At 44.8% G+C, this 120,073-nt stretch overlaps 3 protein-coding genes and 2 long non-coding RNA genes across 14 annotated transcripts in view; 2 read left to right on the top strand and 3 right to left on the bottom strand.

The window, feature by feature from the left end:
* mvp (major vault protein) overlaps window positions 1-8,727 on the bottom strand; it is an 18,274-nt gene extending 9,547 nt beyond the window's left edge. For both annotated transcript variants that reach the window (XM_005469139.4, XM_003442448.5), the window contains exons 1-5: window positions 8,569-8,727; window positions 1,663-1,841; window positions 1,356-1,551; window positions 911-1,034; window positions 656-787 (exon numbers count right to left, since the gene is read on the bottom strand). In XM_005469139.4, the coding sequence (XP_005469196.1) occupies window positions 656-787; window positions 911-1,034; window positions 1,356-1,551; window positions 1,663-1,826 (616 nt within the window). In that variant the 5' untranslated portion in view covers window positions 1,827-1,841; window positions 8,569-8,727. The remainder of the gene's footprint in view (window positions 1-655; window positions 788-910; window positions 1,035-1,355; window positions 1,552-1,662; window positions 1,842-8,568) is intronic.
* Window positions 8,728-42,194: 33,467 nt separating this feature from the next.
* On the bottom strand, window positions 42,195-94,036 carry LOC100691444 (CASK interacting protein 2). Of its 5 annotated transcripts, XM_025906488.1 has the most exons (22): window positions 93,649-94,036; window positions 90,637-91,041; window positions 84,176-84,433; window positions 70,602-70,653; window positions 65,434-65,531; window positions 65,191-65,336; window positions 64,221-64,316; window positions 61,643-61,773; window positions 60,737-60,845; window positions 60,413-60,521; window positions 58,817-58,911; window positions 57,901-58,018; window positions 56,222-56,296; window positions 54,809-54,939; window positions 54,091-54,157; window positions 52,224-52,321; window positions 51,816-51,926; window positions 49,874-49,975; window positions 49,639-49,777; window positions 47,885-49,558; window positions 45,300-45,582; window positions 42,195-45,068 (listed from the first exon to the last, which is right to left on the bottom strand). In XM_025906488.1, exons 6-22 carry the CDS (start codon window positions 65,332-65,334, stop codon window positions 44,972-44,974), a joined length of 3,579 nt encoding a protein of 1,192 aa, XP_025762273.1. In that variant the 5' UTR covers window positions 65,335-65,336; window positions 65,434-65,531; window positions 70,602-70,653; window positions 84,176-84,433; window positions 90,637-91,041; window positions 93,649-94,036; the 3' UTR covers window positions 42,195-44,971. The 5 variants fall into 5 exon arrangements, with proteins under 5 accessions (XP_025762273.1, XP_019213094.1, XP_019213096.1 ...); XM_019357549.2 differs by lacking the exon at window positions 84,176-84,433; XM_019357551.2 differs by lacking the exons at window positions 90,637-91,041; window positions 93,649-94,036 and adding an exon at window positions 84,606-85,294.
* Window positions 94,037-96,490: 2,454 nt separating this feature from the next.
* Window positions 96,491-104,442, bottom strand: st6galnac2 (ST6 (alpha-N-acetyl-neuraminyl-2,3-beta-galactosyl-1,3)-N-acetylgalactosaminide alpha-2,6-sialyltransferase 2). Of its 4 annotated transcripts, none has more exons than XM_019357546.2 (9): window positions 104,302-104,442; window positions 103,576-103,636; window positions 101,642-101,813; window positions 101,379-101,532; window positions 101,038-101,176; window positions 100,833-100,936; window positions 98,307-98,387; window positions 98,114-98,216; window positions 96,491-97,887 (listed from the first exon to the last, which is right to left on the bottom strand). In XM_019357546.2, the coding sequence occupies exons 1-9, from the start codon at window positions 104,376-104,378 to the stop codon at window positions 97,708-97,710; spliced, it is 1,071 nt and encodes a 356-aa protein (XP_019213091.1). In that variant the 5' UTR covers window positions 104,379-104,442; the 3' UTR covers window positions 96,491-97,707. The 4 variants fall into 4 exon arrangements, with proteins under 4 accessions (XP_019213091.1, XP_019213090.1, XP_019213092.1 ...); XM_019357545.2 differs by having other exon boundaries at window positions 104,266-104,442; XM_019357547.2 differs by having other exon boundaries at window positions 104,359-104,435.
* On the top strand, window positions 98,979-101,486 carry LOC109201862 (uncharacterized). Of its 2 annotated transcripts, none has more exons than XR_002061780.2 (3): window positions 98,979-99,040; window positions 100,793-101,221; window positions 101,348-101,486. It is a non-coding gene; the product is annotated as an uncharacterized LOC109201862 (long non-coding RNA). The 2 variants fall into 2 exon arrangements; XR_002061781.2 differs by lacking the exon at window positions 98,979-99,040 and adding an exon at window positions 99,817-100,340.
* A 2,618-nt stretch (window positions 104,443-107,060) lies between the features above and the next one.
* LOC112846640 (uncharacterized) lies at window positions 107,061-112,274 on the top strand. The gene is made up of 4 exons (XR_003219744.1): window positions 107,061-107,784; window positions 107,873-107,933; window positions 111,146-111,361; window positions 112,218-112,274. It is a non-coding gene; the product is annotated as an uncharacterized LOC112846640 (long non-coding RNA).
* The last annotated feature ends 7,799 nt before the right edge of the window (window positions 112,275-120,073 follow it).

The raw sequence follows: 120,073 nt of genomic DNA on the forward strand, positions 1-120,073 counted from the left end.
TCAGAAGAAAGTTGGTTTAAAGGAGGAGGAGCTTAAACAGCTTACTTCACACACAGGATGAATTAAGTATCATTTTGAACTACAATCATGCAAAGCCACCCTGTTTTCCCTTATATCCTTATGTACATAAGAGAGATTCCTTTCATACCTTTATGTATTGTACAGTCTGATGGCGAGTAAATGCCCTAACGTTTCCTTCTGAATAATAATAAAAGGGCTATTCTATTCTATTCTATTCTATTCTAATGAGCGGAGCAATCCTCCTTTCTTGTATTCATTTCATTTTTACTGTTTAATCATAATCAACTTTTATTGAACGGTTTATGTGACACCAAACTGAAGTGGATTCATTACAAAATGCGGGAAAATCTCAGCATCCAAAACCACCAAGAGAAGAAAAAAGGGAAACAAATAAGTTCCACATATGCAGGATTTCAATGATGCAGAACAAATACTCAAAATAAAAGAGTGAAACAGAAAAATGGAGTAAAAATAGTTAAATGGGGAATTATATACGATATATTGTTATATGGTGAACATTTGTCCCAGTTTAGTTGTTTAGTTTGATGTTTCTCTCTGTGAACTGAGTTCTTGGGTACATTTGGGGGCGGAGCTTCAAACAGTTCAGGGGTCCTCACAGGTGAATGAGTGTTACCTGTCACTCTGTTGACTCCGGTTCTGTCCTTGCCCTCCTTGCGAGCTCTCAGCCTGATGGCCTGGTTCTCCCTGATCACCGTGGCCTTGATGGTCTCCAGCACGGCCACCTCCTTCCTGGGGATGTAGGTCCCTGAAACCAAACGAGAGATTTATCTCGTAATTGCAGCTCATGCCGTGCTTTCAGACGCAGATTAAAAGGAAAATGCAAATCAATGAAGTATTTGTTCTGACAACCAGTCAAACCAGTACACACCCGGTCCTTCAAACAGCCACTCGTCTCCAGCTACTCTCTTCTCTCCTCCCTCCACCTCAAAGTCCAGCAGAGCCTGCAGACGCAGAGCTGTGTCGGGGTACACGATCTGCAGCGGCGTCACGTCCTGGAAGCCAAAAGCCGCACGTCACGCATTCAGATCAGCGAGAACAAAGAAACTCGTCAATGATTCTTCCTTCCATGACAGAACATAAAGTTAAAGAGTTTCTTCTTCTTTAAACGTTAAAGTGAACTTTGTCTCCTGAACATGATTATTTTTATAAGCAGCTGTGCATGATTCAGTTCAAAATCAGCCTAATTGATCCTCCGCACCGCCCACTTCCTTCTGATTAGTCAGTTTCTGGAAGCCTGCAGCCTGAGTTTATGTTTTCATCTTTATTATGTCTCCCTGATAAAGTTTGAATTCCAGTGAAATAAATAAACAAACCTGCTGGACCTCCTCCCCGGGGTACAGGGGGAACGGGTCCTGGGTCAGGCGGATCTCCAGGTCGGCGTGACGCAGCTTGGCCTGTCCGGATTGGTCAAAGAGGACCTGGTTGTCGTCATCGCGGGCCACGGGGTTGGCGATCACACAGTAGTGACGAGGAGGCACCATGACCATGCGCATCGGAGTGAAAAGCACTCTGGGAAAAAAAGAGGAGAAGACTTTGATGTTATGAAGTTTTGAGCTCTTCCCGTGGAAGCCTGAATGTCAGAGGTCGTCCTGCTGAAGCCCGAGGGCAGCGTCCTCTGACCTCTCGTTGTCCTGGCGGATGTAGGTGAGCGGTCCGATCTCCACTCGGGCGATGTTGGTGTTCTGGTCCAGGACGTGGATGTAGTGATGCGGAGGGATCCGGATGATCGACGCCTCCAACAGCCCCTCCACCTCTGGCCCGCGGTTTCCGGCCTTCTTAGACATGATGTCAGCGAATTACTGCAGACAATGGGACAGAGAAGGCGGGGCTTATTAGAGTAAAGAAGGAAGTTAATCATGTGTTATTCCAGTTAATCCGTTTCTGTTAGCAACAAAGAAAAGCTGAGAATAACCTTCAAAAACTATTTTTATTACGTTTGATTTCAAATGAAGAAAAAAAAGAAAAGACTGAGGGAAGAGTTCTTCACGCTGGTTCAGCTTTTTACTGACATCTGTCAGCATCTCCTGTTTATACAGCTAATCAATACAAGCTGTCTGATGACAGTTATTGATTATTGAACACAGACCCTAACATGTCGAGCCCCAGACCAAAGTCTCTGAAAATGACTGTGACACCTCCACAGCTGTGCACGAGTCTCTGGGTGGTGCAAAGGTTTCACCAATAAAAGGCCTGCCAGGGTTTAGGTTCACCTGTTGGGTTAGTCTGGGGCCTTTTAATCAGTAATTTTAACTTTGATTATCTCCATATTTCCATAAATTCCAGGTCTGTAAAGACTCTGGTGACATTCTCCAGTTTATGAGCTACATCCATAAACATGAAACCTCTGTCCTCTGCTGAAACCACCACAACTCTGAAGAACAAACACGACACACAGTGAGTGAGTCTGTGGATGGAGCACACCGGCGTCAAACATTCAAACACTGCTGAGGAGCCGAACGTGAGACAAGAGCTGAAACTGAGTCTGAGATGAACTTGTGACTGAATGAGACACGCAGCAGGCTCCCACAAATCACGCAGGAGCCGCCGGCCGCTCGATCGTCCGCCCAATAACATTTGCATGCACTTTGCTTAAAGTCAGAGTGTCATATGACCTGAAAAACAAGCTCGACCTGAAACAGCCGATCCTCAATAATCACAAAGAAAACAATAAAGTCAATGTGCAAACACTCTGATGACCCACAGAGGAGGCGTGGATCTGAAGCCGCCGAGCACACGAGCTGCGGTTTCATCACGTTTGGTGGGTTTTTTTAACCGAGTGATGAAGCCGGTGAGGAAGTACAGGATTACATACACACAAGAAGAAGAAGACAGGTGTTCAGTGACGCAGATATGTTAGGCTTGCTGCTCGTCGTCGTTTGTCTGCAGATGTCCAGCCTGTTTTAGGAAACTCCTTCACGTTTCCACAAAACTGCAAGAACGATGAAGAAGGAAAATTGCTCCGGGCTGAGCCCCATGGGGAGGTGGCTGTTCACAAGCGCGGTGTGTGGACACCCGCCCGGGGCTACCGACACCGGATCCTTCAAAACTCTTCCATTTTGTTCAGGCGCATATTTTACAATGACAGTGGGGTTTATGTGCTAAGATGCGGCAGCCAGGAGATGCGCATCCAGCTTACAGTTCTGGTTCCCTTCAATGTCACTGTGAAAGAGGGACAAAAAGCGTCACTGCCGTGTTACTTTCCAACTACCAGCAACAAGTGTGTCTGTGCACGATGGGAGATTGTCAAGGGATTTTAGGTTTTGGGATTTTTATTATGTTATGCTTAAAAGTACATTTCATTTCATTATCTAGATGTGTTTGCTCTTTAGTATTCAGCTTAAATGGGGAAGTTACGCTCTGTGCAGACTCAACAGGAAGCCTGCACGCAGCACAGTTCTATTTTATCTCTTCCTGTACGTCTCTGAGAATGCTATGAATAAAGGCTTACAACTGTTCCAGGGTGCGAGTCTCCATGAGTCTCACCCGTGTACACGTTAACCTGTCTGTCTGAGCGTCTTTATTCTGACCTGAGTTGCAATACAGGAAAACTCCTGACATTTCTTGGTCCTTCGAGCCGGATGGGATACAACACTTTTGTGTGACCCCACAGGAAAACCTCATCGAGTCCTGACGTCGTGAGAAGCCCGCGCTGAAGTCTGTCGACAGCTCCTCTCTAGGTAGAGGATAAAAGTCCAGAGACGTGACATTCGGGTTCTGGCCAGCGTTTTTAAAAGTGGTCCACGGCGGTGGGGGTCGATGAGGCAGACCTGAGAGACCGGCAGTGAATCAGCAACCAGGTGAATATTAACACTCTGAGACACCTCACGTAAAACGTATAGGCTCGCCCAGAGGGGCTGGTAGCCTTTCAAAATAAAGATAGAGCTCGTCTGGGACTGGTAGCTCCCCCGTAGTGGGTAAAGGTAGCGCGCGTATAAAGGTATTGTTTTGTTTTTGTGCTGTTTTATTTTTGTTGGTGGAATAAGTTGATTTTACAGCACAATAAGGAGGCTGAACTATTCCACTAATTTGTTTACTGTTGGCCACCCAAGTACTGGTGAAAAGAGAAAAATGTCGTGTTTCATCACGTAAAGCTGACACCGCTTTCAAGAATAGCTTGAAAGTAGAAGGCCGTGTCAACTACCTCTCTCGATTCTCGTGCCAGAGAAGGTGCCGCAGTTGTGTAGTTGTAAAGGATTAAAATGGGTAACGAAGCTTCAAAACTCGCTGCTGACGAGCAGTGGTTAGAGAAAAATGTCCAGGCGCCGGACAAATTAGTGCATGTAGATGGAGAAATCCAAAAAAACCTAAATGTCCCACATGGGAGGGAAAATGTAGCCCCTCCGCATTGACTAAATTAAAAGAAACCCTCCAAGCAGAAATAAATACTGAAAAGGATCCTAAAAAGAAAACAAAGAGTACACAAGAGGAATGTAGTGGAATAAACAAAAGGTTAAATTAAATTAGAGCTTATCTAATGTATTCAAACTACTAATAGGAAGGATAACAACCTGTAAATTGGTATTAACAATACAACAAAATTGGGAAGACAACCAAGCTGAATGAATAGAATGCATGAAACCAGATAATTCACACAAAATATATCAAATAAAAAAGAGAGATGCATAAGGTCTATTACGGCTGTGTTTAATGACACAGCCGTAATAGACCAAGGAAAGTGTGTCTCCAGCTTGGGAAGGTGTGAAGCTGCAGATTCACACAGACCCGTGATGGATACATAATAAAATATAAAATAATAAACTATTGTATATTAGTAGTAAAGTAGTGTATTGTAATATACTATTGCTGTTATAAAAAAGGAAAAACGATACAATGATAACATTAATAATGACATACTATTAATAGGAAGAGGCACCTCAGTCAGTTATGATGTGAGGTGGATGATTGTTAAAAGTAGTCTTAAGGTTTGCTCCAACTCAGTACAATGAACTACACTAATCAGGTGCATAGAGACACTTGACCTGCTTGTAAACCTGTCATCTTAGATGAGACTTTGTTAAGATGAAGAGCAAACCTATACTAACAACTAATGAGCCAAACCCTGTATACAACAGCTAAAGCTACAAGATTGAGAAGCTGAATTAAATATGTGGACACTACCAAGCTAATGAGGAGCGGTGACGCGCATGGAGATTGTTGCTTTCGGTTTAGAGTGTTGTTGAGCTTTATAACTATTGTTTGCAAATGTTGCTAAATGCCTGTGACTGAGATGCTGGTTTTGCTCACTACAATTGTATAAATAGAGTTTGAATTCATTACTGTGGATGTACAGTAAGTGACCACTATATATCTTTCAGTAGTAACCTCTCTTGAGGTTACTACTGATGCCGGTGTGTTTTAGTTTTCTCTCCAGTTTATGTGTGTGCTGTGAGAATGATTAGAGGTTTCAGTTGTTCTTCTTTGACTTTCTGATTATGAAAAGCATGTCTAAAATACTCGTATGAAAGCATATTTTGAGTGATTTTAACTGTGTGAATGCTGTGAGTAGTAGGTTTTGAGTGATTGGGTGTGATCTGTACAAAAATAATAAATAATAAGTCATAATAACACTACAAAGGTTCATAGTAGAGTGAGTGAACAAGTGGAAGTTTGAGAGGAAAGGCAGTGTGTGTGATGATTCCTGATGTCTGAAAGGGCTCTATTTAGAAGTGTGAGCGTGACATAAAGGTGTTGGTTTTAGATCAAGATTTAGTAGAATTAAAGAGGGTTTATAGACTATGAATACAAAGAAAAACAAAAGAGTTCGAGTAGTCTGCAGAAACAGGAAATATGTGTGCCTGTGGTGTGTCAAGACAGCTCACAGAGAGAAACAGACGAGTTAAACTCTAAGAAGATGAAGCGAATGAATGTTTTAAGAAAAGTAATGTAAATGACAACTTCTCACACTCAAAGTAATGAAAATGATATTAATTGTATGCTTTAGTGTGTCAATACAGGTGGATTTCTCTCAACCTGGAACCTTGAGTACAGCGTCAAAAGCATAGATTAATTGGGAAAGTGCGAGTGCGAGAATACAGGGTATAATTGGGTTGAAATTGAAGGCTGAACTCATGATTGTTTAGAGATGTCCGCCATGTCATAAACAAAAGAAGGTAAAAATAATGACAGAAATGATAGTAATGAATGACAGCACACCCAGGAAAGACTGCTATGTTTGCTCCTATATGCCCCCAACGACACAGTACGCCACCTTGTACGCGAAGGCAATGGACATAATTCAGGCAAAGTGTGCCGCAAGCTACGCCAGCCTTGGGTATCAATTCCAGGGAATCGTGGTCAACCATGAGGAACCTCTCCAGATAGGACTACGAAATGGCACATGTGACGAATGGTTCTGGGCTGACCTGAAAGTGAAGCACAGAAGTAAGGCTAAATCATTCCCAGTCTTTCTTGAAAACAATGGGAATTTGAGCCACAGCCTATGCTACCGCCAAGAGAACGGATCCACGCCAATGGGAAACACCACCAACTGCAAAGCAGTACAGACGCACGCTCCTGGAGGGCCCGTGAAGAGCAGCAACATCTCAAATGGCACCTTCTGGGTGCAAGGGATGGCCTGGCTCTGTGGCCAACGGGCCTATTTTATCCTTCCTGGGAATTGGACAGGTCAGTGCACTCCCATTTTCATATCTGACCACACTTTCAAGATAACCATGGACGCCACGTCAACTTCGATGTCAACAACAAGGAAAAGACGAAGCACCTCGGACCTCAAGCAGCATGATTCTGTGTGGGGTTCCGATGTCCCAGAGGAATTTAAACTTTGGACTGAAAGACAGAAAATTACTCACGCACTCTTCCCATGGGTGGGGGTAGGAAAACACGCTTTAAGGATAGAGACTCTAAACTACCGTTTTGGACTTTTTCTGAATGCTTCATGTAAAATCGACGACGAACAGGATCAAGAAATTGACGCTCTGCGTGTTGCAGTAATGCAACACAGGGTAGCATTGGACATGATTCTCGCCGAGAAAGGAGGACTATGTGTCCTCTTTAACAACACATGTTGCACATACATTCCAGATAATGTGCACTCACCAAACATGACTGATGCTCTGAAAACACTCGGACAACTTCGGGATGCACAACAACGAGACTATGCCACAAACACGGAAGACTGGCTTACATGGCTCTTAATCCCTGCTGATTAAAGGCCTTGTTTTTGTTGGTGTTATAATACTGTTATTGTGTCTTTTCACTTCATGTGTCATACCTTGTTTGAAGAACATGGTATCAAAAATGGTAACTGCTTCAATTCATGCTTACATCACCCTATCACAGAATGAAGAAGATGATAATGAGATAGACACTTGGATACAACATACTCACAAAACCCACTATTTTATGATGTCTTGGCTAAAAATGTTTACAAGTGGCCGTAGACTGATACAATGTTAGTGGTTGCTATGTACATATATAGGAGGAAAGATCAAACAACAGGTGGGAATGTTAAGGGATTTTAGGTTTTGGGATTTTTATTATGTTATGCTTAAAAGTACATTTCATTATCTAGATGTGTTTGCTCTTTAGTATTCAGCTTAAATGGGGAAGTTACGCTCTGTGCAGACTCAACAGGAAGCCTGTATGCAGCACAGTTCTATTTTATCTCTTCCTGTACGTCTCTGAGAATGCTATGAATAAAGGCTTACAACTGTTCCAGGGTGCGAGTCTCCGTGAGTCTCACCCGTGTACACGTTAACCTGTCTGTCTGAGTGTCTTTATTCTGACCTGAGTTGCAATACAGGAAAACTCCTGACAGAGATGAAGCAGCAAGTTGTGTTTGAGTGGAATTCCTGCACAGACAAAGGTAACGGGACTGCTGATGGAAGACTCTCTGGAGACTTTTCCTTAAATCTGCCACAGGCGAGGAAGGAAGATCAGGGGTATTATTTCTGCTATAAACAAAATGAAGACGGAGAGAAAGAGGGGGATCCATCTGTGGTGAGGCTGAAAGTCAAGAAGAGAGGCCCTGATAAAACCCTTTCATGGAAAATGTGAGGGTGGCTCCCTTTCCTTCTCTGTAACATGATCAGCTATGATAGAGTCGACGACTCTGCAGGCCTCCCACTGGATCACAATCAGGAACAGCTGCTCATGTACGCTTAACAAACGTAATGGTTTATAAACCTGGCAACCCACAAAACTCCGTCAAAACACTCTGATTTAAAGCCCCTGTGTTCGTTAGAGACCGCACTCACATAGTTTGATGTTCACTGAGGTTTTTTAGTGACTTAAAGGAGAATAAGCAGAGACATGAACATGATTGGATCACAAGAGGACAGAAGACTGAAAATGAAACACCAACACGTTTTAAAGTTCAGATTCTAATAAATTAAAAGTTATTTTTCGGGTGTACTATAAGCCGATATAAAAGTGAGGTAATATTTGTTTACACTCCACCTTCAGTCGTCTTATATCGAGCAGAAATCTGCTCCGACACATCCGGAAGTTTAAAGTTTGAGGTTTCAGAGTAAAGTTCTGCACGATCAGACAGCCTCAGGGTCTTACCTCGTCCCGAAGCAGACAGCAGGCAGCAGGTCCAGACTCACACACGGAGGGGAAAACCGACCGGGACTGAAGCGCAGTCACTGCGGGAAAGACGGGAGACAACTGCAAACCCGGAAATGCTCAGCAGCAGCTGGTCCGGGAAACAAAGGGCGTTTATCAATATGCGTACTTGTGCGTACTTGCGTTCTCGTGTACGCGTGATACGTCATCAGTCGGAGACCAAGTACTGTTCCAATTCGAAGTACGCATCAAGCCGAGAACGCGAAAAAGTCCCGGATGTGTTCTCGCTCCGCCCGTTTTATCGAGCGTGCATCGGTGTGGACTTGGGACAGCTAAATATCCCAGAATGCATTTCGTCCAAAACTCAACAGCGGACTCCTGGCACATCGTTTTCACCCCCCCCCCCTCCGCTCGCAGACTTCTCACTACTCAGGTTAAAGAAACCCCAGCAGCTGTCTATAGTATTGAGTGTCCACTAGAATAGAAATAAAAGCGTTCTAACATCTCACCTGCTTGTTTTTATTAAGGTATGTACACGTATGTACATGTACACTATTTTTATTAATAGAGGTTTCACTACTGAGGTTACAAATGATATATAAGTCACTTAGATCACTTCTAAATGTTAATGTTTGGTTTATTTCAGTGTTTTATTTGTTCCTAAGTAAACCGGTTTGGCTGTGATTACAGTTAAGCTTCATAACATGTTACTCACAGTTAAATTAGGAGGGGACGGCAGTAAAAACTCCGGACCTGTGACATCATCACGTACGCAGGTGTTCCAATTGTACATATCGCGAGTCCGTGCTCGCGTTCTCGGCGGGTACGTACTCCCGTGCGTTCTCGGCGGGTACGTACTCACCGAGAACGCGAGTACGTACTCGCGTACTTGGGCATTGATAAACGGCCCATATTTGGAGGCGATGACGTCACAGCGACGCGACGAAGGCTTTTTTGGGGGGGCGGTGACAATTTGCCCTGTAACACAATTATGATCTGTTCCTCCACAACATATATTTCTATGCTTTAATAGCAGACAGCAGATTTCCAGACCATTTTCTTGGTTGAAACTTTCTTTATTCACACTACACCTCCAAAACCTTACCTCTATAAGTATATTCTAAATTTTTATTCAGTTTAACCTCATATAACAATCGGAGAATACGGTGAGGCCTCCGGGCTTGGCTCCTGAAAATTACAACAGGAAATCCAGATCTTTCTGCCCACCCTCCCTCAGACATTGAAGTCTCAACGGATTCATTTAGACCATATATTATATATACTTCATATTAACAACATCATCGGAATACAAGAAATTATTGAGATCCAAACCCACAAAAAAAATAATATATTCACAGATAAAGAACCAGAGAAACGTATTTCTCACAACCGTTTCTCAGGCAGGCACATTCAGACCCGTTGGCATATAAGTTTTCAATCTGTCTATCCAGATCCTCTCCATCCTCCTCCGCTGACCGACTGACCAACCCGGATTGGCCTGCAGGCCCATGATGCTCAGGGCCTCCTCTGTGTGTTCCCTAAAGTGGATGGCCACTGTGGAACGCGGCTCCCCTGCCTGTACGGCATACAGGTGTTGCTGCAAGCGCGCTCTCAGGCAGGCCCCAGTTTCCCCCACATAAATTAACCCACAACACCTACACTGTATTGCATAAACCACATTTTTTACCTCCAAGGAAAATCTTCCAGAGACCGCCCAAGAGGCCCCACTGTGTGGATTATTAATCATGTGTCTATATGTCATACAGTGCTTGAGTGCATCAGGTGGTTCTCTTTCCCTCCCCCCCAGTTTGGCCCTAACCAAAAGGTCACCCAAGCTAGGATTTTTCCTAAAGGCCTTAATCAAACGTACCTCAAATACACGACCCCGAGTTTTCATGTCACCAAGGTTCTGTTGGACACCGGCAAGAGAAGGTTTGTAATTCTCATGGAACGTACTGACAAAAGGTAAAAGACTATCCCCTTCAACTTCATCCTCGATGGTGCTTGGATCGAGAGGAGTGCCCTTATCATCCTCCTCACGCGCGTTCGGAGTGCAGAGGTTCGAGAGTGGCAACAAATGCGTCCTACTTTGCCCTGAATTCCTAAATAAAGCAGAAGGAGCTTTTGTGCGTTCACGCGCCAAGTGGATTGAGGAGGGGGAAAGAAATTCCTCATATTTTTTTAATTTAGAAAAGAGCAGACAGAAAAGAAATTTTATATCTTCCCTGTTAATTGATGGCATTGAATGTGACGACCCTAAAATTTTGGAGAATGAAACTTATACATTCTATTCCAATTTATACTCCTCACAGTTCTCCCAAGCAGATTGTGATGCCTTTTTTGATCAAATAGATAATCTGATCCCTAAAATTGATGAATCATTTAAGGAATTTTGTGAATCTGACTTTAGAATCGAAGAGTTAGATGCATCTGTTAAGAAAATGGCGCTTAATAAATCCCCTGGTCCAGATGGGCTTACAGTTAATTTCTTCCAATTTTTTGGGGAAGACTTAAGGGAAATTTTATTCAAAGCTATACTGGCCAGTATTGAAAAGGGAGAATTGATGTCTAGCATGAAACAAGGATTAATTACATTAATTCCTAAACCAACCAAAGATAAACAACAATTGGATAACTTAAGGCCCATAACTTTATTAAATACAGATTATAAAATTTTCTCTAGCTCAATTGCAACAAGGCTTAAACAAGGGGTTTCAAGTATAATTAGTGAGACACAATCAGGGTTTTTGAAGGACAGGAACATTCATAATAATATCAGATTGGTTTTAGACTTACTGGACTACAATGATCTAATTAGTGATGACAGTTTTATTCTTTTCTTGGACTTTTATAAAGCTTTCGATTCAGTAGAACATCCTTTTATTTTAGAAACACTAACTCGATTTGGATTTGGGGATAAATTTAGGAAGATAATAGACATACTGTATAATGATATAAACAGCTCTGTGTCGTTAGGCTATGGCACTGGTAAAAGATTTAGCATTAAAAGAGGAATTAGGCAAGGGTGTGGAAGCTCTCCGCTGTTATTCATAATGGTTGTGGAGATGCTCGCAATTCTAATTAAAAACAGCAGCGTTGCCGGAATTGAGATTATGGATAATCTTTTAATAATTAGTCAACTTGCAGATGACACTACTCTTTTCTTAAAAAATGAACATCAGATTCCCCTGGTAAAACAAATAATCAATACATTCTCAAAAGCTTCAGGCTTAAAATTAAATTTAAACAAATGTGAACTATTGGCGTTAAAGGAGTGTCATTCACAATTACTGTACGATATAAAGGTGAAGAAGGAGGTAAAATATTTGGGCATCACAATTTCAAAAGATCACAAAGTCTTAGAAAAAGTAAATATTTCAGATAATGTTGACAAATGTAAGACAATCTTAAATAAGTGGTTACAAAGAGACATCACAATTTTTGGAAGAATATTGTTAACCAAAATGGATAGTTTATCTAGATTTATATATCCAGCTTACTCTTTATCAATATAAAATAAAGTTATTAAAACAATTAATAGCTTGAATTTTAATTTTATTTGGAGGAATAAGTGCCATTATATATCTAAAGATGATTTGGTTAAACCATACATTGAAGGTGGTGGAAACGCAATTGACTTTGATATAATGAATGGTGTCTTGAAACTTAAATGGTTAAAATCCTTCCTAAATAATCCACACTCCATCTGGTTTTTTATACCAAGTAAGGTCTTTAACACATTGGGGGGTATCGATTTTCTCCTAAAGTGTGACTTTGAAATTACTAAGTGTTGGGATTTAGAGATTCTTTTATTGCTGCCATATAATCTGCCTTATGATAAATGCATTAATAACATGTTCTACAGTATTATTTTAACAGTAATATTGTTTACAGGGTTCATATTGCATTGAATATGTTTGTCATCACATTCATTTTATTCACAGGTTGAGTTCATTCTATACACAATGCATAACTGTGCTTGTTTAGAGTTGATGTTCCATCCAAGAGGGTTTTAAGCTTCACTGGTGAGAGTGTCCAGGTGATACATGTTGAGGGAAGATGAGAACATAGCAGGTTAATTGCATGCATGCTTACAATACACATAAATCTAGTAGCAGGCCTGAGCGAAGGCCCAAGTGTCTTCTGCTTCTTATTTGAGACCTGCGCCAATTCAGTCTACTTAGTGATTGAGGACGAGGGTCCATTATTAGCCCTTAGAGGCCCTGAAGCTTGAAGTTATTACCTTAAAAGGAAGGTGTTATCAAAAAGAGAAGTTATATGTCTGTTCATAGTTATTAGAGATGTACAAGATGTACCCTTGTCTGTAAACAATGACTGGACATAATGTATTTTTGACCTGTATTGACGTGTATGTGGGGGTGTGATCCTCTATGCTATAAAACCAGAACTCAGTGTATTTTTGTCAGAGCAAATAAGCCATATGCTGACGGTTGTTCTCCGTTGTCAATAAACTCATCGTTTGATTGCACTTTTCTGGGCCTCCGTCGTTTGTTGTCTGGTCTACAGTTGATCGATCTCGCTTCATAAGCTACCTGTTAAACTCTCTGAATTCCATAAACAGGTCCTTCTTTACTGGAAAATGTTATTTAAACATAATTTCACTCCACATAATAGCCCAATTTGGAACAATAGATATATACTAATGAACAGAAAAGCTATTTTTATTCAAGATTGGTTATCAAAAGGTGTTTGGGCAATTGCTCATTTTGTAGATAAGGAAGGACATGTTCTAGAACATCAAGATTTTTGCCAAAAGTTTAATATCCAATGTTCTAAAAGTAAATTTAATTGGGTTATAAAATCCATTCCACTGTCACTTAAAAACATAGTTGTAAATGATATAATATATTCTGACATCTCCCCCAAGTTAAGGCAATTATATATAGATGATATTCGATTTTGTGATGTTAAATGCAATAATAAGTTTCTAAGATCTTCATTAAGGAGTCTTTATTCTCCAAATTTACTTAGACGTAATTACATATTAAAAGATTTCCAAAGGGAAGAAATTGAAAAAATAAGAATTGATTATATCACCTTCCCTATCCCTCCTAAAGTGAAAGAAGTCCAATTTAAAATTTTGAATAAAATTTACCCGACACATAGACTCCTTGGTGATAGATTCAAAATAGAAACTGGTAATTGTGTATTTTGTGAAACAGAAGAGGAGGATTTGGACCATCTATTCTTTTTGTGCAATTTTATACAAATATTTTGGTTGGATTTTCATACCTGGCTTTATTCCAGTGGGATTCAAATTACCCCATTTACCTTAAATATGATAATGTTTGGAGTGTTTTTGAAAGAAAAGAAAGCTAATTATGGTGTTAATGTGTTATTAATTTTGTGCAAGCAATTTATACATAAATGTCGTTTTTTTAAGACCAAACCAACACTAGCTAACTGGAAAAACGACTTAAAACTGTTGGTTAAATCTTTGACTTTAGTTAAAAAAAAAAGGCTGCTTTTTTTGTTTCCTTTGTAGAAGATTTTGATTTAGTGAGTTAATAATCTGTTAAATTATGTGACCCCATCTTTATATTTTCTTTTTCCTATGTATGAAAGTTAATATGTAAGGAAAGCTTATTCTCTGAATGTGTAATGTATGGTGCATTTTGTTTGTATGTTATCTTTACTAATAAAGTTTAAAAAAAACAAAAACAAAACTTTGCCCTGAATTCTAAGGATGGTCCGATGTATCCTTCATGTCCTACTATATCCCAGGATTCATTGCGGGTCATACAGGAGATTTGTTTCTGATAACGATGGTGGTCGAAGCAGGAGAGGAAAACACTTTCATATGTAAGTATATGAAAATCTGGTTGTACAAAAGTTAAATTGTCATAGCGGTCGTGTTGTTAAGCTTTGGGCATCTGCATAGACATGTTTCTTTTCTTTAAAATAACCGTAAACCAGCTTGTATCGGGGGTCCCGTGGTTTTTCATGTATTGCCACTTACATACAGCTAATTTTGATTTTTTCGAATTGGTGATATGTTGTGGGGAACAAAGACCAAACGGCTTAATTTATTAAAACGAGGAGAAAACGATCGCCTCTTCACTGGGGTGAAGAATTGGGCCGCTACGGCGTGGATGTTGTTAAGGGTTCAGATATTGAGGAGGAATCCAAAATAATGACCACTGATCTGGCTGGTGCAATTAGACGAAGATTTTAATGCATACACATGTGGAGTCCAACACTTGTGCAGATTCAGTGTTGAACTGTCTTACAATAGTCAGAACAAAGACTTTATAGGGTTGGGGGTGATACTGCTCCCCCCCCTTCTGTTGCCAGGCAGACTCAATACAGCATACGTCAATCCAAAACCACAACTGTTCTGTTGACAACTTTTAACATAGTTTAAAAAAGAACATTGTCTTCGGCTCGAACCCAGGTGCTTCCCCCAGCTCGTCTTCGCTGTCGCTTATCTCTGGGACATCTGGTGTACTTCCTGGAACAGACTAACACGTACGCACCCCAACTTTGCAGTTATAGCAAAACATGATTAAACTCTTACCTATATAAATGAGTCTACCTAATATGTGTGTGTATGTGTGTGTCAGCTTCTGCTGCCCTCTGTTTCACCCTTCACTTCATCAGCTAAACCTTGTAACCTTTCCACCAGACAGAAGGCCAGCACGTCCACAACTGAAACTGTGTGTGTGTATGTGTGTAATAATCTTGACTGATATATAAAATGTATAAAACAAATGTTTCAATCTAATACAACTACTTAAAGCTTAATCAAAAATATAAATGCATAATAAAATGACAAACCAACTCAGACTGCTTTCAGTTTCACTTCAGCAAGCCTTGCAGAAGTGTTTCCTGTCTCATTTTGGCACAGAGTATATTTCCTGTCCCTGCAGCTCAGTTTCTCACCCACTGAAGACTTCAGTGTAAGAATATAAAAACATTCAAAAGCCTTTAAAATTATAGATTCAACTCAACAGTTTAAAGTGGTTCTCGCTGGACTTGTAATAAAAGCTTACTTGGGTGCCAATATGTTTAAACATCTAAATGCAATATCAATATTCATAATTAATGGAATAGTAATAATGATCATAAAAATATCCACAAAAATATCTTTCTCCTCCCAATACTCCCTCTCTTGTGGTGGCCCTCGAAGAGGGTCACCACACTTTACTTATATCATTGCTCTGACCCTCCCTAGAAATGTCAGCTCCCCCCTAAGAACACTCCATGGGTAAAGTTAGGTTCTTCCTCGGTCCCTCTCTCGTGGAAATCAGGCCTCCTGCAAAGGAAACAAAACACCTTTTCCTCCTACGGCTTGCTAACTTACTCTGTTCCTCAATTGTTCTCTTTATTCAAACCTGATTCTACCTAATATTACTCAAAACATGAACCTCTATATATTATTCAACATTACTCATCATTTTGTAAAACTCTTAAAGCGCTGCTGCACGGAGCTCTCACCTAAAGTCGCCTTTCACAAGAAAAATCATCAAGAAAATCATTATAACTGAAAAAACAACCATTTTAATTAGCTAAATTCAAGCATACAATCAATTACTCCTAAATAAATTTCATGAATAAATCAATGTACACATATTCATATGAGTGCGGTCCTATTAACCCTCATGCTGTACAGCAGCGGTCCCCAACCTTTTTGCGCCACAGACCGGTTTATGTCAGACACGGAGCCTTTAAGGTATCGCGGATAAATACAACCACATAAAATGATCCGACCAAGACAAAAACTGTGGTATTTTGTAAATATAATAATAAACGTGAATGTACTGTGTAATTGTGTAACTTTATTAGCAGTGTCCTCCTGAAAATGCGCCAATATTGACAGTAACATCCTCCTCTCTGCCGCTTAATGCTCTCTGGTCGCTATGGTAACGTGTAAATATTTCTTTCAAAATAAGACACACCACTACAACAAAGAAAAAGACCCAGGGAAACCGAGTTAACGATAAAACCCCTGAAAACCATAAATTTCACACCGGAGCCTTAACTCTGTGGCCCGGTACCAAACGACTCACGGACCGCTGCTGTACAGAACCTGTGATGTCCAGACGGTGTTCCTCTGGTGTTCTGCTGTGAAAACCTTTGGACTTAGGGATTAACATAGTTGCCATGGTTTCCTTTCTTCTCTTATTTGTTGTGTGTGATCAGGACAATTCTGGAGAAGATGGGCCTGCAGGGGAAAGTCACCCCCTTGCAGGCCAGAAGACATGAGATAACTTTAAAGAATACAAAGTACGTATGTGTGTTATCAAGAAGATAATTCTCAAGAACACAAGTTAATAAATGTGCAATTACTAAGAGTTGTTGTGGTGTTTTTATTTGCCTGCTGTCATTTTTGATTTCCTCTGCCTTTAGGATTGCAAGTATCCAGGCTCAGGAGAGGGGGTCAGTGGGAAGCCCACTGCTGCTACTTGGCCCTGGTTTGCCCTCATGGATGAGGTGATAGCACAGATGCCTTCCATTAAGCCTCCTGTCCTAATTTCCTCTCTCCCTGAGGACACTCCAGGGCCAAGGACAGCAGTGGGTGACCAAAACGACAGCGATGACGAAGCGGCTCAGCCACCTACGACAAGGAGAAAGAGGAAAAGAGATCAGGGCTCGCAAAATCGCTAGCCAACGTCCCGGGGCTAGCGATTTTTCCAGTCGGGCTACCAAAATCTATCTCAGCCCTGCCCGTCGGGCTATCATAGGAAGGAAAATATATGTCCATGCTTTTGCATTCTTTCGAAAATGTAGCTGAGTAATTATGTCATTGGCATCGATGAGCCACTGTCAATATGTGACATATTGAAATCGCGTTTGAATTTGTGCTTGTTTTTTGCTTTCACTTTATGATCGCGTGAACGGTGTGTAGAGAGCGGCAGCACTGATTGGTGAGTGACGATTAATTGCGCACCAATTCCTCTGACATCGTCTTATCACTCATTAGCTTACTATTCAAACGTGACAAGTGAAATCTCCCACAGCAAGTTTAAACATGTGAGAGGTTGATTGTGCAGAGAATCACTGACCGTTATGTGAGTGCGTGTGTAAAAGCAGCAGGATTTACGCCGGTATTTTAGTTCTGCTGAGCCACATAAGACCGGTCAGGGTGAAGAAGGCACAGCCAAATAAAAGCCTACCACAAAACGGAAAAGTTATGACAAATCAGACTATGAGGCAAAAAGAAAGCTCAGCTTTTTTGGTTTCATGGACAAAAGAATTTATGTGGCTGGAATATGACGAGCTAAATAACATCATGTTCTGCCGGGTGTGTTGTGAGTTTCATTTCATTTGAGTCGACAAGCGCCTTTGTAACTGGGACCAGTAATTTTAAGAAAGACCCCATCAGAACCCATGACAAATGCAAGAAATGCATTATTGCCCAGTCTGCAATATCTTTCCCAGAACAAACAGCAATTGCAAAAAACATACTAAAAATAAACCAAGCACAAGAAGAAGTCCTGAAAAATTTTTCAAAAGTATGTTGCAAAGAGTGAACCACCATTGTCAAAATGTAGCAGTCTTTGCAAACTTCAAAAAGCAAATGGCCTCGATCTTGGTTCCCCTCACCTCTTACCCGTGACTTCAGTGGAAATTTCAGATTCAGGATCTGACACAGACTGATTCACACAGTTCTTACAAGTTCATAGAAATTTCTGTTCAATTAGAACCAAGTATTTGAGTTGATGACTGTGATTTTTATACAGTTGTTGTGATTTGTATTTTAACAACTTTCTGATTAATTTTTGTTTCCGTTACAATATTATACTTTAATGTATAATATTGTAAAGGAAACAAAACATTAAAAAATTGCTCTCTTTTTTATTCGGGCTACTTAAATTTATTTTGGGCTACCAAAAACTGAAGAGTGCCTGCCCGAAGGGCTACCAGAGATTTTGAAATTTTGTGAGCCCTGGAGATGATGAGCTGCTAGACCTCATCAGAGAGGACATGAAGCAGCAAAGAGAGGCTGAGGAGAGGAGAGCAGGGAGAGGACGGACAGACTGTTTTCACTTCTAGAAAGATTAGTTCCCAAATGAGTTATGTATTGAGAAATTTATTTATTTGAATATATTTGTTACATTGTTATATGTGTTGCATTAGTTTAAAGGTTTTATGTTATGTTAGGGTTCAATGTTGAGAGAAGAATCCATAAATAACCACAGATCCAGGCGTGTGCAATTTAGACGGCATTTTAATGAACACGTGTGAGTTCAACAACCCAATCAGTGTTGAACTGTCTTTTTCATATTCAGACAACTGTTTTATGGGGTTAAGATAGTACAGCCCCCTTTTCTGTTACTAGGCAGAAATACGTCACTCCAAAACCACAATGACTTTTAACATAGAACATCATCTTCGTGTCGACAGCTGATGCTTCCTGTCAGCCCGCCTTCGCTGTCGCTTTATCTGTTGCACTTCCTCTAAGTACGTCGGCACAATTCTGCCTTTGCAGCAAAAACACATCTTCACTTCTGCCCTACCAAAATAGATCTACCATGGTGTGTATGTGTGTGTGCGTACACGTGCGAGGGCGCGTGCATGCTGTGTACTGCGTACATGTCATGACCTCTCACTATTTGTCTGTCTGTACGTGCAGAGTTTGCATCTGCTTTCTGAACCTTAGTTGACCTCAACTTAAGCAACCAACCAGGCTAAGGCCATCCTGTGTGTAATGATCTTGACTTATATGTAAAATATATAACAACTGTTTCAGTCTACCACAACTACTTAAGGCTTAATCCGCAATAAATGCATAATAAACACCCTGCTCTTAACTTGCACTCACTCTGCTTTCGGTTTCACTTCTGCAAAACCTGCAACTTCAAAAGACATATAACTTCCTGTCTTCTTTTAGCACAGAGTTACTCTTTCACCCTGCAGTCTGCATAAACATTAAAATTGTACATTCCAAAGCACTTCGGGTTATAGATTCAACTCAACAGTTTAAAGTGGTTCTTACTGGACCTGTAATAAAGACTAATATGATACCAATATGTTTGAACATCTGAATATATCTAGGAAAGCAACATCACTATTAACACTGAAACGGTAATGATGATTATCAAAATAGCAGCAAATAATAGCAGGAAAATATTTCGATTCTCCACAGTTATTAATAAATTGATTCAAACAAACAGTAATTGTCACTGAACTCAATTTGATTTACAGGCATTTGTAACACGTATGAACATGACGCTAACTTTGAACAATGTTACTTGGATATTTATTTGATAGCAATAAAGTAAATAACAATAACAATTAAACAAGAATATTTCAAATACACAATATGTAAAGATGGAAAAACAACATTTACAGTTGTTCACACAGGATTAACCTGAGTGACCTGTTCCTGGACCGTTTCTTTAACAACTGTAATAGATTACAGGAAGTCTCTGGCAGTGTTGCTGAATCTGCCCGAGCAAGATCAGACGTGGATGAGCTGCTGCAACTGAGACCTGCGGTTTGTCTTTTCTGGTCAGCAAGTGGAGAATCACACAGGGTGGTCTGCAAAGAGAGCTTTAGGATGCTTCCTCCCACTGTCCACTGCATCGTCCATCCACAGGGTTTGCAGGGCTCACTCATGGCTGCCACACCACTAAGATGTTTACAGAGATATGCAAGCAGGAGATGGTGGATGCTATATTATTAGTATAATACTTGTAACTCTGTAGCAGACAACAGTTTGATAAAATGCTATGTATAAAAACAAACAAACAAAAGATTAGATTCTACACGTTTCAAAGATATTTAGTTTATATATTTTATATGATACAGTACATGTGTGAGAATGACCGATGTTGTGGCAAAAAATGATCGTCTGCCAAAAACTGATTTCCGGTTTTTGCCCTAAACTGATTGCTCGTATTTAACCTGCTATGAATAACTTGTTGGTCTATAATACGTGAAACATGTCAAATGTGTCCCTCATTAGTGATATCACGTCACTCTGAGCCACCAGCAACATTCCTGTAACAAGGTAGAAGCTGCAATCAGTTTTTGGCAGTGACTTTTATATATCCTTTATTTATCCAGTTAAAAAAAAATCTTATTGACATTAGAAATTTATTTTTTAAGAGTAATCTGGCCAAGAGGACAGCAGACAGCGCAACAAATATATCAATTGTACCTACATTATAACCAGAGTTATAAAGATACTTGAACAACAGGTAATTATTGTATATATAAAACCCCTTAGTAAACCATGTTCACTGAAGTCTATTTATCAATATCAAGCCCTATTAGGGCTTTGGAGTTGACGTCACGCCGCAATGCATTGTGGGAGCACAGCACCATTTTCGGGGTCTATGAATCAAAACAAACACACTATGTTGGAACGACGATTACAAGATGCTTAAAAGCAGCTCAAAAGAGAACGGACTGTATAGAAACCGATTGCGTTCAGAGGCGAAGCGACGGTACTTGCAGAAAATAGCGTGCATTGGAAATGTGGACCCGTATGAAACACGGCCGTGGAGTAGAAACCCTGAAGACCAACCGCTACTGACATAGCCTGATATATTTTCATGCCTTATCTGTGGAGTCAGCGCGTACAAGTCGTCATTCAAACAAAGGTAAGTCAGCTCGGGTACTGCGAGTGAAATGCGTTTGATTTCCCTGCAAACATTCAGATTAGTGCAGCAGAAATTCATTCATGAGGGGAAATTACAGTGAGAACATGTGGAGGCTGTTAGAGGGATAACATAGTGAGTTCAGTGCATTGATGTGACATTGTCCTGAAGGATTTAGTTATTCTCTATGGTCAAAGAAATTGCACTGATTTATTCATATTTATTATAAATAATTCTAATTATAGATCTTGCTTCAATATTTGTATCTTGTGTCACTAAAAATACATTTTATTTTAATTTTATACATTGATTAATGACCTGCAGAATCTCCTTATCATATTAAGTGATTCATAATTGTCACTTTATGCTTTCTCCATCTCTAAAGTGATTACATCCTTGCATTACATGCTTTAGGTTCATTTTCTGCAGGCAGGTTTCTGAGAGAGAACAGGCAGATTTACCCTATAAAATGCAGCGTTCTATAGATGGACACATAAAGAAATGAAAAATTACATGTATGTGCTAACTTTCTAAACACTTTGTTACATTTATGATAAAGTAGATAAAACACATTTATGTCAGCCTTGGCTCATAGTTCTTGTCTTTAAATTAACTTTCTGTGTGTGTTTCAGGTACTGCACTCTCAAAGACTGAATGAACAGCATTGCAGCCACGGGTCACTGTGAGCATCACAGGGAAGGTTGAAGCCGCCCACTGCACCTGTATGGCTGGAGTCATGGAGACCTGCAGCCATGTCGCTGCTCTTCTGTTTAATGTAGAAGCAACAGTGCGGATCTGTGGCACGAGGACTGTTACAGATGAACCTGCATACTGGTTTTTGCCTGGTAATATGACCAAGATACAGCCAGAGGTTGGCCATAAGATAGACTTCTCCTCTTCAGCTGCCCAAAAAAAGGCTCTTGATCAAAACATAAACAGACCATCCATATTGAAAGGTAAAAGGAGCCGTCCTCAAAAAAGAAAAATCCCACCTGCTACTGTGGAGGAGTTGTCACTGCTATAATGCCATAATGTTTTATCTAGGGGTCTAGATTTATGCCTGAAGTGCACTGCCATGTAAATAATTTGCATTTACTGAATATGTACTGACTGAGTACCACTGTTCAAAAATTGAATAAAGAAACAAACTAATTTTTGCCTCTTTTTTTATTATTAAAACCACTTTATAGAACATCACATCAGTTAGAGTGTAGAATCCATGTCATTTATAGTAAAATCATGACAGTGTTTACATGATATCACCCACTACTAACATTATTTACTGTATCTTTTGAAAAATAAATACCACTATTTATACAGCAAAAGACTTAAGAATATTTAACAGGAGCAAGTTTCATTTTCCCTGGTTTTACTACCACACTGTTCACCAAACGCAGCAAACCTTCACCATCTTATCCAGAAGGGTCACCTCTTCACCCTCACATGGAAGAAGTAATCTGATTGGCATGGTGGTATGTTTGAAGCAGGTCCCTTGTGTAGCGCTGGAACCCAGTCACGATGTGTTTCATCCATTTCATAGGCTGGTTTGCTGCAATAATGCCAAATAATTAGAAACTCTATAAAGAGAAGGTAGTTCTGCAGAATCACTCAGTAGGATGTTTGTTCTACTTTGCTATGACCTCAGAGCTCATCGAAAATAAAACTAATAGGCTATAAAGAGTGATATGAACAGATTTAGAACTTACCGGAATGAAACTGTCTGGAGCACCAACAGATATTTGGAGATGGAAGAGAGCTGGATATCAGCTCGTCTCACAGCTGCTATCCAGGCTAGACGCCTTCGTTTGGTAACATCGATACACGAGCTGCCTCATGTTGCTTCCAGGTTGGGAAAGAATGAAAAGATAAACCATTTTCAAGCTTATTCTCTTGCCGGTCGTGCGATCACACATTGCAGCCGACCGCACAGCAAATACGAACCATGGCTGTTGTGTGTGCCTTCGCTCCCTTTTCACTTGCGCTAGACCCCCAAAATGGCGGATCGGGCCAAAATCCTTTCCACGCCCACCCCCGTGACATCACGCTCCAAAGCCAAGATGCCCCAGAGACAATCCAGCGCATAACAGCAGGGTGCTCCCAGGCCTCTGGTAGAGGACCCGAGCTTGAAGGATTGACCGCCCGCAGGGGCGAGTGGGGAATTTTTTTTTTTTTTTTTATACATAGGAGGTATCTATACATAAAATACAGGATGACAGAAGTGAATTCAAGACACACCATAATCCCAAAGGACCTCCTACAGAATATTCAAAGGGACACAAAACACATGTAGACTTTTTGGGCAAACTCCCTCGGACCCTAAAATAGCCAGGAGAGGATATAGAGCTGGTCTAGTGTTCCACAACCAGTGCCAAAACCACATTGTTTGTCCTGTATCTGAGGTTCCACTAACAGATAAATTCTCCTTTCCAGTACCCTTGCATAGATCTTCCCAAGGAGTCTGAGGAATGTGTAGGGCTAATTTCATCCATCTCAGAGGCCTGGGCATCAAAGAGCTTGTCTTTATAGAAAAACATATTGATTCTTCTTCACCCTCCTCTTGCTTATCTTAAGGGGAAACCTTGGGTTAACGTAGAGAGCTGATAGCTAGTTTGATGTGATGTTTATCCTGATTGCTGATGTTAGAGCAGGTGAATGTTAGGCTCTCCTCATAGTGCAGGCATCTGGACTGATTCAGAGGAAACGGAGAGTTTGATCTCAAAACAGGTTATTAATGTTTCATCAGGACATTTTCACCTTTATGATGCCTAGAAACTGAACTCTTTTAGCCCACACTGTATACTGTGAGGATAAAGTGCTAATCCCATGTTCTGATCTGTCAAGTAGTAGCAACAGCTTCACCCATATCACTCTCAACCACAGACTCCCTTCCAGAATTATTCCAACCACTAGGGGGAGCTAGATGATTAACAAAGAAACAAATCAAATCGCCTTAGCCAAAAGTCAGAGAATTTGTTCACTGTCAGTAATTAAACACTGTAATTACTGCAATTACACAGTGCAATTAAACACAATTACACTTTTATGTCTGATCAGTTGGAGTTCAATGTCACAGTTGCCCAGAACAGGAGAGCAGGAGATATTTTCAGGCGAGAATGTAGCTGTGTAATGCTCAAATATCTATGTCTGTGAAGGTTCTCAGTCATCCAGGTCATCGTAGTCAAAGGAGTTTGCAAAGAAAAGCGTCTGGACTTCTTTAAGTTGCTTGAAGACGTTTCACCTCTCATCCGAGAAGCTTCTTCAGTTCTAAGGTCAAATGGCCGAGAGTCCCAGATTTAAACTTCTCAGATGAGAGGTGAAACGTCTTCAAGCAACTTAAAGAAGTCCAGACGCTTTTCTTTGCAAACTCCTTTGGCTCAAATATCTACTTAATTTATCAAAATATTACATATTTGCAGAAGTGCTTCCACGTTTTCGGAGAGCTCTGTTATCCACCAGCACAATGGAGGTCAAGGCTTGATAGAGTCCGCGAGCACAGCCAACTCCTGGCATATTGTTTTCAACCCCCCTGCGGTCTTTTACTACTCAGGTTAAACATGATATATATATTTAGTTAGATAGTTAGTTAGTTATGGCTATGGATTGAAAATTACGGTGGCCCCTAGAGACAAAGCACGTACAAACTCCAAAGCACATGCAAAATCCAAAACACATGCAAATTCCAAAACACAACGGAAGTGCTCCAGGACGCTAGGGGCAGTGTTGAGCTTTTGTTACCTAGTAACTACACAAGCCAGGAAGTACCAATGACCGGATTTGGGCTCTATCCCAGTTCAGGGTCTGCAGCCTTAAAGGCCGCATTTTAAGGCCAAAGGCTGTCCCAATTCAAAGGCTGCTCGAAATGCGGCCCTCAAATGCGTCCTTAATTTCCCTGAATTTTAAGGATGGGTCGGTGTTGCCTTCATGGCCCAACATATCCCAGATTTCATAGCGCGGCGGTGGTGTGGATAATTTTGCCGAAAAAAAAACGGAGGAAGCGGAGCCGCCAAAGAGTAAACTTTCAGAAGTAAGTACTGAATATTATGTCACTTATTTATGCGCAAATGTTTTTATAATGAAGAACATTAAAACATTACTGTTGGCCACATGTCAGCAAAGTTAAGTGACATTAGCGATGTTTGTACTAACTTGGGTTTAAAGCCTTTACTTTAAAATATACGCCGTTCAATAGTTGACTTTAATCTTACAGAGAATGTGATGATTTTATGGATAATTAAAGTCAGTCATATATCCACAAACACAACAAGCTGAAAGTCAGTGATGCTGCTCGGTTTGCAGTCCTGAATATGACGGCACAAGCAGGATTCACTGCACTGTTAATGTTCGCTATGTTATATTGCTGCCTCTGTTCGGTGGTGTCGAGCCAAACGGACTTTAACGTGTGTTTGAACGAGCTGACGGTTCACTCGTTAAGCTGAAAGAAAGATGCTTTAATCACAGGAGTCACACATGTGTCCACTGGACCATCTGGAACTCATCTTGTTTAGCACTCGTAATAACACAAACACTAAATCCTCCTTCTCTGTGCTGTTTTGTAGCAGTGTGTACACCTGAGACTGTCACCTGTCTGTCTGTCCTGCACTCTCTCTCTGTTTCTTTCTCTCTGATTGTGGAATAAAAGTATGAACATGTATTTATAAGTTACACTTGTGTTTGAATCCTGCAGCTTATCACACATTTGATTTCCATGTGTGACGACTGCAAGTGTCCAGAGTGAGGACAGACTGAGGGACCCACTGCTGCACATCATCTGTGAGGCTTTGCACCCCTGATGATCCACCAGGACAAACTCAGCAGTGTGTGAGGAAGAGGAGGAGGAAGAGCCAGCAGCAGCTGACAGATGGAGAGAATAGACAGACTGTTCCCTGTTTGTGAAGGACTGCTAGGAAAGTTTAACATAACTAATTGTCTGTCCTGAATCAGTCTTATTAGGTAATGTTCAAATAATGTTATCATCCCAGTGTTTTCAGTGTGGGAGAAAGTACTCAGGGCCTTCAAGTTACACACTATGAAAGGCAGCAACAAGTTTAATATTCAGAAACCTAAAGTATGTATCAGCAGCAGGATGGAGCTAAAAATAAATGTTTGTTTCAGTTCTATGAAGCTTTGAGTATTTTGGATTAGTAGCACTGCTGTGTTTGTTGCATCATATTGCTGTAATTGTTTATATGCTTTATATATTCTGAGGTAAGTTGATCTATAGTGTTACATCATATTCTATAAGGATGTTATGTGTTTGTAGACTTTCTGCCCAGTTTGACCCATTTAGCAGAAGTCAGCCTGTTTAAGGCTCTGATATCTATTCTGTATGACTTAAAGCAGTTATGACATGCTCTGATTTTCTCACCCAATAAAGGAATATTTCATATATCAGTCTGATCTTCATTCTATCAGAAACAGTTATCACAGTTTGTACATTTTCTTTTTATAAATATATGTAAGCAATGAGCTAAATTTAGCAATGCCAACATACTGAAGGAACAACATTTGTCTCTTATATATGATACACCTATATATGCACTGTCAAAGATACTTCTCTTTGAGTGAAGATTTAAGGTGATAAGACATATAGATAACTGCAACTAGAATCTGTACTGAGGCTCAGTATTTGACACAGAGTTCATGTTCACTGCTGTAATAACTTATGATGATTAATATAATAACTATAATATTGGCCATATTATATTTACATTACCACAGTGAGATGACTTTAGTCTCATGAACAACATTAGCTAATTGTTATTTACTAACTAATCTTAAATGACTGTTCAGTACAGAAATGAAGCCCAAAAATCATGTTTTACTGTCCTGTGGTCTCAGCCTCAGATACTTATCAAATCACACAAAGCTCTTGTAGAAACAAACAAACAAATGAACAAAATATGTTCTCCTTCATTTCTGTCAAACAAAGTTGTATGACACGTTTCCAGCGGTTAGTATCATGGTTGCTAGGCAACCTGGGAAGCGCGACGGAGACTAGACCGTCCCATACAGACAAACTTGCCGTTTATTTCGCAAATCGAGCTCAACACTGCCCCTAGCGTCCTGGAGCACTTCCGTTGTGTTTTGGAGTTTGCAAGTGTTTTGGAGTTTGCAAGTGTTTTGGAGTTTGCAAGTGTTTTGGAGTTTGCAAGTGTTTTGGAGTTTGTACGTGCTTTGTCTCTAGGGGCCACCGTAGAAAATACCCCCCACACCCCACCCCTAATGGCTGCACCTCCCGAAGAATTTTGTCTGGGCTCTTATCTCACTTTTTTGTTTCAAACAATCAACAGAAAATTTCACAGACATATTTTTATATTAGGTTTTTAAGGCTGTGGTGTTAATTTTTAAGTAACATGAGCCCAGCGGCAGCAGCAACGCTAGGCTAACGCTAACTAGCTAGCAAGATTATAAACCTGGTGCTAAACTAAGAGAAGCCACAAAATCAGTTTGAATAAGAGTAAACATTTACTCACCAAGTCAGTGTATCAGGTAAAGATCCACAGCAATGACAACATTAATATCTTGAGCTGAAGCTTCTCCAGGTTTGCTCAACATATTCCATAACAAATGCACCGTGAACATACGGACTGATCCGAGAGGGAGGAGGACGGTAGTCACGTGGCATTTTCAAACCACATCTTTCATCCTTCCGCACTGAGAAGCAAAACTTCCAGCTTACTTAGGCTACGTCCACACGTACCCGGGTATTTTTGAAAACGCAGATTTTTCTATGCGTTTGCACCTTTCGTCCACACGTAAACGCCGTTTTCGGTCACTGAAAACGGAGATTTCTAAAAACTCCGGCCAGGGTGGATATTTTCTAAAACTCCGTTTTTGCATTTACGTGTGGACGAGAAAAACGGAGAAAACGCAGCGTCAAAGGTGTGCGCCTTTTTTGATGTCACAGTGTGCGCCACGTTGTTGTTTCGGTGAAATGAATTTCTACAATACTGTTACTGTTAATTGTCCTCTCTGCAGTGTTTAAATGCTTACATATACACACACAGTTACTGTCCCTCCACACATACGACTCGGTTCTGTTTCTATGCCCCAGCTTTGTTTACTATTTCCCACCGAGGCTTCTAGACTTCTGATTGGCCAACATTTCTACACGGTTAGGAATATATCGCCACCTGCTGCTTTGGCATGTTCCTAGCAGCGTTTTCCTTCATTTCTGCCTTTGCGTGTGGACGGGATTATTTTTTAAAACGAAAACGGAAAATCTCCGTTTTCAAAAATACCCGTGTACGTGTGGACGTAGCCTTAGTTTTTCTAAGTTAAGACAACTCAAATAAATGGAGTTTATCAGCGTTTTTGCATAAAAAGTACTGGTAACGTATTTAAATCGAGTTCTGATAACAAATTGATAAAAATTGAGTTCAGCCTACTTAATATTTTTAATTAAACACAATATTACATTTTACAGTGTGGAGCAAAATATGGGTGTGTGTGTTTGGAGGATGCGTTTGTGGGGGGTTAGGTGGTTAGGTGGTTGTGAAAAAGGGGGGCCTGGCAAAAAAAGTTTGGGAACCACTGCTTTAATCACAGGAGTCACACATGTGTCCACTGGACCATCTGGGAACTCTTCTTGTTTAGCACTCGTAATAACACAAACACTAAATCCTCCTTCTCTTGTGCTGTTTTGTAGCAGTGTGTACACCTGAGACTGTCACCTGTCTGTCTGTCCTGCACTCTCTCTCTGTTTCTTTCTCTCTGATTGTGGAATAAAAGTATGAACATGTATTTATAAGTTACACTTGTGTTTGAATCCTGCAGCTTATCACACATTTGATTTCCATGTGTGACGACTGCAAGTGTCCAGAGTGAGGACAGACTGAGGGACCCACTGCTGCACATCATCTGTGAGGCTTTGCACCCCTGATGATCCACCAGGACAAACTCAGCAGTGTGTGAGGAAGAGGAGGAGGAAGAGCCAGCAGCAGCTGACAGATGGAGAGAATAGACAGACTGTTCCCTGTTTGTGAAGGACTGCTAGGAAAGTTTAACATAACTAATTGTCTGTCCTGAATCAGTCTTATTAGGTAATGTTCAAATAATGTGATCATCCCAGTGTTTTCAGTGTGGGAGAAAGTACTCAGGGCCTTCAAGTTACACACTATGAAAGGCAGCAACAAGTTTAATATTCAGAAACCTAAAGTATGTATCAGCAGCAGAATGGAGCTAAAAATAAATGTTTGTTTCAGTTCTATGAAGCTTTGAGTATTTTGGATTAGTAGCACTGCTGTGTTTGTTGCATCATATTGCTGTAATTGTTTATATGCTTTATATATTCTGAGCTAAGCTGATCTATAGTGTTACATCATATTCTATAAGGATGTTATGTGTTTGTAGACTTTCTGCCCAGTTTGACCCATTTAGCAGAAGTCAGCCTGTTTAAGGCTCTGATATCTATTCTGTATGACTTAAAGCAGTTATGACATGCTCTGATTTTCTCACCCAATAAAGGAATATTTCATATATCAGTCTGATCTTCATTCTATCAGAAACAGTTATCACAGCTCATACATTTTCTTTTTACACATATATGTAAGCATTGAGCCAAATTTAGTAATGCCAACATATTGAAAGAACAATGTTTGTCTCTTATATATAATACATCTGTATATACACTGTCAGAGATACTTGTCTTTGAGTGAAGATTTAAGGTGATAGGAAATATAAACTTGAATCTTTACTGAAGCTCAGTATTTGACACAGAGTTCAAGCTCACTGCTGTAATATATCATAATAATCTGACAATAAATATAATATTGGCCATATTTTATTTACATTACCACAGTGAGATGATTTTAGTCTCATGAACAACATTAGCTAATTGTTATTTACTAGCTAATCTTAAATGACTGTTCAGTACAGAAATGAAACCCAACAATCATGTTTCACTGTGGTCTCAGCCTCAGATACTCAACTAATCAAAATGATGTCATAAAAAAATAAACAAACAAAAAAACATTTTTTCTCCTTCATTTCTGTCAAACAATGCTGTATCAAATGTTTCCAGCAGCTAGTATCATGGTTGCTAGGCAGACCGTCCCATTTCACAAGCCTCGCTGTTCAGGTGTTCTGACAAACCATCCTACTTTGGCAAAACGTCCTACCGTAAGTAGTTTATGCACATTTCTGATGTCACAGAGTAATTCCAGCACCAATTTAAGTAGGTATGATGGTTTGCCACTTAACTTTGCCCATCAGAGTATACTTGTAGCTCATATGCATACAGTCAGGATGGTTTGCCACTTCATTTTACCCGTCAGAGTATGTGTGTAGCTGTTATTAACAAAGGTAGGATGGTTTGCCACTAAATTTTAGCAGATTAAGTATGCTTGTAGGTGACATTCACAAAGGTAGGATGGTTTGCCACTGAATTTTAGCAGATTAAGTATGCTTGTAGGTGACATTCACAAAGGTAGGATGGTTTGCCACTAAATTTTAGCAGATTAAGTATGCTTGTAGGTGACATTCACAAAGGTAGGATGGTTTGGCAGTTAATTTTACCGGTCAGAGTATTTTTCTAGCTAATATTCACAAAGGTAGGACGGTTTGCCACTGAATTTCGAGTTGTGCGCATGCGCAGAAACAACGGGTGGGATGGTTTGCCAGGTAGGATGGATTCCCAGAACACCGGCCTTGTAGGTCTTCAAAGGACCCGGCCCACGTAGACCGTGAAGGCTGGGTCTTCCGAAGGATGCAGCCCCTGAATTGGGAAACAGCCAGTGTGTTATAATGAGGAGTAATGAAGAATGAATGAAATGAGTGGTGTAACAAATTACTTTCCTCAGTAATGTACTGCAGTACTTTCAAGAAAAGTAACAAGTAATGTGTAAGACATTTCTTTTTTTAGTAATAACCCCATCACTGCCCACCTCTGTCTGAAGCACTGCTTCCCCAATACTGAAACAGATTTGTGAAACAGGTGCAACATCAGGTACAATATTCTAAATGTCAAAATGTGCAATACCCAGAATGCTATTTGGTTTCTTGCCAGCGAGTACTTGTATTACCACCCTCTCTGTATAGTATTTTTATTTAGTAAATACTATTAGTAGATTGCTCCATTGTCTGCTTTATTTGTATTTATGATTTGCTTTATTTCTGCCTCTCAAAAATGTAACTTGACCTGGACAGCTTTGCACACGAATTCCAATGTGCATGGACAGTTGGTCCTATGTGCAAATGGCAAATAAAAATCTTGAACCAATCTCAGTTATCGCTGATTCTGAAAGAATCACTTTGGTAGTGGAATGCTGAACCAGCTCTCGATCCTCTCTAGGATTTTTGAGTCTACACGTTTGTTGCTTTTTGACTGCGTCCTGTAGACTTTCCTGTGGGGGCTGCTTGAGGAGGACTGGATATCCGGCTTTTGTTGTGAGCTTTTTGGGTCCTGTAGCCAAAAAGTTACTGGTGGAAGATGGACTCTACCAAGGTGCCCCTTGCCACCAATTCTTCTCTACCTCCTGAGCAGAGTATGAACTGTTTGGTTGGTGGTTGGCTTCATCATGACCTTCTCCTTGAACTGGGGAAGCAGAAGGAAGGAGAACCACAGTTCACAGCTTGAGAAGTGTAGAGTCCACCCTTCAGTCAGAATTGCTGACAGACTGGTACCAGTGATGCAGACCACTGAGCCGTTGTGGTAAAGACAGAGCAGAGCATGAGAACAAAGTTAAAGCTTTACTGGCCAGGCTACATTCCAACCCTCATCTGTGGTCACAGGCTGTGACAAGCAGTGTTGGTCAAGTTACTTGAAAACGTAATCAGTAACTAATTACTGATTACTTCCCCCAAAAAGTAATCCCGTTACTTTACTGATTACTTATTTTCAAAAGTAATTAATTACTTAGTTACTTAGTTACTTTTTAAAAACACGATTTACAACCTGAATAGGTGATAAAGCGATAGATCGTTCAGCCCAATTCTACTTTTTCTGCATAATCCATCATACAAAATGTAATCAAATGGAAAAGTCTCTTTTTAAAACTTGTTTTATTAGTTTTAATCTTTTAACTTTATGCATCAAGCAAAAATTAAATTATATGCAACATTCTCTGACTGGAAGAAATTTGTTTAACATTTAAACCTATTTTCTGCACATTCCAGCACATAAAATAAAATATGTTTTTGTGTTTACACTCACTCTTTCAAATAAATGCAAGTAAAACACAGCAGAAAATAAATAAAATCAAAGATTAGCGGTCCTGTTGCTCTATTTTCACCTGTAAAGCAGGACTGGGGTAGGCGGAGGTTTACCCTGGTGCAGGTGTGCCGCAGCGGTCAGTGGAAGACTCCGCGAGTTTCTCTGTGAATTTCACATTACAGTCGTAGCGCACTCGGTGCTTGCTTGGAAGTTTAGGGGTTTAAAAAGACGTTTTCTTCCCACGCAGTGAACAGTGGACACTAATGTTTTTGTCACTTTTTATGGAATCAAACTCAAAATAAGGTCAGTACTTCCACGCTTTAAACGCTGCACGCTCATACTCTCTCCCGCACTCGATATATTATCCATTGTTGATCTGCAGACAGCTGTTGTCACGAACGTCGCACTCGCTTACGTCACTGTCATGAGACACTCTCGCAAAAAACTCACGGTTTTAGTAACGCAGTAACGCAGCGTTCCTACGGGAAAGTAACGGTAATCTAATTATCTCCAAAAGTTGAATCTGTTCATCTGGACGTAGCGTTTTGTGGGAGAAACGTTTCTCCCACAAAACGCTACGTCCAGATGAACAGATTCAACTTTTGGAGATTTACTTTCCTGGATGATTGAGAATGCATCAAGACGGTAATCTAATTACCGTTTTTGCAATAGTAATCCCTTACATTACTCGTTACTTGAAAAAAGTAATCAGATTACAGTAACGCATTACAAGTAATGCGTTTACCCTGGTGCAGGTGTGCCGCAGTAACGCGTTACTGCCCATCTCTGGTGACAAGTGGGTGGAAGAATGAGATGTGGTGGCTGACGGAGTTCTGTGTGACTTGGCATAGACTGCTGCCCCCTGCTGGATAGATGGCCTAATACATAATGCTTCACATCACATCAATAATATACAGTCTTTAACTCAGAATTAGCCACAGTTAGACTTTTAAACCAGTTGGATGAAATAAAAATTTTAAACTTCTTTCTTCTTTGATTTTTACAAATAAAGAAACTGTAGATTTAATCAGAGGACTCACATTCCAAACTGATGCTAATCATTTTCAGTTGCTGGGAAAACCTGCCCGTCTTCTAACGGCCTGTCTTGTCACACACACCTTCATCGGTAACACCTGCACTGGGACGTAATCCCCACTTGAAATGTCCGGAAACATCCTCTCAGTGAAGGTGTGTGTGAAGGTGTGTATGTGTGTGTCAGTATCAAGATCAGAGAACGACAGCTTCCCTCCGTCCCAGTCCAGAGTCACTCTGATCCTCCGGAGCTTCCTCCTTACTGGGAGAAAAGACACCGGAGCTGGTGGCGCCCATTCCAAGTACTCACCATTTTCATACCCTATTTCCAAAACTCCAGACTCAGGGCTTCTCTTCCTCTGAGCAGACTCTGCCGACACACCTATTATCCAGTCTGTACTGTCTCCAACATCAACGTCCCAACTATGAGTTCCAGATTTAAAGCCTTTGGTGCCCAGGACAGAGTAGCTGTGCTTATTAAACCTCTCGGGATTATCAGGAAGCTGCTGACTCCCTCCAAACCTCACACTGCTCAGATCTTCAGACAGGATGAGTTCAGGGTGAGCGGTGTTAGGGTCCAGGATCACAGGCGTGTAGGAGACCAAGTTCTTCATCTTGTTCCAGATGTTGAAGGTCAGGTTGCCCAGGTGTTTGGCCTGGTCTATCAGTGCTCCTGAGGGCACCTGTGGATCATCCAGCAGGGGGCAGCGCTGGACTCTTGCTACTGCAGCCTTGTAGCTGTGCAGGAATGCGACGTCTTCAGCTCTCAGCTCCTCCTCTGTGGCTCTGACTGTGTCCGAAAGAGCTGCTATCTCTCTGCTCAGAGCCTCCATCCTCTCCTTCATCCTCCCACTCCTCTGCTCCTCTTCCTCCCTCAGTGCAGCCAGTCTGGCCTCCTCTTCTCCTGCTAGAAACTGGTGAAGCTTCTTAAACTGCTCCTTAATCTGCCTCTCTGTGCGTCGGGCCTGGGCCTTAATGTGTTCTGCTGCTTGGTCAAATTTCACTTTGACTTCTTCACAGACCTTTAACTTCTTCTTTACGAGCTCCAGAGTTTCCTGGAGTTTGTCCTTGTGTTGTCGTGCAGCTTCATCGATGGGTCTGAATCTGTGCTTGTTGTGTTTTTCAGAGTCTCTGCAGACGACACACACTGGCTGCTGATGGTCCAAACAGAAGAGTCTGAGTTTCTCAGAGTGCAGACTGCAGAGATCCTCTGAAGCTCGCTGATCTCTCTGCTGTAAGAAGGACTCACACAGGTTCTTTAAAGCCAGGTTACGAGGTGGATCGTCCCTTGAAGATCTTCTCCTGCAAACTGGACACTTGTGTGTTGGGTCTGCTCTCCACCAGCTCTTCAAACAGTCTGTACAGAAGCTGTGGCCGCATGACAGAACAACAGGGTCTGAGAAGATGTTCTCACACACCGAGCAGTTAAGATCCTCGTCTGATCTGGAAGCCATCGAGTTTGTGAATGAAGCTATAAACATGATCTACAGCAAGTCCTGGTTCTCTTTCTCCTCTTCACTGAAACTTCCCCTGAGTCGTATTTTTGGACAAACTTACTTTCAGTGTGTGCAGGCTGTTGTTGTCTTCCACTTTTCTCTTGTGTAGCTGGACTCGCTCAGAGGAAGCTGGTACTTTGGTCTGATGATCTATATGTGTCTCTTTAGTGAGGAAGAAAAACAAGGTGTTTCCTAATTTCTTTCAGGTGAGTCAGCTGAGGGGCGAGGCTTTGTCAGAAGTCCTCAGGTAAGATGTTTTTCCCAGAGTACAAAAGCCGACCTGTCAGCCGTTGGAAACTGTAAAACAGGTTTGTCCAAATTTCATCAGGACAGTCTCGCCTTTGGAAGTTCATTCAATGAGGATAACAAAGTTCTGACTGGAGACACAGTGATACTGTCAAGATTTGAAGTTTAGTCCTGTAACATGTGTAAGTTGTTTTTGCATTCAAGAAAACAAACTTTTTATCTCAAAACTTCAGAGGGGTTGATTATATTATTTGAGGTGTGCAGAACTTCAGAAGGATATTTAATTTAATTTACTTAGTACAGTATGTACTACATAAATTACACGGGGTGGCTGTGGCTCAGGTGGTAGAGCAGATGAGCTACTGATTGAAAAGTCGGAGGTTCGATCCTTGGCTTCCCCAGTCTGCATGCCAAATAACCTTGGGCAAGATACTAACCCCAAGTTGCTCTCCGATGCGTCCATTGGGTAGTGTTTGTTAACGGGAGGAAGGTTTTAGTGAGCCTGGGGGTGTGGGACCTGATGCGCCCAACCAGAGGGCAGCGGGTCAAACAGGTGGTGGGTGGGGTGCAAGGGCTCACCTGTGATGTCCCTGGTTTACCTGAGACAGGAGGATGTGATGATGGCCTCCAGGGCTGGCAGAGGGCAGTCAGTGATGTTTTGGGGCAGTGTTCATGACTCTCTGTGCAGCCTTCCTGTTCTCAGTCGTGGTCCCTGAATACCAAACACGCTCTTCACTGAGGAGCTGTAGCAGGCCAGCAGCAGCTTCAGGTCCAGGTTATTCTTCCTCATGACATGGAGGAAGTGCAGCCACTGCTGGGCCTCCTTTACCAGGGTGATGGTGCTGTGGGTCCAGGTGAGATCACCAGACATGTGGGTCCTCAGAAACCTGAAGGTGGAGACAGATTCCACCTGTTCTCCATGTATAATGACAGGGAGTGGACCTGTCTGTGCCTCCTGAAGTCCATCATGAGGTCTGAGGTTGTGGTTCTTTAGTGGAAAACAGTAGAAACACTCCCTCTGGGGTGGAGGAGACAGGCTGGAAGGTAGGGGAGTTCAAGTGTCTTGGAGGGATGGGAAGGTGAAGCGGGAATTGGATTGGCAGACTGGTGTGACTCCCACAGTAATGCAAACGTTGTACTGGACTGTCATGGTGAAGAGACCTGAGCCAAAAGTCCATCTACGCCCTAACCCTGGATGGAAAATGTGGCTCGGGAGAAGGACATCCGAAATACTCTGCTTAGCATGATGCCGACATGACTCGACTCCGACAGAGGCCAGTTTTAGTGGGTGGGGGTGGCTGCTGCCTTGTGGTCTGGAGGTGTGAGGCCTGGGGTGGTTGCAGTGATGCATGCTGGCCCTGGAGGAGATCTCGTTTTAAAAGATCTGATTTTTTTGTTCTAACCTGTCCTGTCCAGTACTTTTATCAAGCAGAATCATGGTCTGAATGCACAGTTTTAATGTCTGGTTTTAGTTAATGGAAGGTTGGTGGTTTGATACCTGGCAACATCAGTCTGCATGCCAAAGTATCCTTGGGCAAGGTACTGAACCCAGACTTGCTACTGATGCGTGCATATCAGTGTGAATGTTAGCAAGAAAGTATTCAGATGCATGGAAAAATAATGTTGGCACGGTGGCACGGTGGGGGCGACACGGTGGCACGGTGGTTAGCACTGTTGCCCTGAGTTCAATTCCCCCATCAGGCCGGGGTCTTTCTGTGTGGAGTTTGCATGTTCTTCCCGTGTTTGCGTGGGTTCTCCCCGGGTACTCCGGTTTCCTCCCACAGTCCAAAGTCATGCAGTTAGTGGGGATAGGTTAATCGATTAATCTGAATTGCCCATAGGTGTGAATCTGTGAGTGAATGTGAGCGCGAATGGTTGTCTGTGTCTCTATGTGTTAGCCCTGCGACAGACTGGCGACCTGTCCAGGGTGTACCCCGCCTATCACCCTATGACAGATGGGATAGGTTCCAGCGCCCCCCGCGACCCTGGAAAGGATAAGCAGAAGCGAATGGATGGATGGGAAAAAAATGGTGCTGGAAACACTTTTTAGGAATGCTGAAGAGCTGCGATGGCTTATTCCCAGATGAACTTCAGAGACAAATCACCAAGTTTCTCTCGGAGGACTTGATCCGCTCTTTCACTCTGTGCAACAGTCAGTGCGTTCTTCCAGTCTCCGATCTGAGCTGTAACAAAGACAAAAACTCTGAGCTGGATATCTGTTCACGTGTTTCTTCACAGCAGGTGCAGGCCTGTTACGTTACGCAGAAAGTTCCCACCGAAAAACGTCTTTGAAACCTGCTCGTAGTTCGCCCTGCTGTCCTTCTTCATGTTGTAGCAGTCACAATTGTGTGGTGTCTCTTTAAGACAGTCTAAGTCAAGGGTTTATGATGTCATTAGTATGTGCCACTGCCCTCTCTTTGGAGTATGTGAACAACATGCTTGCACGCGAGTGCATGGAGAGAGACAGACTTTACGTGTTTCGCCTCTAGTAGCTTTTGCAAAGTTACGTGTTGTATGAACACTGTGTGTCATGTTTGATAAGCAGCAGCTGTTCAACCGGGCCTTGTATGGTTGACGAAGACAAGGTGCATTAAAGGATAACGCTGTGGAATTCCCAATACCAGTGTGATCGTGTATTCTTCCAACTATCCTGCTAAGTGTAGGATAGTTGGAATAGATGCCACCACTGAACACAACCCAACATCACAATGTTGTCAAACTTTGATTTTTCTACGACTTGGTCGATGGCGACCTCAGTCAGGTTTTTCCCCAGGAAACTGCAGAGCTTCCAGGACGCTGACCCTACTGTGATGTGGGATAATGGAGCCAGTCATCCAGCATTTTCATGTGACCGAGTTCACATACAAACACAAACACTGTGTGCTCACACAGCAGCAGATTTATGGGCTCAAATCATGCTCATAAATATTTTGTACTTGGAAATCAGACTGAGTAGTTGTGAACTGAGTTTTGAAAAGTACTAATGTTGAAAGTACTAACATCACTAATGTCACACTGTAAACCAAAATATCTGAAAATTTTAGGTTTGTGCATCCAACGGTGAGAATTTTTTTATATGTAAAACAAATATTACACAAGTTACAATTATTATTATTTTTTATTAAGGTCTGCTTACAGATACAAAGCAAAAAAAAATACGTGTAAAACTCTGCACTCAAGTTCCCTGGCTGTGTGTTTCAACTTACGAGTACCAAGTTTAACCCAGTTTTTCTTCCTTTTAGCTGATTGGTCACAGCCCGTGTGTGCGGAGGGATGTCTGAGAAAAAAAACAAACAACACCCACTGGTGGGAGAACACACACTTACACACATGGGCCTGTTTATGCTGCTGCCCCCCCCCTTGTTAAATTTGTGATTGACATGACATTGACCAATCAGCTGAAAGGAAGAACAATCGGGTCAAACTTCATACTTAGAAATTGAAACTCACACACAGCCAAGGAAGTCGAGCACAGAGTTTTACACTTAGTTTTTTGTTTTGTATCTGTAAGCAGACCTTACCATAAATAAATGAATAAAAATGATTGTAACTTGTGTAAATATTTTTTACACATAAACAAATTCTCACCTTTGGATGCACAAACCTAAAATTTTCAGATATTTTGGTTCACGAGGTTACAAAACTCAGTTCACAACTATTCTGATTTACAAGTCCAAAATATTTATGAGCACGACTTGAGCCCGCACCCTGAACAGTTTCCGCTGAGTTACATATTATTCAGATTTCTATAAACCTTAAAGTCTTCTGTTTATACCGTGAGGTGCAGGCGGGATGCGGGGAGCGTGGAAACGAGCCAGCACGTGGTTTCCTGAACATTAAAGCTCTGTGCTCACCAAGCTGTGTCTCTGCTGTGCATGGAAACCTCGCCCATTATAAACTGACCAGGACACCACCTCAGCCACCCCCCTCCCACCACCACCTTATTGTATCACTGGGGCAATCTACGTGGCTCAGACTGGCCCACAGCCTGTTTAACATGTGACTGCAGAACCGCTGGAGTGTCTCTGCCTCACAACATGAAGCGGCTTTAGTGCATTGAAGCCAGTGTTGGCTGAAAGAAGACCACTAACCAGACCTTTACGTCCATCCTGATGTAGAGAAAATCAAAGTTACATTACAGGGAGTGCAGAATTATTAGGCAAATGAGTATTTTGTCCACATCATCCTCTTCATGCATGTTGTCTTACTCCAAGCTGTATAGGCTCGAAAGCCTACTACCAATTAAGCATATTAGGTGATGTGCATCTCTGTAATGAGAAGGGGTGTGGTCTAATGACATCAACACCCTATATCAGGTGTGCATAATTATTAGGCAACTTCCTTTCCTTTGGCAAAATGGGTCAAAAGAAGGACTTGACAGGCTCAGAAAAGTCAAAAATAGTGAGATATCTTGCAGAGGGATGCAGCAGTCTTAAAATTGCAAAGCTTCTGAAGCGTGATCATCGAACAATCAAGCGTTTCATTCAAAATAGTCAACAGGGTCGCAAGAAGCGTGTGGAAAAACCAAGGGGCAAAATAACTGCCCATGAACTGAGAAAAGTCAAGCGTGCAGCTGCCAAGATGCCACTTGCCACCAGTTTGGCCATATTTCAGAGCTGCAACATCACTGGAGTGCCCAAAAGCACAAGGTGTGCAATACTCAGAGACATGGCCAAGGTAAGAAAGGCTGAAAGACGACCACCACTGAACAAGACACACAAGCTGAAACGTCAAGACTGGGCCAAGAAATATCTCAAGACTGATTTTTCTAAGGTTTTATGGACTGATGAAATGAGAGTGAGTCTTGATGGGCCAGATGGATGGGCCCGTGGCTGGATTGGTAAAGGGCAGAGAGCTCCAGTCCCACTCAGACGCCAGCAAGGTGGAGGTGGAGTACTGGTTTGGGCTGGTATCATCAAAGATGAGCTTGTGGGGCCTTTTCGGGTTGAGGATGGAGTCAAGCTCAACTCCCAGTCCTACTGCCAGTTTCTGGAAGACACCTTCTTCAAGCAGTGGTACAGGAAGAAGTCTGCATCCTTCAAGAAAAACATGATTTTCATGCAGGACAATGCTCCATCACACGCGTCCAAGTACTCCACAGCGTGGCTGGCAAGAAAGGGTATAAAAGAAGAAAAACTAATGACATGGCCTCCTTGTTCACCTGATCTGAACCCCATTGAGAACCTGTGGTCCATCATCAAATGTGAGATTTACAAGGAGGGAAAACAGTACACCTCTCTGAACAGTGTCTGGGAGGCTGTGGTTGCTGCTGCACGCAATGTTGATGGTGAACAGATCAAAACACTGACAGAATCCATGGATGGCAGGCTTTTGAGTGTCCTTGCAAAGAAAGGTGGCTATATTGGTCGCTGATTTGTTTTTGTTTTGTTTTTGAATGTCAGAAATGTATATTTGTGAATGTGGAGATGTTATATTGGTTTCACTGGTAAAAATAAATCATTGAAATGGGTATATATTTGTTTTTTGTTAAGTTGCCTAATAATTATGCACAGTAATAGTCACCTGCACACACAGATATCCCCCTAAAATAGCTAAAACTAAAAACTACTTCCAAAAACATTCAGCTTTGATATTAATGAGTTTTTTGGGTTCATTGAGAACATGGTTGTTGTTCAATAATAAAATTATTTCTCAAAAATACAACTTGCCTAATAATTCTGCACTCCCTGTAATCAGTCTTATTTATTATAGTCATGAATGAAAACTCCCCCCCCTCCCCCCAAAAAAGAAATATAATTATATAATCCTATAATTATATAAGTGTAAGAGGCCTACTTACTAAACTCTATACATCCAGGTATCTCATATTTTCATATTTTCATGTCCTGATAGAATTATCAGGTTCGTGTCGCCCTCTGCTGGACACAGCCACAAAATACAAGATCAGGTTTCTGAAAGCTTAAGAAAAAGTGGCTCCAGTATGTTTTTCTTTATTTGTCAATATACAGTGATGTGATTCAGATACTAACATTTAATCAGGCCAGGCTTCAATTCTGGGATAAATGTGTGTAAAAACAAACACCTCATCATTCACCACACTCCAATCTGGCCAACAGGACAGGTCTGGTAAAAGTAGCTCATACATTCAAGACTTTTAACTACATTTTTCCTAAGTTTCAGTGAAGCCCTCCCCCATGGTCATTCATACCACATCACAGTAGCTAAACAGCTAAGCTGTATGTGACCCATGGTGGCACTCCTGATATACAGTTATGAATGATGTCACTATTTTAAACTCATTCAGATAATTCAAATAAAACCTCAGTTATCAGAATCAAAGTGTTAGTGAAGCACAATCAACCCAAACCTTTTAAACTGGGGTAAAGTCCTCACCAGTCCACCTCATCCAGTCAGTGAAGCTCAGTGTTGGTCAAGTTAGTAACTAATTACTATTTTCAACTAATTCTCCAACAAAGTAATCCCGTTACTTTACTGATTACCTATTTTCAAAAGAAATTAGTTACTTTATTACTTAGTCACTTTTTAAAAACATGACACACATTTCATCAAGCATAAATTTCATTATATGCAACAGTCTTTGACTTAAACCTATTTCCTGCATATTCCAGCATATAAAAATAAAATAATGGTTTGTATTTACACTCTTTCACATGTGGAGGTTTGCCCACAGCGGTCATGTCAGTGGGGTTTCTCTGTGAATGTCACATTCGTGCTCGGTGCTCGCTCAGAGTTGAAGTTTAATTTTTCTCTGGAGAAAGAAGTTTTCTTCCCACGCAGAGCGGACGCTGATGTTTTTGTCACTTTTTATGCAATCAAACTCAAAGTAATGTGATTACTTCCCTGTTTTAAACGCTGCATGGTCGTACTCGCTCCAACACTCCATATTATCCATTGTTGATCTGCACACGTCTGTTGCTGCTCCAGACGTTGCACGCTCGTACGTCATTGTCATGAGACACTCTCACAAACAAAATCACGGTTTAGTAACGCAGCGTGCGTACAGGAAAGTAACAGTAATCTAATTACTTTTTTTGCAATAGTAATCCCTTAATGTACTTGTTACTTGAAAAAAGTAATTGGCCCATATGTGCTGAAGCTGTGTATGTGTGTCAGTGTCCATATCACAAGTATGAGTAAAGAAACCCCAAATCAGGACAGTATGTATATTTAATGGTTAAACAAACAGCTCAGAAGACAAAAGAACATCCAAAAAAAGCAGCAGCGCACACACAGATATCATCCAGGTCAACAACACACTACACTTTGACCCATTACATATTTACTGTTTCTGGAGATTATTTTTGAAGATATTACTTTTACATCATGTTTCAGTGATTCTGTTTTTCCAACACAGCTCTGTAAGGTAAAGGAATAAAGTAACACGTTTAAGCTCTGATATAAAATGTTGACGGACAACAGCAGGTTGTGTGAAAGGCTTAAAATTATTGCTAAAATGTTAAAAAGGTGACATGTCATAACGAATGCACTGGCCTATCGTTATTGTGGGGAACTCCTCAGGGAATCCTCCTGGGTCCTCTTTATTTGCCCCGTACAGTCAAATATCTGAAAATACAGCTGCATGACCCTCTGTGCTGATGATATCCAGCTCTATATGTGTGTGTAACACCTGTTAAGGATGTTAGTGCTTGGGTGCTTCATAAATAGCTATGTTAAACTTCAAACACCACCTTAAAACCTTTTTTTTGTTACTGGCCCTGAATGGAGTATTTACCAGTAATCCAGCCACAGTGGGAACGTTACTTTGATTTCAAACACGTTTCAGCAAAAGTTTTATATCACAGAGCTGCTAACCTTTTAAGATTTACCAATAAGCAAAACAACAGTGGTACTGCTGCCATCTGTTTGGCCAGCTGAGATGGAAATCTTAGTCTGGCATTTTAAATCTGTCATATTGGGAACAGGAGTCATGGAGCAGCCATGCATTCAGGGATTTTCCTGAGAATCACAAATCCAAAGCCGAGCATCTCATTCACAAAGATACCACAAAACAACGGGACAACAACAGTCAGCGCAGGGTCAACACAAATGAAACATTCAGAGCAAGCATGGCATGCTAAATATGGACACTGTATCCATACACTGCAGGCTAGACACAAAAATAACATTTCATAAGCATCTTACAATAACGAGATGGGTAACAGCTCCAAATTTCACTCATTTTCTTTTAAAGGAAATGTTTATGAAAATCTGTACAGACCTTTGGTTGGATACGTACTCCTGTATATATCTCTACTAGTGTACAATATACATATTTAGATAACGCTAATTTAAATACTAATTTGGCTAAAATGAATATAAAAAATAACATGTATATATAAGTGTCCCATGCTGCTGTCAGCTGTCCACACGTGAAATGAGCTTAATATGCTTTTCTTCCCTTTGAACAAACAACACAGTTGAGCACTTTTACAGGTGTTCATAAACACACATATGCGTAGAAAAAGGGTCTTTTTAACCATCGCAGACACACTGAGCGGGAACTTATTACACCGGGTTAATATCTGTATAAAATAGATTTCTTTAAATATTACAAAGGTAAAATTTGAAATGGTTCAACACACTAAAACCAGTCAAAGACCATCCAGGTTTTGTTTCAGCAGCAAGAAAACAAAGTACGATAACGACAGAAATTCAGGTTACAACAGTTCCCGATTTCAGGAACACGAATGAGAGGTTTTGAGCACAGTCAAAGGAAATGAGCAGAAAATTCAGTCTGCTTGCATATAAAGTTATATTTAAATGGTCACTTGAAAATAAATTTCATTTTAAAAGTTTACACTTACTGATTGGGAACCTCACAGGTGGCACATATTGACTATACGTGTTGTCCCCATTCTCTTTTAGCTCCATTTTTGGTCTCCACCGCCTGAGGGAAATGATGTTGAGCAAGTACGAGTTTTCTGTACGGCTACTGGAAACTCAAACACGAAATGTTCCAGAAACCAAAACTAGGAGCTAAAAGAGGCCAAAAAGTTCCACAGATGGTGCCAGTGCTCTATGACAGTAGCTACCACTGCTGAAAAAAAAATTCAGGGGACGTGTTTTATAATGCAGTGACACTGATGCCAATAGATGCTGGTTAAAAAAAGGAAAAGGCATCAGCTTCCCTGCAGAAATACACAGTCAATAGTCTCATTTCCCACTTACAGTCGGTGTGGTTTGCCGTTGCTTAGTTTGGGACCTCTGATGATTCATTTGCTTGATTTGGAAATGACTGCTCTGGTAGTACGATCCTCGGGTTAACGGAAGGCCACTGAATGAAAGAGTCAGTTTCTGAGCTTACCTCGTCTCTGCCCGCCGGAGTCTTTATTACGTAAGAACTAACTGGTTCTGGTTCCACTCAGCTGCTTCAGTTGGGGTAGCACGATGAGTTTCCAACATTTATTCAGTATTACTAGCAGGAAGGTCCCAGCTCCAGACAGCAAAGATGGTACCAACCATGAACTCGACTCTTATTTCATACATGCAGGCATAATTCATCATCAGCCTACAAATATTAATCATTCTGACTGGTAACCAGTATTATGGTCTGCAGCAGGTCTTGCATCAGGAAGCTGCTGGAGCAGGCGCTGTTCAGCAGGTGATGGCGAGACTTGGGTGCCCTTTGACGTCCGAAGCATAAAAATTCACGTTACAGTATTCGTGTTTAACAGTGATACTCAGCTCAGGGTTTCTCTGTGCACTGTGCTCCTTCTACGTTAGCTTAGTTTATCTTTGAAAAGACACCAAAGATCCGCGCCGACCTGGAACCAGAAACCAGACACAGCTGTGGGTTAGAAATGTAGACGACTTTGTTTGACTAAGTGCTGGTGTTCAGGCTGAGACAGTAGCTCCTCCCACTGGGCAGGCCCTTTTCGTAATCCATATGTCACTTCCTGAGGTTTACATTGGACTTTCTGTTTATTTCAGTCCAACATGGCGTCCAGCTGGTCGGCGAGGTCATCGAACATGTTGCCGATGTCATCCAAAATGGTTCCTGCAGACCTCACTTGGTTCGCTCCACTGGTGTTAAAAAAATGAGACACGACAAATATACATTATGATGCAAAAAATGAAGAGAAAAACTGGCAGCTTTACAATTCTTTTGTATATAGTCTGAAAGCTGGTGTGGCACGAGATAATTACCGAATTGAGGTCAAAACAAAATGCTTCAGTTGCTATGGGAAGGGCAACCATGCTGGGGAAAATGACGTGACTATGATTTTGACCTGACCCTCAGGTGGGTGATCTTACCTGTCAGGGCTGTTCTCCACGGTCAGTTTTCTCTCAACGTCTTTTAGAGCTGCTGCCAGAGATGTGCTGGTCTGATCCAGTCTCTGCTGAGCCACCTCCACCCCCACAGACGGCTGAGGGGGAAGACCTGGACCCAATGCATATATGTGAGACCTCCCAGCTGCCAGAGACGGGCTCTGGGGGGCCTGAGTGGATGGAGCTGGAGGCCCGTGGGCGGGTGAGGATGGAGAGGTGAAGGCCAGACTTTGAACCACACTGACGGTCACAGTAGGAGACAAGAGTCCTGCAGAAGAAGATATCCATGAAGTAAAACAGCAACAAGTGCCAAGGTTGAGACATGAACATGTGTCAACCTACATCCAAGTCAAGTTACATCCATTCATCCATCCGTCCATCCATTCATGATGCATTGAGCATTTCTTCTTCTGTCTCCTTTCTCACTCACTATGTGTTAACAGACCTCTCTGCATCGAATCATATCTGTTATTAATCTCTGTCCCTCTTCCACAGCATGTCTTTATCCTGTCTTCCTTCTCTCACCAACCAATCACAGCAGATGGCCCCGCCCCTCCCTGAGCCTGGTTCTGCCGGAGGTTTCTTCCTGTTAAAAGGGAGTTTTTCCTTCCCACTGTCGCCAAAGTGCTTGCTCATAGGGGGTCATATGATTGTTGGGTTTTTCTCTGTTGTATTACTGTAGGGTCTACATTACAATATAAAGCATCTTGAGGCGACTGTTGTTGTGATTTGGCGCTGTATAAATAAAATCCAATTGAATCATATCAACCATCCATTCTAATCTTCCTTTCCATCTCAAGTTCCACCATACCATCACTTACAAACACGACTGAGACACTTCTATCTAGCAAATCAAAATAATTTGAAATTGTATCAAGTTAGAGAGGCAAGGCTTAGCTGATCTGCACATGTGCAGAGGCGAGAGAGTGGATATTTGGCGAAAAGATGATGAAGATGGAGCTGCCAGGTAGGAGAAAAAGAGGAAGACGTGCAGAGGTTTAGTATGACAGAAGAGGATGCTGGGATAGAGTGAGGTGGAGGCAGATGATCCACTGTTGAGACCACTAAAGGAAGCACCCAAAAGAAAAAGAACCAAGACCCAGGAAAGCTCCCAAGTCCAAATCAAAAAGTCCAAATCCCAGTCTCAAGCGCTGTCTAGAAATAAAAGACCAGCATGTCTCAAATTAAGTACAACATGCCCGTACTCCAAGTCCAGAACCAAAGTTCCAGTTTCTCTTCATCCAAATGAAACCAGAGGGCATAGTAACAGATCACAAGTACAAGAAAGTAGGACTCGCATGTCACATCAATAGTCAAATCAGAATTCAATCAGTTATTGAGCCCACGTTTCCTCAACCCTCTGGGGTCCCGGGTATAATTGGCCGTTTTGACTACTTTTGATTTTACTTCTATATTTCACCTTTAAAATATGTTTTTCTTGCCTTGTTTGGTATCATTATTTTCAGCACAACCTCAAATATCTGAAATTTGAGTTATTTTTTCATTTTGGTATACTATATTAGCACAGTTGATCTAAATTCAGACAAAAAAATTCAAAATCTGAGTAGTAAAAAGTTATATTTTTTACTGTAAAACCCACAAACATGTTTAACGAATCATTTTCATAACTTGAAATGCAAATAGAAATTGTACATTTCTAAAAATTATGCACAAGTTTTGCAAACAACAAAGTTATATGGTACTATTTACCTAAAAATGCAGCCAAGGCCTCAGGCGTTTTTTATATAACCATTTAAATCTATTTACAGAACAATCAGGTGTGCTGCATCAAATAAGAAGGCACACAAATTATTTGTGCCAGTCCAAAAAATGTAGTTTGTGTTCAGTATAAGACAGAGGAGAACAGCACAGGCCTAAACCCTGCAGGTCTGACAACTGGAGGTGCAACAGTCCAGTTTTCTATGTGGAGACAGCGTTTACACTGGAATCTGCCTTTGACAGCTTTTTTAGATCAAATATGAAATTCAGCAGTCTAACCGACACACAATACAACACAATAACTACACAACAAACTAACTATAGACTCCAAACACGCTAAACGTCACTAATGTCTCACATATGAAAACTCGCTCTCTCTCCTTCTTTCGCTTGCCCGCTTTCAGTCGCGGGTGTCACTCCTAAAAACTTCCCCTTCTCCCTAAACAACCAAATGTCACATGTTGCCTTATCATTTTTTTGATTGGCTGACATGGTAAACTCTAACACCAATAGGGAAGGGGTGTTTTTTCTTTTTCTTTTTTCACTCACAGGCGGAGAGTGTTTGCTAGGCTGTCTGTAGAAAACGCCATTTTTACCGTTCTTCCCGCTGTAAACACTGTTTTATTCAGAAAAAAACATCGACACAATTCAAAAACTGGTATATAGTTTGAGGTCCGCACTTTCGACCCAAGTTAAAATGGTGACTCTGAGTCGCTGCATCTTGTAGCTGTGTCGTCTTAAATTGGTCATGTGATTTTGACGCGCCGGCGCGTCCGGCGACCCCAGAGGGTTAAGAAGCAGAATCTGCGGGTTTTATGTTACAGCGTATTAGTGAGGTGTGGGTATCTTACCCTGTGAAGCCAGCAGACTGTGCCGGACAGGTTTTGGGGCGACAGCAGGTTTTGGGGAGAGAGGAGGTTTAATGGGGGAACCGGTTGCTGGACTGGCTGGCCTCTCCACGCTGGTCTCACTGATTCTTAGACTGACCTCCGGGTTCTGGGATGGAGGCCTGCTGCTGCCAGACTCAGGCTCGGTGTCCCCTGTTCCCTCTCTGCTGGGGGACCCTCCTCCCTGCTCCTTGTCTTTGGGTTTGTGCCGGCGCTTCACCGTGTCCGACTCCTTCAGATTAAACTCCGGCACCTCCAGATTCTTGGCCGCTGGCTTATCAGGAGGCTCCAGCACGGTCTCGGCCCTGGGTGGACCTGGAGCTTTGGGCCTCTGTTTGATGGTCAGGTTGCCCTCTTCGGCAAAGGGGATGCACTCGCTGGAGCTGTTTTGAGGTGAAGAGGAGCGTTCCAGTCCATGACCTTTTGACTCTTCTTCCTCGGAGTCTGATTTGACCCCTCGGTCCTGTTTAGTGCTGCCGTTGTTCTCGGTGGAAACACACTGGCTCTTCACCCTCCTCCTTACTCCTGCAGCCTCGGAGCTGAGGGAGGGAGATAGAGCCTCGTGCCGCACAATATCTGGTGAGGACCCTGACATGCTCTTCCCCTCTGCGCCGCTTTCCAGGGAAGCTGTGATGCTGCGCACACTCCCCGGACTGTCAGTCACTACGCCGCCAGAGGACGAAGTCGTGCTGCTGTCGCTTAGCTCGCCACTGGTGGTGCTGCTCACTGAGCTCAGTCTCTTCGGGGGAGGAGGAGGGGGACCTTTTTTCCGGGCACGGACAGCAAACGACTGACTGCGTCCCACGTTACCATTTTTGTCTGGACTTGGGTGCAGTCGAGCCAGCTGGCTGCGGCCGGGCTTGCGCGTTAAAGTGGCGTAAGATGGCACGTTTCCAGCACGCATCAGCTCCTCGTCATCCTCGTCGGGCTCTCCGTCCGACAGAGCGTAGCGGGTCATGCTCTGGGTGCGCTTGTTGGGTGGTGTCAGGGTCATAGCGTGGTTCTCGTGTCTGGGAGACGAGTTCAGGTCTGTGGAACCGCACTGAGAATGCAGGTAACTGAACCCCTTCAGGGTTGGGGAGCCGTGAGGGGAGGAGCCTTGGGATCCAGGCAGTTTGGGCTTTGCTGGGATGGTCGGGTACTTGAACACAGTGGCCGTACCCAGAGGAACCTGTTTTGGCAGAGGCTGCTGCTGTAGGGGCCTCTGGTCCCATCCCTCAGGAAGATTCCTCTCCTTGGCCGGGCTGCCTTCCAGGCTCTCCTGGGACCAGTTCTGGGGGGTGATGGAGGCTGTAGGAGGCTCCTGTGAGCGTCCAGAACCTCTGGACCGGGTGTCAATGCTCTCCTGGCTCTGTGACATCCCCACCGCATTCTTGATGGCCAAACCTTCCTCGCAGCCTCCGTAGTGGCTTGACATTGCTGTCTGAAGCTCGGCGCTCAGCTCGCTGTCCTGGAAGGTCAGCATCTTCGGGGTGTGAGGCGAAGAGCATTCGCTGCTACCGTCGGCCTCAATGGCGACCAGGTGAAGGGCTCCGGGACCTTTGCGTCGCAGCGTGCCTTGGCCTGATTCAGCCTGAAGGATTGCTCTCTGGATGTCACACAGCTTCTTAACTGCCAACATCAGCTTCTTCTGGTGGCCTGGAAGCAAAATGAACCATCAGACTCAAAGTGCAGACAGAAGCACAATCCACAAACTCAAAGATCCAATGAGTCCTTACCCAGCTTGGTGATGCCGATCTCCTGCAGATCCTCCCAGGTGAGGTCTTTGACGATGCTGATGGAGTCGTAGCCATTTTCTGAGAGTTTTTTGTGGTACTGCGGGAGGCCGATGGCACTGAGCCACTCGCAGAGATCAGACTGTGAGAAAAGGCCACGTTAGTTGGATCAGGTGAAAAATCAGAGTATTGAGCTTATTATGCAACAGCGTGTGCACGAAACAGCGGACAGTCTTACTGGGATGTACTCTGGCAGCCATTCGGGGATGTTCAGGTTGTTGATCTCGATGGAGATTTTCTTGCGGTGTCCTGGTTTAGTCACTCCGATGGCCGTGAGATCCTGCACGCATTAAACAGCAGTGAGTCACTCAGAGAAATGACCACACGCAGAGCCGCATAGTCCTGAGACTGCATCTCTGAAGTTTATATCAGTGGTTTACAGTCAGCGTGACACGGGTGAATACTTCACTGGATTATTTGGTTAATACAATACATTACAATACAATTTTATTTATATAGCACATTTAAAAACCCGAAGGCACACCAAAGTGCTTCACAGTAATATGGAGAATCAACATAAGTCAATAACAGGGTACAAATCGGGCACTAGCACAGACAGGATAGAGGCACTAACAGACCAGGAGAGTTAGATAAATACAAAGTCTGCTAAGACAAAAACAGCAGTAAAATTACCAAAAGTTGAATCTGTTCATCTGGACGTAGCGTTTTGTGGGAGAAACGTTTCGTCACTCATCCAGGTGACTTCTTCAGTCTCAGCTGACTGCAGGTTTCCCCAAACCTTATAAACAGTACATTTGCAAACGCTACGTCCAGATGAACAGATTCAACTTTTGGAGATTTACTTTCCTGGATGATTGAGAATGCATCAAGAAGCAGTAAAATTAATAAAAAATAATAAATTTAATAAAAGATTTAAAAGTTGGTCAGGAAAGCCAAGTCAAATAGATATGCTTTTAACCTTGATTTAAAGGACTGGATAGAGTCCGAGACTCGAATAGAAGCAGGGAGGCTTTTCCAAAGGTTGGGTGCAGCTGAAGCGAAGGCACGATCGCCTCTGGTCTTCAGTCTAAACTTAGGTTGGGCCAGGAGTAACTGACCTGATGATCTTAATGCACGACAAGGAGCGTACAAATTGAGGAGGTCAGTGAGGTAGCTGGGCGCAATGTTATTCAGGATTTTAAAAGTGAGTAGCAAGATTTTAAACTCAATACGATATTTGATTGGTAACCAGTGTAGATCAACAAGAGCCGGAGTAATAGGGTCAAATTTTCTAGTTCCAGTAAGAAGGCGAGCCGGAGCATTCTGAACGAGCTGCAATCACAAATCAAAGAAGAAACAAGGTTTGTCTATGAAAAAAAGGTTCTGTAATTTTGATGAAAGTGTTTACATTGTGTCAAGAATATTTTCAAATTATGAAATACTCTTTAACTTTCGCTCATTTTTAGATCATTTTAAACCGGAATAAATAGTGAATTGCAATTTTCAAAAATGCAAGTTTCCCTTTTAATTTTTCTTTATAAAATTTATAAAAATTTCTGTCACCACTGTGATGTCACCCATTGGTTTTTGAAGCTTGTGAGCTTTTTTTCAGAATCAGAAGCCTTTGGGCAACACGGGGCGTGGATCTGGCAAATTATTTTTTTATAACATCTAATAGAAATTTAGAACTTTATTAGATGTTGTTATGAAGGAGGAAGTCATCTACATAAACCAAACAGTCTGTAAACACGTTTGTTTCTGCTGTAACATTTAAACATGGGAGTCTATGGGGACTGACCCACTGCTGCCCCTGCTGGGTGTTGGAGAAACTGCAGCTTTTGGTGGTTCAGCGCTAGCCTCATTTTATCAGCTCTGGACGTTGTCACTTAAGTAAAATCACAATGCCACAATGAGTGTAAAAAGAAAAGGCACAAGTCAAGGGAGAAGAGTACAAGCATCTAAAACCTGCAGGGCGTGTTCAGGTCATTGTGAATCAGGTCCAACTGTCCTAGGACCTGTTTGGGCTCTTAGATGGAGATGCAGATTGTTTCCTATGGGTTGGTTTTCTGATGTTTCTGATGTAGTGGGTCTAAATTTGGGTCATTCTATGTTGATACTGAAGGCGAATGACTTCAACAGAGGTTGTGCAGTTCTTTTGTAATAAAGGAGTGAAGGGTCACCTCAGGGGTCATCCTGCTGATGGTCGGTACATCATATCCAGCGTTCAGGAAGTTTCCGGTGTACTGCTCGAGCTGGAACTCACTCAGCCACTGATAGATGGCTTCTGCATCCTAAAAAACACACAGGTGCGAACACACAGACATTATTTTATCAGGTGATACATCCAAGTAAGATCTTACTTCTTTCAGTTGCAGCTTTTAAACAGAACCAGAAGCCAGCTCAGAGTTAGTCTGACAGCATATATTTCCAGTATCAGTGCGGGGCTCTGATCCAGGAATCAGGTTTATGTAAACTCTCAGTTTGTTAAACCTGCTTTCTGGAACTGGCTCCCACACTGACGTGCGAATTATTGTGATGCAAAACAAAAACTAAAAGCATGAAGTTGGTTTTAAAGCGCTGCCGTTTACCTTCCCCTCCAGCAGCTGCTGAGGACGAACAAACTGCTGGGAGAAGCTCTGCTCTGCGGGTCTCTGCACCGTCACCGTCTGCCTCCGAGGAGTCCCACCTACACAAAGGAGACGATCAATGCAGATCAAACACACCTCAGATATTATTTACTGCAGCACCGCAAAGTGACAGGAGGTAAAATAAGGCAGGAAACGGAACAGAAGGACAAATGTATGCTGCTCCAGAACATATCTCTGCTTCACAGACGGTGCATTACGACTTTTATAGTAATTTCAGATGTGATTTAAGACCAGTGTTGGGAAGGTTACTTTTAAAATGTATTCCACTACAGATTACAGATTACATGGCCCAAAATGTATTTTGTTGTTGTTAGTTACTCAAAGAGAGTAATGCATTCTGAATACTTTGGATTACCGTAATATATTATCATCCTATTACTATTACTGAAGGTTACACGCCATACCAATACCAGCTAGATTTTTAAATCTTAATATAAATAAGTAACAGCAGGGTGGACATTAGGTAAGGCTGCACTTTTTGCAGCGATCTCGTATAGAAAACTATTTCTGTATCAGTAACATGTTTTCTTTCTGTCTGTTAATAATCATGTGGAACTGCATATGATTACTTGCAGCTAGCAGGTTGTTAATGCTATCCACCAAAACAGAATGTTAATACGTGGAGATGCCAAAAATTATCAGATTATATTTTAAATATTTGTTCAATTCTCTTCCAAACCCCAGCAGCTGTCTGTTGTAAGTTTTGAGTGTTTACTAAAATAAAATAAAAAAGCGTTCTAACAACTCACCTGTTTGTTTTTATTCAGGCATACATGTGTACTATGTTCATTAAGAGAGATGAAGCTTGTGTTTCTGTCATGTAGTGATTGTGCTTAACTGTATGAAGCTTATTAGACATTATGAAACAGATGATACGGAAAAGCAAATCTTGCCAAAGTGCTTAAAATACTTAAATTATCTTTTTTTCTTACAGAAATCTACTACATCATGTGTAAGTTTTTATGTCATGCGTAATTTCCATAGCAAATATTAATCACAGTTAAATTAAGCTGTGATGTCATCAAGTACACTGCCGTTCCAATTGGGGAATGATTGCGCTGTGTTCTCGGGAAAACTAGCGAAAACGCGAATACGGACTCGTGTACGTGAGTATTTAGAAACAACCTATTGTGTAACTGACAACATTAACAGGACACTGACATTAGAGCCTCTTATTGAGTGTTTGTTTGGGTTTCCAGCGATCAGAATCAGAGAAACTGTATTAATCCCAGATGGAAATTGAGTAAAAAAAAAGAAAAAAAGTGCCGCGGGTCGTACTTGAACGCGGGCGGGCCGCTCTCAGCTATGCACCATATGCTTGCATGCTCATCCAACTACCTACACCTATGCTCCCCTGCATTTATTCACCAAAATTGGAGAAAGCATAGAGAGGGCATAGCCTAACATATGAAACAGGAAATGACCTATTTATTTCAACAAAGTTACTGTATTCTGATTATCACCTATTTAAACGGTAACTGTAACAACTGTAACTGTACAGTTACTCATATTTTGCATTTCAAATATGTAACATCGGTACATATTCCATTACTCCCCAACGCTGATCAACACACAGGTAGCCACAGCAGATGGCCCCGCCCCTCCCTGAGCCTGGTTCTGCCGCAGGCCCCGCCCCTCCCTGAGCCTGGTTCTGCCGCAGGCCCCGCCCCTCCCTGAGCCTGGTTCTGCTGCAGGTTTCTTCCTCTTAAAAGGGAGTTATTCCGCTCATAGGGGGTCATATGATTTTTGGGTTTTTCTCTGTGTGTATTATTGTAATATAATGAATTGAATTGAACTGAATAGGTACCTGCAGGATGATCGGCTGGCCTGCTGAGGTCTGCAGACTGCCCCGGATCAACAGCAGAGGGCGCCGCCTGCACATAAAAACATGTAAAACAGCAGCGTTGCAGTCAGCGAGCAGCACAGAGCTCCACATCAACACACATAACACAAAATAATAGAATTTAGAAGAAAAACAATAAATGAAAAGGCAAATCTGTGCAAATCGTGACACATGAGATTTCAGCAAATTTTTAGGTTATCGGAACAAATTAATCATCTGAGTTTTTACTGAGTCTGACTCTCAGGTATTCAAATCATTAATGAGATGAAACAAAATCATTATTTCAACACTGACTGTAAGTGAAATATGAAATGTGTTTCCATCCACAGTGCAGTGATAACTTCTCACAGGGCAGAAAGGAAAACAAGCTGTCTGTAGCATCTACAGCCATCAGATGTACTCGGCGTTTCAGGAGTCACATGTCATCTTATTCTGTGTTTCACGTGATTCGTGACACCAAACTTTACCGAGGTCTGTTTATGTAAACTCCAAAGTCCTCTTCCAGATATCAATAAAAATGTGTTTGAGGAGGTCAAAGGTCACATTCGGGCTGTGGTAGTGAAACCGACTCAGTCCAAAACATTTCTGTGTTGTATTCAGAGACTCGTCCAGATTAAAGTTTCCAAATCTGAGAAATGGGCACATACGACAGTGCTTATGTGTCCACATGCATCCGCTGTACCTTGTTGTCATGGTGACTGGCGTGGTGTTGCAGTCCGTTGGGGGCGTGGCTGCTCTCGGTGCTCTGCCCGCTGCCAGCGCTGCGGGTGCTGCCCACGCTGCCGGTGCTCCCGACGCTGTTTCTGTCTCCGGCTGCAAACCAAAAACACAACAATGAACAAACCCGCCAGCCACCATCAACGCGCCGCACGATGTCAGCGGGAGGGGGGTCGGCGTGAGGCTGGAGGAAGCCGGCGGGGGGCGATGGGGGGGTGCCGGACGGGATGCGTGGGAGCACAGCTGCAGGCACGAGTCCGACCGGGAAGCTGCTTGTACAACATCTGCCTGAGCTGCACGAGCAGCTGGAAAGCTTCTCGATCGACTCGGAATCACGTCAGGATCAAAAGATTCTCCCACTGATCTGCCGCCACTGAGAGAAAAGCATCGAATCATGCACAACATTTCCTCAAACACACCTGATCAGTGCTCACAAACGCGGCTCTGTAAACTCCCCTGTGGGAGCCGGACGCTCAGAGCGCGAGTTCAGGCTGAAGCAGGCGACACAGCGCATCATTCAGAGTGTTTGGACCCGACACACCAGGACGACTCTCCGGCCTCACCTTTCTTTAACGGCTGGTTTAAGAAAAACTGGAGTGACGAGCAGCGAGGTGCAGATTAAAGCAGATGTATTTAGTTTTGAGTGCTGTGTGGTAAAATCTCAGCTGCAGCAGGTCTGAAAGAGAGGACTGACCATCTCATTCAGTCATACATCGAAGCTGTGGAGGTTTGTCTCACTCACACAGGTTAGAGTCGTCTGAAGTGCTGAGGCTGGAGGTGACTGGATTTTGTTTCAGGTTCCTGAAGATGTTTCAGAGCTGTCATCCAAAGGCGTGAAGTCAGAGGAGAAACGTCTTCAAGAACCTAAAAAGTCCAGCTGCGATCAGCAGACCACCACGTCTCGAACTTCCTAAACTCTTAGACTAGGATTATTTCAAAGTGTGTTTTGAGCCCAGAGCAGCAGGAAGCACATAAACTTTTACAGCCTTTTAGCTCTGAGCACGCTTCACCTCACTGTCGAAGAGACTGAGTTTTCTGTAACTGAGCACTAAAGCTCGACAACTGAAGCTAACTTCCTGTTTGCTTTCTCTGGGAGCTTCCCCTCTCAAACACACTCAGCGTCATGATGGAATTGACAGCACTGGTGACATCAGAGAGTGCGAACAGACGTACAAGCGTTTATTCAACAACATGAAGCAACATGAAACATCACAAGGAGGCCCGCGGTAACGCGAGGCAGCTACAGGAGGCCTGTGAGGCGCCTTGAGACTCAGTGAGGGGCGTTTGGTGGTCTTGGTGTGTGGGGTCCTGATGCAGAGCGTTGAGCGGGCAGCGGAGCAGCCGGGGAGGAAGAGCTGTCGTTCGGGGGGGCTCTTACCATGACACGAGTCCCTGAGAACCCAGATGTCCTCGAAGGGACACCCAGACTGAGACAGACGGCTCGGAGACGAACCTATCAGACACAGAGACTCGGATGGACCTGGTTCTGTCAGGGAAGGGGAGGGGGGCTGACTGAGGGGGTGGGCTGAGGTGCAGGACACAGATCAGGGGTAAAGAGAAGGTCTGTGGGTTCTGTCTGTAACAGCATGAGGTCAGGGTTCAAGCTACAGTCACACCTGTGCAGGTGAGTGATGAGTCACCTCAAAGACATGGTGACAGGAAGGACCACACAAAGATACACCCCACACACAGACACACACACACAGACACACACAGACACACACACACACACAGACACACACACTCACACACACACAGACACACACACTCACACACACACAGACACAGACACACACACACACACACACACAGACACAGACACAGACACACACACACACACACAGACACACACACACACACACAGACACACACACTCACACACACACAGACACACACACACACACACACACAGACACACACACTCACACTCACACACAGACACACACACACACACACACACACAGACACACACACTCACACTCACACACAGACACACACAGACACACTCTGACCTTTGTGATCTGTGTGTGTGTGGCTGCAGTGTTAGCCATGGATCATTAGCATTAGCATTACGTTCTTTTTGGTTTTCTTTTTCTAAAGTTTTACCAAAGATGCAGCAACACGTCAGCCTGAGCCCGTGTGGAGGAGGAGCACGTAACACGGCTAACACGCAGCACACACACACACTCTGCAGTGTGACGTCACTGTGGTGTCTGTGTGTGTGTGTGTGTGTGTGAAAAGAAAGTGTGGTTTTAAAACGATTCATGAAGATGAAAGCAGCAACAGAAACAATGAAGCACCAAACTGACCAATCAGCACAGCGACACCATGAGAGTGTGTGTGTGTGTGTGTACCTGTGCTGGTCGTCAGGCCGTTGGGCAGCGGCAGCACCACGTGGGTGGGGGTGCATACAGAGTGTAGGAGTCGTCAGTCTGAGGGGCGGAGCTGAGGCTGGAGGAGAGGGGGGCTCTGGACAGCAGCTGCTGGCGCTGGGTGGGCAGAGAGGCGTGCCGGGACAGGGTGCCCCCTACAGGCGAGACGGGGGAGGGAGGAGGAAGGAGGGGGAGGTTATCAAGCTGATGGTTAGAGGTGGAGGTGAGTGATTATGTGGTGTGGATGGAGAGATGGAGGCTGGAAGGAGGCGTGAGGAGCATGGGATGGTCTGGAAGCAAGCGGATTAGTTTCTGTCTCAGGTGGAGGTGGGGAGGGGGAGGGGCTTTAAATCGATCGACTCCTACAGGAAATGATGACTCCATCTACTCACACTGAGGGGGGGGGTGTAAAAAATGGGGTGAAGCTGTAGCGACGACCTTCAGCGGATGGTGTTCTGCTTTTTTGTAGCTCCATACTTTGATTCTGAGACACCACCAGAGGAGCTTTGCATGATTCCCAGCTCAAAATAATCCTTATTTATCTGATTCTGGGCCAAGCCTCTCTAAGGACAGAGAGGCGGTATCTGATGCTGCTACTAACAGACAGGTGGGGTGCACCGGACCCCTCAGCAGACACCTGTGAGGGGTGAGAACGTTTTAAAGGAGCGACCTCGCGCCGACTGACCGTTTCTCCTGCTGATGACCTCCACGATGGTCGGAGGGAAGAAGCCCACTCTGTCCACGCCTCTCTGGCTGTCGTGGATGTGGCCTTTCCAGCGTCCGTCCACGTGCTGCTCCAACACCTACAAAGGACGACGGTTTCAGGTGAACTCATGGCTCATCTAGCCTTAACCTCAGATCACAGCATCATTCGAGGATGATTTCAGTTAGAATGAGCTACGAGTCAAAGGTTCGGGTTGGTGTTTCACAGCAGCTGCTCTGTGAAGCAGCATGAACGTCAGCGGTCAGAACCAGAGCGGCACAAGCTCATCAAAGTCTTAATTAACACATAATTATTCAGAATAACTGTTAATATGAAGTGTGTTACCAGCAGAGCTTTGACTGTAAATGCTGTTTTACTACTTGAGCACACCTCCCGGAGAAGGAGTCTAGGTTTTCCTGCTGTTTACACAAGAACAGGAGCGCTGCGCCTCCCCCGCCGGCCTCTGTCAGGTTTAACACTGAACACAGGTCTCAACACGAGGCCTCGAACCTGCATCACCTCGACACCTTCGGCTTTGCTCACCTGCGTGATTCACTCACAGGAAGTGGCTCAGATCTGTGGTTAGTTCACGGACGGTCGAGATATGAAACCATCTGACTGAACTCAGTGTGACACACAAGACCGATTCACCCACACGCCACCTTCATACAGGCGGGAAACGCAGGACAGAGTTCACAGGAAGTGCGGACTTGTCTCCGCCTGCCTCTGAGGCTCGTTTGTGATTTCATGCTATATTAAAAAAAACTGAACTGAGTGTTTTCTAAATGTGTCCCTTATACTCCTCACACACAGATAAATGTGTTTTGTTTAATGAGTCGTAATTTTCCGTGGCTCCCCGCACCCCCACAGCTGGCACGTCGAAGCCCGGGCGCCTCACCGTGATCAGGTCTCCGGCCCGGATGTTGAGGGCGGTGGGATCGTGGAGGTTCCAGTAATCCTTCAGAGCTCTGACCTGCAAAACACCCGTCGCATCTGAAGAGGAAACACAAACAGGAAGTACGTGAGAACAACAACAAAACACGGACATGTTCGTTTTGAGTTTTTAAAGTTTCGTCTTGTGTTATTTCACGGCTAATAAACAGCATCAAAACATGTATATGCATACCTTTAAATCACTGATTATTAAAAACTAAAAATTTTATTTAAAAAATGAAACGTATTGAAAATGAGCTTATTTTAGCTAAATTAGTTACAGCTAATGTTAGCTGGGGCTACTTCAACAGTCAGCACTAACTTTAGCTTTGCTGTTAGCTTTAGTTGAGGTGTGCAGTTAGCTACCAAACATTTAAGCATCTTTTTATGACTTTAGCTCGATAGTTCTCCCAAACACCTTCACACACAAACGCTGATTCATTTTCTCCTGATTGTGGAAATGACTCATTAGCATAGCAGAATACGTTAGGATATAACAGTGTAAATATCCACATGCATTATTGATCACTCGCTGTTACACAGGAAGTCTGAGTGAATAATTCTTTTGTATCTCTGAGCTGTTTTATGTCCAGTCTTTAGTTTTCGGTGTGAAACGCTCAGCTCTAGTTTTAGTTTTCTTTGTTATGTGACGTGTGTTCGGTCAGCCTGTGAGACACAACATGAACACGGATGTTTCTGCAGCCCGACCGCGGCGACAAACACCGTAAACTGAGAAGGAACCAAAACATCTCACTTTCGTTGTTAGCTTTGTGCACATGTGATGTTTTTACCGCCGTTAGCCGATGCCGTAACTTCTTCGGCTAAAATGTTGCCCAGTCTTAGTTTGAGTTCAGTGAAATAAACGGAGTGTAAAAAAACACGTCCCCGTTAGGAATAAGAGTTTAATAACAGCAGTCTTGAAGGAAATTTCCACATCGTGACTTTCAGCACTTCCACAAAGACGGAGAGGAGGACAGCGCACGCAGAGGGCCGAATCACAAGATAAGCAAACGTTTTCTATAGAAGCTGAAACACATTTGTCGGACAGCCAGCCCGACTCTGTAGCACAGACGAGCGGCTGCTGACGCAGGCGCAGCTCACATCAATAATTCATGTGCGGCGCGTGCCGGCCGAGCGCGGACCAATTATTCATCTCTCTGCGCGGCAGCAGTAAACGAGACGGGAACGTCTCCGTCCGAGTTTCAATCACTTCTTCAACACAACCGCTCATTATTCCCTCAGTCTGTTCTCACAGGAGCTTCAAACACTGCAGGATTACGGAGCGCGCTCACACGCCGCACGTACAGCGCCGCTAACTTTGATGCTGGATCTGCTCTTTGAAGCCGTGAGAGCGACAGATAAGAGTTTAACGTTATGTAACTCCAGATTTATACGCAGCCGCTGTTTGAATCGCAGCTTATAGACTCAGGTGATCAGAGCGAAGGACGACAGAGCAACACTTTGTGTCACAGGTCTCGTATTTAAGAAGTGTATTTGGAGCTGAGGTAGAGCAGACGTGGTGGGGGGAGTGAGGAGGAAGATGAGCTGGGTTTGATTGGACCTCGTAGCAGCTGCTTGATGTCCCTGCTGGCGTGCGAGGTGGTGAACTGGTTGACGATGTCCAGCGCCGTCTGGTTGTAGGTGTTTCGGATGTTCACGTCCACTCCGGCCTGCACCGACAACAACACAACACGAAGCTGTTTCAGTGATATCGCTGCAGGACCAAGCCCGCTCTTCTACTCACAGCATCTCATCCATCCATTAATCATCCATCAAATCTGAATCTACATTTCATTGGACATCAACCGAATGTTTTAAACAGATACTGCAGATCTCACACACACACACACACACACGATGCAGGATGCTCTCTAAATAAACTCACATCCAGCAGCAGTCGGACCACTTCAGTTTTCCCGTACAGCGCCGCTTCGTGCAGAGCCGTTCCAGACTTGGTGGTCTTGTTGATGTCCATGCCGGCCTTCAGCAGCAGCCTGAAAGCAGACCAACGACTCACAGCCGGGGCTAATTTTACATCCCTGTTTAGGCTGAATACCTCCTTGTTCCACACGTCTGCACATTTAACACAGTTACTGTAGCTGCACACTGCACTGATCTGGGTCCTAATAACTGGCAGCAGGTGGGATGGACGGTACTTCTGTCCACTCTTGTTGCCTTGAACTCTGCAGTATTACAGTAATCAGTGATGATGATGATGATGATGATGATATCAGTGATATTATCAGTTTCACATTGAAACAAACAGCACAGGAAATAAGAGCCTCAGTGAAGCAGCTCGGCCTCATTTTCTCTCACTTATTATTCAGCAGGTGAAAGTAAACGTCTAAAATACTGCCTGTTAGATTCAGCTGCACACACACACACACACACACACACACACACACACACAGAGGAGTAGTTGTAAGCGGGATGAAACGCTGTGAAAGTGGGTCACAGACGTTGTAGTGGATTTCATATCTCTGCAGGGAATGTGAGGCATGAAGAAGACTCCCAGAAAAAAATAATAAATAACACACACGCACGCGCGCACACACACACACACACACACACACACAGGACACACACAGCACACACACACAGAGCCAGCTCCACCATCCTCGTGCGAGTGTGCCGGCTCAGCGGTTACACCACAGACCACAGGAGCTCTGCCCTCTGATTGCAGCATCTCTGCAGCTCACACTCAGCTGTGTTCTCACACACACACACACACACACACACACACACACACACACATACATATATGCAGAGTTATGAAGCGCTCTCGTCTCACCGTATGACGTCCTTGTGCCCATTGCGAGCGGCGAGGTGCAGTGGGGTGGTGAAGGCCGAGTCCGTCGGCTCCTTCCTCTCGCCCTCCAGCAGCGCCACCACCATGTTACTGCTCAGCAACAGCTGGGCCACCTGAGGGAGGACAAGGAGGGGAGGAGTCAAAGAGAAGAAGTTTCCCAGAGTCAGAAGCTCCCACGGTGCGTCTTGATTCCTGTTTCCACAGCAGAGCCAAAGCCCGGGAAGATTCAGCTCATTAACACAGAGATCACAAACAAACATCCCATAATTATAAGATCACCAGCTCCGTGCGACGTGGACTTTCTTTCCTCAGAGTTTCAGTGATTTCTATTCAACAAATGATCCAGGACATGGTGACGTCAAACCATGACCGAATCAGGCTGCCAGGGATCACGCTCCCTCCCCCGACCCGCTTGTTTCGTGTACTGGCTGACATGCAGCTTACACAGTACTTTTACTGCTCTAACAGGTCGTGGATTACTCGTTTCCACTCGTCTGGTTCCAGAAACGTGTCGACAGCAGGGTGATGCACGACCTGTGTTATGGTTCCTGTGATGACATGATTTAGATAATTATGTTGAGGGTTTGGGTTTATATCTTCCACACATGCTCATGTTTGTGGTCCCAGCTGATGTCAGCACTCCTTCCTCCCCATTCTAGAAAATGGACTCTTCCAGACGGCGTTTTTAAAGTTCCCAAATTCCAAATCCTGAAGTTTTGGGCTTCAAGCAGGTTTATGAAGGTTGATCCTGGACGGACATCAGAGATAATGACATCCTGAGAAACAGGAAGTCGAGAATGCTGAGACTTGATGAGACTGGTAGACACGTAGTACCACTTTACTCTTTTTGGTAATGACTAGACTGGCTACCGTCATCATCATCATCATCGTGAGCCTGTGCATGCAGACAGCTGACAGGTTATGTAATGAGTGCTAGCTCCGTCGTCGGTCCATCAGTTGTGAAATCTTCCACATTCTGCATGTTTTTGTTCACTCGCTACACCCACAGCGCGGCTCCGCCTGCAGACTCTGTGACCACGCGGGGCCTTTATGTGGGGAAACTGAAGAGAACAGGACGGAGACAAAAGGACGCGCGCGGCCAAACTCGACTCTGCAGGTGAGCACGAGCTAACACGTCAGTGACACAATCCAGATGTTTGGTGGACACAGCTGGACGCTTTAAGCAGCAGTGCACTCATGTGAACCCGATGACCCCGCCCCCAAGCGTTGAACGTGAAAATAAGTAGTAATGGAAGTACTGTAGTGTACTTAAAGGTAGTTACTGAGCATTTGCAGCCTGGCCAACTGTATTCTCCCTCTGTTCTCTCAGATGAGGATTTTTACAGATCAGTGATGAGGAGCCGATAAATGACCTCAGAGAGCAGTTCTGAAACTCCCAGGTGAGTACACCTGAGCTCAACTGAAGTTCAACTGAACCGAGGAGACAACACGAGTAAAACAAAACTTCAAGAAAGAAGAAAAAATGTGGCAGCAGAAGCTGGTTTGGATCTGTCCTGTCATCAGAGGAATGTCATCAGGAGGGACGCCGACCCGCAGCGATCAGCGTCGCTCCGTGTGGCTGATCGCTGAGGAGCGGGAGCTGAGCACCAGCTGATCGGGCGGAGGTTAACGCAAACACAGCAGCTGCAGGCGACAAGTCCCGGCATCGCCGACGCACGTCTGTGCTCCCGTGTTTGTGGGGACGCCATCTGTAGCCCACAGGGACAGATCCCACCCTCCAGCATCCTCGTGACCAAAGACAAGCGTCGTGAAATCCTGAAAACGTCGAGTGTTCAGGATTTCACGATGCTTGTCACAGCTGTCTGTACCACATCTGTGCTCCTCTGCATGGTTTCCTCTTCTTTGTGAACTCTCCTGTTCATCAAATCACAGCATCATCGCCGGGGCTATCTGCTGCTGCACACTGGGAATACTGGGCCACTGGTTTATGGAGGCTTTGAGGCATTTTGGCTGCTGGGCTTTTGTGCAACGGCCGAATTGGAGCGCTACGCTATCGGCTAATGCTAGCTGATAACAGCACATAACTGATGAGTGCTCAGTAACATCCAGTCACTCTGCAAACCCGGAGCTCAGCCTCGTTGGACCATCTGTTAGCACGGGAACCTTTAAAAAAGCTCCAACAGCACAAACACGTGACTCAGAACAAAGATGGCTGACAGGAGGTCGTCTACAGATCCAGTCTGAAAACAGAACGATCCACCTGATCAGAGCGGCTGGCAAAGCAAAAAAGTGCTACGTATGTCTTCAGTTCATCTTCTCTTTAACACCCCCTTCCTAAAAGCACACTACTGTCTTACTGGGCCACTTCTGGAAGCCTACAGAAGGGCAGTGCCATGTATCTGTGAGCTCTGCCTCTTCTGTGGAAAAAAAAAACCATCCCTTTGTTTTTGGTCCTTTTTATTCTTTAGCTTTTTTGTTACCGATTAATTTGAATCCATCACATTTATTTTTGTTGACTGTTTAGTCTAAAACTAAAAACATTCACAGTATCTGTGTAAAGTGCACGAGTCATTTATATGATCAGCAAACACACGCTCACCTTAACTCGTCCGAACTCACAGGCCAGATCCAGAGGAGTCTTCTTGGCTTTGTTCACCAGACACGGGTTAGACTGATGCTGCAGCAACATCTCAGACTGCAACACACACACACACACACACACACACAGTTACAGTCTTTTTCAGCTTTGCATGATTCACAGTTGAAAATAATCCTTCTTTATCTGGTCCTCGTTCGGAGCCGCTCCTGCAATTATCAGTCACATGATCTCCACCCACGAACACGCAGAGCGTCAGAGGAGGGAACGCCGGTGTTAAACACAAACCTTACATTTACATTTGTCTGTGTTTGCTCACTCTGAGCCTCTGACAATCAGGCACTGTGTATGAAAATGGCTGATGCTGTACTTTTGTTCAGCCTGTTGACTTAAAGCTGAGAGTGTGCACTTGACTGTTTGGTGTAAAATCCTGTGTGGTGCTGTGAAGAGGCTAAGCTTCTGTAAACGCAGACACAGACGCCGACACAGAGGCGCTGCGGCATCAATCGTGACTGAGCAACGCTCCACTCCTCTGCCATATCAGGCAGCGAAGCTGAGACCTCTGCGTGAGCCGTCGCCGTCACTACAGCTGCCGCTAACCTACAACACGAGGCGCTCATTGTCCAACAGGAAGTAAAGCTGGAGGACAGGAAGTCATGGATGAATAATTCAGCATCGCTAGAGGATCCGATGTGAATCTGACTCCACATCACATTTATTACCCAGAGTTTGGGGTGTTTAACAGAGTGACCTCACGCTGCTGTCACTGTGAATAAACACACACCTGAGGAAGAAACAGCTGAGTGTGTGTCTGTGTGTGTGTGTGTGTGTGTGTGTGTGTGTCTGTGTGTGTGTGTCTGTGTTCATTTTTGCCATCATATAAACGCATATTTCATAGTTATTTGATCGCAGGTCATGTGACTAGCGGTGACACGTGTCACCTTCAGACTGAGGACTGCGCGCTCGCACTCACCACTTCGTAGTGTCCGTACTGAGCAGCCAGGTGCAGCGGGATGTGGCCGTCGAGCGAGGCGCCGTTGACCGAGGCTCCGGAGCGCAGCAGCATCAGGACCGATTCGGCTTTTCCCTGCCAGGCTGCGTAATGCAGCGGGCGCATTCCTGCACGACACAAACAACACAAAGACCGTCGGTGTGAGCAGATTTCAAACAGGTGGGGGCGGAGCCGATCACGAGGCGGTGTAACCGAGCGTCTCACCGTTACTGTCCTTGATGTCCACAGTGGCCTGAGCCTCGAGCAGCGCCGCCAGCAGCTCGCTCGTCCCTGTGAGAGCGGCGTGGTGCAGCGCTGAGAACCTGGCAGGGGTCAAAGGTCACACAGAGAGACAAAGTCAAACAACCCTCGCCGTCTAGTTTTGACTCGTTTGATTTTTCCAACATTAACTATGATGGAAAATATTCCTTCCTCACCGAGCAAAGGAAGTCGAACTTTGAAATTAAGACAGGAAGTCGAACCAGTGACACTCCCAGTGTCTCGCCCTTTGGGGTAACTGCACACACACACACACACTTACTTTATTCATGAACTTCCTGTGCTGTGTTGTGTGTGTGTCGTGTGTGTGTCGTGTGTGTGTGTGTGTGTGTGTGTGTGACACAAAGGCGTCACTTTCACAGCTCGACAGAGCGGCGTATGTTTCAGACTGAAAGCAGCTTCAGATCCAGCTGTTTGCAGCGTGCAGCTCAGCTGGATCCCAGCCGCCGCACACACACACACACACACACACACACACACACACGCACATCAGTGTGTCTGCCGCCGGCTTCATTCACACAGAATCAAAGCGCCCTTTGAAAGCAGCTCTGCCCTTTAATAAGAGATAACAGCGCTGCTCTTCTTCCTCACAACAACGAGATTCTGTGGTGATTTGAAATCGTGCATCCAGACTCCGCTCTGTGATGGGGCGTGTCTGAGAGCCAAACAAAAGGCTGAATAAACGCTCCGCGGTGCCTGGACTCGCCGCCGCATGCATGGAGAGAAGGGCGGAGGCCGACTATTGTGTGAGTCATACAGACCTGTGGGTGCAGGTAACGGCAACACCTGGGAGCACGTCGGCACGTCCAGATGTGCCGGGCTCTCCGCTCACGCACATGAACCAGCTTGAACGAGCTGGGCGTGTCACAGAGGTGGGCGTATCACAGAGGTGGGCGTGTCAGTATGTTATCGTTCATACAGAAAACTGCTCCATGTTTGCTTTATGAATGAAATCTGTTGCAGACACAAACACCTAGAATAAACGGAGCTCCACCTTTCTGGAACGTCGTGGCTCCGATCGACTTCTTTCACATTCCAACTGCGACCAAACGAACACACGCAACACCCTCGACCTGCAGGCGACTGCAGCAGCGACCCGGTGGGACCCGGCCAGTCCCCCGACCATTGCAGACAGACAATGCTGATCAGAGCTGCTCGTCTGTGGTCGGGGACTCCTGCATCATTCTGCTCACATCCACGAGGTTCTGGTCTTACTGGTGTTTTAACTTTAAAGATCAAAGATCTCTTTGTGAGAACAGAGTAACTCGCTTTGTTCAAATCTACAGAACTTTACAACAAACACCTTTAAAAAGCACAGGATGGATGTTTGACAGGTGAGGATGTGAACACGAGGAAACTCTGCGACTGCTTTCTGACTTTGTGATGAAGTCACGAACGGCTCACGTCGAAGCATCCTCCCCCACATGTGAGGCGCTCAGCAGAGGGGCCGACGCTCGGGGCCACGCGTCCCGTGTAAAGAAAGCAGCAGAAACATTACAGGCGCTCTGCAGCGAGCCAAGAAAGACACGAAGAAGAGAGGCTGCTTTGAGTGCAGCGCTGCTCTCCTTTCTATCTGTTGCGTAATGCGAGCGATGGCATTCATGTGGGTAGGAGACAGCGCCGAGGGCAACTCCAACAGTAATGGATGGATCGCTGAGAGAGGCAACAGAGAGCAGCAGGAGGAGGAGGAGGAGGAGGAGAAATCCTTCTGAGGAGTCAGGAGCGAGTGCTCGGGTCCAGCGTGTCGGTGTGCCGTGGAGATCGTTCGTCTGAACGGGCTGAAGGCTGCTAACGAGGCTGCAGACACTTTGTTATTAGCAGAGGATTAAAGGGTGAGCAGGAGGAGCAGGAGGAGGTGGTCACTCCTTTCTTATCAGTGAACATGCAGCTGTGCGCCGCGTTTTGGGAAATGAATGTTTCACACGCTGAAACGGCTCCTCCTCACTTTACAGTCACGTCTACAAACATCTGGGACGCCGCCTCCGTGGGCTTCACGTATCCAGACGCGCCTGAAGTCCAGACTTTTAATTAGATTCTAACGAAATCTTTATTAAATCATGAAAAACATTTTCTTACAAAGTCACCTTTTATAGAGACTCCAAACTAACAAACTAACATGACGTCAGACTCCACAATCACATCTGTGTGAGGCTTAAACTGAGGCCTTTCTCTGGATCTCATCAAAACAACATTTTAATAAATAAATACAGATATATGATAAATAAATAGATAACCCTGAGATGTTTCAGTACCACCAACCTTTGTTGTTTTCATCATTTTATGAAGCAGATTTGAAGCTTTTTTCTATTTTTCCCATACAAATCTAAACAAAGTCAACAAAGTTCTTTGGTGTCTTTACTCTGCAGCTGACAGCGAGGGCGGGACCTTCAGACCGAAGCCGCCAGGACTCACAGACTAACCCTCACCTGACAGCCCCTCCCCCCTCCGTTCCCTGTGGCACAGCGAGGGCCTCCCTGACCTCCCCTCTCATCACCTCCTCTCACCGAGCAGGAGGGCCACAGAAACAGAGAGACCCTGACCTCCTCCTCCTCCCTCTCTGCTGGTGTCATCCTACAGACTGGAATGCACTGCAGTGGTATTAAATACAACACACACACACACACACACACACACACACACACACACACTCTTGGACAGAGAGGGAAAGTTACAGCTGACATTTCTGTTGATAGTGTCACATTCCTGCAGAGGCCTGACCAATCACAGAGCTCTAAATCTTCCTCCGACTGCCGTCTGTCTGCAGGAGACGACCAGCAGCAAATACCTGATTTCCTTCGGACATCTCGTGCACCATAAAACAGGAATAAGTTGCCCCATGCTTGCTCAGTTTTGGTTGGTGGTTGGCTGCTTGGTGTCGGGGGCGGGACGACTACCATCTGTGGCGTTACTGAACTCTGTAGATCTGTGTTCATGACCTCGAGCAACAGCGTGTCCTCTGGTTTCCCTCTTTTTCATCTTTCCCTCAAATTTTAAACTGAAGAGCGACAAAGAAAGTCATAGGAATCGTTCACAGGGACAAAAAGGTGAAACTAAAGGGTCTGAAATCAAGCTGCGCTGGCCTGCCTCAGCTCACCGACACACGCAAACACCTGACGGCGACAACCACGCAGATCGAGCTGCACATTGAGATCTGCTGAAAAAAACGGGAGCGCGCTCAGACGGCAGCGTGCGGACGCAGGCCTGAGTCTGAGGAATCAAAGAGATCATCTTCCAATCGTCACCGACCAAACTGACACAGAGCTTCAACACTTGGCCCATCGGGAAGTGAAACTCTGTGTGAGTCCGAGGAACAGGAAGTGAAACTGTGAAGGCTTCATCGTCTCTAACACACGTCCACGGCACAGAAACTACAGCGTAAGGCAGTGGTCGGCGCTGTGACAGCCGCTGGCAGCTCGGGCCGCCTCCCGAACAAAAGGCCTGATCCGCCGTCATCGCAGGGAGCCATTCCAGCACCGCTCTCCATGGAAACACATCCAAGCATGGAGCCAACGGGCCGCCGGAGACCTCAGAGCAGACTCAAACACTAATTTGTCTCACAGGGACGCAGAGAGGCCTCCTATTATACCCTGTGTGTGTGTGTGTTTCTCACACTCACACACCAACAAAGACAAACGATGTGAGTGATGAATGGCCGACCTGACCAAAGTCCTCCACAGGGCACTTTCTCTCCTCACCTGGAGAAGGCGGGTGCTTGGTGCTGAAAGCCAATCAGAGCTCAGAGGAGGAAACCGCCAGCTTCTGTTCAGGCAGCGTTCTGGCGAGGGCAGCGAGGGCCGTTCGGTTTCATTCAACACTCCTCTCCTCCAAACCTCTTGCCTGCTTTCATTTCTTCGATTGATCAAATGAACCATCGTGTGACCAAGAATCAAAGATGGAGGAAAACTGACAATGAACTCTGACCCACTGCTCATGCCACGCGGTGGCGGTTATCAGTGATCCAGTGACATCGTACGTAACCACAAATCATTCGTAGTTACAAACTGTCAGTGCGTCTGGATGCTAACGCCCGTCTGTTTGTGACGGAGGCTTCAGACGGGCTGAGGCGTGAGAACGTCAGAGGGTCAGCATCAGCAACGAGCTGCCAGCGTGCCGGGCGGACACCCGAGGACTGTGGGAATCTGTGTGTTGTGTTTAGATGCAGCCGTGTGATAACAGAGCGAGGAGGAGGAGGAGCTTCACTGCCCGGCGAGCCACCAAAACACCCCTCTTCCTGCCCGAGATACACCTCCACACAGAGGCCATTACATCCAACACACACACACACACAGTGTGTTTCCCAGGGTCCGTCCTTAAGGAGCTCACTTGTCTCCTCTCTCTTTAACCTTTCCTGACCTCTGCTGTCAGCGCTGTATTAAGTCATCCAGGCTCTTTGTAAACACTCCTATCTTAATGGTCAACGCTCTCCCCCCTGACCTTTGACCCCGCTGCCATCATCCCTCCTCCTCCGGCCCTCAGTGGAGCCTGCAAAAGGAGCCGGACACTTGAAGGTGTCTCAGGACTGGCGCGGTGGTCTCCAGACGGTCTGTGAGCCTTTGTGTCGACTTAAAGCTGAAAAGAGTCAAACGTGTGTTTTATGAAGCTCGACGCTCAGCTGACACTTCCTGATTTATTGTTCCAGAAACAGGCAGACGTCACACCTGATACACCACAGAGAAACCTGGTGTTGATGGGATATTTGACCTGGACATCACAGTCTAATTATTTCAATTTATTTCTACAATAAATTTGTCAAACAGCATAAATGAATGTTTTATTTGTTTATCCTGCTCTATTATTATTATTTGACCTCCAGGGTGCACAGAGAGGATATAAAGACACGCCCGTCAGATTGAGGAGGGAGGAGGACGAGGACAGAATAAAGTCTCCTCGTCTCCTTCCAGGCTGCCTTTAAGCAGCCGATAAACGTCTCAAACCAACACGCTAAAAAACAAAAATAAAGAAGCTTTAAACGAAGTTTTGAATCTGCTGAGTGGACGGAGCACAGAGTGGAAACTTTTTATAGGAGCTCGGGGAGCAGAGAGTAAAAAAAGCTCCCTCGCTGGGAGGAGCGGGCCCAGAAAACGTCTTTTTATAGTGTTGACTTCATCACTCACCCATCTGAGTCCTGGTAGTTCACATTCAGCCTCTTAGTGGAGCCCAGCAGCTCTGAAACACAAAAACACACAGAACATGAGCGCCTGATCGTGGTCATGTGATCGTCCACGGAGCAAGCGGATTGGTTCAGGTGAAGCTGGACGGGAGAACAGCTGGAACACATGAGGTTAAAAAATCAAATGTACACGAAGCTCTTTGACTTAAAGACTGAAACCGAGAATAACGCTGAGCTAAAGGATGATGGGTAATGTAGCATTTAAACCGACAGCAACAGCGTGTCTGTTTCTGACAGACAGACCAGCCGTTATAAACCAGCTGCAGGCCGACAGGTGAAAACATGAAGAACATGAATAAAAATGAGTTTTTTCTGAAGTTTCTGACAAACTCAAAAAGAAGAAGAACCACTGCTTCAAGCTAACCTTGTTCTGATTGGCTGCCATTTGCAAACAGAAGGTTTAAACAGCAGATGGGCGGAGCTTCTGTCTGTGATGCTACACATCTGAAAACGAGACGTTTTTCACATTCATGAACCAAACGACTGCCTCACTTCCTCACAAACTCCTCCACCGCTGTCTTTACAGCTTTGAACGCAGTATAATGGCAGATGCATTATGGGTAATATTGATGTGTTTGTGGCTGTCTGATAGGTTAATTTGAACTTTGACCTTCCTGTTTGTGTCTTACTGCTGTCCTGCTGACAGCGTGCAGGGTCCAAACTGGCCACAGTGCCGTCCTGCACGTGATTCATTGGTAAAACCTTTCTTTTCAGCGGTGGTCAGAGGCGTCTGGACCACACGTGGAAGCTCATTAGTCGGTGATAACGTCCATGTCTGAATGCTGCGGGATGACGGGACGTCAGAGACTCTCTTCCACCGGAGGAAATCCAATCAGAGCCAATGGGAGAAGCTTCCTGCAGCGGACGGGGACACCCGATCGTAAATCGTCCTCCCGAGGACGCTTCATTAGCCTCTGGCCCGGCCCTGACCTCCTCAGCAGGTTTGCTGCTCAGAGACTGAGAGATGAAGCTCGGCGCCTCTTTGATCTGCTGCCAGAAAAGTCTCCTCGCCGCCGGGGGCGACATCACAGACTCGTTCCCGTCCTCGTCTCGCAGCCTCGTTTTCACTGATGCCCGCAGGAATGCCGTCCTTCTTGAAGCGAGTGGGTTCCCAGACGGTCCAGGCTCTGTTTGGTATGGTGGCGTCTAATCAGCGCGTGATCGTAACGCCACGGTCAGCGAGGGGAAGTCAGAGCGCCTCTCTCCTCCTGAGCCATCAGCAGTCAGAGCTCTGCGCAGGTTCAGAGCTCATGGAAACCAGTTTAACGTCTTCTGACTTCTCATGTCAAAACCTGTAAACACAGCGATCAAAGGAGCTGCAGTGTTTACTGTCAGGGGTCAAAGGTCAGCCTGCACGGAGTTCACAATAGAGACCCAGACAGTGGATCCACCCACAGACACCACCTCCACTGTGAGGCTCAAAGGAGAGTCTGCTGCCAACGCCCTTAAAAACCCACCTACCCCCCCTCACCCCCTCACCAACAACAACAGCAGCGTTTGAAGTGGTGAGGATCTCGGGGAAACACGGCAGGCTCGCCCGCCGGGATCACAGCGCTGCTTTGATAATGACCTGGATTTCATAATGAACAGGAATAAATCAGCTCGAGCCGAGACGCAGGAACGGGCTGGGAGGAAGTCAGCGCCGCGGCGACCGCTCTGCTTCACCCACACGCTCAGACAGAGACTGGACGTCCAGGCGGAACGAAACGCCATCATTTTATAATCACATCTATAATGTGTTTGCTTCATTTTTACATAAATGTTCTGGGTTTGTTTGACAGCAGCAGGCCTTGGAGTCGTGAGGATCACGGAAGTTGTGTGAAATATGTGCCTGTTTTTGAAGATCTTCCTGACGACTCTGCTGCAGATCTAACACAGGACTGGAAGTCTGGAAACCAGCACAGGGAAGGATGTGGACCAGCCTGCTGCTCCCGAGCTCTGTGTGCACCAACAGTCGGCAAAGCTTTGCTTCTAATGCAGCCGCGATCAGGCGGGGACCAAAACGTCCTTCTGCAGGAAAATGACTGGAAACAATTCAACGATCAACACGATTAAAAGTAAAAAGGAAATTTAGGCGGTTGAAAGTGAAAGCATTGAATTTTTTGTTGTTGGAAACCAAACAGCGGTGGCCACCAGCATGCAACTCGCAACCTTTACCCACCCCGCCAGGTTGGAGGCAACCTAACAACCTCCAAACAGTTGGGTCTGACTGACACTCACTGCAGTCACTCTCAGACGGGTGGGTGAAGGGTAATCCAGTCATCAGTCTCAGTCAGTCTCTGCCCGCGAGCAAGGCATCTCTCCAACAGAGACTGAGCATGCTGCGCTCGGGTTATATTCCTGTTTAACGCGTTTGTGTCTTTCTGCAGTAAAACTGCCATCCTGCAGCAACCACGTCACTATTCAAGGAGGAGTCTGTTTCAGATCTATCAAACTTCACGTAGTTGCCAACTTGACTCCAATCGACTGCAGACTGATAGCAGAGCGACTTCCACTGACGTGTTGATACTGCAATGTAACTCTAAAGACAGCAGCTGAAGGTGAGCGGCTGCAGACCCGGTTCCAGAGAGTGATGAGAGATCAAGAAAGTTCATCCCTCACAGTCGGAGTAATGTCCGACAGTGTGGCTGGGGTGTTTCTCTGATTGGCTTCCCGCCAGCATCTGTCCAGGACTCCAAACTATCTGTACGCAGGATGTTTTACTAGAAGCTCTGGTGGGACAGGCAGCAGTGTGTGTTTAACCTCTGGGCTTGAATTAGGAGTGCCGTTAAAAACTGGTCTTTATTACTGAAATGATTATTTGAATGATTAAAAGTTAAAATTAATGACAAGTTAGAACATCGGTCACACACACACACACACACACACACACACACACTCCGAACACTGACATCATGATCGGACGTTAACAAGGCAGGTTTGACATCCACACCGACCCCCGGCAGCTTCTTCATCATCTGCTGCACATTTTTCCAGAGTTATTTTTAACTGTATGTTTGTGGAGCAAGGCGTGGCCGGGTCCCAGCAAAGGCTGCAGGCTTCTGCTTTTTATAATTTCAGCTGAAACGTCGGCGTCCTGCAGTTCAGCCGCCACAAGAATGCACAGAGAGGAGGAGGAGGAGGTTTTCTGCAGATTTCAGCGGTCTGGTTTGGGATGGTGAAGTGGATTCTGAAAGCAGATCCGTTGTAAAAGAAAAAAAATTGAAGCTAAAATTAGCCGCCCGCTGCGAGTGTCTATGATTAGACGTCTGCAGGCTGCGGCTCACATCTTTTTGTTTCTCAGCTGCGTTTAAAACAAAGCCATGAAAGACGGGATGCTGTGGAGCTGCGTGGAGGCCGGCAGCGCTATGCTGGCCCTCCTCCAAACACGCCACAACAGACTCAGAGCCACAAAGTGAAACTCCTGCAGATTACAGCGTGCAGTTCAAACACCAGCGCCTTCATGTGGTTTAGCAGGTCACATGACTGCAGATATCAGCCAGCGAGGCCAACAGTACACGCTCAGCCTCGTCAGCTGATCGCAGTCTGACAGCTTCAGCGTGTCCACCTGCTTTTTAAGGAGCAATCTCGGGTTATCGGTCAGAGATGTATCTGTGCGACTTCGTCAGTCTGTGGAGGAACTCCTCTTCACATCGTTGCTTCAGCTCATTCATGCACAGCCTCTCAGGCTGACGTCTGGACTCAGATCGTTGTCCTGCTGATGACCCAGTTTGGTCCAAGCTTTAGCCGTGGGTCAGACGGCGTCACGCTGACTCTAGAACAGTTTGGTGCTCAGAGGAGTTCACAGTCCACTCAGTGACTCCAGGAACCATCGCCCCTCCACCTGGTCTGAGGCGTTTGGTTTCTTCCAAACTATCGACAAACATCACACATTCACTCTGCGTGGTCTCTGATTCGCCAACTGTGAAACAGCTGGAGACACTCATACTGTAATAAGTAAAGCATTGTAATGCTTCAGTCAGACAGGGTGAACTTTGACCTCTCTGTGTTCGGGTCCCAGTCGTCCAATCGTTTCATGGAAGACAACTTTGACCCTCACTTCCTGTAAGTCTGTCTCGTTTTACCAGAAGCTTTCGGTGCGTGACGAGTCCTTCACAGAGCCACTCGGAGCCGTTTTGCTTGATGAAGCTCGGCTGGTCTCGGAGGGAAACACGGACACCAACCAGCGCCTCTTCCTCACTCCTCCTCTTCCTCCTCTTGGCCTTCAGAGAGACTGGCACGGGAACACAGGAAGCTCTGCGAGTGTTTGTCCAAAGCAGGAGTGCCTCTTATCTGCTGACTGAATGAGGACAACGCAGTGAAGATGAAGACGTCCTTACGTCTTATCTGTGCTCTGACGCGACGAGGACACAGGGGGAGGCTCGTCCCCGCGCTGCGTCCTCTGGCTCAGAGAACCTCCCTAAAGGGTGGACTGGGAGCCAAACTGGACCGCAATCACAGACTGGTTTTATCTGCTGTAGCTTTAGACAAACACGGTGAGCAGATGTTAGATATTAAACGTAAGAATAACAGTCTAGTGTTTGTCTGCTGGATCTGCTCCAATAAAGCTTCGTGAAGTCCAGAAAAGGAATCATAAGGGATGTTTAACGAGTTTATTCTGCTGTGCGTCTGAATTGAAGGACTACTTTTATAAAGAATGCATTTACTGTGAGCTTCAGTTCATTTTCTCCTGCTTCGGTTCAAACAGTTAACCAGTAAGGACCAAAGTTAGAGCAAAATGTCTCTGAACCCTGGACAAACGAGATGCACTGGTTGATGTAAGCAGCTTGTTTCAGACGCAGCATGAGCTGAGCTGAAGCCTCATTTAAATAAAGGAGGATTATTTTGAACTGTGGATCATGCAGAGCTGCTCCAAAAACACAAAACACAAAGCTGGAGATGAAAAAATGTCATCTTTGATTTAGTGTAGCTCATGAAGCTCAGCAAGGAAGTAATCAGCCCTTCTGTCCTTTCAGAGTAAAACACAGTCTTTAAAGAAGCTACAAGCCTGAAGCTTAAAAACAGTGAAGGTACCTGATGGAGGAAATCCAGACTTGTGTTTGACATGTCAGTATGTTTTTGTTGCTTTCAGCAGGTTGTCCTTCCTCAGAGAGCAATAAAGTTTAAACGTATTTGAATAACACACCTGAGACACTGACGTGGATTTTCATCATCCTGGGTCAGTGCACCTGTGGTATTTATGAGTCAGAGAGCGAGAGCAGCACATTTCATAGTGTGTGTGTGTGTGTGTGTGTGTGTGTGTGTGTGTGTTGCAGAGGCGTCGAGCTGTAACCTGACCGTGACTCAGTGTGGGAGGAAGAGGAGAGGCTGGTGTTGTGTTGACGGAGGCTCGGCTCTCAGGGACAAAGCCGTGGCCCTTCCACACTTCCTGTCCCAACACTATTGTTCCACAGGGCGGGAGCGGGCAGCGGACCCCGCCCTGAAGGAAACAACAAAATCACTGAGCGAGGAAAACTTCCTCAGACTGACTCTCTCAAGTTACAGTCTAGACTCTGCAGTCCACAGTGGGGAGCTGACACACACACACACACTTTGAAAGTTGTACATATTTTCAAAGTGACTTCTTGTTATAGTTTGATACTGTAAAGCTCTGAGGCTCCACCCCAAATCTCTCTCTGAAGCTCCGCCCCCTACAGAGGTCTGTGCCGGTGATACAAAAGTCTGATGTTTACGTGAACACGTGCTTAAACTGCAGCATGACAACAGTTTAAGACGTCTGCGGATGTGAGGAAACAACAAGAACACAAAGTGAACAAAAACAGTTTTTTTATTCTGACAGGAAACCAGAGCGGAGACAGTGTGGTGGGAGACAGTGTGGTGGGAGACAGTGTGGTGGGAGACAGCGTGGTGGGAGACAGCGTGGTGGGAGACAGCGTGGTGGGAGACCAGTGTTGGGACTAACGCGTTATTAAGTAACGCGTTACAGTAACTACGTTATTATTGTGGTAACGAGCACGGTAACTAGTTATTATGCCAAAACCAGGAACGCGTTACTCGTTACTGGGATTTAGATAGGCTCGTTACTCGTTACTTCGTGTGGTGGATATCGCGGAGCTTCCACAGATTCAATAACATTAGCAAGTGGTGGAGGCCAGCAGGTGGATGAAGGAAAGGGGACGCAGAAGGAAGAGAGACCCGAGGCGGCCGCTGGTGTTCTGTGAACTGAACTTCAGGTAAGAAGTTATGACCTGCAGTCTATCTGGGTCAGATATAAACCAAGTTTAGGTGGAGTTTATTTTCGGTATGCTGACATTTTCGTACTGCGTGCTAGCATGACGGAGTTTCTATACAGCTGGGTGGGTGCTATGTTACTGATGTTGAACTTTATTTTGTTCATACGGTTAATTATTAGAGTTGCCAACCGTCCCGTAAAAAACAGAATCGTCTGGTATTCAGAGAAAATATTACGCGTTTCGTACTGAGGTGAAAAGGAACACAGTTTGTCCCGGACTTCAGCTACAATGAAAAAGACACAAAGCTGAAGCTGCACAGCTGCCTCTTCTTCTCTCATTCTCTCCTCTCCCGTTTCTACTTCAATCATGAAACTGATCAATGATCAGCTGATCGGCTTTTCTCTCTTGTTTGTTTATTTGCGCCAGAAAGAGGAAACCAGCGGAGGTCGCGTTAAACAACAGCAGCACGTTTAAGCTTGATCAGCTGTTGTTAGAATTTATTTAATATTAATTTCTAGTATCAGCTGATGTTTGCTGGAGCCACAGCTGTAAAGCTGCTGGTCATGATATCGGTTTGGTTATCTGGTGAGAGGGAAACATGAAGATGAGACCAGGAGATGTCCTTACTGAATCATCAGAGCTGAACAGGTGATGGAGAAACAGGTTTACCTTTTAGGTGACATGAATGAGTTGAAGGGAAGTTATGAACTGTTTCTGAGAGACAGATAACACCAGGATCCTTTTCTATGTAGCTGACAGCTGGTAACTGTGCAGGGGCGGGTCTAGCAAAGTGTTGCCAGGGGGCCAGGTAGGGCATTAACAGGGAAAGGGGGGCACAAGGAAATACTTTTCTTTATTATTCTTATTTAAAATGTCTCACTTTTAAAAAAATAATTATCTGAGTCTTACAACAAACGATTGATAGATTGATACATATATACCATCAGAACAGTGTACATCACTGTCACAACAGTGTTTATTTTCATTCAAAGGCTTTATGATTTTTCCTATAATGGTGGGCCGGTCTCTAGTCAAAATGCCCGGGACGATTGTTTGTCCCAGTCCAGCTCTGTATGCAGCTCATCTGCAGTCTGGTGTTACCTACATCTTCCTATTCAGAAGGCAGAATTTCCAAGTTCTGAGTACAATCGAAAGCACCACGACTGCAGTTTTTGTGTTGGATGTAAAAAGCAGGCTAGAATCATGGCGGCGGTCAACGACGGTCCAGGCGTGGGATTTCTCTCGTGGAAATGTGCACATTATTTTTTCCTTTCTATTGGTAGGTGGCACAGTGCACTTGTGGCAAGTAAGCAAGCTAGAAGACTGGCAGTCTGGCTGGGTATCCAGTTACGGAAGCAACACATTAACAAGAGAATTCTGAGTAAAACCAAAGTTACTTTCCCTAGTAACTAGTTACTTTGAAAGTAACGAGTAACTTGAAGTAACTGAGTTACTTTTGATAGAAGTAACTAGTAATGTAACTAAGTTACTAATTTAAAGTAACTTACCCAACACTGTGGGAGACAGCGTGATTGGACCTAACTCTAAAACATGACAGTCACACAGCAAAGACAAACTAACCGATCAACACAGCAGAGTGAAGGAAAAATTCTGCTTATGGTGAATGAAGTCTGGAGGAGAGTGACATCACTTCCTGTCAGTAGGTGAAGCAGTGAATGGATCCAAACACATCGTCCACTTAACTGTGTGTAAAACCTGTTTGCATAAAAATGATTGCCGCAGTCTGATAATCCCCATCGAAGGAGCTTCAGCTCCTCGCAGCACAAACTTTTCTCCAACTTCATGAGAAAATTCCAATAAATTCTTCATCACTCTCAGTTCCACGGAGCAAGTCTCACCATGAAGGATTTGCAACTGCAGGCTGGAACCGCTCTATTGGCCGCCTGATAAGAGCGACGTCATGCTCGCAGCACAGCTGATAAGACGGCCTCATTCCTCACTCGCCTTCCCACCTCTGCGTAAACCGCCGACGCTCTGCGGGCTCAGCGGGAATGTAAACACAGAGGTCTGCCACGGAGGTTCCACACACACAAAACCATCACACACACTCTTCAGGCAAGCCTGAGCAGACAAACGAAGGGTGCACGAGCCCACGGTCCATTAACGTACCCTGTGAGCTTTGGTTCCAGTGAGGAACCGAGCCATGGCCTTTATTTTGAAGGGAAAAGGAAACTCAAATGTCAACCTGAACTTGGATGTGAGGTGAGCAGCCGATACGAGCGGCTTCAGAAAACCTCCCACGATGAAGATGCAGGCAGGAAAGTCGGGCTGGTTTTGACTTTTTGTAAGAGCTCAGGTTAGCCCGGCCGATGGAAGCTTGATGTCCCTGAAATATTTGGAGGTCTGATCAGAGACAGCAGATCCACACAAAGCACAATCTGCAGGTCGGGGGCTCCTGCAGTCCAAACATGCTGGACGCCTCACACTTCAGGGTGACGGTCACCAGCAGTCCACAGGAGCAGCTTTTACTTTTCTGTCTCACTGTGGACGTTACAGGAAGTGTTTCTGCTGCTCCAGTCTTGCTGTTATTTGTCAGTCCTGGTTGCTGATGATTGACTTCTGTCACTTTGTGTCACTTCCTGTATGACGGCAGGTGAAACCCGACACGAGCTACCAGCTTAAACATCAAAGTTAGTCTGTTTTTTTAAACACAACACGCAGACATGTTTTCTAATAATTCGATTACTCTTCATCCAACAAAGAGGTGAAAAAGGTTTGATGAGCAGACTCGGATCCTTCACAGCAGAAGCAGAGAGGAACCTCAGAGTTATGAGAAGCTCCAGTATCCACACAGAGAAGGCCTCCGTCAGGTGATGTATGCATCCTCTGCATGCAGGCCCGTCACGCACGCTGACTGATGGAGGAGAAGCAGGGAAAGACTTTGATCTGAGGCCGGGCTGACAGCAACGAGCGGCGGCAAACTCGGAGACGAGCCATGGTGCAGAATGAAGAAGTGCAGAGGAAGGGAGGAGAGGAAAGAAACAGAAGCTGGGATCGGTTGTTTCCATCCTGTCAGAGAAAGTTTACAACCGATTAGCTTAAAAACTGAAGCAGGAACAAGGAGAGCGTCCCTGAGCGTGTCCTGGTGCAAACACACCTGTGGGATGGTCACGGTTCGATCTTAAGGTCAGAGAGGAGACTGAAGCAAAGCATGAAGCTCGACTTTCAGCGCTCTGCTGGGTCATTATCACACGCGAAAGCTTTCAGCCTTTATCGTCTGACCGAGCGTTTGTGTTCACGTGAAGAAATCTGAAAACACAAACGTGTGCACGTCAGACCGCCCTGTGGACGGGGCTCGGGTCAGCCGATAGCCGACCACGATGAAGGGTCACGATAACGAGCCTGAATAATGACCTCGTGGCATTCCTCAGGCTTCCAGTGATTTGTAATGTGACCCTGACAGATGCAGACACTGCTCAGGACAAAACTCAACACTGAGCTTACAGCTGTTAAAGACGTTTTAAATGAGACTGAGACATCACATTACGAGCTCTGTGAACCTCTCTGCAGTGGCAGAACAAATCAAACGGGGAGAATCTGCATTTCTGACCATCTGCAGGTTCCTAAACCTTCATTTTTTCCTCACTGAGTGGTTAGAAGTGTGTTTCAGTTGCTATTTGCCAAGAGGCCAGAGTCAACAAAGCCTAATGAGGACGCTGAGATGGTTTCCTGAGTGCGCTGACAGCCGCCTCTTTCGCACTCTGCTGTGGAGACGCTGATCACGACCCTTCAGGCCTGAGCGCCGTCCAGAGCAGCTGGCAACTGGGACTGCACGGATACAAACTCCTCATGAATACATGGGGCTGCAGGGCCCGGCCTGGTGGAGCTAATGGAGTGGGCCAACAGTAAATATTCACATTATAACAGCAGCTGGTGTTTTTATCCTGTCTGGCAGCTTTTACAACCAGAACTATGATCTGAATACTTTGACTTTTCCTAGATCTGCTCTGTATTACATACACTTTCACTTATTACATGATCAGTGGGATACAGTATGAAAATGTCTGGAGCCCTGCCAGGGTCCCAGGGCTCCAGGCGACCAACAACCGAGAGCAGACCCCCACCCCCCTACACCGAAGAGGTCCAAGCCATCCCAGACCACCAAGGGAGTGGGCCAACAGCCACACCAGAACATCCAGCCACATATCCTGGAACCTACAAGTACCCACAGCACTTGGGGGGGGGGCCTCAATTTCCCACACCCCACCATGGGTGGTGGTCTGCAATGACAACGTCCTGGAGCAGCACCAAGCGCCACCACCACAGAGAGTAGACTGGAGTGTGGACATGAGTCCTGGGGCTCATCTGCACACTGAGTCATAACACCAGCCATCCACTCAATTACAGCAGCTTGTTAATGACACACTCACCGTCCCACAGGAGGCACGTTTAGACTCAAACCTGAGAGTCTCTGAGAGGGAAATTTGGGCTGAGAGCTGCTGATGAATGAATGGCTCGGACATGCCGGAGCACAACTCTTTCCTTCAAACTGTTCGTGTAACAACAGCTTAATTATAGCCAGCCTACAGGCTTTAAACACACAGGCAGCATCAGGACTGTCGGTGAGTGCCAAACCAACGGGGCTGGGTGGCATTAATCATGAGGCAGCTGAGATTACTCAAGTACGCGCTCACGTAAAGAAAAACATCACACTGTCTGCTGACTTAAACAAGCAAAATAATTTTATTGCATGAAAGAACAAGATCGTGATGTTAAAGTGCAAACTGAATCCAGCACAGAAACAACAGCATTATATCGCTCTTTGCAAACATCTGCACCAACAGCATGCTAACATGCAGCTAACACTGAGCTAGCTGAGAACCCCAAGTGACTATAAAGCTAAGTGTATGCAGACTCCAGCCCAGCAGCCAGAGCCTGAACAGTGATGAGCAGCCAGGCTCACCCTTTACTTTCCTCAGGCTGGTGTTCATCTTTCATTAATACTACAATAAAGATTGTGAGCATGTCCTCATCAGCACAGGGATCTGTGCACTACTTTTAAGTAATGTGATATGTAATAGATTACTTTTTTGAGAAATAACCCCAACAATGATGCAGCTAAGCAGTAGTAAACAGCACCGCCAGGGTTTTATTAGTATTTACCAGTAAAACATTATCCATGTTTTACTGGTGACAGAACATGCAGGACTGTTACTGGTTGTCCTGCTGTCACATGAATGCATCTAATGGCCCTTTAAGCCTAACTAGCTTAAAAGCTCCTTTAAAGCCATTTTATCTTAGAACTGCTTATTTCAGCTAAAAACGCTCTGACAGACAGAAGCCGTCGATCTTCTGTCCGGTCTTTCAAGTATTGTTTTCCCAGTGAAGTGGTTCAGGGTGGAGCGTGGTGTGTGTTCCTCTTCCTATCCCAACCTCAAACAAGAAACAGGCTCAGGACTCGGCACATATTGTTCGGGGGGGGGTGTATGAGCTCAGCTCCACGCCCGTTCCTCTTTTCCTCACTGACAAAAACCACCTTCAATCTGGACAGTTGCAGCACCAGGACCCCCTCCTCCTCCGCCCCCTCCTCCAGCCTGCTACATGTGACCGGGCATGCCTGTGTGGCCGATCAAGCCTCCACTTAGATAAACTGACATTCACAGCCGCAGGCAGAGGCCACAGAGATTACTTTTTTTTTACTTGTGATTAATCAATGAGGTGACAAAAACAAACGTGAGAACACTGAATGAGGGTTTAATGTCTGAATAAAGTCATGAGGGGTTAGGGGTCGGGTCAGGGAGTGTGGCAGTCTTCCTTTAGGGCTCCTATGTGATTTCCATGAGTTTAGGAGGAATGAGAAGTGGCTGATTAACAGTGAGGTGAATGAATGTTACATTTTAAGGCGAATGAATTTAATTATTTACACAAATTTTGTAAACCTTAACTCTCTGAGCTCCTGACTTCCTGTAAGTGAGGGGAAGTGTATGAGTGTGTAATAGAGCTGAATTACCAGCCTCTGAAACGATGTGTAACATCTTTACTTCTTGTATCATAAGCACCAGCCTGCTGAGATATTTAATGTTCAAAGGATTATTATCCAAACCCTGAAACTGAAAGTTGAAGACAGCTAACGAAGGTAGAAACAGTCCAGTCTGAAGACCAGCTAATCCAGGAAACAGCTGTGACCTCAGAAGCCTGAACCTGAACCACAGGACAGGTGAGAAAGCCTAATCAACATAAAGGTGTGACATCGCTCCGTCCTCTCCTCTCTGCAGGAGCGAGCGCCTGCTGGCAGCGCCGTGAGGCCTCGCTCGCCTCCCTCTCTTTGGCTGAAGACTTCAGGAAACACTCGGCGTGCTGCTGGTTTTCACCGGAGTCAAATTCCAGCCTCATCGAGCAGATCGAAGGTACTGCCGTGGGCTTTGCATACCAGCGCCATGACATCAGCGCCTCTATTCTCCCCTCCGCATTCAAACGCTGCTCTGCTACTCAGACAATAGCTGGCACAGATACAACACGGGGGCTGGGGGGCGGGTGGGAGTGGGTGCTGGAGAAGCAGAAAACCGAGTAAAACTTGGAGCTCGTAATCCGCAGCTGTGAGCAGGACGTCACGCTGGGCCGACGGCCTCAACCCGCACTCATCTCCGAGCCTTTTATCACCGTTAAAGTGTCGGAGTGAGCAGATCTGGACAGACGTGCACAGGCCAGCGCTTCGGAGGGAAAATAAAGCTGCTTTTTTAGCATCTTACCACAATTCTGACCTAAATTAGAGTGCAGTGAATTCCTCTCGTGCTCAGTGGTGGGAACGGTTCCTCAAACAAAGTCAGAGGCAGATCAGAACTCATAAGTCAGACGCAGGACAGTCTCGCTAACAGCAGAGAATGAGAGTCCGAAGAAACGGCAGTTTGAGCTTTTTCCTCTGAGAAGGAACGGTTACTGCCGGAGGCCCGGGTCAAAGCAAGCTACAGATCACAGCTGGTTTCAGGTGGAAGAAACTCGTCACAGGACGATCTGTCATTTCACCAGGAACGCTGGTAGCAGGAGACGCACCGGTTTGATCCATGAGATCTACTCACTTCAAAATCATCCTTCTTTATTTTATACAATCAGAAAAAAAACAAACATTCTAGCTCCTCCCCTTTAAGCCAGCTTTCTTGTGATTGGCTGCCCCTTGTACACGGAGGGTTTGAACAGCATATCTCTGCCTGGGCTGATAACATAAGATTCATCTGTCTGATCTCTTACACATCTAAGAGCAGAAAACAACCTGCATTTATTACCCCCTCTGACCTCACTGACACCCTCCACTAGAGCAGCAGAAGCCAGGGGGCGGAGCTAAAGCAGCCAGGCTGTTTATGTTTGTTTTAAAGCGCTGAAAACTGACCTTCAGGAACGAAGACGTGTGGAAACAACGACTCAGACACCAACACTCTCTTCCTGAGCTGTCTGTAAGCTCTTCATCACCCAGGTTATGGTAATCTTAAGAGCTGAAGAAGTCCATCCGACTTTAGCTCCAGTGCTTGAAACTCACTTCCTGGCTGGTTCTTGTCAGCAGGCTTCCAGAAGTTGGCCAGTCTTTAAAAAGAGGAAGTCCTTAAACGGGGAGGAGTCAAAACAGCTCGTGTTTAAACACAGGATGAACCTAAGAACAGCACAAAGGCCAAGGATAAGATAAAGAAGGATTATTTTGAGCTGTGACTCATGCAAAGCTGCTGCAGCAGAGCCCAGAAATTAAGTTGTTGTTAATGAGCAGACTGGAGCCACAGATGCACAGACAATTTTGTAGAATAATAATAAAAGAAGACACTAAATACCATTTCATGACTCCCGATGGAGAGGCGGAGCAGCAGGACGGAGGAAAACCTTCAAAAATGTAGGCGTTTATCCCACTCACTCGCTTTAAAATGGCAAAATAAGGCACTGACCCTCAGAAGGTGTGCCTCTCGGAGTGGTCTAGTTTTACGCTTTTAATTAGGAGGAAATTCCTATTCTTGCTGTGTTTTCAGACCTCTCACAGGGCTGCTGAGCTCTGTGAAAACCTGCAGAGTCTGTCTGAAAACAAAAGCTGTGAGCATCTCTGCGAAGAATCCACCACGGTGTTTCACGTCTGTGACGCAGACACATGATGTTTGATAATTCACAAAGTGCATTCTGGGTAAACGTTAAGGCTTATGTGAGCATGTGGGACAGGTGGCCGCTCAGAACAGGTTAGAGCAGTGTTTGTGTTGTCGTGCTTTGCTCTTCAGGGCCACCGTACTTTCCCCTGCAGAAACACTGCGACCTCGAAGAGCCTCCGTGACGCATGACATGTTTACAGCGCTGAAGCTGAGAGGACACGGAACACTTGGAAACATACGTGCAGTCCTTCGGTCACGTGACCCCTGAGCTGCACGGACATAAAGAAAAGACTCGAGCTCGAAGCTCACAAAAGAGGAAAGCGGGCGAGCAGAGAGCGCAGTGCAGAACATCCGTTACGTAACAGCAAATAAAGAAAAGCTCCAGCAGCCATCAGCCCGCTGCACGCTCATGCAGGACGTAGCCTCAGATGAAATTCATTATGGTCTCGTTTCCATTTCAAAGCCTCTATAAAAAGTGAAGACAGAACCATTGCAGCATCCTACCCCGCTGCTGTGAGCGCGCTCAGTGGCGGGTTGGAAGACACCAGTCTCATTACTGTGGAGAAGGTGTTTATGCGAAAAGCAAGGAGCCGGCAGCAGTTCAGCAGCGTCCCAGAGGCTGAGCGACCCGGAATGGGTTTAATTAGTCCAGAACAGAACCACCGAGACTCAGAGGAGGAAATCTGTCCCAGGAGGCCAAACGCTCTCCGCGGGATGAGTCCAGCCTTCGGGGCTCTGAGTTAAAGTGTTTCATTCAGGAAACGAGTCCTGGCTGCTCTGGTGGGCTGACAGAGGAGAGGCCCGCTGATTAAAAGATGCTCTCTGGACTGAATGCCGAATATCTGTGGCTGACCAACCACGAGGCAGCAAAGAAAACTCACATATACGCCTCAGATATCCATCACACCAGTGTTTACTGATATGATCACGTCTTTATCTTTAGATGGGACGCAGCACATGTATGAACAGCTGTGGAGTTCCACAGGGCTCCGTTTCAGCTCCTCTAATATTCTGTATTTACATTCTTCCAGTCAGCCAAATGATTCAATATCACAATATCTATTTTCATCACCACACGTCCGACTCACAGATCAGCTGACTGTTGATTCTGTTTAATTAGCTTTTAATTTGGATTTGAAGTTATTTAAGTTTTTTAATTTACTTTGCAACAGTTACAGCTTTTAATAAGCAGGAGATACAGAGTGAAGCCAGACATTCAAATTATTATCTTTATCTTAAAGTATGCAAATCTATTTCATGTGCACTCACTGAGGCTGACCTAAAGCACTGTGAGACAGGCTGGCAGGGTTTAGCTCCTGGTTGTGGACTGGATTCATGTGTGGATCAGCCATTTCACCAGGTGTCCTGTTTCCAGGTTTAGGACCTTTGGTGAACCACGTCCACGTTGCCTGAGTGCTTGGAGTGCAATGCAGATTTGTGGATTCTGAAAAGTCCGCCACAAAATTGCTGGTCAAGCTGACGATTTCAAGCAGAAATGACCAGCAGGCTCTGGGAAACGTCCCGGTGAGCAGGATTTTCCCACCCCTGAGGCCTGTTGAGCCTGGCTCCTGTTTCTCAGTGATGTTGACTTCTACTCTGAGCAAGCCTTCAGTCAACTTTAAGAGCTAAGTTTAAAGAAAAATAAAACCTTAGTAAGGCTTCTCTCTGTTTCTTCCCATTAGGACTAAAACCCCTGACAGCCAGGGGTCCTGAGGGGCCCCTCGGCCCCAAACACAGGAGCTTTGTTCCCCTTTTCAGAGGTACGATGGGCCTGTTTCACAGGCAAACAACAGCAGCTCAAACACAGAGCAAGAATTTCACGCACTGTCTGAAAGCTTTTAACACTTCCCCTCAAATCGCTGTGGAGGAGAGTGAAAAATTCCCACTCATTAGCCCTTCACTTTAAACGTCTGGTGTTCGGAAGTCGAGGAAGCAAGTGTCTTTGAGCGCCTGGCTGAACAAACAGTCTGCTCTATGTGCCAGCCTTCGCCTCAGAGCAGCATGTAAAGGAAAGCTGGATCAGCGTGACCATGTGAAGCCCTGGAATATTTCCCGTTTCAAACGACCCGCGACTCATTTATTCCCACCCGTCAGCAGGAAAACCGAGGATCATCGAGACTGTGAGACCCGGGTGTCTCTGAGGTTTACAGAGGTTAACAGCAGTGAGAATCCGGTCTGACCTGACGCTTCCTGCTACAGGCTCAACGTGTTTGGGTCAAGTTTTGCCAAATTTATAGAAACAAACAACAAACATGTGCGTCTGTGAGGTTAGGAGATTACATAAAGGCTTCTGTTTCATGGCTCAGAGACACTGTCATTAAATCAAACGGAGCCAGGACCTGATGGACATCGTCTGAACTCAACATTACTGCCAGCTCCAGCTGAGCTCTGCACCAAAGAGAAAAGAGCTCTTTCCTGTTTAGATCCTTCCTCCTCTGTCATTCCAAAGGTTCACAGTTTTTGTCTTTTAAAATGTCATCTTCCATCAGTCTGTTCCTGCCTCCAGCTCCTCCACACATCAGCGCAGACGGGAAAAAGTTGATGAGGTGCTTTTAAAAAGCTCTGAAACTCTCGATAAAGACCAGAACAGACGCGAGAAAGAAGGAGACGTCTTTAAAGGAGGAAACAGAAGAAGCAGCGGCATGAAAGTAGTCCAGAAGAGGATGGGAGTTCTGCCAGCAGCGATCAGCGTGATTGGCTGAGCTGAGTTTGAACCCAAACTCCTGAATAAAACACGAAAAAGGCAGCATGTGGGCGCTGACGAGCCCCGCGCTCCCAGTCTCAGCAGAGCCTCCGACACGCCGCTCGCCGTTGTGTTTCCGACGGCTTTACACCGCCTCGGGTTCACGGTGGGTCAGAAGAACACCGATGCTGTGAGAGAAGGAGGTCCTCCTGTGTTCAAAGGTCTAAAATCCTCTCAGACTCAGGATGAAGAAGTGAAACAGATCAGATTTCATCAGGCAGAACAAAATGAAAAAGTTCTTTAAGTTCAGAGCACGCTGTGATCTCAGCGTTCAGCAGGAAGCAAATGTAGAAGAAGATAAAAAGTCAAATGCAAAATAAAGTCTGTGTGGAGCACGAGTGCAGGAAAGATAACATGAAAGAATCCATCTGCTGCATCGATGTGACCTCACAGCAGCGAGCTGCTCAGTGTTTCTGCATGCACACGTGAACTTGTGACCACCGCTGCCCGACACACGAGACCCGAGAGCGGTCGGCTCGGCTCTGACCTGGTCTTCTTCTGGCACTTGGTTCACGGCCTGGCCGCTGTGGCCCAAATGTTTTGTGGGACCTGCGGCTGAGCCGAGGCAGCCAGACTCGAGTCTGTCGGCCCAAAGAAACTGCAGACCGGGCCAAACACTCTCTGGGCCGTTCACAGGTCTCAGGACACACGTGTGTCAGGGGAGCCGGGATTTTCCCAGAAGGAAAAGCTCCGCTGCAGCGTTGCATTGTATGCTTTCCTAATGACTAATTTCGCATTATTTACAAAGAGTCATTAAGCTGCCACACAGCCTCTGTGTCCTGCAGAGACCATGACTCACGTCTGCTTTTGTAACTGAGATGAAACCCCCAGAGGTAAACGAACAGCTCTGGTCTCTGAGAGGGACTCAGGCTTTTCCTCTGCTCCGTCACAAAGCACAGCACGATGCCGGTGCCCCCTCATTTACTGGGTTGACTCCAAAACATAAGAAACAGTGAACGCTGCCGCTCTGCAGCAGCTTTAGATCAGCCTTCTTTCCATTTTTACAATTAATACAAAGCCCCAAAGTGAATAATGCTGTGAAACGATCCAGCAGAAGTGATTCCAGCTGCCTGAGTCCAAAACCTGCAGAAACACCAAACTAACGATGGACCTGCATCGCACAAAGCCTGAGCTGAGTTTATGGGATTAGTCTTGGTCTAATCTGAGCAGCAGAGCAGTGCAGAGTCAGCGTGCTGACTGTAAACATCAGAGCTCTGAGAACCAGATTCTTCAGCATCAGATAAACAGAGCCTCCCCCGCCTCCGCCCCCGCCCCCCCTCGACCAGCACGATAAATCCTCATAATCCTGGCCGGCCACCATCTGGGAGCTCCTTGTGATTTGGGTGATAACAGTCGGGGGCGACATCAGAGCGCCAGATGTCAGGAGGACGAGTCCGGGTCACTCGAAAATCAGACAAATGAGAAAAACGGAGGCGAGCGGGCATCTGACCTCTGACCTCTCTGTGAGACAGCAGTTTAAGGAGCGGCAGCATGACGTGCTCAGGTGATGGATCGGGCGCGCCGAGGTGAGAACAATTGGTGGGAGAGCGCGGGAATTCCCTGAGGGAGCTGGGGAACCACCATTCACCGCCCCTCAGAGACGCTACATGATTACCTGTTACTGTGATTGTGATGAACTTGACGACAAACAGCACCAAACACACACAGCTGACACAAACACAGCATTGGTTTGAGCTTCGAGTCTGTCCATCAGGAGCCACGTGCCTCCTTTAACTCACACGCTTAACAAATGTTTGACTTCTTAGGAACATCCTGTCTTATAGGATCCACCTTGCTTCCTCCCCACTGTCACCACGTGCAGCTCAGAGGGGATCATCACATCTCTGTTCACATTTCCTCTTTACAAACTTAACAGCGGATTACGTGCTGTATATTCAAACTGTGCTCCATAAAGTTTTGTCTGTGTGGATTTGAGTAACCCGTCTCCATCAAAGCTCAGCGCCGTGCTCTGCAGGTATGACATCATGGACCAGATCCAAATCAACGTGTTTACAAAGAAACATTTCTGTTAATGTTGTATCCAAGATTTGTGACGCCGTTCTCTCTCGTGTTCCCAAGATTTCGGAGACAGACGTGTGCAAAAAGCCTGCAGATGTTCCAGAGAATAAATGAACGATTGCTCCGGCCCACAGCGCACACGTTTGTGTGATGCACCGCGGATCCTTAAGTCCATTTAAGTCATTTTGTCCAGTTTGTCAGCGACGCCAGTGTTGAGGAGCGTCTGATGAGAGAAAGTCGAATCCACGGCAGGTATCTGGGTCAGCTCTGGTTTCACGCTTTCCACTGAAATCAAAACACTTCAAACCCAACAAAAACCCGACGTTTTAAATATTCACAGAGGCAGAAAACAGATGCAAAAGTGCTTCGTCCACATCTGAGCTGCTGCTTTAGCTGCTGTTAGAGGAAGCGCCGGCATCAGCAGCCGTTTAAACCCAGAGACTTTCAGTCTGTGTGACAGCAGCAGGAGCCTCTCCGAGCTCCGTGACGAACCCTCCACAGTCGGCAGCTTTATGACACAACACCAGCCGACGCCGCGATTCAGTTTCTTTACGTTTGTTACTGAGAAAGGCCACGAGTGCAGAGAAGACTCGTCCCCACGTTCATTTAAAGATGGAAACACACCGAGCACAAAGCTGGGACACTGTGTAACAAAATCAGAACACCATAAACTCAGATTTTAGTCACAGCAGGACAGAAACACATGTTTAAACACGTTTAGATAGAAACAGGAGCTCTTTGACTTTGATGGTGCGACGGGTCGACGTTTGGATGCGTCTGACCTCAGATCAGTTTTACCTCGCCCCACTGACATGAGCAGTTCAGACATTTGATTGGTTTTTTATGAGTTTCTGTTTTGAATAAAATGCACTCTGTTCGCATTTAGGTTTTGTGTTGTGCCTTTAAACTCGTGTCTGTCTGAAACATCATCGAAACGGCCGCGGGACGAGGCTCAGGCGTACTTACTGTTCCTGTTGGTCTTCAGCTTGGACAGCAGCTTCTGGGTGGACAGCAGGTCTCCGCTCTTCACCGCCTGCAGGAGGTCCTGCTCCTTCCCCATGCTCCCTCCTCCTTAAAATCCAACCAGCTTTACAGAAAATCCCGCCACCTCCTCAGGGCCTCATGCTGAGCGCCGGAGACGTGCACCTGCCTCAGGTGAGACCTCCACTTCCTCCCTGTGATACTCAGCTGACAGCCAGGAAGCAAAGTGAAGATAAAAACTCCTCAATGAGGTTTCCTCTGAGCACCAGGAGAGACAAAAGGAGAGAAAGATCTCTGCAGCTTAGTTTCCCGCTCCTGCTCTCTTTATTTCAGGGAGTTGTTATTTCCAGGGTCGGCCAGGGGGGTGGGGGGTGGGGGCTGGGTGGAAGCCTGAGAGGGAAAAGAAACGAGAAAAACAGATCAGTTCATGCCTCAGAGGCGTCGCACAGGAAGCAGTGTGAAAAATCTGACAGCTGCACCATTGATCGAAACACGATCTGAGCTCGGGCTGCAGGGCTGCAGCTCTCAGGCCAAACACAGCACAGGTGCGCTCACGAGGACGTCTGCATCAGGACTGTGAAGGTGGGAAGACCTGATGACATCATCGCATACGGTGCACAAAACGAGCCTCAGAACCAGACACCGCAGCGCTGCACCACTAACATGTGAACACACCTAACACTTTTACTGTGACCACACATTACACTGTTTATTAAGTGCACAAGGAAAACTCTTTGTCCCTGTTATCCCTCTTGTCCCACAGAGCCAGGCTCCTGGAATACAAGCAGCAGATGTTGCTCCTGAACCTGCAGATGTGCTTCAGCATTGTTGGAACTACACGTTCCTGCTGCTCTTCATCAACCATCAGCAACGCTGCTTTCAACCGAGCGCTGATCCCAGACTGCACTTTCCCCTCAGCTAAAATGACGCAGCATCCACGATTTCCAAACAGAACGTCAGACTCTGATTGGTCAGACTGAGGGACAGTGCGGTCCATCATTAATGAGCTTGGACCAGGGGACGATGGTGGGGGTTCCGGCTGTTTCTCTGGGGGTTTTTGTCGGTGGATGGTCCCTGCTGTGCTCCTGAGCCTGTGCACTGATTTACAATATAAAGCACCTTGAGGCGACTGTTGTTGTGATTTGGTGCTATATAAAAAAAATTGAATTGAATTGAACTGAATTTGCTTTAATGCTGCTGCGGCCTCAGGGCGTGGACACCATCAACACTACCATGGCTGAAGTGATGAAGTGCACATGATGGAATCACTCACACAGAAAACATCCACACTTTTGCGAAGAAACAGACCACAGTCACTCCTGCAAACATCTGTTGTGAAACCAAAGCACGAGGACAACCTGCTTCTTCTTCGCCACATCCAATCAGCTCCTCCAATCGCAGCAATGTCCTCTGAGGTCCTCCTCTTCTCCTCCTGCCTGCAGCTCCATCTTCATCCTCCTGCACACGCTCAGACCGTCTCAGCCTCCCTGACTCTGAGCTGTCCCCCTGATGGACTCATTTATGATCCTGTCCCTGCTGTCCAACATTTTCAGCTCGGCCTCCTCCATCTCCAAACCATCTTTAAACCTTCTTTCCCCTCTTGCTCCTCCCCTTCTGTCCCTCCTGCGCTCTCTTCTGATGGTTGGCCCCTGGTATTTGAGCTCACCCAGGACCTCTGCTCCCTCCATGTTCACCTTTCACCTGTCTCTCCCTCTCATTCACACACAGGTATTCTGTCAGCAATAAATGGTTCCTGAATCTTTTGCATCTGCAGCGTGGAGTCGTACAGCGGGGACTCTGAGCAGGCGTCACTGTTCCCTGTGACACCTGCCCAGGTGAGCTGCGAGCTCGGGCTGAGTGAGAGTTTAACCTGCTGCCACATGAGAGCTCGGTTTAATTACAGCTCAGCAAACCCACACACACACTCGCGGCTGCCTCTGCTGTGTAAACACACAAAACTCATTTTTCACAAAGTCACCTGACTGCGAGTGTGTGACGAGTAGGCCGGCTCGCTGCTCCCCTCTGGGCACTCACTGTGGACGTGACTTCATCTGAGCTCTACTTAAACTCTTCCAGGCCAGTGGCCTCGCAGCCTCAGACACACGGGAGGAGGAGGAGGAGGAAGAGGCGGCTGGCAGAGCGGGTTCGTCCCCAGCTCTGCCTGAAAACACCAGCCCGGCCTCACAAACTCTGTTGCCACATAAACAGAAAGAGTGTTTTGGGGAGTGTTTGCAGCCAGTCCAGACACCACTGAGCTCCCTGCTCCCCTCTTACATAACCAGGCTGCCACAGAGGAGCACAGGGCCTAAGCAGAGCTGTCATTCCCATTTACACCCATCACGTCCCCCTCTTTCTTCCTCCTCCCTCAGGCGTTTGGTATCCTCGCTGCACTCATGACAAGAGGAACAATGCACATAAATTTCTCTGGGACTCCACGGTGGAGCTACATAAATCATTTTATTACCGCAAACACGAATCACTTGACAGTTATTAGTCTGAAGTGAATCTGCGCTGCTGCAGGATCGACTGCTCGGAGTTTGAACATTTAACACGCAGACTCCATTTAAAAGTGCTCTTTCTATAAAAGCATCATCATAAAGTACCCAAAACACATTCATGAGACGTCCCCTGAGGTGCTGTTCAACTCAGACACGTAGATATCGTCAACACTGCTCCGTAAGGTTTCACAAACTCATAATTTAGTAATAAAGCGAGCCCTGTTATCCACATCTATAACGGACTTTGGTGAATTAAAGCGATCCCTGCTGATGTAACCACGACCAGTTAGAAAGTTTGTATAAATATAATATTAATGCGACAGATTAACAATAAACTCCTATAAATGTCCACAGCGTGAAGTGGATTCGACGTGTGGCGAGGAGCTGGCATGTAAACACACCGCCGACCTTTGTACCCAAGTTACCTAACGGGTCACTTTTACCGCATTTACAGCTTCAAAACAAACATCATTTCACAACAAGTGGACTCGAGACTTACCGTCTCTTCAGTAAACACACAGAAACTTTTTCATCCCCGACATTTAACGGACACGGCGTCGGTGTTGAGGAAGATTCCAAAGTAACGTTTATCCGCGCATTAGTATTCCAGGGAAATCCCGTTTCTACGCGTTTTTATAAACTTCCAAGAGCGTCAGATGAAAGTTTCACCCCCACGCAGGAAAAAAACAGAAGACTTTCATCCAGAATTCGGACTTTGGTACTTCACACGACCCTCCGGCTGCCGACGCTCCTCTTGCCGTTCCCTCCTCTCCCTGAATGCCACATTCTCTCCGCTGGATTCTCCCGATTCTCCCGACGGTGTCAAGTTTCCGTAAACGCAGCACTAAACCTCCGCAAAAGATTTTCAAAATAAACCTGAAAACGGGATCAACACAATTAAATTATCATCTTATTATTTTTTTTACGTTTACGTATTTATATGATTGAATTTTGATTTATTGATGATTTTTTTCACTTCTATGTATCCATCCATCCATCCTCATCCGCTTTATCCAAGGTCGGGTCGCGGGGGCAGCAGCCTAAGCAGAGAAGCCCAGACCTCCCTCTCCCCAGCCACCTCCTCCAGCTCATCCGGGGGAACACCAAGGCGTTCCCAGGCCAGCCGAGAGATATAATCTCTCCAGCGCGTCCTGGGTCTGCCCCGGGGCCTCCTCCCGGTGGGACATGCCCGGAACACCTCACCCAGGAGGCGCCCAGGGGGCATCCTTGTCAGATGCCCGAACCACCTCAACTGGCTCCTTTCGATGTGGAGGAGCAGCGGCTCTACTCTGAGCCCCTCCCGGATGGCCGAACCTCTCACCCTATCTCTAAGGGAGAGGCCAGCCACCCTTCGGAGGAAGCTCATTTCTGCCGCTTGTATCCGCGATCTCGTTCTTTCGGTCACTACCCACAGCTCGTGGCCATAGGTGAGGGTCGGGACGTATTTTTATTTAATTCAGGTAAAAAAAATTTTTTTACCTTTCTGAGATCTGTTTTTTGTGCTATTTATTTAATCAGCTAATTTGTTTTTCTAGTTTTGTCTGCTGTAAGATGGTAATTTCCCAATTTGGGGTATTATTATACATTTTTAAAATAGTTTTAATACTGTCTTTATGTATTGTTATACATAGCAATATTGATAATAGAAATCTTAAATCTGAAAATGTAAGACTCTCAGAGCTGTTCCACTTCATTTAAGCTATTTAAGCTGTTTTGTTACAGGGTGTGTTTAATGTTTTGGCAGCTGATTCATGAGTTCACTCAGTCAAAGCTTGTGTGGAATTTTGTGTATTTTCGGGTTCACACTAAAAATGACTGACTAACTAAATGAATGCCTGTATTTGGAACAATCCCAACACTTCCCAACAGAAACGTTTATAACAGAAGAAATTTTAGTCAATGATCTGATTAAACAGCTGCCTGAAAATAAATAAATATCTTTCCAAGCCAAATGTTCAGTTTCTATGCGATTCATTGTGTTATTTCATATGTATTCAGAGTTTGGACTTCATGTCCAACAAAAACAATCCCTTTGAATACGTTCAAGAAAGTTACATGAGGAATTATCCTGTTTTGTTCACCATCTACACTGCAGACTTCTCCCACAACTCCACCCAGTGCTTCCTGCAGAAGTTCTCTGATGACTCTGCAATAGTCGGCCTCTTCACTGATGGGGACGACAAGGAGTACAGAGGACTGACTCAAGACTTTGTGGACTGCTGCCAGCTGAACTACCTCCAGATCAATGCCAGTAAAACCAAGGAGCTGGTGGTAGACTTCCGCAGGCACAAACATCCTCCACTGCAACCACTGAACATCCAAGGTATGGACATTGAGGCTGTGGACAGCTACAGGTACCTTGGTGTTCATCTGAACAACAAACTGGACTGGACTCATAACTCAGACGCCCTCTACAGGAAAGGGCAGAGCAGGCTGTACCTGCTGCGGAGACTCAGGTCGTTTGGAGTGGAGGGCCCACTCCTGAAGACCTTCTATGACTCTGTGGTGGCCTCAGCCATCTTTTATGGTGTGGTCTGCTGGGGTGGCAGCATCTCTGCTGGGGACAGGAAGAGACTGAACAGGCTGATCCGAAGGGCCAGCTCTGTTCTAGGATGCCCTCTGGACCCAGTGGAGGTGGTGAGTGACAGGAGAATGGCGGCTAAGCTGTCATCCCTGTTGGACAACATCTCCCACCCCATGCAGGAGACTCTGACAGCACTGAGCAGCTCCTTCAGTGGGAGACTGCGGCACCCACGGTGTGGGACGGAGAGATTTCACAGGTCTTTCCTCCCCACTGCTGTCAGACTCCACAATAAAGACTTCAACTGATCAAACACACACATCCACACATGTGCAATAACACTAATGTGCAATAATCTTCCTGGCATCGTTGTATTTTTACTCAGTTGTATATAGCATTTGTATTCTATTTTTATCTTATTGTATATTTTATTCTATTTTATTCTACTGTATATAGTATTTTATTTTATTCTATTCTGTACAGTTGTGTACTGTATTTATTCTTATTTTATTTTATTCTAATTTTTCCTTCATAACTTTTGCACTGTCCACTTCCTGCTGTAACAAAACAAATTTCCCACATGTGGGACTAATAAAGGTTATCTTATCTTATCTTATGCTCATACTTTAGCCAATGAGAAAATTCTCTGCACGTAAATTTTAAAGCTTTAATATTCCCTATTGCAACTGTAATATTAGACTTGCCTGCAGATTCATTATTGTGTTCAAAGTCCTGGACAAACACTGACTGACCCACACAAGAGAAAAGTTTAACGCTTTTATTTTGAAGACCACAGTCATCTTTTTCCTGTTGGGTTCTGCCTCTCCTTTGGTACACTGAGGAAAACTTGAGACCCTCCCAGCATTTAATCTCCTCCTTTCACAGAAGCAGTGAAGGATTTAAAAGTGAAAGAAGTTTTTTCTGTTTGATCGGTTCATGAACTTCGTCATCACTCTGTTACAGCGTCCAGCATCCATTCAACTTCACTTTCATCTTTCCTTCACCTGCTCCACGTTTATACCTGACACTGAAAACAGGAGGAGCTAAACAGGGCTGAAAATATTTATATAACTAATTAGAAAAAACAAAATGAAAAATGAAGCGCCAAAAGCTGCAGTTCCTCTGACGCCCAGCAGAGGCAGCAGTAAGTCAGTCCCATAGACTCCCATGTTAAAACCTTACAACAGAAATAAACAGTTTACAGCCTGATACAAAAACTGGTTCTTCTCTGTAGATAATTAATAATAACGGATTTATAACTCACCTGTTTAAATTGTATTAAAGTTTGTGTTATTAGGGGCGTGGCCTCTGTGACTGACAGGTGGATGGTGACGCGGGCGGATGTAGCTGCTAGCTGTCTGCCCGTCTTCACCTGAGCTGGACCTCTGGACCATGTTTGTGCTGTTGGAGCCTTTTGGAGCATTTCTAATGATCTGACCAATAATATGGCTCTGTGAGGTTACTATAGTAACGTATAGTATAGTATGGCAGAAACCAACATTCACCGTCTTTATAGTTTTCCTCTGTGTGACAGAAATATTCTGTGTTATGTGTCTGCAGGAACCTGCAGTTCAGATGATTTCTGTAAAAGTATCAGCGTTTTTGTAAAAAGGAAAGATAAGATAACGCTTTATTAGTCCCACCCGTGGGAAATGTTTTGGTCACGGCAGAAAGTGGACAGTACAAGCTAAGAGCAGCAAAAATTAAGACAAAACCAATGGAATAGAAAAAGATCAAATAGAATAAAATACTATATACAATAGAATAAAGTACAATAAATAATAGAATAAAATAGGAAGGAAGGTTTGTCTGTGATGAACTGAATTCAGCCTCGTGTGTCCACTTTGATAAGAAATCATGAAGCTCAGAACCTCCTTAATTTTTAATGATTTTCTTCTCTATATATTTTCTGGGGTAAAACAAAGAAAAACCTGAATGTGAAAGTTTTTGTTTCTCTTCAGGAAACACCGAAACAGTGAGAAGGTTTCAGGTCCCCACAAAAACCAGCTCAGGAGTGGAACCTCTTCTGCGCCTCCCTCAGCTGTCTGCGCTCCTCTGGTACAGCATGATGATCCTGTGACGGTACAGCTCCTCCCACAGCTCGCCCTCCATCGGCAGGTCGTGGTTGGCGTAGAACTTCAGAGGCCTCCACACGGAGTCGTAGTAATGATCGGAGAACGATGCGTAGTTCCTGGTGAGGAAACCGAAGGCAGAAACCTGCAGCACAAACAGGAAGTCCCTCAGGTTTCAGACTTTGACACCTGATGTGGGTTTGAACTTTTCAAAATAAGTGCGGTGTTCTTGTGGACGAGGAGGTAATGATCCTTAAACCCACTGAAACAATTTATGGACGTCTATTGAACATCAATGTGAATGATGATGACGACATCATCAGAGAGTGGAAGTCCCACCGAATATGAAATATGTGCCGTGTGTGTGTTACCTGGTCACAGGTGTGTAAGGCAGTCATCAGCATCAGAGCACCAGTGCTCGGCATGTACATCTCACGAACCCTGACATCAGCCAGCCGAGGCGATGACAGGAATCTGAGAAAGAAGTGGAGATGTTATTTTAACCCGAGCGTCCCGCCGGCCCGCTTTCAGATGATCAATAAGTCATCACAGGTGGTGTTTTACTTGTGTGTCACGTAGGAGATGAAGCCTGGGTGGAGGAGCCTGAAGTTTTCAGCTGCTTGGTGGCCAAAATGCTCCCAGGGTCTGCAGGAAACAGCAAATCTGGATCAGTAACACAACAAAAACCCTGTGAGAGCAGCTGCTCTGCTCACCACGGCCAGTGTGAGCCAAACGGACTTTAACGTGTGTTTGAACGAGCTGACGGTTCACTCGTTAAGCTGAAAGAAAGATGCTTTAATCACAGGAGTCACACATGTGTCCACTGGACCATCTGGGAACTCTTCTTGTTTAGCACTCGTAATAACACAAACACTAAATCCTCCTTCTCTGTGCTGTTTTGTAGCAGTGTGTACACCTGAGACTGTCACCTGTCTGTCTGTCCTGCACTCTCTCTCTGTTTCTTTCTCTCTGATTGTGGAATAAAAGTATGAACATGTATTTATAAGTTACACTTGTGTTTGAATCCTGCAGCTTATCACACATTTGATTTCCATGTGTGACGACTGCAAGTGTCCAGAGTGAGGACAGACTGAGGGACCCACTGCTGTACATCATCTGTGAGGCTTTGCACCCCTGATGATCCACCAGGACAAACTCAGCAGTGTGTGAGGAAGAGGAGGAGGAAGAGCCAGCAGCAGCTGACAGATGGAGAGAATAGACAGACTGTTCCCTGTTTGTGAAGGACTGCTAGGAAAGTTTAACATAACTAATTGTCTGTCCTGAATCAGTCTTATTAGGTAATGTTCAAATAATGTTATCATCCCAGTGTTTTCAGTGTGGGAGAAAGTACTCAGGGCCTTCAAGTTACACACTATGAAAGGCAGCAACAAGTTTAATATTCAGAAACCTAAAGTATGTATCAGCAGCAGAATGGAGCTAAAAATAAATGTTTGTTTCAGTTCTATGAAGCTTTGAGTATTTTGGATTAGTAGCACTGCTGTGTTTGTTGCATCATATTGCTGTAATTGTTTATATGCTTTATATATTCTGAGGTAAGTTGATCTATAGTGTTACATCATATTCTATAAGGATGTTATAGCTTGCCATCACCAGTGTGTGAATGGGTGGATGACTGGTTGTGTAAAGCGCTTTGGGGTCCTTAGGGACTAGTAAAAGCGCTATACAAATACAGGCCATTTACCATTTAATATTGTCCATATTATATTAACATTACCACAGTGAGATGACTTTAGTCTCATGAACAACATTAGCTAATTATCATTTACTAACTAATCTTGAAATGACTGTTCAGTACAGAAATGAAGCCCAACTATCATGTTTGACAGTCCTGTGGTCTCAGCCTCAGATACTCAACTAATCAAAGTGATGTCATGACAAAAATGAATGAACAACAAAACATTTTTTCTCCTTCATTTCTGTCACACAAAGCTGTATGAAACGTTTCTCGTGGTTAGTATCATGGTTGCTAGGCAACCTGAACAGCGCGCCGAAGGCTAGACCGTCCCATTTCACAAGCCTCGCACTTCCGCACTTCCCGTACTTATAGTATGCACCGTACGTAGTACACGTAGTGTGCGTACTTCAAGCGTGCAGACCCTGAATTGGGACACAGCCTTAATTTCTTAAGGCTGAAGGAAGTGAGTCCAGAGCCGAGGAGCAGAGTGACTGAAAGCTCTGTGCCCCATAGTGATAACACGAGCAGAAGGAACAACAAGATGAGTGGAGGATGAAGGTCTGAGAGAGCGGGAAACAGTAGTGATATGAAGCAGATCACAGAGATAAGGAGGGGCAAGGTTATGAATACACTTAAACGTGAGAACTAAGATTTTAAAGTTTATCCTGGTTTCTATGGGCAACCAGTGAAGCTGTTGAAGAATTGGGGTGATATGGTCTCTTAAGGGAGTATGAGCTATGACACCGAGCTGCAGAATTCTGAAGAAGTTGAAGTTTATGGAGGGACTTATTGGGGAGACCAAATAGGAGGGAGCTGGAATAATCAATCCAGGAAGTAATAAGACTGGACGAGGATGGCAGCAGCATGAGGAGTAAGGAAGGGACGAAGTCGGCTAATGTTACGTAAGTGAAAGTATGCAGACCGGGTTATGTAACACAAACTGGAGATGATTAAATATGAAGAACAGCTCAGGTCTGTGGATGGAAACACACTTTAGGGTTTCAAAGAGTGAAAGGGAAGCTTTAAAGATGGCAGCGAGACCTGCTGTGATGGTTTGGAGACGTGGAGGCCGAGCTCAGAGTAAGAGAGGCTGAGATGGTCTGACATTATGCAGCGCAGGGAGGGTGGATGATGACAATGGAGGTGGCAGGAGAAGACTTTAAAAGTGCTTGTTTCAGACTGCATGAAGTACAGAGAGTTAGACAAAGAAGGATTATTCCGAACAGAAGTGTGCACTCTTATATATTACACTCCAAGAGCAGCTGAAACGCAGAACCAGTGACTGATTGATTGGAATGAATTTTATTCAAAAATTAAAAACGTTGCATGTTCTCTTTCCTCTCCTCCTCCTCAGTTCTCATGGAAGTGTGCTTCAGTGCGGCAGGTAAGCTCACCTGTCTCCTCTATCTGTGCCCAAGCTGACAGTCTGTCCCCGAATAGCAGCGGCTATCATCACGTAATCTCTGAGGTCTGATGGGATGAAGATGTATTTGGTCTCCTGCACACACACACACACACACACACACACACACACACACACACACAGAGATGAGCGGGGCTTTAAAGCACGATAAAAGCGTTCACAGGCTCGTTTCTCACCGGGCTCTGAGGGATTTCGGTGAAGCCGTCGTCGTGGTACCAGCTCAGCGCGTGCTTCAAGGTGTTGGTGGTGAAGCCGTAGAAGGAAGTCCTCGTGCCCACGTCTTCCTCAAAGCCTGTGATCACTGCCCCGTTCATTCTGAGTACACGGGTGAACACTCAGAGGCTCAAATAAGGGCCAGATGTGAGTTTTACCTTTGCAGATGTTCATTTTTTATGTCTTTTATTCATTTTAATAACGCTCTCTGACATGTGCACAGTTGGACAATAATTGGAGTGAAGTATATTTGATCATTTATTGTCACTTCAGTGTAAAACTTGTGGAGGTTTTGGAGTCTCACCTGAAGACAAAGTCGTGACTGTCGATGTTCATCCCCTGCCGGGACCCTCGGAGGATACCTCCGTTTCCCACCACGGCACGCCGGATGCACCTGCCAGGGGAGCGGCCATCAAAGAGATCGGAGCTTTTAAGAAGAGAGAGGGTGGAGTCGAGGACTGAAGAGGAAGAAGGGCAAAAATCAAAATGAAAAACCCGACCATCCGTGTAAATATTTAAGGGCTGAAGGTGAAGCAGCTCCACACAGAATCTGGACCCGGACAGTACCGTTAACAGGAAGTTCCTTCCAGCCGTACGGAGGTTTGCGCTTCTTCAGCTGCTCCCAGGTCGGTCTGGCGAAACTCTCAGCCCACTGAAGAACCGGCACCGAGAACTGGAACTTCCTCCTGAAGACTGGATGCTTCCTCACCTCCTTCCTCAGGGAGCACGGTGCTTCTATCTGCAGACAAACAACAGGACAGCACGGCTGACGACTCCTCTTACAGATGATAACACACTACATGAGACGTTTCTGAATTCTCTAAGCAAAAATCAGCTTCATCTCACGAGGACAATCATCGTTTATTCTTCTGATGCGACTTTCAGCTATCAGGTAACTCTCCTTCATGTCTTATCAGACACATTCACATAATCCAGCCAAGTTTTGGCAGCCTGGTTCTCATCACATCAGGCTTCTCTCAGGGGATTTTGGGTCCAAAGAGCTGCTGTTTTGTGCTATACTGTCTGGATCTCTGCGGTGGTGTTGGTTTTGGTAGGTGAAGATTAGGTGACCCCTGACTGGGATCCAGATTAAGGACTCAGGAGGCAGAAAATGAACTCTTTACAGTTTTAATGCCAGAGTCAAGAAACAAGGCAGGGCTAGAAGCAAGGATACAAAACAAGTTTTATTAACATGTCAGCCTGTCATGGCATCATTGTGACATCATCGCGTGTTGTATTGTAAAAAACAAAGGTGTGCAGTACTCTCCATGTTTCATCCCCACACAGGAGGGAGGATATAATCGGTTCTGTTTGTTTGTCAGCAGATCTTAATTTTGTGTGATGGTCGATACCAAGAGCAGCTCGATCTGATTTAATTTTGGTGAAAATCGGTTGAAGGTCACACCGAAATGGAAAAATCAGTCAAAACTTTGTATTGGCAACATTTATTTTATAGGTTATCTTTAAACTTCACAACAGTGTACTTGTCCTTGGGGGACATGAGTAACTAGCTAGCATTTGTCTTTGTCCTCCATTGTTAGTGAAGGTAGACCCCCCCCCCCCCCCCCCCCCCCACATGTGTGTGGAGAATAACAAGACAGGGGAAGGAAAACAGTAAGTAACAGACCGGGAATTCAGAAGCACCAGGAAAGTGAAACTAACATCTTAATGAGAAACCAAAAGGAAGTTGTGAACCCACAAGACACAGAAGGTGTCATGGTCCCCGTGCCTCGCTGGTCGACTCTCTGTTAGGCAACATGTTTGTTTTTGTTTTTCGCTCTCTCCCTCCTCCCTCTCCCCCTCTCGCTCTCACTCCTTCGCCGCGGCGATGCTCATTGCGGGCTCCTGCTACTGGCCCACACACCTGCTCTCATCACCACACCGGCCGCTGATCCCAGCTGATTGCTGTGCTATTTAAGATGGTGGATCTACGCTAGTCTTCGCTGGATCGTTGAGCTATCAGCGTCAGTCATCTTGCAAATCTGATCCTGAACCTGTGAGTGTTGTGACTATCCTGCTAATTGGACCTTTTTGTGTGTGTAGATCTTTCCTGAATCTTGGTTACGGACTACGAGAGGAGTGGCAGTAGAGAGGAGTTGGAGTTTGTACAGATAGTGTGGAGCACCTCTTCCCGACCCCTGTTTCCCCACGGACCTTGGAGACCCAGACCTCCTTTTCCCTGCACATTGTATATATTCGCCTAAGGAAATCCTGGCCTGCGCCTGAGTCCCTTTAAGAAACCTTATCAGAAGGAACCTGAAGAAGGCGTAAAAGAAGTCATAACAGGACATAAAGAGCCATAACCCCTGAGAAATAACAGAAATATCAACAGCACTGATGCCAGGAAACATTCCAACATCTGTGTTTTCTTTTGTTTGAATCGTTATTTGTTGTCTGACTGCAGATGTAGTTTCTGATTGGCTGGCTCTGTGTGTAAACCGTGTTATGAATAAAGTTGTGTAGCTGAGGTTTAAACAGCTCAACGAGAAGCTGAAACTCACCGTGTTGTTTTCCTGCTGAGCTGTCGGCGTCATCCGTGTCACCTGACCCCAGGTCTGCTGTCTGACGTCACAACACAGTTTATCTAAAAGTCTCCACTACACACACGTGTGTGTTACAGCTTTTAGATTAAAACAAGCCAAGGCCAGAGGAGTGCAGCGGGAATCTTCCAGTTTATATGGCACGTTTTTATTATTGGATCACAAATAAACAGTGTGTAACCTTTGGCCTCATACAGATGTGTCAGATAAAAAGAGCTTTAACAACATTTTGTGCTGAACAGCTGTTTCACAAAGAGGCAAAAGAAACATTTCATTTCTAGTTTTTACTAAAGAAGCACACTGCCCTCTAGTGGTAGAAATATTTGCAAACCACCATCTTTAAAACCAAACTGTCTGTCAGTGGGGGGTAAGAAACTGTAGGGACCTCCCCAGCATCACTCATGTTCTCAGTTTAAAGAAGAGTGCAGACAGCGTTGGCTTCATGCGTGAGCGTGCTCTGGGGCGGTGCTACATTTGTGGTCACTGTAAATTCAGGTAAGACTCAACAGATGATTGTGAATGGATCTGTGAGTACGAGCTTTTTATGAGTGAAGCTCAATGAGTGTAAATAAAATATGAATAAAAACTGTTTTTCGGTGGATTCAGCTGCGTTTTTGAACAGAATAAATGCAGGTGAGTGTTTGACTCTACCTTTGTTGATGCTGACGTGTGTGATGGCGCACATACCTGTAAAAAAAGGTGAAGATGAAGAAGCAGAAAATCCCCAAAAGGAGGAAAACACACCTTATAAAATAGACTCGCATTATTCTGTGAGGAGCTTTAAATCAGTCGTCTTCTTCTCTTTCATTTTACTGTGTGGTATGTTCAGGTGTGGCTAAAGTCTGTAATACAAGGAGGAGGAGGAGGTAAAAAAACCAACAGAGCAGAAAGATAACACCTCAGCAGCCCCGTAGCATCGCTGCCTCACCACTCACCTGTCTGTTGTCACCTGTTCACAAAGAAAGGAAAAGAAAACACTCGACAGACTGAAAGAAGGGAAACTGGTTTTTCAGTCGGTTATGAGGCAGAAAGAAAAACACTGCAGCAGATTCACTGGTTCGTTTTCCGAGAACACTCACCTGTTTGGAGGTCAGGCCTCGTACGATTCTTCCTGATTTCTTTCCTTCCTGGGCATGGTCGCTCACACCTGCAGGCTCATCTGAATGCATGCTGATAAACTCGCTCGCCTCATTGGTTCCTGTGCTCTCTTCCCATCTCTCCTGTGTGGATTTTGCTGTGGAACAGCTCACAGCTGGACCTGCGTGCTCACTGTCCACCACACCTGCCCGCCACACACACACACACTATACTGCCAAAAGTGAAAAGTGAACTCCAGTGACCTGTCACTGTTATTCCACAGGGTGGAATATGATGTCGGCCCACTGTGTGCAGCTGTGCATCTCCTGGAAGGATTTCCACAGGTTCAGGAGTGTTTATGGGAAGTGTTGATCGTTCTTCCAGAATCACATTTGTGAGGTCACAGTGATGTTGGAGGAGAAAGCCTGGCTCACTCTGATTGGTCCCAAAGGTGTTGGATCAGGCTGAGGTCAGGACTCTGTGCAGCCCAGTCTGGTTCTCCCACACCAAACCGGCTCGTCCATGTCTTTATGGACTTTTCTTCGTGCACTGGTGTGCAGTCATGTGGGAACAGGAAGGAGCCATCCCCACACTGTTCCCACATACTGGGAACATGAAGGTGTCCACAGTGTCTCGGTCTGCTGAAGCACGAAGACTGCTGAAGAACACCCCACACCATAACCCCCCTCCACCAAACTTTACACAGCGCAGTCAGACAAGTACCGTTGTCCTGGCAACCGCCAAACCCAGACTCGTTTGTCCGTCGGCAGATGGAGAAGATAAGATAAGATGGCCTTTATTAGTCCCACAGGTGGGAAATTTGTTTTGTTACAGCAAAAGTGCAAAGTTATGTAGCAGAAATTAGAAAACACTGGAATGCAATAAAATAAAATAAAATACTATGTACAATAGAATAAAATAGAAATACAAATACTATATACAACTGAGTAGGAAAATACAAAAATACAACTTCGTCAGAAGAAGAATTGCACATATAGCAGTCTTATTGCACATGTGTGGGTTTGTGTGTTTGATCAGCTGCAAAAGTCTTTATTGTAGAGTCTGACAGCAGTGGGGAGGAAAGACCTGCGAAATCTCTCCGTCCCACACCGTGGGTGCCGCAGTCTCCCACTGAAGGAGAAGCGTGATTGGTCAGCATCATTGGTCCTCACAGCGAGCTGCGAATCTCTGGATATTTTCTCTGTAAACTCAGAGACGGTTGTGGGAAAATCCCGGCAGACCAACAACCAGGCCAGACTCACAGCCATTTAAATCTCATTTCTTCTCTACTGTGAATAAATGCACTGAGATGGTTCAATGTGATTGGCTGATTAGATAATTTGGTTAATGAGCAGTTGAACACATGTACCTAAACAAGTGGCGTTTCATATATAAATTCATTTCACATAAATTCAATTCAACTGAATTTATTTATAATCACAAATCACAACAACAGCTGCCTCAAAGTGATTTATATTGTCAGGTAAAGATCTGCAATTATTTAGAGAATCAGATGCCCTCGCCCCCAAAGCAGTGGTGAGCAGTGTTGGTCAAGTTACTTGAAAAAAGTAATCAGTTACTAATTACTGATTACTTCCCCCCAAAAGTAATCCAATTACTTTACTAATTACTTATTTTCAAAAGTAATTAGTTACTTAGTTACTTTTTAAAAACACGATTTACAACCTGAATAGGTGATAAAGCGATAGATCTTTCAGCCCAATTCTACTTTTTCTGCATAATCCATCATACAAAATGTAATCAAATGGAAACGTCTCTTTTTAAAACTTGTAAACTGTAAAGCAGGAGTGGGGTAGGCGGAGGTTTACCCTGGTGCAGGTGTGCCGCGGCGGTCAGTGGAAGAATCCGCGAGTTTCTCTGTGAGTTTCACATTACGTCGTAGCGCACTCGGCGCTTGTTTGGAAGTTTAGGGGTTTTTTCGCTGTAAAAAGAAGTTTTCTTCCCACGCACAACGGACACTAATGTTTTTGTCACTTTTTATGGAATCAAACTCAAAATAAGGTCAGTACTTCCACGCTTTAAACGCTGCACGCTCATACTCTCTCCCGCACTGTCCATTGTTGATCTGCACACAGCTGTTGTCACGAACGTCGCACTCGCTTACGTCACTGTCATGAGACATTCTCGCAAAAAATCACGGTTTTAGTAACGCAGTAACGCAGCGTTCCTACGTGAAAGTAACGGTAATCTAATTACCGTTTTTGCAATAGTAATCCCTTACTTTACTCGTTTCTTGAAAAAAGTAATCAGATTACAGTAATGCGTTACAAGTAACGCGTTACTGCCCATCTCTGGTGGTGAGTAAAAAAGAAACAATCATCAACACTCAGGGGCGGACTGGCCATCTGTGGATTCTGGAGAATCACAGAACGGCCGGTACTCCAGGAAGGCCGGTGGGCTGGCCCACCACTCTCCACGCATGCTTTCAACACCTGTTTTTTCCCCTGCTAATCTCTTTCACACTCCAGTACTCTAGGGGGCAGCACTGCACCTCTAAGTTAGATGCCAGCTGCATTGGCTGTGGCCACCAGGCAAGGAGAAGAAGTGGAGTAGGAGGCAAAGACGGTGGAAAGAAACGATGCAAAATGCGTCTGTAAGTAAAAAAAGGAAAGAAATTTGCAGACTGAGTTAAAGTGTCTGGCAGCTCAGTGGCCACGGCTTAAAAAGTCTGCACTTGAAGAGTACAAGGTCAGGATGGTAGGGGTTGGCTGTGATGATGACGAAGAAGAGAACACAGATGTACTAAACAAACAGTGCAAAGGAATGCTCAGTCTGTTGTTATCGGATTCTGAAACGATACAACCTCTTCACAGATGCTTATCATATTCTTGGCTGGGGATACAGGCACCTCCTTACTCTGCCTGTGGGAGCATGTGAGAGAAGTTTCTCTGTTCTCAAACACATAAAAAGCAGAATAAGAAGCACACAGTCGCAAGAACATCTGGAAGCATTCATGCTTATGACTACAGAGAAAGACATCCTCATGTCCCTCGACAATGACTTGGTCATAGACAGAGTTGCAGAAAAAAGCGACCTGTTGAAGAAAATACTTATCCTCCAACATTGAGTAAGGTGAGTATTCAAGTTAACCTGCATACTAAAACCTCATTACTTTGTGATTTATCATAACTCCTACAGTACCATGTGTTGTGTGTTTAAGATAACTGTTTTGTATTGGTTCAGCCAGAGGGACTGCAGTATGTTGAGACCTCCATTTCTATGTGAGTATTCAAGTTAATCAAGAATAATATACTTTTAATACAACATCTAGTCAACATCAGCACTGTTGCTATAATTTTGATGGTTTGATAGCATAACACTCATGCCAAGCATTATTGTTGCCGAGTTTCCGCACGTTGATTACTTTGTCAAAGTCAAGGGCTGATTTCACGGTCGCCCCTGATTTTTAGGAGCGACCGTGGCTCAGGGGGTTGGGAAGGGCACCTGTAACCGGAAGGTCGCCGGTTCGATCCCCGGCCTTTCTGTCGTTGTGTCCTTGGGCAAGACACTTTACCCTACTGGTGTTGGCCAGAGGGGCCGATGGCGCGATATCGCAGCCTCGCTTCTGTCAGTCTGCCCCAGGGCAGCTGTGGCTACAACCGTAGCTTGCCTCCACCAGTGTGTGAATGTGAGCGTGAATGAATAATGTCAACCAGAACCAGATGGAGAACCAGCTTCAGCAAAACAATGTTGGTGAAGTCTGGAGAGGCCTCAGAACCATCTCAGGCCACAAACATCAGAACTCTCTGCCTGGGAGGGATGTGAGGTGGGCAAATGAACTGAATCATTTCTTCAACAGATTTGATTCAGCCATGAGGCAGTCTCCAACATCGGCTGCAGACTCACCCACCCCCACTGCTGCTGTTCCACCTCTGACACCTCAGACACTTCACACCTCCTCTATTCACCCTGCTCACCCCTCCCCACCCCCAACAACAGCATCCAATACACACTCAACACAAGGCTCCAGCCTGTCTCTCTCAACCACCCAGGTTAGGAGGGAACTGAGGAGGATTAAAGCCAGGAAGGCAGCGGGTCCAGATGGCATCAGCTCGAGGGTCGTCAGGTCCTGCGCGGACCAACTGTGTGGTGTGATGGAGCACCTCTTCAACCTGAGCCTGAGGCTGGGAAGAGTCCCACAGCTCTGGAAAACCTCCTGTGTTGTTCCAGTGCCAAAGACTTCACGCCCCAAGGACCTCAACAGCTACAGGCCGGTGGCTCTGACATCCCACCTGATGAAGACCCTGGAGCGGCTGGTCCTGGCTCAGCTTCGGCGCCTTGTGAGCTCATCACTGGACCCACTTCAGTTTGCCTATCAGCCTGGCATTGGAGCGGATGATGCCATCATTCACCTCCTACATCGTTCCCTCGCTCACCTGGAGACCGCTGGGAGCACTGTGAGAATCATGTTCTTTGATTTCTCCAGTGCCTTCAACACTATTCTTCCCTCGGTTCTGAAGGACAAGCTGGAGAACTCTGGAGTGGACCATCACCTCACTACCTGGATTTTGGACTACCTCACCGACCGACCACAGTATGTGAGGACTCAGGGCTGTGTGTCGGACAGGGTCGTCTGCAGTACGGGGGCCCCACAGGGAACGGTTCTGGCTCCGTTCCTCTTCACCATCTACACTGCAGACTTCTCCCACAACTCCACCCAGTGCTTCCTGCAGAAGTTCTCTGATGACTCTGCAATAGTCGGCCTGATCACTGATGGGGACGACAAGGAGTACAGAGGACTGACTCAGGACTTTGTGGACTGGTGCCAGCTGAACTACCTCCAGATCAACGCCAGTAAAACCAAGGAGCTGGTGGTAGACTTCCGCAGGCACAAACATCCTCCACTGCAACCACTGAACATCCAAGGTATGGACATCGAGGCTGTGGACAGCTACAGGTACCTTGGTGTTCATCTGAACAACAAACTGGACTGGACTCATAACTCAGACGCCCTCTACAGGAAAGGGCAGAGCAGACTGTACCTGCTTCGGAGACTCAGGTCGTTTGGAGTGGAGGGCCCACTCCTGAAGACCTTCTATGACTCTGTGGTGGCCTCAGCCATCTTTTATGGTGTGGTCTGCTGGGGGGGCAGCATCTCTGCTGGGGACAGGAAGAGACTGAACAGGCTGATCCGAAGGGCCAGCTCTGTTCTAGGATGCCCTCTGGACCCAGTGGAGGTGGTGAGTGACAGGAGAATGGTGGCTAAGCTGTCATCCCTGTTGGACAACATCTCCCACCCCATGCATGAGACTGTGAAGGCACTGAGCAGCTCCTTCAGTGGGAGACTGCGGCACCCACGGTGTGGGACGGAGAGATTTCGCAGGTCTTTCCTCCCCACTGCTGTCAGACTCTACAATAAAGACTTTTGCAGCTGATCAAACACACAAACCCACACATGTGCAATAAGACTGCTATACGTGCAATTCTTCTTCTGACGAAGTTGTGTTTTTGTATTTTCCTACTCAGTTGTATATAGTATTTGTATTTCTATTTTATTCTATTGTATATATTATTCTATTCTATTTTATTCTATTGTATATAGTATTTTATTTTATTTTATTGTATTTTATTGCATTCCAGTGTTTTCTAATTTCTGCTACATAACTTTGCACTTTTGCTGTAACAAAACAAATTTCCCACCTGTGGGACTAATAAAGGCCATCTTATCTTATCTTATCTTATCTTATTGTAAAAGCGCTTTGGGTGCCTTGAAAAGCGCTATATAAATCCAATGCATTATTATTATTATTATTATTATTTTTAGTCCCAGTCCGTCCCTGTCAACACTGCATCATTGGAAGTCCCCTCCCAGCCTAGGTTTACTGCAGTGTAATTCACCTGTCACTGGTCACCTGATCCCAGAGCATTCTCATTCCCAGCACGTAACATACTGACAATTTGTCACATCTCGAGGCGTGCCATGGGAACAAGAAAGGTAACCTTCAGCGTTCCTATGAATCCAATAGAATGACGGTCCCAGCTGTAACACACGTTCCGGCCGTGTATTCCAACCCTCACCATATCCTTATCCCTAACCTTAACCACAACCTTAATGGTGTTAGATAGTGTTTTCCAAAGTAATTAAAATAAAATACATCTATATGTGCAGACTGAGGCCAAATGGTTTTCATGTTCCCTCCTAACGCGTAACATGGGAACATGATGGGGGGCTGAAAGCATAAAATCCCAACGATTTGTCACGTATTGTAATGTGTTACGCTTTGGGAGTGAGAATGTGTTGCCTGATCCTGCCCTGATGTGAGAACTGAGACCAGGGTCTGGGAACTGCCCCTTGTGGGCGGGGTTGGGTTGTTTTCCCCGTATTGTCATGGTCCTGGGTGTTACCCAGTGTTTTGTGTTTAAATTCTATTTCCTGATTATTTGTAATTCTTGGTTTTGTTCTCTTGATATTATTTGTTGTGCTGGTTTCTAGTTTAACCCTAAACAGTGAAGAAGGTGCAGCAGCGCCTCTTCTTTCTCAGGAGACTGAAGAGATTCGGCATGAGCCCCCGCATCCTCAGGACCTTCTATCGCTGTGCCATTGAGAGCATCCTCACTGGATGCATCACCACCTGGTACGGCAACAGCACCGCCTACAACCGCAAAGCTCTCCAGAGAGTGGTGCGGTGTGCTGAAAGAATAATTGGAGGTAGGGCTGCTCGATTATGGCAAAAATGATAATCACGATTATTTTCACTGAAATTGAGATCTCGATTATTTGACGATATTTATTTAACAATAACAATGTATTGAATAATGGCTTTAAAGATGTCAAAAAATAATATAAAATAGTGTGCGAATACCGATAACAGTGCAAATGTTTGCAATATAAAAAATAAAAGAAAAATGTAAACATCTATGCTTAGTGAACTTCAAAATCCTGCATAATACTGGTTGTTCACTGTGTTAATTGAGCAGTGCTCTTTGGCGAGGAAAACGTTACCGCGTTTGTTATCTCCTTGTGTCTCTGGGAGCTGGTGGGATATTTAGTCGCGTTGTACAGGGTAGCGTGAATGGAGGTCTGTGAGGATGAAGCAGGTGTTGTCGAGAGTTTTTCTCTATGTTCCTTCATTGTTTGATCGTATGTCACTTTGTGAGCGGTCTTTAAATGATTGAATAAATCTGTAGTGTTGCTCTGTGGTGCAGCTACGACACCGTAGCAAAGTTTCCACACTATGTCTACTTGATCCACGTCTGACTCCGCGAACCCGTAATGTTTCCACACCACTGAAGTCGTTTTACCTCTTTTCAACCAACGGCATTCTTTCTGCAGCAGCCATTATCCTCTCCTCTCCAAATAACTTCTGCTTAGCTTTCCGAGCTTCCCTCGGGTCCTCTTAATTGTTGTGACGCGTGTTCGAAAAGCAGAGAGGTGCGCTCGATTTGCCACACGGAGCAGCGCGAGAGGAGGAGCTAATAATCGGCTCAGTCATTTTTAATGATCGTTGAATGCCCAGATCGTAATCACGATTAAAATTCAATTAATTGAGCAGCCCTAATTGGAGGTGAGCTTCCCTCCCTCCAGGACATCTACAGGAAGCGGTGCCTGAGGAAAGCGGGGAGGATCATCAAGGACTCCAGTCACCCCAGCCATAAACTGTTCAGACTACTTCCATCAGGAAGGAGGTTCTGCAGCATCCGGTCCCGTACCAGCAGACTGAGAGACAGCTTTATCCATCAGGCCATCAGACTGCTGAACACGTCATAGACACCTCACCCACATTCAACAACATTATGCACTCCACACTGTATATAAATGCCACTGTTTTGCACATGTCTCAACTACCAACCTCTGTATATTTTATATATTTTATTTTATTGTTTAATCTATTTAATTTGTAAAATATGTATACACACACACACACGTAAAAAAAACAAAAAACATATTTAGTATACACATCCAGTAATGCATACACTCTTATATTGTACATATATTTATTACACTCAGATTTAGCCATTCTTATATTTTGATTGTTTTATGTTATTGTATTTTTGCACAACTCTGTTGCTTGAGAAGCTCGCACACAAGAATTTCACTCGCATGTACTGTACCAGTGTACCTGCACATGTGACGTGACAATAAAAGTGATTTGATTTGATTTGATAAAACCCTAACCCGTCAACGGTGACGGTTAGCATTTTTAGCAAGGGTGGGCAACTCCAGGCCTCGAGGGCCGGTGTCCTGCAGGTTTTAGATCTCACCCTGGGTCAACACACCTGAATCACATGATTAGTTCATTACGAGGCCTCTGCAGAACTTCAAGACATGTTCAGGAGGTAATTTAGCCATTTAAATCAGCTGTGTTAGATCAAGGATACATCTAAAACCTGCAGGACACCGGCACTTGAGGCCTGGAGTTGCCCACCCCTGGTTTAAAGGGTAAATTAGGTTAGGGTTTATTAAGTCACTGTCTTCCCTGTTTTTCATGTGTTATATTCTTTCAGTCTGTCTCTCAGTGTCAAGTCCACATCTTTGGGAATTGTTTCTTGTTTTCTGTTTTACTTTTAAGGTCCATATCTTATGTCACTGTATTCAGTTTTGCTTCCCTCCTGTCTCATTAGGTCTAATTTTTCCCAGCTGCGTTTCCCTCCTGTCTCCTATTCCCTGATTACTCCACTGTGTATTTGTTCTTGTAACACTGACAATGAAGAGCTATTCTGTTTAAGCCGTATGTTTGCCTTTGCCCTTTGTCGCGTTGTAACCTCTACATGCTGTATGTTTATCTCATGCGCCTGTTTAGTTTCTCTGTTCCAATTCAGTCCTTAGTACCTATGTTCAGAGTTTTGTTTTGTTTTTTGTGAGTATAATTTATCCAGAGTTTTTCCAACAATAAAAGCTGCCTTTTGAGTTTAAGTTCCTTCTTTGAGAGTCCTGCATTTTGGGTCCAATCCTGCTTGCTGCACACAGCCCTTCATGACAGAATGGCGCGACCACTACATGGACCCAGCGGGCGTATCCCAGGAGTGTTACCTGTCCAGCATCCAAGGCCTGATGATACAGATCAACGGTATTCTAGAGGGAAATCTAGAATAAAAGGCGATCGTAGCTCAAGAGTTGGCAGTTCGTCTTGTGATTGGAAGGTCGCCGGTTCGAGCCCCGGTTAGGACAGTCTCGGTCGTTGTGTCCTTGGGCAAGACACTTCACCTACCGCCTACTGGTGATGGCCAGAGGGGCCGATGGCGTGATATGGCAGCCTCGCTTATGTCAGTCTGCCCCAGGGCAGCTGTGGCTACAACTGTAGCTGCCTCCACCAGTGTGTGAATGTGAGAGTGAATGAATAGTGGAATTGTAAAGTGCTTTGAGGGTCTTGAAAAGCGCTATATAAATGCAATCCATTATTATTATTAAATCCTCATTTTCACCAGCTCCCAGAAGTGACAGGCCTGGTTAAGGAGCTGGGTCGAACCTGTGACACGCTACAAGCTCAGGAGCTAGCAGACTTCGTCCAGATCCGGTGATCTACGTAGCAGCAGCATCAGCAGCTGCAGAGCTCCCCACGATGCAGCAGCACCGGTCGCCGCAGTGGAAAGGCATTTGCACGCCGCTGCCACAGAATTCCTCTCCACCATCACCAATTTCCTCCAGCACCTCCATTCCAGAGTCTGGGAGGAAACGGCGTCCACGCCGCCATCACCCCGCCCCACAGCCGGATTCCAGGGCTTCAGAACTGACGGCTGTGGTGAGTGATAGAGACACTTCTGTTCCCTCTGAAGTCAGTTCTGTTAATCCTGAGGGAGGGTGTTCTCACCCCTGAAAATTTAAGAGACTTTGTTTGTTTTGCTCCCTCCAAGCCTGGGTTTATTGCTATGGGGACTGTTCACTTTGATTGTAATCATTTCAAATCAATGTTGGCTCTGTAAACTCAGAGTTTTCTGAACTAGAGTCTGTCCACACTAAGGGCCTGTCTCAATATGCGTACTTGTGCGTACTTGCGTTCTCGTGTACTCGTGATACGTCATCAGTCGGTGTTAAGGGATTTTTTAGGATTTTAGGATTTTTATTATGTTATGCTTAAAAGTACATTTCATTATCTAGATGTGTTTGCTCTTTCAGTATTCAGCTTAAATAGAGAAGTTACGCTCTGTTCAACAGGAAGCCTGCATGCAGCACAGTTCTATTTGATCTCTTCCTGTACATGCTACACGAATATGCTTGGGGTATAAATAAAAGCCTGACAACTGTTCCAGGGTGCGAGTCTCCATGAGTCTCACCCGTGTACACGTTAACCTGTCTGTCTGAGCGTCTTTATTCTGACCTGAGTTGCAATACAGGAAAACTCCTGACATTTCTTGGTCCTTCGAGCCGGATGGGACACAGCACTTTTGTGTGACCCCACAGGAAAACCTCATCGAGTCCTGCCGTCGTGAGAAGCCCGCGCTGAAGTCTGTCGACAGCTCCTGTCCAGGTACAGGATAAAGACCAGAAGCGTGAATTCGGGTTCTGGCCAGCATTCTTAAAAGTGGTCCACGACGGTGGGGGTCGATGAGGGGGACCTGACAACCCGGCAATTAATCAGCAAACAGGTGAATATTGACACTCTGAAACACGTCGCGAAAAATCGTAGTAGGCTCGCCCGAGAGGGGCTGGTAGCGTTTAAAATAAAGATAGAGCTCATCTGGGACTGGTAGCTCCCCCGTAGTGGGTAAAGGTAGCGCGCGTATAAAGGTATTTATTGTTTTATTTTTGTTGGTGGAATAAGTTGATTTTACAGCACAATAAGGAGGCTGAACTATTCCACTATTTTGTTTGCTGTTGGCCACCCAAGTACTGGTGAAAAGAGAAAAATGTCGTGTTTCATCACGTAAAGCTGACACCGCTTTCAAGAATAGCTTGAAAGTAGAAGGCCGTGTCAACTACCTCTCTCGATTCTCGTGCCAGAGAAGGTGCCGCAGTTGTGTAGTTGTAAAGGATTAAAATGGGTAACGAAGCTTCAAAACTCGCTGCTGACGAGCAGTGGTTAGAGAAAAATGTCCAGGCGCCGGACAAATTAGTGCATGCAGATGGAGAAATCCTAAAAAAACCTAAATGTCCCACATGGGAGGGAAAATGTAGCCCCTCCGCATTGACTAAATTAAAAGAAACCCTCCAAGCAGAAATAAATACTGAAAAGGATGCTAAAAAGAAAACAAAGCATACACAAGAGGAATGTAGTGGAATAAACAAAAGGTTAAATTAAATTAGAGCTTATCTAATGTATTCAAACTACTAATAGGAAGGATAACAACCTGTAAACTGGTATTAACAATAAAACAAAATTGGGAAGACAACCAAGCTGAATGAATATAATGCATGAAACCAGATAATTCACACAAAATATATCAAATAAAAAAGAGAGATGCATAAGGTATATTACAGCTGTGTCATTGTTCAGCCAAGGAAAGTGTGTCTCCAGCTTGGGAAGGTGTGAAGCTGCAGATTCACACAGACCCACGATGGATACATAATAAAATATAAAATAATAAACTATTGTATATTAGTAGTAAAGTAGTGTATTGTAATATACTATTGCTGTTATAAAAAAGGAAAAACAATACAATGATAACATTAATAATGACATACTATTAATAAGAAGAGGCACCTCAGTCAGTTATGATGTGAGGTGGATGATTGTTAAAAGTAGTCTGATTCAAGCTTAAGGTTTGCTCCAACTCAGTACAATGATATATGAGATGAAGAAAACAAAGAAAATACCAAATCTAATCAAGTGCATAGAGACACTTGACCTGCTTGTAAACCTGTCATCTTAGATGAGACTTTGTTAAGATGAAGAGCAAACCTATACTAACAACTAATGAGCCAAACCCTGTATACAACAGCTAAAGCTACAAGATTGAGAAGCTGAATTAGATATGTGGACACTACCAAGCTAATGAGGAGCGGTGACGCGCATGGAGATTGTTGCTTTCGGTTTAGAGTGTTGTTGAGCTTTATAACTATTGTTTGCAAATGTTGCTAAATGCCTGTGACTGAGATGCTGGTTTTGCTCACTACAATTGTATAAATAGAGTTTGAATTCATTACTGTGGATGTACAGTAAGTGACCACTATATATCTTTCAGTAGTAACCTCTCTTGAGGTTACTACTGATGCCGGTGTGTTTTAGTTTTCTCTCCAGTTTATGTGTGTGCTGTGAGAATGATTAGAGGTTTCAGTTGTGTTTCTTTGACTTGCTCTTTCTGATTATGAAAAGCATGTCTGAAATACTCGTATGAAAGCATATTTTGAGTGATTTTAACTGTGTGAATGCTGTGAGTAGTAGGTTTTGAGTGATTGGGTGTGATCTGTACAAAAATAATAAATAATAAGTCATAATAACACTACAAAGGTTCATAGTAGAGTGAGTGAACAAGTGGAAGTTTGAGAGAAAAGGCAGTGTGTGTGATGATTCCTGATGTCTGAAAGGGCTCTATTTAGAAGTGTGAGCGTGACATAAAGGTGTTGGTTTTAGATCAAGATTTAGTAGAATTAAAGAGGGTTTATAGACTATGAATACAAAGAAAAACAAAAGAGTTCGAGTAGTCTGCAGAAACAGGAAATATGTGTGCCTGTGGTGTGTCAAGACAGCTCACAGAGAGAAACAGACGAGTTAAACTCTAAGAAGATGAAGCGAATGAATGCTTTAAGAAAAGTAATGAAAATGATATTAATTGTATGCTTTAGTGTGTCAGTACAGGTGGATCTATCTCAACCTGGAACCTTGAGTACAGCGACAAAAGCATAGATTAATTGGGAAAGTTCGAGTGCGAGAATACAGGGTATAATTGGGTTGAAATTGAAGGCTGAACTCATGATTGTTTAGAGATGTCCGCCATGTCATAAACAAAAGAAGGCAAAATAATGACAGAAATAATTGACAACTATATTAATGGACAGACAACACATACAGAAATTGTTATATGTGAAATTATTTTTGGAAAGAGTCAGAAGTGAGATAGTTTAGAACTCAGTGATAAGATGCATGAATTAAACCTTATTGTAACAAACACTTGCAATGAGGAAGGCAGCTTACACTCAATTAATATGAACGCAAAGCCTTGATGCCATAGGCAATTTGTTTTGTTTGTTTGTTTTGTAAGTTTGGGAAACAAATTTGTGATCATACTTGTGGATCACAGTGACACATAATGATTAGGCATATGATTTGTTGATGCCTAGTTTTAGAGCTGTGAGCTATGAACTGTAAGCAATGCAAAGTTTTTCCCAACTTAGAAGTTTGGCACATGCCAGACAACTTTCTTATGTAGGCATTTTGCTTTCACAGTCACACATCAGAATTGAAAAGTGTGGACACACTTTAAACCCCAGCACACTTCCCCCTACTTCGCAAGATGGTGATGCACACTGCTGTATAAAGAAGCTAGATGAGGAAACAAAACCACGCGCTGACCTTCACAGCACCCCACAGGCTGGTTTCGTTAATATCTTTGTAGATGGTTCAGCGTCCAAAAGTAGCCTTGGGCGGAACTGTGTAGGCTATGCGGTAACCACAGTAGACACAATTTTAGAAGCAAAAGCACTAACTTCCTCACACTCTGCACAGAGCGCAGAACTCACAGCTGTCATACGTGCCTGTCAGCTGCATGAAGGACAAGACATAAACATATACACTGACAGCCAGTATGGCTTTGCAGCTGTACATCATTTTGCAAGAATTTGGCAGAATAGAGGGATGGTTAGTGCAACATGGAAATCTTTTAAAGGCACTGTTGGAAGTGTTAATATTGCCAAAACAGTTAGCATTATGTAAATGTGCTGCACACCAGAAGGACAACTCAGAGGTCACTAAAGGCAATAACTTTGCAGATCAAGCCGCAAAGGAGCAGCACAACAAACTACAGACACATTAATGTCTGACTCCTCAATGCAAATACCACTTGATGTGCTTATAAATGAACAAAAAGAACAAAAAGCCGTACCAACTAGAGAACAAAAGAGATGGTTAAAATGTGGAGCACAGCTAGATTTGATGGCTTGTAATGGCAAACCAATACTACCAATGTCCCTACACAAATCAGCGGCGTTATTGACACACGGTTTCAATCATGTGTCAACAGGAGGGAGGAGTGGTAGATAAAATTTCGGAAATTTGTCAGAACATGCATGATTTGCCAAAAACATAATGCGCATAATGCACACCACCTCATCCTTTTCATACAATCCACGTGGATTTTATTGAGCTAAATGAATGCCAAGGCTCAAAATACGCTCTAGTGATCATAGACGTATTCTCAAAATGGCCAGAAATCTATCCAGTAAAAAAAGCAGACGCCATCTCAGTAGCAGAACATCTGTGCAACCATTTCATTCCAACATATGGCATCCCCACTCTGATAAGATCAGACAATGGGACACATTTTGTTAATGGAGTAATCAGTAAGGTCTCTGAAGCACTAGGATTCAGCATCAAACACCACTGTGCTTACCACCCACAAAGTGCCGGACTAGTGGAAAGAACTAACGGCACAATAAAACAGAGACTGAGAAAATGCATGGAAGAAACAGGGAGACCATGGCCTGAGTGTATAGGCCTGGTAAAAATGTGGATGAGACTGACACAAAGTTCTCAGAAACTCACAGCTTTTGAAATTATTCACGGTAGACCATTTCCACTACCAATCACAAGTGAGCCCATAGATAAACCTATAGATAAGTCAATAAGAGAAACTACATTAGCCGAATGGATGACTAAATTACTTGAAAATAAGGAGATTGTTCTAAACAACCAACTGCCGAGTGACATCTCCCCAGTGTCTTGCAGGTTGAAACCAGGTGATTGGATCCTGATCAAAGTACTCCAAAGGAAAAATTGGAGCTCACCAAGGTGGGAAGGTCTTTATCAAGTGCTACTCACCACACCCACTGCCTGCAAAATAGCAGAAAGACCGTCCTGGATTCATCAAAGCCACTGCAAAAAAGTGAGTGACAACCTAGACGTTTAGACGCTGACACCCCTAACTCCTGGTGATCTATTGGTGGAGGGAGGGCTGATCGGGTACACCCCGCCCTCTTCTTCTTGCCGGTAGTCTACTCATCAGAGGTCACAGGTGTGTCTGGTCATCATGAAGACACTCGTCCTCCTAGTGGCTAATGTTGCACTCCTGGTGAGTTTATTAACACTCACCCGAAAGAAAGAAGATGAACAACACCACCTGCAGACAAGATGGACACATGACAACTCACATCTTCGTGACATGACACAAGACCACATTCACCCATGGATGAATAACGCATGGTATCGATATATACATGACAGCACACCCAGGAAAGACTGCTATGTTTGCTCCTATATGCCCCCAATGACACAGTACGCCACCTTGTACGCGAAGGCAATGGACATAATTCAGGCAAAGTGTGCCGCAA

This window comes from Oreochromis niloticus, linkage group LG4 (assembly GCF_001858045.2).
Source record: "Oreochromis niloticus isolate F11D_XX linkage group LG4, O_niloticus_UMD_NMBU, whole genome shotgun sequence".
NCBI classification, from domain to species: domain Eukaryota; kingdom Metazoa; phylum Chordata; class Actinopteri; order Cichliformes; family Cichlidae; genus Oreochromis; species Oreochromis niloticus.

Bases quoted from the DNA above. Each gene is read 5' to 3' on its own strand.
- LOC100691444 (XM_019357549.2), bottom strand. From the start codon at position 90,730: ATGGGGAAGGAGCAGGACCTCCTGCAGGCGGTGAAGAGCGGAGACCTG. The intron at 61,774-64,220 runs GTGAGCGTGTGT...GTCCTCCCTCAG, and splicing joins GTGAGTTCGGACGAGTTAAG to GTGGCCCAGCTGTTGCTGAG. The intron at 56,297-57,900 runs GTCAGTCGGCGC...TGTGTCTGATAG, and splicing joins GGTCATCAGCAGGAGAAACG to GTTCGTCTCCGAGCCGTCTG.
- st6galnac2 (XM_019357545.2), bottom strand. From the start codon at position 104,378: ATGCGAGTCTATTTTATAAGGTGTGTTTTCCTCCTTTTGGGGATTTTC. The intron at 101,177-101,378 runs GTGAGACTCCAA...CCGTGTACTCAG, and splicing joins AGTCACGACTTTGTCTTCAG to AATGAACGGGGCAGTGATCA. The intron at 97,888-98,113 runs GTAACACACACA...TTTGTGCTGCAG, and splicing joins CCTTACACACCTGTGACCAG to GTTTCTGCCTTCGGTTTCCT.